This window comes from Triturus cristatus, chromosome 3_1 (genome assembly GCF_964204655.1).
Source record: "Triturus cristatus chromosome 3_1, aTriCri1.1, whole genome shotgun sequence".
In the NCBI taxonomy this organism is placed as follows: Eukaryota; Metazoa; Chordata; class Amphibia; order Caudata; family Salamandridae; genus Triturus; species Triturus cristatus.
Genome location: NC_140583.1, coordinates 604,778,307 through 604,922,485, shown reverse-complemented (window position 1 = coordinate 604,922,485; position 144,179 = coordinate 604,778,307).

Genomic DNA, 144,179 nt, shown 5'->3' with positions numbered 1-144,179 from the left:
GATGATACAGTAGCACACACATTTTTGAATCTCACCCCAGATGAACAGCGTTTAGCTGAGATTTATATGATTCAACAACTTCTTATACTATATCAGAGTCAGCATTCGGATCCTGGTCCCTTACCTGATATATTGACTGAATTACTCATGAATAGATGGAGAGGTTCAGGTACTAAATTAATTAAAGAAATACTAGAATCAAGAAAACAGTACATTCTTTTTGTATGCCCAGAACATGTCTCATTGCCCATCAAGGAAAGAACTACGTATTACATGGACAGACAGAATCCCTTACGAGAAGTGCACCCAATAAAAGGCGAGGACAATGAGTTTAAACGCGTATTTGTATATACGCCCATATCGAAAATAGAATTGTTAGAAATGAAGAAAGTGGTACCCAGTCATGACAAAGACCCAGCAGGTTTTCACCGAGAAATTAAAGACATGTTACTCATGGGAGAGTATACCTATCCCGACATTATGACAATATTAAAGGTATTGATGCCTGCTGGCATTTACGAAAAACTCAGGGAAAAAGAGTGGGAGGTAGGAGACCAAAAGATAGAATGGTCAGCATTAGAAGCAGAAGAAAAGGCCCGAACTGCAGGAGCAGGGCTTGGGGATAAAACTAAAGCACTACCAGGTTTACTAGTACAGGTACTGCCACGTTTATTAACTACGAAAAAGGAAGATTGGGGTACAATTTCAGCCTGTAAACAGAAGCAAGATGAAGACACTAGTGATTTCTATGCCAGATTTGAAAAATGTTTTGGTATAAATAGTGGCATAAAAGCAAGTAGCGAATCATACCCACATCTGTTCGTGACAAAATTAGTTGAAAATTCCTTGCCTCAAGTGAAGAATAGAGTATTAAAATTCGAGAGTACCTGGCAAGGTAACACTCCATCACAAATGTTACAAATGTTACAGTACCATCACAATAGAATTAGAGAGGAACAAGAACATGAACAAAGACGCATGAAAGACACGAAAATGAAAATGCTAGTCTCCCAGACAGTTCCAGCCGAAGGACATAAAAAGGGTACGACACATTCCAGTGATTCAACAGGACCTGTAAAAGGGACATGCAACTATTGTAAAAAGCCAGGTCATTACGTACACGATTGTCCAGTTTTGAAACATAATATCGCCATAGGTAATACAAAAGAAAGACCACGGCCACCTAGACAGGATCAGAATGAACAAGGAGCCTCGCAGCATGCACAGTCCATGCCAGCTCCACCACAGTCTATACAGTTTGTGCCAGCTGCACCAGCGCTGCCTGTTGCTGCCACACAAACCACGACACGACAATTGTACCAGACCGCACAGTATGACTATCCTGATTATCAACGATACGCATGAACCAGCCTAGAGAGGGAAGTTGACTTACCCCTTATCGAGATCCCTGTAGATCAGGAAGGACCTTATGTACATAGTGAATTATTAGGCCAAGACAGAACATTTTTACTCGATACAGGGGCAAGTCGAACAACTATAAAACGTAGTGAAGTTCCAGGGGCACCCCTCTCAGGCTCACAGAATATTTCCCTTGGTTTTTCAGGAAAACCTATTGTTAATGAAGTGTCACAACCTCTTCCACTTACGATAGGACCTTTGACCCGAACTACAGATTTATTGCTTACTAAGTCATGTCCAGAAAACTTGTTAGGAATAAAAACACTGAAAGCTCTAGGAGCTATAATATGTTGTTCTCCGGAAGGAGTAAGATTGTTTTTACGTGATTTTAAAGGTCACTATGTGTCTAGAGACATGGATCCCCGACTGCAGACTTTACCTACACATCTATGGGCACAAGGCCCTACTGACGTTGGTTGCATGAATATTACACCATATCGAGTCACACTAAAGGCAGGAGTGGTACTACCACGAATGAGACAATACAAGTTACCACCAGATGCTGTAGTGGCATTACTGCAAATCATTGACGAGCTCATTGCCCAAGGAGTGGTTGTGGAAACAGACTCCAATGTATGTAATTCACCGATAATTCCGATTCTTAAACGAACAGATCCGAAGGCCCCGCCAGTATATCGATTGGTTATTGATCTGCGCGAATTAAACAAATGCATAGTGCCACAATTCCCTGTGGTCCCAGATATCTCATCATTACTGACAGCTATTGATTCCGAAGCAACATTCTTTACTGTAATTGATCTCAAGAATGCCTTTTTCAGCGTCCCAATAGATCCGGAAAGCCAATATTTGTTCGGATTTAGTTTAAATGGACGTAGCTTTAAATTCTCACGCGCACCTCAAGGATTTACAGAAAGCCCCAGCATCTATAGCCAAGCACTGAAACGAGAACTCGACAGTATCCACATGCCAGTTAACACTGCCTTGCTTCAATATGTCGATGATCTGCTGATCACCGCTAGAAGCGAGCCCGAATGTGAGAAAGCATCACTGACAGTTTTACAATTTCTAGCCGAAAAGGGGCACAAGGTGTCCCCTTCTAAGCTGCAATTCTGTGTCCAGCGAGTTGTTTATCTTGGACACTCGCTGTCCAAGGAGGGAAGGCAGCTTACACCCGACCGCATTCAGTTAATAGCTAACATGCCAATACCCAAGACACAAAAGGAGGTGCGGGCTTTCATAGGCCTCACTTCATATTGTAGGCAGTGGATCCCTCAGTATGCATTTCTAGCAAAACCACTCATTCAGTTGACAACACAGGAGGCAGCCACATCGACTGTTCTCCCTTGGACTCAGGAACATACACAAGCTTTTGAAAGCTTAAAGAAAGCTTTATGTCAAGCACCTGTTTTAGCAACACCATGTTACAGTAAACAGTTTACACTTTTTGTTACAGAACGCGAAGGTACTGCCTTGTCAGTACTCACACAGGAACAAGCGGGAGCACACAAACCATGTGCTTATTTTTCTAGTACATTAGATCCCGTAGCTCAGGCTTTGCCTGCGTGTCTGAAATCAGTGGCAGCGACAGCTTTGGCAATCAGACAAAGCGATGCCATAGTGTTAGGACATCCAATGACAGTTCGAGTACCACATGCAGTAGAGGTCCTTGTGAATAGAACGCAAACACAACACTTGACTATAGCGCGACTTACAGGGTACGAGTTAACATTGTTTCAGCCACATATAGAAATCAGACGTTGTAACACATTGAATCCTGCCACACTTTTACCTGTAATCGGAACAGACCCACTAGCCCATGACTGTATTGAAGTTATTACAATCACGACGAAACCCAGACAAGACTTAACCGATGTCCCATTGCCAGACTCAGACCTGACGTTGTATGTAGATGGTTCATGTATGAGAACAAGTACAGGAGAGCTAGTGGCTGCTTACGCAGTCACAACAGATACTGAAATCATTGAAACAAATTGCATAAATACCTTGTCAGCTCAAGCCGCAGAGCTCATCGCTCTGACACAAGCCTGTATTCAAGCCACAAATAAAAAAGTCAACATATACACTGATTCACGTTATGCATTCGGAGTTGTACATGACTTCGGCGTGCTGTGGCGAGAGAGAGGTTATTTAACTTCTCACGGCACCCACATTCAGCACGGACCCCCCATCCATGCCTTATTAGATGCGATACATCTACCCACTGCAATATCAATTATGAAATGTAAAGCTCATACGAAAGTTACTGATATCATTTCTCAAGGCAATGATCTAGCTGACAGAACAGCTAAACAGACTGCTCAAACTCAAACATCCGACATGACAAAGACAATAGTCCCGACGCCAACACATTGTATGACGGTTAAAGATCCTACTCTTGACGTAATTGACATACAGACCCATGCTACACCAGACGAAATAAAGAAATGGACTGAATTAGGAGGGATCAAAACGGATCAAGGATGGATGATGAAGGAAAGGTCTGTGTGGTTCCTTCCTGATTCAATGGTCCAGGTTATAATTAACACTGTACATAGTCCCGCACATCTAGGAGAAAAAGCTATGCTAGATAGCATTCAACACATTTGGTTCAATAAACATTTACGAGCAGCAGCTAAACAAAAAGTTCGTACCTGTATGATCTGTTGCCAGTTCAACCCAGGAAAAAGCGTTCCCGTAGAACAGGGTGGATTTCAGCCTCCTGATCACCCTTTTGAAGTCCTCCAGATGGATTATATCCAGATGGAACGATGTCGAGGATTCAAATATGTTCTCGTAGTTGTTTGTGCTCTTTCCCGTTGGACGGAGGCATACCCGGTTTCAGATTACACTGCCCCGACTACTGCCAAACAGTTGGTTCGAGAATTCTTCCCACGATACGGTTTACCACGTGTTGTTCACTCAGATAACGGCCAGCCGTTCTCATCCGAATTAATGAAACACGTTTCACTTTTGTTAGGCTATCAGTGGAAATTCCACTGTGTCCGACACCCCGAGGCAGCAGGTCTCGTAGAAAGACATAATCAGACCCTGAAAATTAGACTGTCCAAAATATGCAGAGAGAAAGGTGTCGACTGGGTAGTAGCATTACCAGTTGCACTCTTTTACACAAGAATGGTAGCACACTCTCGAACAGGGCTATCCCCGTATGAAGTGATCTTCGGCAGACCACCAAATATGTGGGGGACGCCCATACCACGCAAAATAACTGATATTGACTGCAATATGCTGACAGATTACTTGGCTTCCTTGATGTCTGCACTACAATCTTGTCGTTCACAGGTAGCTGCAGCTTTTCCTGACTACACTGAGGTGAAGCCCCATGACGTAGTCCCGGGGGACCTGGTCTTAGTGAGGAACTTTGATCGAAAGACTCAGCTGGAACCCAGGTGGAAGTCACCGCAGCTGGTATTGCTCACCACGAGGACAGCCGTGAAGATCGAGGGCAGAAAAGGCTGGATTCATTCAAGTCATATCAAGAAATTTCATGGACTACCAGCAGATGTGAATACCACACCTCGTGTGTCTTCACCCATTGACTCAAAACTTCCTTTTGTTGAAAAGAGTAATTCCGAACATTATAAACTAAAGCTCAGGTCCAATCAGTCAAGCAATTTGATTGTTTAAGTCCTCTCCAAGGTGAAGCGGTTGAATTGTCTCTGACATGTATCCCTTGGACCTGAATAGAAATGACACCCGAAAAATGTTGAAACGACAGGCGTACTGTAAATCACTGCGTAGTCATTGCATAGTGACGTTATTAATTTTGTTTTTCTTAAGTCTTTTAATAATTACTGCAAGTATATTGTTGCACATATATTATCCTATTTCTAGACATGTTTACAATATTACAGCTGAACATTCTTTTAGTGAATTACCTCCGCTTGAGTTGTCTTATAGATTTGCGCTGCGCAATAACACGTTTATCAGTATGTTACATCATTCCCATCAGGTTAGCAATGCTACAAATTGTTGGATATGTGGCCGACTCCCTCCCTATCAGAATTATAAAGGAATTCTACCTCTCTTTCCATACCCGTTCACACACAATGGCTCCTGTGGAGCATGGTTTAGTTTAATTAATTCTCTAGATTCGAATTCTGCAGTTTATCAAGATAACTGGGTATGGGGAAATTTGAACTTAGTTTTACTTAAAGTCTGCTATCCTAACAAGGAGGGACTACCCCAGAGAACAGGAACTGATCTAGAAAATGAAGTGTATGGATTAGGTAATTTTACGCTTAATCTTATGATCCTAAATGTCGAATCCGAAGCTACTCCAATTTTGCCCGCTATGTCAATATTTCCAGTAAAGGGTGAACTATGTGTAAGAAAAAATGGTTCCATACATATGGGCCATAGTAGATGCACCACTGTAGTAGAATTTAGTGATCAAGGCAAGTCTACATTTAGAGCTTCCTGCCATTCCTATTTCATATGTGGTCAGACGGCATATGTACGTTTGCCTCTAGATTGGGATGGTACTTGCTATATTGGATTTCTTTTGCCACCTGTTTTCCTAGCTCCTCCTGATTATCACAGAAATACTCATTTAGTATATAATAGAGTAAGGAGAGATCTCCCAATAGTCGATTACACTGAAACAGCATGGGAAAAATACACAGATTTCAATAAAGGTCTCTTTCCCTATATAGGTACCGTTACTAATAGTAAGCTGATACGTAGATTAACTAGAACCCTTGAAGCAGTAGTGAACGAAACTATTTCCGCCTTAGGCAATTTAACAGAAGAGCAGTCTGCTATGCGGATTGTTGTGCTTCAAAATCGTCTTGTCCTTGACGTCATCCTGGCCGATAGGGGCGGAGCTTGTAGGGTCATCGGATCAAGCTGTTGCATTTTCATACCAGAAAATTCGCCATCTGTATATAAAGCCATAACTCGCCTTCATAAGATTGTAAGCCAGATACATCAGAACCCAGGCACCTGGACTTGGTCCGGTTGGCTTTGGAGTGTATTATCTACCTTTGGATGGAAGGTCCTATCTTTCCTAGGTATTGGCCTTCTCATACTATTCAGTTGCTGTCTATGTCTACAATGTGGACCAGCGATCTGTGGTCTGTGTGCCACATCGTGTATTCCACCACCAGGATTTCATTCATCACGGAAGAAGAAAGAAGAACAAATGATGCTATATGAACAGATCAATGGATTGATGAAGATTGATATCTCCTAACGGGCAAGTAGGGGACAAGGAGGGAATGTGGAAATATGGATTTTTCTGATCAGTTATGTCCCCTATCTTGGACCCCAACGGTTCCATGTATGAATCACAAGTACATGTATGTTCCCTCCAGCTCCAGTTATGAAGACGCAAACACATGTGCGTCCACCGTCAACATGTCCTCTGTCAGATCCGCCATGAATAGGCCGGATATTCCATTCCTAAGTATGAAAGGCCACCGGTTTTATATGGTTCACTTATGCCATTTTACAGTCCAGGCAAGTAGGCCCTGATTCTGTCATCAAACTCTTCTTGCCTTCTGCCTCTGAAAGCTCCAGTCTGAGCCTGCATCTGTGACCATGAACTTTGTCTCATTCCCTGCGCGGCTCACGAAGCCTGACATCAGCCTATTCTCTGCCAAAAACTGTATTTCACCTTCGAAATTATCTGCTCCGTTCCCTGCCCGATGCATTCCTGTCTAGTAGTTTAAGTAAACATTCTTCCAACTACCGAGCAAAGGCCCGGCCTCTCTGTCTTTATGCAAGTAATTCATAGCCCTATTACTATGGAAGATTTCCGCCCTCGCATCTAGTGTAGACACTTAGACGCTTGTACACGCACTAGCAGTCAGTATAGTCAGTATAGTCAGTATAGAATAAGATTCTACTCTAAGAAGACCTCTCTTTTGGATAACTTAGTTCTTTAAACATGGGATGTTAGATATGATTTGGGATTAGGTTGACTTGACCCTCCAGACTTCTGTCGCCACATGTAGAGCTGAATGTCAAGTCCCCTTCACCCCCTAGTTGCACGTCAATCACACGTCATGCTGCTGCGCGCGCATTTCTGCCAAGTATTTCTGCTGACATTGCGAAATTCTTTCATAGAACCACCCTCTTATGACATCACATCTGATGACGTTCTTTAAATCACTCCCAGTTACGCCTATTTTTGCTACGCACGAATATATTATCCATACTATCAATTGTTACGCCTCTTGTATTTGCTTCACTGTAATGCCTATTGTATAAAAGTAATTGATTGTCAATAACGTATGTACTTCACTTCCTGAACCTTCGTGGTGATGGAACTTGGAGCAACCGATTATAATCGACCATTGGAATAAAGCCCATTCCGAACCTCTAATACCACGGATTCTGCCTCTTATTTACTGAGCTATTTTATTATGTTTCTGTATCAAATTAAGTCCCGGTAATTAAATTATTTACCACAGTGTAAGCCACTTTCCCGCCGGTGCCGTCACTCTACCCACACGAGTTTGCTGGCTGGAGGGTCCTAGGCCCCTCCTCAGGCTGCTTTGCCACTTGGGTGCTATGACTCAGGATTTGGAGTGTCACCCTAGGAGTTCGAGGCCTGACTGAGGATGACTGGTGAGCTCAGGACCATTCCCTTCGCCGGCCCAGATCTACAGCGACGGATTGCCGGCCTGGTGGTCCCTTGGTGCGGACTCAGGCTTGTGACACGGGTTTGCCGAAAACCTGGGCCTAGCAAATTGCTGGACACCATCCTAGCGGTCTATCTGTACTCGCTCCCGCGATTCTAGCGCTGCACCATGGCATCGGCCCGCGTGAGGAGGGAGAAGACCCTCAAGGACTTGCTCCTAAAGCAGACAGCGGGCCCTGACACAGGGAGAGTGCCGCCCCGGGATCTGGGGCAGCGGGGCACTTGGATGGAGCAGATGGTTTGGCCACGAAAGCCTTCATGATGGAGCTATTCTCCGCCATCAAAGAGGACATACTGGATCTAAAGGGACAACTCTTGGCTGATCTTAAGGAAGTCCGGCGAGATGTAGATGAAGTAGGAGAGAGAGTGGCCGTTCTTGAAGACCATGAGCTTCGCTGAGAAGAAGACCTGCACCAGCTACAACAAGAAGTACTCCGGTTGCGGGATCAAAACTTGGACCTCCAGGCCCACGCTGAGGACCTGGAGAACCTCTCACTAAGAAACAATATCCGCATTCGAGCGATCCCATGGCGAGCGGAGGGTGATAACCTGCGCACCTATGTCCTGGTTCTCTTCCGGTAGATCCTAGGTGATGACAGCCCGCAAGACATTCAGATGTACAGGCCGAATCGCGTCGGCCATGCCCAGAGTAGGGAAGGCCCCCCCACCAGATGTGCTCATCTGCGTTCATGACTTCCAGCTCAAGGAGCAGATCCTACGCAAGGCTCGAGCGGCCCAGCCGATCAAGTTCCAGGGCCACTCCCCGGCCCTCTTTCAAGATCTCGCAGCGTCCACGCTCACCAAACAGAGGGAATTCCGAGTGGTTACCTCCCACCTTCGCGATAATGGAATTCCCTATTCGTGGGGCCATCCCTTTCGCATCATATTCAAGCATAAAGGGAAATTACACCAGATCCGCTCTCTTGATGTGGCTCTTGATTTGCTGCGACTGGACAGCGCAGCGGACGCTGGGCAGAGGGAGAGTCCCATTAGCCGTGCAGCACGACGACCTTCACCATGGCACACAGTTGGGAAACCAAAGGTCTCTGCGAAACCGGATCCGGAGGAGATGGCGAAGGAGCGCAAGGCGGTGATCTCCTCTCTTTCGCAACCACATGACCGCCCGTGTTCCCCTTGAGCACTCCAGTTACGCATCTGGGGATTGACATCAGGGAGCGAGGCTGGAGGGGCTTCTTTGTCGATTATCTTTCTTCACCCTGTGTGATGCCCTTCTGCAGTCCTTGGGGATCTAGGTACTCTGCTCGAGGGTCTGCCGCCAGAGGCACGGTCCCCTTTGGTTTTTCCCTGCAGACGAACTTATGTCTGATGTCCCTTTTTGGGGTTGAATTCCTCAGGGTTGTTTTTGTATGCCTAGTTGTTGGGGTTATTCATGTTCTCTCTTCCCGCGCTGGCCACTTCGGGGCTGGTTTTCCTGTGTTTGGGATGAATATCACTTGGTTGTTTATGGGGTTGGTTTTTCCTTTTGGGTTGGGGAGGGTCCTCTCTCCGGTGAGCCTTTTTTTCCTCTGCACTTCAGTTTTTCCGGCGAGCACTGTCCCTCTCCATCCTGGGTCCTCCTTTCATGCTTTCCCCTCCAGTATGTTACCCGGGGCCTACACGGTTGCACTAGTTGGTCCGTCACCCCAGATGGAACTCAAGGCTGTTAGTTTTAATGTCTGGGGTCTTAATAACTCCACCAAGCGGAAAGCGGTCCTTCCCCTGCTTGAGCACTTGGGGGGTGATGTATGCCTTCTTCAAGAAACCCACTTACTTCATAATGACACACATCGCATGCGCCATAGCCACTTTCCCCTGCAATTTTGGTCCTCTAGGAATAGTAAGCGGGGGGGTGTAGCTATCCTACTTTCCAAACGCTTCAGGGGCTCGGTGGTGGGTACTATCGCCGAAATCAAGGGGCGCTTACTAGCGCTGCGTTTTCATATGGGTCACTCTCACTTCACTGTCGCATCTATTTACTCCCCAAATGAACGACCGGAGAACATTCTACTGGGGGCCTATGCTGACGTTCTCCACACTCCTGATTCTGCGGTGGTGGTGGGGGGTGACCTCAACCTGGTGATGGACGCTGGGCTGGACCATTCGCCCAATCTCCCTACTGAATCTTGACTCAAAGCTGTTCTCCAGCAGCCTGGCCCACAGGTTGAACCCTCAAATGCCGGGCTTGGTAGACCCGGACCAATCCTGCTACATCCCGGGTCGACAAAGCGGGGTTAACACCAAGCACATCTACCACTTAATCAACAAGGTGCAACGGTCCAAAGAAGAAGCCTTGCTGCTCGCGGTCGACGTGGATAAGGCCTTCGACCGTGTGCACTAGCCTTATTTATTTGCTACACTTGAGCGTTTTGGGCTGGGGCCCAGGCTCCGGCAGTGGATTGCGAGCATTTACAGTGTTCCCACAGCAGCTGTTCGGATCAACAGCTTGCTCTCAGGCAGCTTTGCGGTGAAGAGGGGGATCAGGCAGGGGTGCCCCCTCTCACCTTTGCTTTTCGCCCTTTATATGGAGCCCTTTGCTCAACGGCTTCGGGATAACCCCCTGGCGCAAGGTATTCCGTTCGAGTTGGACCGCCATCTCATTAGTCTCTACGCTGATGAAGTCATCTTTTTGGTGGCCCATCCATTTACATCTCTGCCGGCTATTGTGGAGGAACTATGGACCTTCAGCCAGGTGTCGGGATTTAAAATTAACATGCAGAAATCTCAAGTTCTCAACCTCACCGTGGCCCAGCCAATGGTCGACGCCTTACGGGCCAGCTTCTCCTTTGATTGGGTGTTGGACGGGATTACATATCTTGGTTTGGTCCTCCACAAGAGTCTCGCAAAAACGGCAGACGTGAATTATGCATTCCTTCTATCTCGCATCCATGCAGACTTGGCTCGCTGGCGGCACCTACCTTTGACGTGGTTTGGTCGGTTGTCACCTGTAAAAATGAACATATTGCCGCGGGCCCTGTGTCTGTTCCAAACGCTGCCTTTGAAGCCTCCTCCACAGTCGGTTCATAATATTCAGACCGCGATTGAGCGTTTCGTGTGGGGCCCGATTTCTCCTCATCCGCACAAGTCTTTGCTACAACGCCCTAAGAAAGAGGGTGGTCTCATCTTCCCTAGCATTCCCCAATACTTCCAAGCTTCACTCCTACGGTTCCTGGTGGAGTGGAATCTTCCTATGACAGAGAAATACTGGGTCTTCATGGACAAGACGGTGGCAGGCCATCACATCTGGCGAGACGCCTGGCTTCCGAGATCAGCTCGCACCTGGCCAGTTACCCACCCCACAATGCTTGTCTGGGACAAGGTCTCTCTACGAGCTAACTTGACTACGTTTCCCTTGCCAATGACTCCGATATTCGCAAACCCTGCCTTTCCACTTGGGGAGGACAAGAAGATAGCGGCTCGCTGGTTGGAGGGTGGTTGCAAGCGTCTTCGGCATTTATTCGACATCCGGGGTCTTATACACTTTAAGGACCTGCAGGAGAACTATGGCCTCCTCTGCTCTGATCTCTTCTTACATTCTCAAATGATGCACTGGATCTCGGGTGCCGCCACGTGCCCCTTGGCTCATCGACCAATGAAACCATTTGAGAAAGGGCTCATTAGTAAAAAGGACGATCATGGGCTTATTTCTGAGATATACTCCTTCCTCACACAAGGCACCCGGAAAGTCCGCTCAGTCGGACAGAAACGGTGGGAGGCGGAACTGGGGCGCACCTTATCTGACAAAGAATGGGAGGATATCTTCTATAGGTCTCACCACATAACACACTCCATGGGTCACGCTGAAGCCGCTTATAAGATTGCATCCTACTGGAACTATACCCCAGCTCACCTGGCTAAGTGGCATTCTTGCTGTGACGTCCTTTGCTGGCGAGGCTGCGGTAGCCCCGGTACCCTCATCCACCTGTTATGGCACTGCCCAAAGCTCACGCGATACTGGGAAAGAATATTGGACCACGTAGATAAGGCCTTCTACACCACCATCCCCAGGCTTCCGGCTTACACCCTCCTGGGGCTAACTAACGCGCTGACCTTTCCCCTGCGCTCTATCAGAGGGAGACAGATAGCACTTGCATTGAACGCCGCCCACCGGGTGATTCTGGCTGGGTGGAAATCTGATAGGACCCCGGACCACACACAATGGTTGCACCAACTCTGGTATCTTTTAGGGATGGAGCGGCTCTCGTTGGCTGCTTCGGGGAACTACACAGAATACGCCAAGATTTGGGCCCCCTTCATTGCCATCCTCTCCGCTGAATTCCGGGAACTGACTTGTCCCAGTTATCTCCGGATCTTGAAACTGATCCCTGAAGACAATGCGGTAGCCTAATAGGGTAACCCCCGCTCGGCTTCCAAACCCGTTGGACCAGTAGAGTCTCGTACTCAACAACGCCCATAGGCCGGACGCTTCCCTTTTTGTTTGGTTTTGGCTCACTGGGGAGGGTGGGAAGCGGGTTGCTTTCTTTCTTCAGTTGCTCATTGTCCTTTGCTAAAAGAAGAACCACTATTTAGCAGCACCCTGCTACAGACCGTTGGACACCGCTGCGCCCAAGCCTAGCTGCTCACTGGCCCTGTAGCTATCCATTCATAGCAAAGTGAGGTGCCGACTTTTCTCTTCCTTTCTTTCCATAGGTACGCGGCAGGCCCTTTCTGGATTGTAGGCGACATGTTGTGTTATCTCTCAGTCTGAATGCTTCCATTTATTGTCTGGTTGCCATGCTTTGCTCAGACGCTAGCCGGCCCACTGGGTTGTAGGCGCTATTGTCCTGTTTTGCTTTGCCTTGTGGTCTGCCAATAAAAATTGATTTAATACTAATTTACCAGCCCTGGGTATATGAGATACCACTTTACAAGGGACTGACAGGTAAATTAAATAGGCCAAACAGATGTAGACCAATCTTACCATGTTTAACACAGAGAGCACACACACTTTACGCTGGATAGCAGTGCGAAAGTGCCCAGAGTCCTAAAACCACCAACACCATGTCAGAAAAAAGGCTAGGAGTAAGGCAAAAAGTTTAGGGATGACCCTGCAAAAAGGGCCAAGTTCAAACTTTTTTTCCTGGAAAAAAAAAATTCTGTGGAATTTCTTTCAAAAATGTTTTAAGAATCCTCTTTTTTCCATGTTGGGTTCCATTTTAGTGTCTCCAATAGAGATAAATCAATAAGTGCGCCCTAAGTCTTTTTTAAAAAATGACTAGTTTTCTATTAAATAGGGTGGATCCCCTTATGTAGTAAGCAACTCCACACCATTGCAAAATGGCCACCGTGTTAGTGGGGATTGACAGTTGATTATAGTGGGACACCGGGAATTGTCTTCCGGGTCATGTGTTTCCTCTGCCGATCCTTCTACGGATATCACCCCGGTCAGAGCACCAAGCTGTGGAAATCCGCGTACTCAGTAAGAGGGACCCAATGGGTGGGGGCGTGCTTGCTGTTAGAGAGCGAGTACGGAAGCGCCATCTCTCCTGCCTCCCGCTGTTAAAGAGCGAGTACGGAAGTGCCATTTCCCCTGCACTGATTAAATGTTCAGTAGCACCGGTAACATAACATAACATAACGTGTAATTGTAAAGCGCACGTTCACCCCAGCAACGGGACATCTTGTTGCTGAATAACAGATGTATATTGTTACCCAACTCAATGGTACTCATTTTATCGACCTCAAATGGATGAAAGGCTGAGTGGACCCGCCTGGATTTGAACCTGTGACCATGAGGTCGAACACAGGCCCCTGCAGTGGATGCATTAGTCCACTGAGCCACCAGTCTCGGTGATATACGGGTGATGGTGGAACAGTCCACCGTGACGCGGACACAGGCAGCGCAATGGGCACAGGATTACATGGAGGGCAGTGTTCGTGACATGGCACGTACAGAATGTGCCTGGCATAATTATTTAAACAAAAGGGCACAAGGTTATTGATTGTGAACTATGGGATTGAATACGAGCTAGTTTGTGAAATGTGCACGTGCGATATGAATAGTGTGATGTCTGGATTTATTACTTGGTACACCTAACACGCATGTGTTTTCAGGCTGAAACTGACGACTGCAGTTATCATTGGGACACGCGACCATTTGGGGTGGGACCCCCATAGAAGTGTTTCGCAGGTACGAAGGATGACAGCAACCACTTGACAATTATGCAAGTATAAGGAGTGGGCTTAAATGAAGGTTTGAGTGCATTTTGAAGTTTGGTTTATTTATGGTCAGCACGTTCTTCTTTTTAATCTCGTCATAACCACAGTTTGGTGTGATTTACAAGTGTTGTGAAGCTGGTTTCCCCATCAGCCCTGATGAAGTTGCCATAAATAGGTTGGCAACGAAACATGTTGGCCTTACGTTTTTGAAAATGGACAAACATACGCCATTCTTTTAGCTTGAGGACACTCACGGCACCCAATGAAATTATGTCTTGCAAGTGAGTTGTACCCCATTTTAATCCTGAGAATTGAATTTCTTGTTTCACATTGGGGATTAGGGGGCACTAAGTGACACAAGCACTTACAGTGCACCTCCACACGTTCTTCACTGATTTACTTTCTTTGGATTTCTCACCTCTGAGAAATCTGAATACACACCTTTCCTTTTTCTTTATGGTCACAAAAGTCACCGATGATGATAACGTGGGCAAACTGGTGAGTACCAACCAGCAGCTCCCTGGGTGATGCTTACCTGAGGTACTTTCTGACCTTTCTCACATTTTTTTATTTTTTCACTAATTTATTGTGGTTTTCAAATTTTCTTTTGACACTTGTATGGGATGTGGTATATTGACGTTTCTTTAAAAAATTGAACAGTTGGACTAACAGGTTATTGGTGGTAGGCCTGTCCTGTAAGGGAAGTTTAATGTCTTTAAAAACTACCCCTATGTCCTAAAAAGAAGATAAAAGAGCTATCTGTTCAGAACTGGTCAGGTCCTTTTGTGTTTATAAATTACTGAGTGGGGGGCGACCTGGCTGTTTACCCCCTTGTGCTCCTTTTGTGCAGTTGATCCGCTTTGGAGGGAACAGGCTCACCATTAGCCTATATGCGGATGATGTACTGTTAACATTAGAGAATCCTCAGGAGTCAGTCCCAGCTGTTTTGTTGGAACTTGGCGCTTCTCTTAAGCTGCTGGGTTCAAAATAATACATTATTCGCAGGCCCTTAACCTCACCTTACAACCCTCTGCATTGGGCTCCTTACAGTGTGATCTCCCCATCCAATGGGCCACGGTGGCCATTCCATACCTGGGTATACAACTTTCAGCGTCAATCAAAGACACTATATCACTAAATTACACTGCTTTGCTTCGGCAGGTTAGGGAAGATTTACAACACTGGAAGCACTACGCTTTATCCTTGCTCGGTAGAATATCCTCCATTAAAATGTCCATACTGCCAAAGGTCTCATTCCTATTCCAGACCCTTCCACTGGAACCACCTCAAGGCATGCTGCGCATGCTCCAGCAGGAACTAGATTCCTTTATCTGGGCAGGCAAGCGACCTAGAATGCGTAGAGAATTGAGTTACAGAACCGCAAGGGGGGAGGCGTAGGGATCCCAAATTTACAAGATTACTTCTGGGTGACCCAGATTAAGACGTTTGTTGAGTGGTCGCGCCCGGAATCTGAAAAGCATTGGCTTTTCATTGACAGAGCGCAAATGGAAAAGGAAAGTAGACAGACCCAGAAATCTCTACCTCACGTGTGTCACAAGAGTCCCCCTTAATGTGTGGGACAAGATAGAGGCCAAAAGGAACCTTACTACCTTCCCGTCCCCTCTGACACCCATTGTCAGAAATTCCTCCTCACCGGGAATGGATTCTAAGGATTTTACACGATGGACAAGGGAGGGAAGTAGGTAAATCGAGCACCTATTCGATGAAAGGGGCCCACTTTCTTTTGAAGACCTCCATAGTCAGCAGAGTCTCCCTGACTCAGAACGTTTTCATTATCAACAGATAAGACACAGGGTCATGCACCCAGACATTCACCTCCTTGCCCAACGCTGCTTCACTTTGTTTGAAAAATGGTTGCTTTCCAAGTCAGATGACGCCCACCTCATATCACAGCTATATTGTCTAATCAGACAAATCCCTTCCCCCCATAAGTCACCGAGTCAAAAAAGATAGGAACTGAAATTAGAACGCACCCTCTCTCAGCGTGAATGGGAGGATATCTACTATAGATCTAGGCATACGGCAAGCAATGTGGCCAGCGTAAAAACAGCTATCAAGGTAGCAACATATTGGTACTACACTCCTGCCCGTCTCCACAAATGCAACCCGGCAAAAGACCCTTTATGCTGGCGTGGATGCGGTTTGCCGGGCACCCTGACTCACGTTCTGTGGGATTGCCCTTATCTGCGGTCCTACTGGGCGCAGGTGCTACAGGACATTGAAACTCATTTCGATACGGAACTGCCCCTTTCCCAACGTACATTCTCCTGGGGTTACCAAACGCCCTCATGTTTCCTCTCAAACCACTTAAAGGCCACCAAATCGCATTAGCTCTAGGGGCGTCCCTTCAAAACATTCTCAGACACTGGGGTTCCACCCGCCAACGTACATACACGGAATGGCTATATCGTATTTGGCACATTCTTGGCATGGAAAGGATCTCACTCTCGCTCATCAATAAAGGCACCTCTTTCCCTAAACTGTGGAAACCCTTTTTATCGCTGTCATCTTCTGAGTTCAACGAAATTACCTGCCCTAAATATTTGAGGTTGCTCCGCCTTACCGACCAGAAGCAGGGGAATTCCCAAAACGAAGCATAATCAACTTGGACATATGCAAAGCTGAGGGAGAGGGAGGAGGGGTGGAACCCGGGGGGGGGGGGGGAGTTCTTTGGGGTCGGGAGTAGGCGTTGGGGTTGTTAACTAAGCAATTTACAGCTTCCCCCACTCTGTGGGCGGTCCGCTCGCATACTTTGTTTATTGCTGTTTATCTGTGGTCTGTACAAAACTCAGTAAAGAAATTCTAAACTTAAAGAGCACATCCTCTTTTTAGGGGGTCCACAAATGACTTTTTTGCCCCTAATGCCCTGTCTGAGTGAATAGCGGATTTTCTAGAACTTCACCAGAGGTTTTGGTGCCCAAAACACCTCTTGACTTGCAGTGTGTTTCTTAATGATTTGGAATGTAAGTACACATAGGGTGAATTGATATGGAGATGTTGTATGTATTTTTGGGGTGTGTTGAAGTATGAATTTGAGGTATGGATTGTTATGCTCTATATGAGATGTGTGATATGCTGATTGTGGGTTCAATTGGTGGATTGATTACTGTATTGTTGATGTATTATTCATATTTGTAATCAAAATTTGTTATTGTTCTATTTATTGGTTTGGTTATCAGATTAGTCGAAATTGAAAATCTCAAGATAGTATGGTTTTACATATCTGCATAAGGTAGTGTGTAGTGCAGGGTGCAGCATACATAGAGAGGTTTTTTTTTCTGAACTAACAAGTTTCCTTTCCAGGATCGTATGTCTAATTTGGGTTGGTGTACCATGCTCCTAAGTGTACAGGCGTATCTATATCAGCCAGGGTGGATTATTGCTGGTGGAGGGTCTATACTCAGTTTGAATTGAGATTTTAAACTGTACCCTAAAATGTGCTGTTTTGATATTCTGGTTTCCTATCAATTGAGAGTTTTACCTTGTTTTGACTTACTAAATTCTTTATTGAGATTCAGCAGACAAGTGCTTATTTATTTCAAAACGGAGTTAGAAAGGTTTTGTAATTGGTCTGCCTGTTCACGGAGAAGTGCTTAGATTGGTTAGTCTGCCAGGGTGCCATCATGGGATTGGCGAGACATCACTACAAAGCTGAATTGTCATTGATTACTTGCTGACGGAGTAGAGTTGTGATAGGTTGCCCTTCAACAGTGCTGGGCTGAGATTGGTTGCTGTTCGCTTGTTCCTTTGTTGCGAAAATATTGGTGAATGTATTATAAGCGCCTAAAGTTTCTGTTGTAACTGGGGTAGCAGGTCAGAAAATACCGGCTGAGGGAACGCCTGCATCTGAAATGATAATGACCCTTGGGTTCTATACTTGCACATGTATTTATGAATGGCAGGAACATACTGCACCTGACAAAAATATACAATTTCTTTTCGAGGGTTTTTTAATATTAGAAAACTAAATTTCTTGCTATACACCATATGATATGAAGTCAAAGCCTAGACCTACATAGTTTGAGGAACTAAATAAATGGGACTGAATGGCAACAGACAAGGACAGCATGTGTAAGCAAGTGGAGGGTTCATTTAGACAGTGGCTAGAGAGCAAGTAGGATCAACAAGAGAAATGTTGGAGGGGGGTTGCAGTGGAGGATGTAAAAACCTATCCTGCAATAGTTAACGAAACAAAAGATCAGAACAAGAGAAACGAGGGGAAGAAGCAGACTAGTGATTCTGAAGAGGAAGATAATGTTCTGAATAATCTTTTGAATTCCAGACCTCCGCCATACACAGCTAGGGCTGGAGGATTGAGTGGTTCTGGACCTGAAATGGGAACAAAAGGAGATGGTGCTGCAGTACTACTGAGTGCACTAACAGAGTCAGCAATAAAAGCATTGCCTAGTACCAGTAGAGATACACATGTTACTCAGGGTCAAATTGATTCACCTGTAAGGACAGTGGTGGTTGAGGAGTCTCCTAAAGCAATCAACACTGGTATTAGAAAAATCGAATTTGGTGCAATGTTGCAGGAAACAAGTTATTTAAACAGACTGTTGACATAAAATGATGATAAAATGAGATATCTGATCAAAGAAGCAGCCAGTTGTGCAAAAGCACACAATAAATTAGATGAGTTTTCAGATGAATGCGAGATGGACATCAGTAGAATGAAAAATGTGAAAGAAAACTATAAAATGGATTTGACACATGGTGAAACTAAATAAATTAGCTTAATCACTTTGAGGGCTTATTTTAAAGATTTAATTGAAAAGGCCAGAGAATGGGGTGATTGAAAGAAGTATAGAGAAAGGTGGAAGAAAGGGACAGCTAGGAAAAAGAAAGCAAAGGAAATTGAAGTCTGGGCAAGGGGTACAGGAAGTGATTCGGAAGCTGGGACAGGAACAGTAATGGAATTTAATTTGAGGGAAGTGCATGGAGGAAATCTGGTGCACATATCATGGACAAGGACTGATCTGATTTGTGGGTAGAGTGTGAAGCAGTAGTTGCATGGTCGAATGAGGAAGCAGTTAGGCTGTGCCTAATAGTGCTCCTTCTGAGGGAGTAGAAAATAAGAACATACTGCTAATTAAGCATTTGAGGAAAAGTGTGTCTGAAAAAGATATATATTGGGTGAAAATGTTGAGAACTTCCTGGGAACAAAAGGAGTCAAGGCATGCTTTTTAAGAGAAGCTTATGCAGATTTTCAAGAATCAAAGCAGAGTAGATGATACAGAGAAAGATGGAGTCAGTGGTTTTGTCTTTGTCATGGGATTAAGGCCAGAGCTTAGCAACCATATATAGCAGAGTGAACTGTGCTGGCAAACAAAAAGCATTGATGACATTTTGAAGTTCGTGAAATAGAGTAGTGATTATTTTGAAGCATAGCAGAAAAACATTGAAAAGAGAAGCTGATGATTGCTCAGGCAAAGCAGTTTGATAGAGGATCCCGGAACTCATTTTGTTCAAATATGAAATATGATCAGTCTGGAATGACTGGGATGAATCAAATGCAAGGTGTGCAAGTAATGCAGCTGTGCGAATTCAAGGTGGTGGAACAGGGATGATGGAATGAGTGTGAATGTTAAAATTATGAAAAGAAACACTGTCACTTCTGTGGGAGTATTAAGCACTGGAAACGCGAGTGTTGCCTGAATCTAAATAGAATTCAGAGTGAAGTTTCTACTTTGATGCAGAGAAATATGATGGTCCCAACCGTCTTGAGCAAGGACAGTGGGAAAAATCTGAAATAATTTCAATGTCAATGCCATCAGCTCCAGTGATGCAGCAACACACAAGAAATAAAATGCCATATAGTGCAGGAGACCAACACAATCCATTGATTTGGAATGATGACTCAGCATGCACTAATTCACCATGATGTTGCCTGACGGGGAGGAGGATTACTTACTTGAAGCAGTACTAGAGACAGACCAGAGAGGTCAAGTCAATGGCCATCCCATTTCATTTTTGCATTTCTTTTTTACATATCTATACTGGATTTTGAAATACCAAACTTTATGTGTCTGACCAATCTTACATTTTCATTGTTATTCAACAACTTGTCAGAAAGTACAGTTACGTGCTTAATTCGCTGACAAGTACAATTTTATACATGAAGATATCACTTGAAAGTTTCGTTCCACATCAGCAAATGTACTACATATTGTTTGTGCACTGTCTGCTGCCTCTGTTTACTATGGCCACAATTACGCTGCATATTCGCATTAGACAATAAATACATTTGCTAGCCACCAGGTGTCTCTTTTGTATGTAAGATTCAGGAGCGTTCTATTCGTAAATATTGCTGTGGTGCGTGTTTGCTGTATGACCTGTGGCAATGTTCTAGTAGAAAGATATTGCATTTTTATTAAAGATTTAACAACCAATAAAAAGGAAATAAATATATACAGAGTTTATAAACGAATAAAAGATATGTGAAAGAAAAACAAAAGAAGACGCCATCTGGAACTGGGTATGACTGGGCTGAGGTCTGTGTGTGCTGGTATGGGGAAGCCTGTGCTCGACTAGTATGGGGTTTGGAATTGAAGGGAGCCAAGACATAGCGACCTTTCTTGAGGTGTCGCATATCCCACCGACCGCATATAGTATACTAAAAGAAGAGGGTGGCCTACAATTACTTCATTTTTGCAGAATACTGTGGTTATCTGTTCTACAGTTTGTTCTGTTGAAGTCGCAAACCTACCCCTCTCGGGAAGAGAAGTCCAAGTTGTAGGGATAAGTAATAAACAAATTGTTAATCAGGTTACAACAGATGTCCAAGTTAAAATACATTGGTTAGATGGAAAATAAACTACAGTTAATTTTATGTGATTTAAGTCCTGTGAATCTGTTGGGTAGAGATTTGCTGTACAAGTTATGTTATAGCCATTTGTATTGCGCACAGCTACTCAAGAGAGTGTCCCGGCGCGTGCCCAGTGAGATGAGAAACAGGAATAAAGAGACAGGTTAATTAAAAAGGAAGGTCTTCAGTCTCTTCCTAAAGATCTTTGGATCCTGAAGGCGGCGTAAGTCAAGTGGAAGTTGGTTCCAGGCTACCACCGCACAAAAGGGAGCTTCCACCTACCCTTTTTAGGCAGAACCTAGGGGTACAGGCCATCAGCAATGTAGAAGAGCAAAGCTGCCTGGAAGGGGCATAGAACCTAAATCGCTTTCTAAAATACACCGGGCTGAGCCCATGGAGGGCTGCATGTGCCATTACCAGGGACTTAAATTTCACCCTCTCTTTCACCGGCAACCAGTGCAAATTATGAAGGTGTTGCCTGAAGCTGACCCTCTTAGGGAGGTTGAGAAGAGTTCTGGCAGCGGCATTTTGAACTACCTGAAGCTTGTTCAGTAAATAGATGGGCAGACCAACGTACAGTGCATTGGCGTAATCAATGTGTGAGGTAATGAGCGCTCGGGTAACAGTTTCCCTTGTGGAGAGCAGGGGTAGTGGAAGGAATTTTTTTAGTGCTTTCAAAATGCAAAAGCACATTCCACTCAGTTTGTTAATCTGAGGGCAAAAGCTCATCTTTTAGTCAAACCAAATCCCTCAATTCTTCGTCGGTTGATCCTGTGGTGTAGGCCGAGGTGACTCATCTGGCCAGAAAGAATGCCAGAACTGAGAGGGATGAAGTTACCAAAGAAAAGAATCTCGAATTTATCCTCACTGCATATCAGCTGAGCCAACGTAAGCCAGTAGAAAACTGTTGTCAAGCATGTTTTGACACGGGAGGTGGACGGCTCATTTTTATTCCATGTAAAAAGGAGCTGTGTGTCATCAGTATACGCAATGACTTTAGCACCCAAATCCTCTGCCATCCGAATGAGTGGAGATACATCGATGTTGAACAACAGAGGGCTCAAGACAGAACCTTGCGGAACCCCGGTCCTCAGATTCTGGCGTTGGATGTAAAAGGAGGGATCCAGACTTGCTGAGTTCTTCCCTCAAGGAAGTGAATTGCATGATTCATTGCACAACGGGTGTTTTTGCTATTGAAACCAGAGATGAGAATCATCAAAATAAAATCATAATATTCAAAATAAAATCATGAGAGTTGAGTTGTTCTCGGCTTTATCAAAAGGAGACCTGCCTTTGGATTTAAGACATACTGTCAAAGACGACATGTGGGATTTTTATGGAAAAGGGACTGGATTGATTAAAAGAGCAAAGCCAGTTAAAATAAAAGTGAGGCCAGATACAATATTTCTTAGAACTAAACAGTACAGACTTACAAAAGAAGCAGAAGAGGGAATGAAGGCAGTTATTGAAAAAATAAATGAACAGGGAATTACCCGGGAATTACGTGGTAATTCTTGAAACTCTCCTGTGACGGGAATAAAGAAACAGCGTTAAAGTGGCACATAGTTCAGGATTTATGAAAGATTATTCATTTCATTTCATTTGATAACTTTATTTCGGTCAGAAGACCATAAAAGCGTACAAACATACATCCTCAAATACATATACACAATAAAACAATAAATAACATTTCAAAGTTAAAAATCCTAATTTTTCCTTTTTTTAAAAAGAGATTAAACTTGAAGTCATCAATATGAAAGAAGTTAAGTTAAGAACGTTAGTCTCCTTCGCCACATGCTGTAGAGATAGCGGGATACAGCGAAAACAATTTTTGGGTCGGTGTCATAGACTAGAATCCTGTAGGCCTGCTTAAAATGGCGAAAACCCAGGTTCCTACAAATAGGGATCAGCCAACTTTTCCTGATTAAGTGATACGCGGGGCAAAATAACAGAACGTGTAAAACAGACTCAGATTTATGGTTACAAGCAGGACAGCTTTCCAAGTTTTGTGCCTGCCACATAGAGGTAAAAGACCTAACCGGTAAGGTACCATACCTTAGCTGGATGTACAATTTGCGTGCAAGTGGGGGTTCTATTTGGTCCATGAATTCCTCGAGTTTAGAGTCTTGTTTAACCAAGATGAATTCCAACGTCAGCCTACCCGTAGTTGAAGAGCTCTGGTGTGAAGAAGAGTTTTCCATGGACACCAAAGAAAGAATTTCTTTCTTTGAAATCACAGGGCAACTTTCCTCCGGATTCTCCCACATTTCCAGAAGTCCTAATGAAGTACAAACTTTATTAATATACAAAAGCCAAGGGATCTTTTTTGATTTAAGTGCAGGCCAGATCTCAACAAACTCTAATTTAAATGAGGTCAATTCAGGCACAGACCAAAGCCTTTTCCAATAAAGGATAGGTTTTGCACTGATGATCTCCTCTATGGGGACCAACCCAAGATCAAGCCTAAGAGGGATCAACGGTGTACTGGAAGGAAGCCCCAAGAGAGATCTTAAAAAGGATTGCTCAGCCCTTGAGAGAGACACTGACTGCTTGTGTCCCCAAAGTTCGGCCCCGTATATTGCGGCCACTCTAGCCTGTCTACAGTAAATTTCAAGGGCGGGAGAGACTGGCTTAAAACTCGATCTTTTAAAAACTTTATTCAAGCCCCCTGTCAGTTGAGCGAGCTTGAGTGTTGACTTAACAATCTGTGAATTCCAAGAAAATTTCTCAGTTAAAGTCACACCCAAATATACAAAGGTTTTAACTCTCTCAAGGGGAATACCAAATAAGACTGGGTTGGGGCGCACCCGCACAGGGGGGTTAAAGATCATATATTTGGTTTTTTCCAAATTTATTTCGAGTCCTCTTATTTCACAGAATTTGGCGAAACCATTCAGCGTGTTTTGTATGCCCGTTGACGTTCTAGATAATAACAAAGTATCGTCCGCGAACATCAATGCGGGCACACGTCCTGAAGCTAGTCTGGGAGTGTCAGTATTTTTTATAGAATTTAAATGATCAATGAGGCCATTGATATAGAGGCTGAACAGTGTAGGGGCCAAGACACACCCTTGGCGAACTCCTTTTGAAACAGAAAAGCGATCAGTGAGTTCACCATATTTACCACATCTTACTTGGGCATAGTTATTGGCGTGAAGCCTAACTAAGACAGCCAATAGGTAAGATGGAAGGCCCAGATCTGCCAGAACTTGCCATAGTTTAACACGAGGGACCAGATCAAAAGCAGCACGCAGGTCCACAAACACCAGGTAGAGGCTGCCACCCTCAACCAAGGCAGTTTTCCAATACAGGACCTGCAGGCGAAAGATCTGGTCTAAGGTGGAAGTACCAGCCCTGAAGCCTCCCTGAAAAGTGGTCAGGATTTCATTCTCCTCAATCCAGCCAAGGACCCTGTCCAAAAGGACTCTCCCCATTAGTTTTTGCGAGGTGTCTATTAAACTAATAGGCCTATAGTTGGAGGGAGTCAATGGGCAACCCTTTTTAAAAACAGGTACAATTTCTGCCCCAAGCCAAGTAAAGGGCACTTCACCCCCCTGTAGAATGCTATCAAATAAGACAACCAGGTAGGGTGCCCAGATCTTTGGTTGGAACTTAAATAGATCTCCGGGCAATTTGTCAAGACCTGGTGCTTTATTTGAGAGCATTTTCCCAATTGCAGATTCCACCTCGGCCAAAGTAAAAAATTCAATAGAGGCTAGATCCATTTGGACGAGAGAGAAATCAAAGGTATCTGCAGAGGTTCTATCAAGGTCATGTGTTCCATACAAGTCACTAAAGTGTTTTTCCCAAATAGAGGCAGCTATATTTGGGGCAGGTGCAGAAGAATGCCCATTTACTCCAGTTGCAACAATGGACCAAAATGTTTTAGTGTCCTTACAACAGAGCGCATGGCCCAACTGTTCCCACAGTCCAACTTCCCCTGCTTTCTTTGCTTCAACAATAGCCTTTTTATATAGAGAACGATTAATTTTGATTGCATCTCTATCTTTTGTTTTTATTGCAAACAGCAGGTCCTTTTTAGCTAGGCGGCACATTTTATTAAACCATCTAGCCGTTTCAGTCCTAGGATATATAGCCCTTTTTACTGGGTACAGAATATCCCGTAATGCAATGACCAATTTCCCATGGATGTCGGTAGGGCTGACCAAGGGTCCGGCGGCCCCCATCTTTTCAATAAATGGAATTATTATACCATACAGTTCCGCCAACTTACTGCTAGAGATTTGGAATACTGGCCACTTTACTCTTCTTCTACAATTACTAATTATTAATGGTTCAGGTACAGGATTTTCAACCAGGGTTGAATTTTTAAGCCCGAAGCTTCCTGGTTTAAGTGTCAGGACTAGAACGTTGTGATCACTGTCCAACCTCTCCATGACCATAAAGTCATAGAGTCTATCCCAATACTTAGCTTCAATAAAGATATAATCAATTATTGAGGTGTAGCTAGCTTTGTTAAAGGTCTTTTTCCCAGGTCTATCTGGCATTACCCTACCATTACACGCTCGCAATGATGCATTTAGAGAGAGAGACTGCATTTGCAAGACAAGGGGAGTCCATGCTTTTACCGGTGGAGTAAGTGGATCGGGAATATTCCATAATGTATCCACTTCATCACGGTCTCCCATACTTGAGTCCAATAAAGGCTCAAAATGGCAGTTGAAATCCCCGCCCAGAATTATCACAGTAGAGGAGTCAAGCGACTGCAGTAGGTTGGACAATACAGTAATGGCCTCTGATTCCAGGCCCCTCTTAGTCGGTCTTGAATATACATTTATCAGGGCAATATCCACGCCTTTTTCCACTTCCAGGAGAACAAATTGTACATCCCGTGAGTGGATTGGAATAGCCTTTGCTTTTGCACCCAGGTGGGAGCCAACCCATATGGACAACCCTCCCGAGGGCCTTCCCCTGCTACTCTTGCATGCCAAAATATCAAATATTGCAAAGCCCGGAGCCACAATCTTTTTAAGCAACCAGGTCTCCTGGAGCATGCAGATATCAAATGAGGAAATGAATGAGCTCCACTCCGGGTTAGAGGATTTATTTTTAAGGCCGGCCACATTCCATGAGATAATTTTAATACCACTAACATTAGATAATTGGTTAGGGATTCGGTAGTCTGGTAAGCCAGCACAGCTACTCAGTTCGGGAGGACCAGCTACCACCTCTAGGTTGGGTACACAGTTAAAGAGAGTGCATAAAGTAGAGGCGGGGGTAATTAAATCTGGGCTCAAAGTCCCCTTCGTTGGACTTGGTCCTTTCCTTAAGTAGGATGTATCATTATAAGGTAGCTCAAGAATCGCCGATGGGCCAGGCTGTAATTTGTCGGGGGGCAATAAGGGCTTTTGCCTCATCTGTCAGTCACAGCCATCAAGGTTAGAGAGGGCCTGGTATCTATTTGAGACATCCAATGGTGTAAAAGGGACACAATCTTCCAGCCTCCTACTACAGTTTCCATATTTCTGTGGGAGTACTGTATCCTGCCTATGGAATTTATCAACATTCATTTGTTGAAAGTTAGTTTTGGGCATATCCTGCTCATACGTACGGGATACACGGAAGTTAGTCAAGGACAGGGGAAAAAGGGAAGCCCCGAAATGCCGGTCTCTACTCATGTGGGTTCTTGGGTAGAAAAAAGTTAATTCCAGGGGAGCAATAGCAGTACCTGGGATCTCCACAGGATAGTTAAGGATGTACCTTACTGCCATTGGATCCCTGAAGTTAACAACAACCAAGTCCCCATTGATATCCTTCTCTCTGCTACCCAGCCAATCAAGTCGGCGAACATGAAGTATTTCGCCGTTGATATAATGGGGAAGTGGGCGGTTTTGACTCAGCCAATGAATGATCTTATTTTTAAGCTGAAAAAAACCCTCTTTCTTTCCGTCTGGCAATCTAGGTACTCTTGCCAGTACTACCACGTAGGGAACTGCTTCCGGAGGTAATTCAACCCGTGGTTCCCTACCACTAAAACCCCTAGTAAAATTAGGGCTCTTACACTCATTGTTGTCTATGTTTTTTCCATCTTGTTTGTCCCCACTCCTCCGGGTTCCATTTGGAGCCAATCTTACAGGTCTTACAGGTCTAGGGGTTGATATATCCAGATTTTTAGGGCCAGTGGTCATCTCTGTAATGGCAACAGTCCTCCTGCTCATTAAGGCTGGGCCATCCTTGTCAACACAACAAATAGGTTGTTGTGCTTTAGCAGGAGGACCGTCCATCAACACTTTATCTCTAATTTGGCCAAGTTTATTATTAATATTTAGCTCCATATTCTCCAACCTTTCTTCAACCCTTTTTAGCCTCTCAATTATTGGTAGTATGAAAGACCTTATAAGATGTTCAATACTTTCCAGGGGATCAGTTAAAAGAACTTTCTTAGGTGGGCTAGGATGGGGAATGTCAACTTCCGGTGGATTTAATACAATATTAGCAACAGCCTTAGAAATTACCACTGGTGAATTATGTATAGGAGCATTTTGGTTAGTGGTCTTATTACTTTTCCCCGAAGCAGTGTGATTTATCCTAGGTCTGCGTGCCTCTCCCCCCTTCTTTCTCCTTTTTTTAGGTGGTGGACCAGGAATCTTATGCAACGGTAGGTTTCTAGCCCTTCTTTTGGAGATCTCTTTGTTTATCAATGGAGGAATTGGTATCACTTTTGGGTCAGGCAAGGAATCAAGTGAACTAGAGATTGTGATTGAGTGTATAGAGTCCAATGAATTGGGTACAAAAGGTTCAGGGGATAGCTCGCGAAGAAGTGCAGGGACACCATCTAGGGAGATCAGTTCGTCACCAGAAGGATTTCCGGCTGGCAGGGTAGCTTGTTGCGACAAATCAATTGGTCGTCTATTTTTTAGGTACTCAATCGACTTGCGGCGCTCAACCCTGCGCTCCGCTAGTAAGTCCTCCCTTTCTCGATCCGTACTAGGCTTACTAAAATAATGGTCCAAAGTGCCCTTAGCCAAACCCCCAATTTTTCCGGGAAATGAATGTTCTTGACTCCCAGCCATAGTTTTAGTAGTTCAGTCACCAGTGTCCGCTACAAACCCAGCTTCCAAAGGGGTCAGACGGCAAGGGATCAGGAAATATGTCCTATGCCAAACACACAATCAGTCCAGATACGTTATGGAACATAGACAGGCGCTGGGACACTTACAGTTCTGTAGCAGATGTCAGAGGGATTGCCCTGCCCGGCCTTGATCGGTCCTTGACGGGCAAGGACGGGCCCGCCCTTGGCCCGGGCTTCGCCCGGGCGCCGCCCGCGCGCGTCCCGCGCTGCGCGAAGCCTGAGGGTCTTTTGAATGTGCTGGGCGCGGGCTGATGTCGTCACAGCCGGGCGCCCAGCGACAAGGCTTCTGGGTATTGTAGTTCGTAGCCGTTTCCCTCACGGCGTTATCTGGGCTGTGACAGAGCTCGGTTCTCCCCCACAGTAGCCGTTCCCCTCACGGCGGTGACAAGAGCAGCGTGGCAGAATGGCAAAGTATCCGGTAAGGACCTTTTGAATGCGCGATTATTAAAACTGTCATCCCGTGTTGTCTTGTGGTACAGAATACAACAGTAATTTTGTTCTAAATCCTTTCAGATGCGGAATAGTATACAGTCATCGATGTATTGCAAGGGTCCTTTTCTCTTCCCCTTCACAAAGGAGCCAGAACCTCTTTGCGTTCCAATTTCTAAATACAGTTCTCAGGTGGTATAGAATTCTACAAGGGTATACACAACGTTCTTCAATATTTAGTTAAATTCTGAAGAAAGATCTAGAAAGTTTGAGGTTGCCATGTAACCAGTAAATTGACAATCTGTTAATCACATCTAAAACAAAAGAAGACTGTACGTTTTTAAACACTTGCCCTATTAAATCATCTAGCTGACAGAGGACATATGGTCTCTCCAAGTTAAATCTAGTACTGTAAAAAGGAAGTGATTTATCTTGGACACCACATTGAAAAAGGTGTGAGGAAAGTAAACAAACATTTGCAATGCAATAGGTCTCGCATTTATTGGAGTTGGAGCTATTGGTATTGTAAATAACAAATCCTTTCTATTTAAGTATTCAAAAAGTAATCCCCAAAAAATACATTGTTATGTGCAATGCCAATATCTCAAACTCGTGTCAATGCGAGATCTAGTGCATTGCAAATGCCTGTTTTTAAATGCGAGACCTATTGCAGTGTAAATGCTTGTTTCAGTACTGCGTGCTTTTTAAAAGTTGTAGTCAATACTCAAAATGGAATCCATGTTATCAGCGTTCCCAGTGCTCCTTTATGTTTAATGGCCTAAATGAATCACAATGTTTAAAGCAGATTGCTAAATAGGATCTCCAGCCCCAAGGACAATGTCTCACTTCATGGTGGACAGTGTGTACCCTGTTTTCATGCAGTGCCAAGACGGGGTTAACTAATGCAGAGAGTGAGGTCTGTTAGCCTCCGAGATCAAAGCATTCCTTGCAACAGTGCGCTGTGGCACGGTGTTGCCATGTGTACAGCACACACTTTGCAACAGCAAGATGGTTTGAAAGTTGGGGGTGACTTTCTAAATTTTCCCGAGTGTTCATCGGGTTTGTTGACAGCGTATTTATGCTGTCAGCCCAAAAATTGTTTGTGGTTGTGTGTGTGTGTGTAGTTGTGTGTGTGTGTGTGTTGTTGTGTGTGTGTGTGTGGTTGAGTGTGTGTGTGTGTGGTTGAGTGTGTGTGCGTGTGGTTGAGTGTGTGTGTGGTTGAGTGTGTGTGTGTGTTTGTGTGTGTGTGGTTGTATGTGTGTGGTTGTATGTGTGGTTGTATGTGTGGTTGTGTGTGTGGTTTTGTGTTCGGTTGTGTGTGTGTGTTTGTGTGTGTGTGTTTGAGTGTGTGTGTGGTTGAGTGTGTGTGGTTGAGTGTGTGTGTGTGTGGTTGTGTGTGTGTTTGGTTATGTGTGTGTGGTTGTGTGTGTCTGTTTGTGTGTGGTTTTTTGTTCTGTTAGTGTGTGTGGTTGAGTGTGTGTGTGGGTTTGTGTGTGGTTGTCGTTGTACTAAAACACTCACATGAATGGATCGGTTTGGCAGCGTGAAACCTATACAGCGTTTGTCAATAGCCACCTTGGGCAGTGCCTGTGTATACCCATGGCGCGCTGTAATGAGCACCGGCACAGAACTGAAAGTGCGCTGTGTGCGCGTTGTACTGAAACACTCAAATGAATGGATCGGTTTTGCAGCGTGAAACTTATACAGCGTTTGTCAATAGCCACCTTGGGCAGTGCTTGTGTATACCCATGGCGCGCTGTAATGAGCACCGGCACAGATTTGAAAGCGCGCTGTGTGCGCGTTGTACTAAAACACTCCCATGAATGGATGTGTTTGGCAGCGTGAAACCTATACAGCGTTTGTTAATAGCCACCTTGGGCAGTGCCTGTGTATACCCATGGCGCGCAGTAATGAGCACCGGCACAGAACTGAAAGTGCGCTGTGTGCGCGTTGTACTAAAACACTCCCATGAATGGATGTGTTTGGCAGCGTGAAACCTATACAGCGTTTGTTAATAGCCACCTTGGGCAGTGCCTGTGTATACCCATGGCGCGCTGTAATGAGCACCGGCACAGATCTGAAAGCGCGCTGTGTGCGCGTTGTACTAAAACACTCACATGAATGGATGTGTTTGGCAGCGTCAAACCTATACAGCGTTTGTTAATAGCCATGTTGGGCAGCGTCTCTGTATACCTATGGCGCGCTGTAATCAGCACCGCACAGAACTGAAAGCGTGCTGTGTGCGCGTTGTACAAAAACACTCACATGAATGAATCGGTTTTGCTGCGTGAAGCCTATACAGCGTTTGTCAATAGCCACCTTGGGCAGTGGCTGTGTATACCTATGGCGCGCTGTAATGAGCACCGGCACAGAACTGAAAGTGCGCTGTGTGCGCGTTGTACTGAAACACTCACATGAATGGATCGGTTTTGCAGCGTGAAACCTATACAGCGTTTGTCAATAGCCACCTTCGGCAGTGCTTGTGTATACCAATGGCGCGCTGTAATGAGCACCGGCACAGATCTGAAAACGCGCTGTGTGCGCGTTGTACTAAAACACTCCCATGAATGGATGTGTTTGGCAGCGTGAAACCTAGACAGCGTTTGTTAATAGCCACCTTGGGCAGTGCCTGTGTATACCCATGGCGTGCTGTAATGAGCACCGGCACAGAACTGAAAGTGCGCTGTGTGCGCGTTGTACTAAAACACTCACATGAATGGATCGGTTTGGCAGCGTGAAACCTATACAGCGTTTGTCAATAGCCACCTTGGGCAGTGCTTGTGTATACCCATGGCGCGCTGTAATGAGCACCGGCACAGATCTGAAAGCGCGCTGTGTGCGCGTTGTACTAAAACACTCACATGAATGGATGTGTTTGGCAGCGTGAAACCTATACAGCGTTTGTTAATAGCCACCTTGGGCAGTGCCTGTGTATACCCATGGCGCGCTGTAATGAGCACCGGCACAGAACTGAAAGTGCGCTGTGTGCGCGTTGTACTAAAACACTCACATGAATGGATCGGTTTGGCAGCGTGAAACCTATACAGCGTTTGTCAATAGCCACCTTGGGCAGTGCCTGTGTATACCCATGGCACGCTGTAATGAGCACCGGCACAGAACTGAAAGTGCGCTGTGTGCGCGTAGTACTGGAACACTCACATGAATGGATCGGTTTTGCAGCGTGAAACCTATACAGCGTTTGTCAATAGCCACCTTGGGCAGTGCTTGTGTATACCCATGGCGCGCTGTAATGAGCACCGGCACAGAACTGAAAGTGCGCTGTGTGCGCGTTGTACTAAAACACTCCCATGAATGGATGTGTTTGGCAGCGTGAAACCTATACAGCGTTTGTTAATAGCCACCTTGGGCAGTGCCTGTGAATACCCATGGCGCGCTGTAATGAGCACCGGCACAGAACTGAAAGTGCGCTGTGTGCGCGTTGTACTAAAACACTCACATGAATGGATCGGTTTGGCAGCGTGAAACCTATACAGCGTTTGTCAATAGCCACCTTGGGCAGTGCTTGTGTATACCCATGGTGCGCTGTAATGAGCACCGGCACAGATCTGAAAGCGCGCTGTGTGCGCGTTGTACTAAAACATTCCCATGAATGGATGTGTTTGGCAGCGTGAAACCTATACAGCGTTTGTTAATAGCCACCTTGGGCAGTGCCTGTGTATACCCATGGCGCGCTGTAATGAGCACCGGCACAGAACTGAAAGTGCGCTGTGTGCGCGTTGTACTAAAACACTCACATGAATGGATCGGTTTGGCAGCGTGAAACCTATACAGCGTTTGTCAATAGCCACCTTGGGCAGTGCTTGTGTATACCCATGGCGCGCTGTAATGAGCACCGGCACAGATCTGAAAGCTCGCTGTGTGCACGTTGTACTAAAACACTCACATGAATGGATGTGTTTGGCAGCGTGAAACCTATACAGCGTTTGTTAATAGCCACCTTGGGCAGTGCCTGTGTATACCCATGGCGCGCTGTAATGAGCACCGGCACAGAACTGAAAGTGCGCTGTGTGCGCGTTGTACTAAAACACTCACATGAATGGATCGGTTTGGCAGCGTGAAACCTATACAGCGTTTGTCAATAGCCACCTTGGGCAGTGCCTGTGTATACCCATGGCGCGCTGTAATGAGCACCGGCACAGAACTGAAAGTGCGCTGTGTGCGCGTTGTACTGAAACACTCACATGAATGGATCGGTTTTGCAGCGTGAAACCTATACAGCGTTTGTTAATAGCCACCTTGGGCAGTGCCTGTGTATACCCATGGCGCGCTGTAATGAGCACCGGCACAGAACTGAAAGTGCGCTGTGTGCGCGTTGTACTAAAACACTCACATGAATGGATCGGTTTGGCAGCGTGAAACCTATACAGCGTTTGTCAATAGCCACCTTGGGCAGTGCTTGTGTATACCCATGGCGCGCTGTAATGACCACCGGCACAGATCTGAAAGCGCGCTGTGTGCGCGTAGTACTGGAACACTCACATGAATGGATCGGTTTTGCAGCGTGAAACCTATACAGCGTTTGTCAATAGCCACCTTGGGCAGTGCTTGTGTATACCCATGGCGCGCTGTAATGAGCACCGGCACAGAACTGAAAGTGCGCTGTGTGCGCGTTGTACTAAAACACTCCCATGAATGGATGTGTTTGGCAGCGTGAAACCTATACAGCGTTTGTTAATAGCCACCTTGGGCAGTGCCTGTGTATACCCATGGCGCGCTGTAATGAGCACCGGCACAGAACAGAAAGTGCGCTGTGTGCGCGTTGTACTAAAACACTCACATGAATGGATCGGTTTGGCAGCGTGAAATCTATACAGCGTTTGTCAATAGCCACCTTGGGCAGTGCTTGTGTATACCCATGGTGCGCTGTAATGAGCACCGGCACAGATCTGAAAGCGCGCTGTGTGCGCGTTGTACTAAAACATTCCCATGAATGGATGTGTTTGGCAGCGTGAAACCTATACAGCGTTTGTTAATAGCCACCTTGGGCAGTGCCTGTGTATACCCATGGCGCGCTGTAATGAGCACCGGCACAGAACTGAAAGTGCGCTGTGTGCGCGTTGTACTAAAACACTCACATGAATGGATCGGTTTGGCAGCGTGAAACCTATACAGCGTTTGTCAATAGCCACCTTGGGCAGTGCTTGTGTATACCCATGGCGCGCTGTAATGAGCACCGGCACAGATCTGAAAGCTCGCTGTGTGCACGTTGTACTAAAACACTCACATGAATGGATGTGTTTGGCAGCGTGAAACCTATACAGCGTTTGTTAATAGCCACCTTGGGCAGTGCCTGTGTATACCCATGGCGAGCTGTAATGAGCACCGGCACAGAACTGAAAGTGCGCTGTGTGCGCGTTGTACTAAAACACTCACATGAATGGATCAGTTTGGCAGCGTGAAACCTATACAGCGTTTGTCAATAGCCACCTTGGGCAGTGCCTGTGTATACCCATGGCGCGCTGTAATGAGCACCGGCACAGAACTGAAAGTGCGCTGTGTGCGCGTTGTACTGAAACACTCACATGAATGGATCGGTTTTGCAGCGTGAAACCTATACAGCGTTTGTTAATAGCCACCTTGGGCAGTGCCTGTGTATACCCATGGCGCGCTGTAATGAGCACCGGCACAGAACTGAAAGTGCGCTGTGTGCACGTTGTACTAAAACACTCACATGAATGGATCGGTTTGGCAGCGTGAAACCTATACAGCGTTTGTCAATAGCCACCTTGGGCAGTGCTTGTGTATACCCATGGCGCGCTGTAATGACCACCGGCACAGATCTGAAAGCGCGCTGTGTGCGCGTTGTACTAAAACACTCCCATGAATGGATGTGTTTGGCAGCGTGAAACCTATACAGCGTTTGTTAATAGCCACCTTGGGCAGTGCCTGTGTATACCCATGGCGCGCTGTAATGAGCACCGGCACAGAACTGAAAGTGCGCTGTGTGCGCGTTGTACTAAAACACTCACATGAATGGATCGGTTTCACAGCGTGAAACCTATACAGCGTTTGTCAATAGCCACCTTGGGCAGTGCCTGTGTATACCCATGGCGCGCTGTAATGAGCACCGGCACAGAACTGAAAGTGCGCTTTGTGCGCGTTGTACTGAAACACTCACATGAATGGATCGCTTTTGCAGCGTGAAACCTATACAGCGTTTGTCAATAGCCACCTTGGGCAGTGTTTGTGTATACCCATGGCGCGCTGTAATGAGCACCGGCACAGATCTGAAAGCGCGCTGTGTGCGCGTTGTACTAAAACACTCCCATGAATGGATGTGTTTGGCAGCGCGAAACCTATACAGCATTTGTTAATAGCCACCTTGGGCAGTGCCTGTGTATACCCATGGCGCGCTGTAATGAGCACCGGCACAGAACTGAAAGTGCGCTGTGTGCGCGTTGTACTAAAACACTCACATGAATGGATCGGTTTGGCAGCGTGAAACCTATACAGCGTTTGTCAATAGCCACCTTGGGCAGTGCTTGTGTATACCCATGGCGCGCTGTAATGAGCACCGGCACATATCTGAAAGCGCGCTGTGTGCGCGTTGTACTGAAACACTCACATGAATGGATGTGTTTGGCAGCGTGAAACCTATACAGCGTTTGTTAATAGCCACCTTGGGCAGTGCCTGTGTATACCCATGGCGCGCTGTAATGAGCACCGGCACAGAACTGAAAGTGCGCTGTGTGCGCGTTGTACTAAAACACTCACATGAATGGATCGATTTGGCAGCGTGAAACCTATACAGCGTTTGTCAATAGCCACCTTGGGCAGTGCCTGTGTATACCCATGGCGCGCTGTAATCAGCACCGGCACAGAACTGAAAGTGCGCTGTGTACGCGTTGTACTCAAACACTCACATGAATGTATCGGTTTGGCAGCGGCTGAGGGGGGGGCTTGCTTAATGAGACAGTGTGAGGAGCCATAGCCAGAAATACGATGTTGGTGCCATTCCGATAATAAACGGAGCCCTTTAAAGTTTTAAACTTGTGCCTTTCCATTTTTTGGGAGGGTGGGGGAGGATGGGGGAGTTTGTGCTGAACATGCGAGTCCGACTTTGTATTCTCCACAGGTCACGGGGCCCACAGGCTAGAGTGCAATGGGCTGTAAGTCTGTAAGCAATAGAATGTGTACATTTCTGTGTTAGAACTGTGGCTACACGCAAAACTGTGCACGTGCTCTGTATATCAATGTATTGTTTTTTGGGTAGCGGCTTGAAACCCATTCAGTGTTTGTCAATAGCCACCTTGGGCAACGTCTGTGTATACCCATGGCGCGCTGTAATTCGCACCGGCACAGAACTGAAAGTGCGCTGTGTGCGCGTTGTACTAAAACACTCCCATGAATGGATGTGTTTGGCAGCGTGAAACCTATACAGCGTTTGTTAATAGCCACCTTGGGCAGTGCCTGTGAATACCCATGGCGCGCTGTAATGAGCACCGGCACAGAACTGAAAGTGCGCTGTGTGCGCGTTGTACTAAAACACTCACATGAATGGATCGGTTTGGCAGCGTGAAACCTATACAGCGTTTGTCAATAGCCACCTTGGGCAGTGCTTGTGTATACCCATGGTGCGCTGTAATGAGCACCGGCACAGATCTGAAAGCGCGCTGTGTGCGCGTTGTACTAAAACACTCACATGAATGGATGTGTTTGGCAGCGTGAAACCTATACAGCATTTGTCAATAGCCACCTTGGGCAGTCCCTGTGTATACCCATGGCGCGCTGTAATGAGCACCGGCACAGAACTGAAAGTGCGCTGTGTGCGCGTTGTACTGAAACACTCACATGAATGGATCGGTTTTGCAGCGTGAAACCTATACAGCGTTTGTCAATAGCCACCTTGGGCAGTGCTTGTGTATACCCATGGCGCGCTGTAATGAGCACCGGCACAGAACTGAAAGTGCGCTGTGTGCGCGTTGTACTAAAACACTCCCATGAATGGATGTGTTTGGCAGCGTGAAACCTATACAGCGTTTGTTAATAGCCACCTTGGGCAGTGCCTGTGTATACCCATGGCGCGCTGTAATGAGCACCGGCACAGAACTGAAAGTGCGCTGTGTGCGCGTTGTACTAAAACACTCACATGAATGGATCGGTTTGGCAGCGTGAAACCTATACAGCGTTTGTCAATAGCCACCTTGGGCAGTGCTTGTGTATACCCATGGCGCTGTAATGAGCACCGGCACAGATCTGAAAGCGCGCTGTGTGCGCGTTGTACTAAAACACTCACATGAATGGATGTGTTTGGCAGCGTGAAACCTATACAGCGTTTGTTAATAGCCACCTTGGGCAGTGCCTGTGTATACCCATGGCGCGCTGTAATGAGCACCGGCACAGAACTGAAAGTGCGCTGTGTGCGCGTTGTGCTAAAACACTCACATGAATGGATCGGTTTTGCAGCTAGAGTGCAATGGGCTTGAAGTCTGTAAGCAATAGAATGTATACATTTCTGTGGTAGAACTGTGACTACACGCAAAACTGAACAGTGTTTGTAGTGCGCCTCGAGGGTGGGAGTTCTGCTCGGATTGAAAGTGCCACGCATGGCCCGGGGCCACCTGGCAGCCGTGACTCACTCCTTTGGGAAGCTTCTGGCACTGATGGAGCAGTACGTGCGAGTGAGAGCGGGAGGAGCTTGTGAAGTGGGAGAACGGAGAAAAAGTACGGAAGGTGAAAAGGAAGCAAGGAGAGGGAGAAAGGGGCAAAGAGGGGGCAAAAGGAGGGTGCAAGGGAGGTACATGGGGAGCAAAGAGCGCGACCCCATGAGGAGAACAGGACACATGGAGAGGGCGAAAAGAGTGGGTGGGGTTACAGGTTATAGAGAAAGACCTAAAGCGAGGGCTTACGGGAACACATAAGAATGCCATTAATCAAGCAGGATGGCTCTGTCTCCCTTCACACCCAGGGAGGAGGGAGATGCGAGCAGAGCTTTAAAGGGCTGGGTGAGAAGGGAGGGGGGAATGCAAGGGTCAAAGCGGCGAAAGTGAAAGTACTCCAGCAGAGCATCAAAGGGCTGGGTGAGAAGGGAGGGGGGAAATGCAATGAGCAGAGGAGCAGCTGTGCACGTGCATGTGATCTCGTGCACTCAAGGTTTAGGCCAGCCAAAAGTGTGGGTAGCACTTTGAAATTCTCACATATAAAATGTCTCTTTCGAGCCTTTGGCTCGCGAGACCGAAAAAGGAACGCATTTCTGCAGTTCTGAAAATGAGCCCACCAACCACCCAGATGGGGATTCGGATGTTTCTTGGAATTGCTGGTTACTGTCGTCAGAAAATTCTAAACTTGTCTATGATTGCAAAGCTTTTGGTAAGGCTGACATACAGTGCCATACTAGATCTGGTACCATTTGACAAACAATATTCAGAAGCATTTAAATAATTGAGAGAGAATCATACACCATCAAGTGGAATGCCAGACTATAATTTAACCTTTTGCCTGTTTTGTCATGAAATAGCTGGATGAGCGTTATTGATCCTTAGCCTGAAACTTACGTATTGGATCCAGTAGCTGTAAGTCTTCCAGGTTGTTTGGAATTGGTTGCAGCTATTTGTGTTACCTTTGAACAGAGTGAAGGAAGAGCAATGGGTCATATTTTAATTGTACACTTTACTCACTCAGTTGAAATGTTAATGACATGAATGAGAACTTACACTTGGCAAACTGTAGGCTGACTCGCTATGAGCAAGTCATTCTTGTAGCTGAGAACATCTTTTTTAAGAGGTGTAATTCTTTGAATCCAGCAACACTGCTTCCTATTTCAAACAAGAATTGTGAAGACGGAAATTGTTAAAAATTATGAAACAGATGATGAACCAGAAAATGATTACATTGAATTTGCTGAGTTATGTACTAAACCAAGACCAGACATTGTAGAAACTCCTTTGGAAATAGCTGATCTGACACTATTTGTTGATGGGTCTTGTTTAAGAGAAAAGTATGGGGCATTTAGAGCTGCCCATGCAGTATGTTCCATTTCTGAGAATTTGGAACCATCTTTTCTGCCAAATGTAACTTCAGCAGAAGTGGCAGAATTAGTTGCAATGGCAAGAGCTTGCTGTTCGTAAGAGATTTTGAATGGGACAATTTACAAACAGTGCATACATTATGGTTTTGGAGTGGTACATGATTTTGGTCGACTGTGGTCACAGAGGTGCTTTATGACTTCTTTTAGAGAGCCAATAAAGTATAGTGCTTACATATTGGATTTATTAAAAGCAATACAACAGCCGAAATAACTTGAAGTGGTCAAGTGTGTTGCCCATATGACTGGAAAAGATTAAGGGCCTGATTACGGACTTGGTGGATGGGATACTCCGTCACAAACATGGCGAATATACAGGGAAGAAACCTCAGATGATGAAAAAAGAAAATGGGAGAAACTGGGTTACAAGAAAAATTACCACTATTTGTATGTCAATGCTAAAAATAAATATGTCCTTCCTGATGGCATGTTGTATCCAATGGGAAAAAACATTCATAATAAATACCTTCATAATAAATCTCATGCTCGATAGTCTCATATGAATATTTAGAAAACAAAAGGGAAAAAAACAAATTTAGAATAGTTGCTAAGGACATATGTGTCAGGTGCCTGATGTGTCAGAGCAATAATCAAGTAAGAAGGACGTTAACTGTGATGACTCATGTTGGCAAATCAGAAGGCCTATTTACAAGACTCCAAGCAGACTTTTAGACATGCCAATTTATAATGGTTTGGAATACATCTTGGTCATTGTCTGCTTATGTTTTTTAATGGGTCTAAGCATTTCCCATCGCCGGGGATGGTCCCTTCGCCCGATGCCTCTGCCCGCTGCATCATAATGTGGCGGGCAGAACGCATTGTCAGATGGCGGGTGGACCGCAACCGACGGTCGGTCAGTTGCGGTCTGCCCGACATTGTAACCGGGCCCATAGTTGTCAATCTTCTAGAAACTCTTAGAAATCAATAAAAGGCAAATGTAAAAGGAAGCAACACAATAGTTTAAATAAAATGTCTTTTATATTAATCACACACAGGCGATTATACTAATCCTATGTATTAACTTTTTGATTGACTGGCACATGTAACTCAAACAGTGGAATACCTAGAATACAAACGACATAACATTCATAATAGAGAGTAAAGAAAGGGTGTTGAAGTAAAAGACCTTAACCAGAACATCTGGGTTAATTGCCACCTGTTGCCCAATAACCTAAATGTTGTGTACCTTTAGGGTGGGCAATGGATTTCTCAACCCTGGATCTCTCTTCCGCATATTACCAAATGACATTGCAGGAGAGTTCCAATCCATTGATGTCATTCATCACTCCACAAGGAGCATAGGGTTGGTCACATCACTTTTGGGCTTGCATTGTTATCTGCCCTCTTTCAAAGAACACTGTAAAAGCTACTTGGAAGAATAGCGAACTTTACCTATTTACAGGATGGCATACTGGGAGCATACTAGTGCATGGGAAAGATTGAGAGGAACATGATTACAAGTTGGATAGTGCATTGAGTGTATTAAAAGAGATTGAAAATAATAAACTTGGCACTGAGTGGGTAGATTATTTAGGAAATCACAAGAGCAAGGAAAGCATCAGACCAAAGATCAGCTTAATGAATGCGATTAGGGATGCCACTGATAGTAAGCAACATCTCCGCTCAATTTAGGCTTTACTGAATTCCACACTAGGTTAATTGCGAAATATGCAGTTAAAGAGCAGGATGCAGAAGCTGCTCAAGAAAGATGCCAGGTGTTTGTGGTGTCAGGATCATAAAAATAAATTCTAACAGTTGAAAAATGAAACATGTGATGCACTTTGCTTAGACCATTTTATAGTAAACTCCCAACAGTTGTAATTACTAATGCAAGCAACTATGGGCTTGCTGCCATCCTTATATGAGAGAGGGATGGGAGAGAAGCCGTGGTGGTGCACGCATTGAGTGCATTGAAACAAGCTGAAAGCCATTATTCAGTAGTGGAGAAAGAGATTCTTGACCTGCTATTGAGGTACAACTCATTTCAGGTAGTATGTGTGGGGAATTGAGCTCAAGATCCCCACAGACCATAAGCTGTTGGTGGAAATGATGACCACAAAAGGTACTAGCAAAGCAATGCCACGCATAGCCAAGTGGCTCTTCACGTCACAGGTTTTTGCCTTTCAGCTTGACTTTGGTCCAGAGGTACGGAATGTCGCAGAAGATTGTTTATCGCAACAACTTCTTGACCAGGGTGAGATGAAGAAGAGTATCTGATAGGGATCAATGACCTAATATAATTGAAAACAATATTGATTCAGAAAATTATCTGGAGTTTATTTTGGCATGCTATACTTAAATAACAACAACAAAAATGTTGATGACCAAAATTTCCCTGTTAAAAATATCTAGTTCTACTAATATCGAAACAACAGATATCGTAAAGAAAAATATTGTTACTTATAAATAAATGTATTAAAAGTTTAATATCAAAATACACAATATTGAACACACTAATATTGCAAAAAACAAAGCCAAATAGTATAAAAAAAACCTCAGTTTATTAAAACAGAAAATAAAATTAAACTCTATTTAAATCAATGGATCATCTAACTACATTATTTAAACTTTATAACAATAAAATAAAGGTTAAACACATGAAAAAAAAATGAAACTAAATTTCAAAAAATTATTAAACAAACAAAAAATACTTTCAACAATTCATGCAATATAAAAATAAACCATAAAAAATAAAATTAAACATTAATAATTAGGTTTCCCAGTTTTATGGTATTAATTTTTTTAGCATTTCTGTCTGTATTTATCCATATTTATTTTTTGGCAATCTTATTAGTATTTATCCATATTTATTTACTGGTTTGAGAATAAGCAAAGTCAAAAACAGTACATTTCCACATTTATTTAACTCATAAACATTCACTCATACTTTGATGATTGTCAAGTTTTAGCAAATTCAGCAACCAAATATAGCAAAACGCTACACCCGCAGGTAAATATGAGCAATCTACTGCAAATATATTTTAACATATGCCTGTATTTAAAGATATGTTAACCTGTTTTTTTAACTCCCCGTGATGTCTATTTGCTCATTTGTTGTCTTGGAATTCACAACAGACAGTATAGAAAGTCAATCTTTAGAAGCACAATTTTCAGTATTTTTCTGTTTTTACATATAAATAAAGACAGAAAACACATTGTTTTCTGTCTGTATTTATCTGTAACAATCCATAAAAATGGAAAACTGGAAGCCTTATAAATAATACATCAAAAATAACATAAGCAACAGAAATATATATTTCACATTAAAACAAAAACACTAATTAGCATCCACCATTGAAAGGTAATACTGAGAGAAAAAATTCAAACTAAGCAAACATTAACCAGTTAAAACAACTGTAACCAATAAAAAAAGGACTGCCAACAAAAAAAAACAAAGAAAAAACTACCTTTACAAGTATAGCATTTGTTGTAATATGCTTAAAAATAATTTATTTAAAAAACTGGTAAAATAAAAATAACTAATCAAACTCTCTATTTTTATTAATCTACCAAACTTTCAAAACTATGAAGAAGTACAAAACCATATAAACACACAATAAGAGAGGTACATAAATAGAGACGTCTGAACGCAATCCTTGGGTTAGTCCACAGGCCAGCAAAAATCACGATGTCAGAGGCAAATAATTCTTAGTGTTGTCGTAGTTCCTTTTTATTCATCGTTTGATAATATACAAGCGAATTGTACAAAACAGCCAATGGGCTTCTTCAGGGCAAATTTAGATCCAGTGACTTCCCATAGGTTATTAGCCCGGAGATAAAGCGAAGCTTAATTTCAGAATATAGTCCAAATCTCAGAGTGTCGATATTACAAGCTCAATCGTAAAGTTCAGAATCCATAAAACCATGAACTAGAGGGCATAAGTGTCGTGCTGTAAAGACACAGGCCCTGTGCGGCCGGCAAAACTTCACTATCACATCCCTGTCGAGTCAAACGTTTGACGCTTAAGCTTGTAATATCGACACTCCGAGATTTGGACTCTATTCTGAAATTAAGATTCACTTTATCTCTGGGCTAATAACCTGGGGGAGGTGCATAGGCTGTTTTGTATAATTCGCTTGTATATTATCAAACGATGAATAATAAGGAACTACGACAACACTAAGAATTATTTGCCTCTGACATCGTGATTTTTGCTGGCCTGTGGACTAACCCAAGGATTGTCTTCAGACGTCTCTATTTATGTGCCTCTCTTATTGTGTGTTTATATGTTGTATTAAGGACCACCAACGGTGGTTGGTTCTTAGAGGTGGGCACGTTTATGAGACCATTTATGAAACATTAATGGAGTCTGCAATACATTGTATTTAACACAGGTAGTGGTGCAGCAGTTTAGATAAACTGCCACCATGAATCAGTGTGTTTGAAGTACAAAACCATCTACAACCTGCAGACCCACCAATAAAATCCAACAATTGAACACCTGAAAAAAGACACATAAAAAGTGAGTAAAACAAATACTTCTAAATATAAACTAAGGGGCTGATTACGATGTCGGGCGAAGACATCGTCTCGTCATGGGAACGATCGACACCTGTTCAGTGGTCCCAACCAACTAATTAGGATGCGACCGAACACTGTTCAGTTGCATGCCTATTCTTTACAATGGGAGCATGTGTTCCGTCCGTAAACCGGCCGAAATGCATGCTCCCTTTGTAAAATAGGATGTGCAGTTGATTCCTGCACCCCGTGGCAGGCACCTCAAGTGCCTGGCTCGGGTGCAGGGATCCAGTGTGCCCCCTCGGCCTCTAAACGGAGGCCGTGCACCCAATGGGGTCCTGCTGGGGCCCCCAAAGTCGAGTTCTGACAGCCTTTCTGTGTCGGAAAGGCTGGCACGGAAAGACTGTCGAAACTCGACATCAAAATCCCAAGGACGGAAAGAGGCGCCCTTGGGTTTACTGGCCACATTCAGACTTGCGGACAGGTTCTCCGAGCCTGTCGGAAGCCAGTCGGAATGACAGTTCAGATTCCTTTCCGACTGACTCCATCGTAATGAGGCGGTCGGAAAGGAATCCGACCGGCATATTACGATGCAGTCGGAAAGGCTCCAACCAACCATTGTAATCAGCCCCTAAACCTTAAGAGTAAAAAATAGAAACTAAACGCCATAAACCCCTACAAGCTACTCACAAATAAACATTTAAAATGTAACTAATACAACTTTTTTTTACCACGATAGAAAATAAAGCACATGATCCACATTAGAACACCTTCAAAGGAAAACTGAAAAAAGAACTACAATTTTAATCAACAACACATTTGGGAGTATACAAAGCAAAACAATTGTCGTACTATTTATGTACATTAACAAAGCAAAAGTAAAATCATTAAAAATTTTCAAACTGTATTAGTAACTAACCCTGGGCGTGTGGAAATATGGATTTTTCTGATCAGTTATGTCCCCTATCTTGGACCCCAACGGTTTCATGTATGAATCACAAGTACATGTATGTTCCCTCCAGTTCCAGTTATGAAGACGCAAACACATGTGCGTCCACCGTCAACATGTCCTCTGTCAGATCCGCCATGAATATGCCGGATATTCCATTCCTAAGTATGAAAGGCTACCGGCTTTATATGGTTCACTTATGCCATTTTACAGTCCAGGCAAGTAGGCCCTGATTCTGTCATCAAACTCTTCTTGCCTTCTGCCTCTGAAAGCTCCAGTCTGAGCCTGCATCCGTGACCATGAACTTTGTCTCATTCTCTGCGCGGCTCACGAAACCTGACATCAGCCTATTCTCTGCCAAGAACTGTATTTCACCTTCGAGTTATCTGCTTCGCCCCTCAGCCGATGCATTCCTGTCTAGTAGTTTAAGTAAACATTCCTCCAGCTACCGAGCAAAGGCTCGGCTTCTCTGTCTTTATGCAAGTAATTCATAGCCCTGTTACCATGGAATATTCCTACCCCCTCGCATTTAGTGTAGACACTTAGACGCTTGTACACGCACGCACAGTCAGTATAGAATAGATTCTGTCCGAGAGTCCTTCTTTTGTGGATAACATAGTTCTTTAAACATAGGATGTTAGATATGATTTGGGATTAGGTTGACTTGACCCCCCAGACTTTTCGTCTCCACATGTAGAGCTAAATGTCAAGTCCCCTTCACCCCCTAGTTGCACGTCAATCACACGTCATGCTGCTGCGCGCGCATCTATGCCAAGTATTATCTTATAGATCCACCTATATATGACATCGTAACCAATTATGTTCCTTTTTACTCCTTATTACACCCATTTTCGGTTACGCATATGAATCGTCATTTTCCTTATCAATTGTTACGCCTACCGCATTCGCTTCATTGTAATGTATGTTCTATAAAAATCATTTCTTGTCAATAAAGTATGTACTTCACTTCCTGAACCTCCGTGGTGATGGAACTTGGAGCAACCGATTATAATCGATCATTGGAATAAAGCCCATTCCGAACCTCTAATACCACGGATTCTGCCTCTTATTTTACTGAGCTATTTTATTATGTTTCTGTATCAAATTAAGTCCCGGTAATGAATTTTATTTACCACATGAATGGCGCCCGAATAGGGACACTTTCTCATCTCACGCGCCGGCGGTGAGTTGCAGGCCCGGTCTCCTGCCACAGCTGGACGGACAATAACGCGTACCAGCAGGATTTCCTGTATCTCCCTCCGGTCAAGCGGGGGCGACTGAGGCTGCGATCAACACCCAGACGAGGCGGTGAGAAGTGCGAAGTATCCCGACCAGAGCCTAGCTGAGAGAGCAAGATCCGAGGTATACAGAGGCCCACCAGTTTCCGAAATTCGAAGTCGAGTCCAGTTTCCGACGAGTCGAGTCGAGTCCAGTCCGGTTCAAGTTCAGTTGCCGAGGCCTTCCGTTTCCGAAGCTACCCGGTGAGTACCATTACTGGGGAGGCATTTCTGACGTGCACATAGGTTGTGCCGGTCAAGACGGGTTTGGGTACACAAATCCGGTCTGCACTGTTCCAGCAGTGTATCTGTACTGTTTAGCAGTATATCTAGTATATCAAGTATATAAATTCAGAATAAATCAGTTAAATTCGAGTATTATGTTTTGGTGTTTAAGTTATCCTTAGACCGTCATCATTATTGATTGCTCAGGTAAATGTTAAATGTTAAATGTTTTAAGTACGTACTGCATATCGTGGTGTGAATGACTGTTCATTATCGTGTTTACTGTATTAAGTTTGTTCAAAAATCAAGTATTAGATCAGTTCTCAATATGCCGCTCTTTTCGAAACTAAGACAGATCACTACAAGAAAAGGGGTACTCGAAGAAGCCGTTCCTATTCCTCCTAGGGACACTCCAGGGTACTTCATGTATCATAAACATGGCTTAGACGCTATATTATTTCTTGATTTATGGGTAGACTACACCAAGGAATTACCAGAAAGTCAGAGGTGGCCCACAGCGGGAACCTGGGATGCAGAGTGCATCATGAAAGTAGAAGAAGAGTTATGGAAAAGGAAAGTCAGACAGTCACAGAAAGACGCCGTTGAGTTATGGCGTAAAGAATCTCATAGACGTACAGAAAAAGCACTCCGACAGGAAGAAAAGAATAAAGAGAGTTCAAATAAAGTTCGAGAAAATTTATTAATTGAAGAAGGTATCCGAGTGAAATCAGAACAAGTAGACAGACAAAGAAATGCCCTTATGAATGGTATGTATCCCCTTCTGGCCGAAGGATTACCTAAAGCTACTCCAGAAATACCGAAAGACTTGCCACCCCCATTATTCCCAATAAAGGTACATCCTAAGGGGCATCCTAGAACCGCAGAAGATGTCTTTCTTTCCTCATATTTAGACGACGCAGCTCCCGAATATGCTAATTCCGCCCCACATAGACCGCATACCAGGGAGGTTCAACGCCAAGATCCAGTACCCGTATCCCTACAGCAACAGATCGTGTCACAAGTTCCGGCAAGCGCATCTGTTTCTACATCCGTTCCTACAGCTACTTCTATAGCTGTGTCCACACCTATAGTTGCTGTGTCACGTTCAACGAATCCTTTCACACCCGACACCCCAGATGGGGCTACGGGAGGTGCTACCAATATTTTTTCTACGCCACCCAGAATAAATAAACTTACTTTTCAAGAGTCAGCACATTCACGTACCCCCAAACTCATAAATGCCCGTACGCTTAAGGAACTTCTTATAGATTGTAGATATGACCCTGTGCCCGGCAAAGAGGACGAAATGATCATGGCATCATTGCGTATCAGGCGAGCCGCAGTGTATTTAGGGAAGTTACCAGGAATGACTGCGCATCTAGATAAAATATATCATTTTGTCCAAACAGGGCGAGATCCAGAATGTATTAACAAAGCTATGGAATACCAGAAAGTGGAGATACAGGGGGAACTGTTACGTTTCCTCATAAATTGTGTGATCAGAAATGAAGACCGACCGGGGGTAGACCCGGAAGCAATGCAAATTCTTACCAGATGGAGCCAGAATATATCAGAAGGTAGACATGATAAACAAAATTGTATAATAGCCATGTGCCGAAAGATCCGTAAAGAAATAGAACGCCTACACGAAGAAAGATTAGCGGTAGACGAGTTCGAACAAAACGAGGAGGAAGGGTCTGGACTGCCCGCAGGACAGTCAGACACCATAGCCTATGTAGGTAGAGGAAGATCTTGTAATAGTAATAGATGTCCTATTGACCCGATACGTCCGATATGTCCAGATAATAACAGGAATTTCCAAATACCTATAATTAACATCAGGTCTAACGAGCATTCGTTCCAAGCCGCCGACAAACTACTCCGAGAACGAAGGGGTTATCATTTCCTCGATTCTATGGATGAACAAGATTTAGCTAGGGCAGCTGTCCATTGGGTGGACAGTCCCGGAAAATATAGTGATGATACAGTAGCACGTACATTTTTGAATCTCACCCCAGATGAACAGCGGTTAGCTGGGATTTATATGATTCAACAACTCATTATACTATATCAGAGTCAGCATTCGGACCCTGGTCCCTTACCTGACATATTGACTGAATTGCTTATGAATAGATGGAGAGGTTCAGGTACTAAATTAATTAAAGAAATTCTAGAATCAAGAAAGCAGTATATTCTTTTTGTATGTTCAGACCGTGTCTCATTGCCCATCAAGGAAAGAACCACGTATTACATGGATAGACAGAATCCCTTACGAGAAGTGCACCCAATAAAGGGCGAGGACAACGAGTTTAAGCGCTTATTTGTATATACGCCCATATCGAAAATAGAATTGTTAGAAATGAAGAAAGTGGTACCCAGTCATGACAAAGACCCAGCGGGTTTTCACCGAGAAATTAAGGACATGTTACTCATGGGAGAGTATACCTATCCCGACATTATGACAATATTAAAGGTATTGATGCCTGCTGGCATTTATGAGAAACTCAGGGAAAAAGAGTGGGAGGTAGGAGACCAAAAGATAGAATGGTCAGTATTAGAAGCGGAAGAAAAGGCCCGAACTGCAGGAGCAGGACTCGGGGATAAAACTAAAGCACTACCAGGTTTATTAGTACAGGTACTGCCACGTTTATTAACTACGAAAAAGGAAGATTGGGGTACAATTTCAGCCTGTAAGCAGAAGCAAGATGAAGACACTAGTGATTACTATGCCCGATTTGAAAAATGTTTTGGTATAAATAGTGGCCTAAAAGCAAGTAGCGAATCATACCCACATCTGTTTGTAACAAAATTAGTAGAAAATGCCCTGCCCCAAGTAAAGAATAGAGTATTAAAATTCGAGAGTACCTGGCAAGGTAACACTCCATCACAAATGTTACAAATGTTACAGTACCATCACAATAGAATTAGAGAGGAACAAGAACATGAACACAGACGCATGAAAGACACGAAAATGAAAATGCTAGTTTCTCAGACAGTTCCAGCTGAAGGACATAAAAAGGGTATGACACATTCCGGTGATTCAGCAGGACCTGTAAAAGGGACATGCAATTATTGTAAGAAACCAGGTCATTACGTACACGATTGTCCAGTTTTGAAACATAATATCACCATAGGTAAAACACAAGAAAGACCACGGCCACCTAGACAGGACCAGAATGAACAAGGAGCTCCGCAGCATGCACAGTCCATGCCAGCTTCACAACAGTCCATACAGTTTGTGCCAGCTGCACCAGCGCTGCCTGTTGCTGCCACACAAACCACGACACGACAACTGTACCAGACCGCACAGTACGACTATCCTGATTATCAACGATACGCATGAACAAGCCTAGAGAGGGAAGTTGACTTACCCCTTATCGAGATCCCTGTAGATCAAGAAGGACCTTATGTACATAGTGAATTATTAGGCCAAGATAGAAAATGTTTACTCGATACAGGGGCAAGTCGAACAACAATAAAACGTAGTGAAGTTCCAGGGGCACCCCTCTCAGGCTCACAGAATATTTCCCTTGGTTTTTCAGGAAAACCTATTGTTAATGAAGTGTCACAACCTCTTCCACTTACGATAGGACCTTTGACCCGAACTACAGATTTATTGCTTACTAAATCATGTCCAGAAAATCTGTTAGGAATAAAAACACTGAAAGCTCTAGGAGCTATAATATGTTGTTCTCCGGAAGGAGTAAGGTTGTTTTTACGTGATTTTAAAGGTCACTATGTGTCTAGAGACATGGATCCCCGACTGCAGACTTTACCTACACATCTATGGGCACAAGGCCCTACTGATGTTGGATGCATGAATATTACACCATATCGAGTCACATTAAAGGCAGGAGTGGTGCTACCACGAATGCGACAATACAAGTTACCACCAGATGCTGTAGTGGCTTTACTACAAATCATTGACGAGCTCATTACCCAAGGAGTAGTTGTGGAAACAGACTCCAATGTATGTAATTCACCGATAATTCCGATTCTTAAACGAACAGATCCAAAGGCCCCGCCAGTATATCGATTGGTTATTGATCTGCGCGAATTAAACAAATGCATTGTGCCACAATTTCCTGTGGTCCCAGATATCTCGTCATTACTGACAGCTATTGATTCCGAAGCGACCTTCTTTACTGTAATCGATCTCAAGAATGCCTTTTTCAGCGTCCCAATAGATCCGGAAAGCCAATATTTGTTCGGATTTAGTTTAAATGGGCGTAGCTTTAAATTCTCACGCGCACCTCAAGGATTTACAGAAAGCCCCAGCATCTATAGCCAAGCACTGAAACGAGAACTCGACAGTATCCACATGCCAGTTAACACTGCTCTGCTTCAATACGTCGATGATCTGCTGATCACCGCGAGAAGCGAACCGGAATGTGAAAAAGCATCACTGACAGTTTTACAATTTCTGGCCAAAAAGGGGCACAAGGTGTCCCCTTCTAAGCTGCAATTCTGTGTCCAGCGAGTTATTTATCTTGGACACTCGCTGTCCAAGGAGGGAAGGCAGCTTACACCCGACCGCATTCAGTTAATAGCTAACGTGCCAATACCCAAGACACAAAAGGAGGTGCGGGCTTTCATAGGCCTCACGTCATATTGCAGGCAGTGGATCCCTCAGTACGCATTTCTAGCAAAACCACTCATTCAGTTGACAACACAGGAGGCAGCCACATCGATTGTTCTCCCTTGGACTCAGGAACATACACAAGCTTTTGAAAGCCTAAAGAAAGCTTTATGTCAAGCACCTGTTTTAGCAACGCCATGTTACAGAAAACAGTTTACACTCTTTGTTACAGAACGCGAAGGTACTGCCTTGTCAGTACTCACACAGGAACAAGCAGGATCACACAAACCATGTGCTTATTTTTCTAGTACATTAGATCCCGTAGCTCAGGCTTTGCCTGCGTGCCTGAAATCAGTGGCAGCAACAGCTTTAGCAATAAGACAGAGCGACGCCATAGTGTTAGGACATCCATTGACAGTTCAAGTACCACATGCAGTAGAGGTTCTTGTAAATAGAACGCAAACACAACACTTGACTATAGCGCGACTTACAGGGTACGAACTTACATTGTTTCAGCCACATATAGAAATCAGACGCTGTAACACATTGAATCCTGCCACACTTTTGCCAGTAACCGGAACAGACCCACTAGCCCATGACTGTATTGAAGTTATTACAATAACGACGAAACCTAGACAAGACTTAACCGATGTCCCATTGTCAGACCCAGACCTGACATTGTATGTAGATGGTTCATGTATGAGAACAAATACAGGAGAGTTGGTGGCTGCTTACGCAGTCACAACAGACACTGAAATAATTGAAACTGATCGCATAAATATCTTGTCAGCTCAAGCCGCAGAGCTTATCGCTCTGACACAAGCCTGTATTCAAGCCACAAATAAAAAAGTCAACATATACACTGATTCACGTTATGCATTCGGAGTTGTACATGACTTCGGCGTGCTATGGCGAGAGAGAGGTTATTTAACTTCCCACGGTGCCCACATTCAGCACGGACCCCTCATTCATGCCTTATTAGATGCAATACATCTACCCACTGCAATATCAATTATGAAATGTAAAGCTCATACGAAAGTCACTGATATTATTTCTCAAGGCAATGATCTAGCCGACAGAACAGCTAAACAGACTGCTCAAACTCAAACCTCCGACATGACAAAGACAATAGTCCAGATGCCGACACATTGTATGACAGTTAAAGATCCTACTCTTGACGTAATTGACATCCAGACACATGCCACACCAGATGAAATAAAGAAATGGACCGAATTAGGAGGGATCCAAACGGACCAAGGATGGATGATGAAGGAAAAGTCTGTGTGGTTCCTTCCTGATTCAATGGTCCAAGTTATAATTAACACTATACATAGTCCAGCACATCTAGGAGAAAAAGCTATGCTAGACAGCATTCAACGCATTTGGTTCAATAAACATTTGCGAGCAGCAGCCAAACAAAAGGTCCGTACCTGTATGATCTGTTGCCAGTTCAACCCAGGAAAAAGCGTTCCCGTAGAACAGGGTGGATTTCATCCTCCTAATCACCCTGTTGAAGTACTCCAGATGGATTATATCCAGATGGAACGATGTCGAGGATTCAAATATGTTCTCGTAGTTGTCTGCGCTCTGTCCCGTTGGACGGAGGCATACCCGGTTTCAGATTACACTGCCCCGACTACTGCCAAACAGTTAGTTCGAGAATTCTTCCCACGATACGGTTTACCACGTGTTGTTCACTCAGATAACGGCCAGCCGTTCTCATCCGAATTAATGAAACATGTTTCACTTCTGTTAGGTTATCAGTGGAAATTCCACTGTGTCCGACACCCCGAAGCAGCAGGTCTCGTAGAAAGACATAATCAGATACTGAAAATCAGATTGTCCAAAATATGCAGAGAGAAAGGTGTCGACTGGGTAGTAGCGTTACCAGTTGCACTCTTTTACATGAGAATGGTAGCACACTCTCGAACAGGGCTATCCCCGTATGAGGTGATCTTCGGCAGACCACCAAATATGTGGGGGACGCCTATACCACGCAAAATAACTGATATTGACTGTAATATGCTGACAGATTACTTGGCTTCCTTGATGTCTGCACTACAATCTTGTCGTTCACAGGTAGCTGCAGCCTTTCCCGACAACACTGAGGTGAAACCCCATGACGTAGTTCCGGGGGACCTTGTGCTTGTGAGAAATTTCGACCGAAAGACTCAGCTGGAGCCCAGGTGGAAGACACCCCAGTTGGTCCTGCTAACCACAAGGACAGCCGTGAAGATTGAAGGCAGAAAAGGATGGATTCATTCAAGTCATATCAAGAAATTTCATGGACTTCCTGCAGATGTAAATAGCCCACCTCGTGTGTCTTCACCAATTGACTCAAAATTACCTCTGGCTGAGGCCGACAGTAAGGAACTCTATAAACTAAAATTAAGGCCTAGACCGTCGGACGATTTGATTGTTTAAGTCCTCTCCTAGGTGAAGCGGTTGAATCTGTCTCCGACATGTATCCCCTAGACCTGAATCATGGACAGTCGCGAAAAATGATGAAACGACAGGCGTATTGTAAATCACTGCGTAGCCATTGCATAGTGACATTATTAATCTTGTTTTTCTTAAGTCTTTTAATAATTACTGCAAGTATATTGTTGCACATATATTACCCTATTGCCAGAAACGTTTACAATGTTACTGCTGAACATTCTTTTAGTGACTTACCCCCGCATGAATTGTCTTATAGACTTGCGCTGCGCAATAACACTTTCATTAGTATGTTACATCATTCCCACCAGACTAGTAATGCTACTAATTGTTGGGTGTGTGGCCGGCTCCCTCCCTATCAGAATTATGAAGGAGTCCTGCCTTTCTTTCCACATCCGTTTACACATAATGGCTCCTGTGGAGCGTGGTTTAGTTTAATCAATTCCATAGACTCAGATACAGCCGTTTACCAAGACCATTAGGTATGGGGAAATCTGAACCTAGTTTTATTCAAAGTCTGTTACCCTGACAAGGAGGGTCGCCCCAAAGGAACAGGAACTGATCTAGAAAATGAAGTATATGGATTAGGTAACTTTACACCTAATCTCATGATTCTAAATGTCGAATCCGAAGTTGAACTAGTTTTACCAACCATGTCAGTATTCCCAGCGAAGGGTGAATTGTGTGTAAGAAAGGTTGGTTCCATACATATGGGCCATAGTAAATGCACTACTACAGTAGAATTCAGTGATCAAGGCAAATCTTCATTTAGAGCTTATCGCCACTCCTACTTTATATGTGGTCAGACCGCATATATGCGTCTACCTCTAGACTGGGATGGTACCTGCTACATTGCATTTCTTTTGCCACCTGTTTTCCTAGCTCCTCCTGATTATTATAGAAATATTCATTTAGTACACAACAGAGAGCGGAGAGATCTCCCAATTGTCGATTATACTGAGACGGCATGGGACAAGTATGTAGATTTTAATAAAGGCATCTTTCCCTATATAGGTACTGTTACTAATAGTAAGCTGATACGTAGATTAACTAGAACCCTTGAAGCAGTAGTGAATGAAACTATTTCCGCCTTAGGCAATTTAACAGAAGAGCAGTCTGCTATGCGGATTGTTGTGCTTCAAAATCGTCTTGTCCTTGACGTCATCCTGGCTGATAGGGGCGGAGCTTGTAGGGTCATCGGATCCAGCTGCTGCGTATTCATACCAGAAAATTCGCCATCTGTATATAAAGCTATAACTCGCCTTCATAAGATTATAAGCCAGATACACCAGAACCCAGGCACTTGGACTTGGTCCAGTTGGTTTTGGAGTGTGATATCAGCCTGGGGATGGAGAGTTCTATCCTTCCTAGGTATTGGCCTTCTCATACTATTCAGTTGCTGTCTATGTCTACAATGTGGACCAGCGATCTGTGGCCTGTGTGCCACATCGTGTATTCCACCACCAAGATTTCATTCGTCACGGAAGAAGAAAGAAGAACAAATGATGTTATATGAACAGATCAATGGATTGATGAAGATTGATATCTCTTAACGGGCAAGTAGGGGACAAGGAGGGAATGTGGAAATATGGATTTTTCTGATCAGTTATGTCCCCTATCTTGGACCCCAACGGTTTCATGTATGAATCACAAGTACATGTATGTTCCCTCCAGTTCCAGTTATGAAGACGCAAACACATGTGCGTCCACCGTCAACATGTCCTCTGTCAGATCCGCCATGAATAGGCCGGATATTCCATTCCTAAGTATGAAAGGCTACCGGCTTTATATGGTTCACTTATGCCATTTTACAGTCCAGGCAAGTAGGCCCTGATTCTGTCATCAAACTCTTCTTGCCTTCTGCCTCTGAAAGCTCCAGTCTGAGCCTGCATCCGTGACCATGAACTTTGTCTCATTCTCTGCGCGGCTCACGAAACCTGACATCAGCCTATTCTCTGCCAAGAACTGTATTTCACCTTCGAGTTATCTGCTTCGCCCCTCAGCCGATGCATTCCTGTCTAGTAGTTTAAGTAAACATTCCTCCAGCTACCGAGCAAAGGCTCGGCTTCTCTGTCTTTATGCAAGTAATTCATAGCCCTGTTACCATGGAATATTCCTACCCCCTCGCATTTAGTGTAGACACTTAGACGCTTGTACACGCACGCACAGTCAGTATAGAATAGATTCTGTCCGAGAGTCCTTCTTTTGTGGATAACATAGTTCTTTAAACATAGGATGTTAGATATGATTTGGGATTAGGATGACTTGACCCCCCAGACTTTTCGTCTCCACATGTAGAGCTAAATGTCAAGTCCCCTTCACCCCCTAGTTGCACGTCAATCACACGTCATGCTGCTGCGCGCGCATCTATGCCAAGTATTATCTTATAGATCCACCTATATATGACATCGTAACCAATTATGTTCCTTTTTACTCCTTATTACACCCATTTTCGGTTACGCATATGAATCGTCATTTTCCTTATCAATTGTTACGCCTACCGCATTCGCTTCATTGTAATGTATGTTCTATAAAAATCATTTCTTGTCAATAAAGTATGTACTTCACTTCCTGAACCTCCGTGGTGATGGAACTTGGAGCAACCGATTTTAATCGATCATTGGAATAAAGCCCATTCCGAACCTCTAATACCACGGATTCTGCCTCTTATTTTACTGAGCTATTTTATTATGTTTCTGTATCAAATTAAGTCCCGGTAATGAATTTTATTTACCACAGGCGTAGTGGGTGTAGTGGGGCTACCTGGAGCATCCCGTAGTGTGGCCAAATCTACGCACACTCGCACACTCCGCATAGCCCCACTACGCGCCGCCCGCCTCCAACCCGCCCTCATTTTAAAATAACTTAAAGTATTTAAAAGTAAGAAAATATCTTACCTGAGGTGCGGTGTCCCGAGGCTCCCTCTTCCTCCTTCTGCTGGTGCCCGCGCATGCGCATTTGTGAGGAAGAAGTTGCCACTGAAGGAGGAAGAGGGAGCACCAGGACGCCGCACCTCAGGTAAGATATTTTCTTACTTTTAAATACTTTAAGTTATTTTAAAATGAGGGCTGGCGGGAGGCGGGTGGCGGGCAACTCTGCTCCGCCGTGTAGTGTGCGTAGCGCTGCCTTCTACGCCTACTTCATGGCCCACGAAGCAGGCAGCACTACGCACACTCCGTGGGCGGAGCGGAGCACTACGCCCACCCTTATTAGTAACATATTTCCAGACAGAATGACAGAAAGAGCAAGATATATTACCTCACAGAAAGGCAAATAGTTATTCTCGCACATAGGCTACACTTATGTCCAAGAAAGCACATGCACCAAGAATAATTGGAATTGTACTAAATACTACTCTAACGGCATGTTATAGGATGTCTACAATGAAAGATTATGTTGTTATTAACATGAGAGAACACACCAACCCCCAATTGTCACCAACATCAAAGTGGGGCATGTACGTCAAAATGTAAAGAGGCAAGCAGTAGTTCCCAAGAACCCACCACTAAAACTCTACAAAATATACTCCCTGAAGTAACAGAACACATCACAGGACAGCTACCAGCAATATCAACTTTAAAACACTTATTAGCACAAACTAAGAAAGCCACCAGTGAGACTCCTGCTGCTGTTAGAAGATATGAAGATCTCCAAATACCTAAACACTTAATCACCCCACATAATAATGGAACCTTCCACCTACATGACAACCTAAACAATGAGAAACATATTACTATATTTACTACATCAGATAATTTATTAAGATTGATCTAATGTTAAACATGGATGGTGGACAGAACATTGGAAATGTGTCCTATGTCATTCACTCTGATATACACCATACAAGGTGAATATCAAAACCTCAATACCCCTCATACATGCCTACCTAATAAACAAAGTAGCACTTACTACAAACTACTAAGCCTCAATAAAACTAAAATAAACAACTACTCCCTACATAAAATAATAATTGACTTTGAACAAGCCATGATACATTCAGCACTTAAACTATACCACTGCATCTTCCAACCATAGACCAACCAAAACAACACAGCAGGACTCATCCTAGATCTCCCACATCGCACCCACATCACTCCACACCCCAGAGAGCTCCACTGGCTGCCTAAACACAAACACTGCCAATTCAAACACACACATACAGGGCACTGCACAACATAGGACCAGCATACCTTAACAGTCGCCTTCACTTCCACCAACACACCAGACACCTGCACTCATCCTCACTCGCAGATATCCCTAACATCAGCAAAAGCAGAGCGGGAGGTCTGGCTTTCTCACACATTGCACCCAAAAACTGGAATGACCTCACTTGACATTAGAACCTCCTCCTCGCTTCTTGAATTCCACTCTTCAACTCACTACCCGTGGCCGACTCACTCACCACTCCCACAGACCCACATCTATTCACCTGCTCTGAATACCCTACAGGGTGATAAGCCGTGCTTTACAAATCCAGCTAACATAACACACTTAACTTATACCCCCACAGAGCCATTCAAGGCTGTTACTGCCACTTTAATCAAAGCATTTGGAGACATCTAAAACAATCTGTACTAAGTGCTGAATATGCAACAAACAGCCAGTTTGCCTTTGAAATAAAAAAAATTCAAACCTTATTGCACTAGCCTATGGTCCAGCAACAGAGGTAGCTAACCACTACGACGTGCTAATAGAAAGCCCATTTAACAATAAAAAGAACACAAACTAAGGGCCTGATTATGAGTACTGTGGTCCGAAGACCGCCGTACTGGCACTGGTGGTCCGACCATGCCTCCTCGGTAGTCCGACCGCCCGGGTATGATCCTGGATCCCATGGCACTGGGGAAAGCGGCGTTGATGGGAGGGGGGCGATGCGGGCACTACTGTCCCAATCACAAGCTGCATTTCCTCTGACCTTTTCATGGTGGAGACCTCACCATGAAAAGTTTGGCAGAAAGACAGGGAAGGGGCCTCAAACAGTGCCCAAAGGCAATTTTGCCCATAAGGAAAAATAAATGGGGACACATATCGTGCCCCACTCTTATTGCACTGTTGTGCGTGCACTGTGTGCCATGCACAACATGGTGCATGGTATACAGTGAATCCGACGTGCAAGTGCAGCTGCCACAGCTCTGGGACAGCGGTCGGGAGGCCACCAGCTTGGCAGAGTTCTCCCGACCATCGCAACGGTGGTCCGGCAGTCGGACCATCAAACTCATAATCGGGCCCTGAGTCCCCTAATGAACTACTTTGAAGACACTTGGATTGGCAGACAGCACCGGTCTGGACAAAGATGCCAACCTAAAATCCAAATAATATGGTGGAATGTTTATGACAGCACCATAGCTCAAAAAGGCCAAAAACAAGTAGCAGCTTTGCACAGTGCCTTTTAAGCTAAACTAGGGAAAACCCAGCCTTACAAAAAGAACAAAGCTACAAAACAACTAAAAATAGAGCAATAAGTAACCCAAATTAAACCTAAAGTAAGTAAGCAAACCAGTAGAATGCATGACATGCTACAATGTAAAGTTAGAATGTTTCTAAATGATAAAGGAATATATTTTTTAGAAACATTAGCAAAACCCCTATTATAAAACACTTAGCTGCCTACACACTAACCAATAAACTTTAACAAAGGTACATACCACCACAACTTTACACATTTTAAGCTAATATTAATCAACATATTTTTATACATCAATCAAAAAAATACAAATAAAATAGAACATGAGACTGAAAGAATAATAAGTTTAATAATTAATTGAAAATCAACAAATCAACAATCACAACGCACAACATTAGAAATAAACACATAATAAAAGCAAGTAAATCAAACTCATAGAAATGTAAAAAAAGACATGACAATTACAGCAAATACACAGGTCACCAAAAGGAAAAAGCAAAGTCCAAAGAAAGTACAAAACAAATGCAAAAATGTAAAAGTCCAAGGTATATCTATTTAAGTATTCCATAGTCATATGGAACCACTAAAAATCTGAAAAATGCAGAAAAAGAAACACTCCAGGAAGCCTAAAAAAATCTAAGGAAATGAAACATAAAAATATTAGTTTACTAGAAACCAAATATATTTCCTTTAAAATAAAGGCCAAAAACCACAGGCCCACTGGATGCCTTCCCATCCGTAAACCTGTAAATAAACATTGAATACCCACCTACAACAACCGTAATGTTCAAATACAACATAAACATTATGTTACAAATGTAATAAACACAAATTATAACATTACAGTATCTAAACTAACACTAGACTACTACCAGATTCTAATGCCTTGATTACAAGTCATCCAGACTAACCGGGGCGTGGCAATGGCCGTCTCCCAACCGCCCTACTACAACAAGGGCGGTTGGACGGCCATTGCCCTTCCGCAGCAGCCAGGGAACCTCTGTTCCCTGGCGGTGTTGCAGAAGTCAGGAGGCAGTAATATGCTTGGCAGGACTGCCGCCGTCCTGCCAAGCATATCACAAGTTTACTCTCTGCCACGGTTTTCAGGGCGGTTCCCACCACCATGAAAACCGTGGCGGAGAGGAAACACAGGGGGGACTACAGGGCCCCCTGGTGCCTCACAACAACTAATGGATGTACACGGGAGGCACAACATGTACCCCCCCTTTGTGCATGCACCCCCTGTACCTGCACAGCATGGACTTTTCAGTCCATGCCGTGCAGGAACTGTTTTTGGCGTTCACATTGCGGTGTCTTATTTCAGGGCACCTCCATGGGAACGTCAAAAACAAAGTCCACCAGTTAGGAAGGAACTCCTAATCTGGTGGGCAGTCTGACCACAACTTTGTAATCAGGCCCTAAGTAGACCTAACTCATAACACCACAACTACATAACAGAATGCAAATTATGACTAACTAACCCTTAAAATCAAAAGTGACACAATAACTCACTTTAATTAATTTTACCTACATCCTCCAAAACCCTTAAAACAAGGTCTGACCTTATCCAGCGATCAGCAGCAGGTAACCGTGACTGACCCCCACCAAACCGGCCAAAAGAATCATATAAATTGACTACACAAATAGAATTTGCATTAAAAAATAGTCCACTAAATAAAAACAAAAAAAGACTACCTTCCCTTTAGACAAAAATGGGACTTTGAGTAGAAGTTGTTAAAAAAAGTAAACAAATATTTAGTAAAAATATAAATAATTATGTAAAGTATAAAAAATAACAAATAATATAATATAGTACTATTTATAATACACTTTAAAAATTATATTACCAAATGTATATGTTTAAAAAAAGTACCATATTTGAAAAATGTTGCAAAATATATGAATACATGAAACAGTGTTTAAAAAATGCATAATATTTTATGTGTTTCAAAAAATAAAAGAAATAGCAATATTTGAAACAATGTTAAAAAAATATAGCATGTTCTGTGTTTTAATAAAATATGGGAAATGCCAATATATAAAGCAACGTTACAAAAAATATGTAAAATGTTTTGTCTTTTCAAAATGATGAGAAATATTTTTATAAATGTAACAATTAAAACTTTTTATTTTATGTTTAAAAAATGTGTGTTTAAAAAATGTAAACATACGTTAAATACGATATAAATATCTAAATAAAGACAACTAAAAAACTCAAAAACGGTGTTATGTACTGGGCTATGAAAAAAGTTAATAGTAATGATGTATGTAAAAATACAATAATTATAGTTGTACATCTATTAATAACACTATTATATCCAACATGTTATAAACCTAAATAGTTACATGTAGTACTCTCCATACTATTGAAATAATTTTAGAAGTAATGTTGTACACTAGAGAGGTGACATTTAATATTCCCGCTCCAATCTAAGCCATTTAGGAGTAGGTGTTGGACACAGACATTGTCACATTAACTATTCCCACTCCATTCTAAGTCATATAGGTGAAGGGCTTGGACACTAAAAGGGTGACATTGACTTTTCCCACTCTAATCTAAGCCATTTAGGGGAAGGTTTCGGACACTAAAGGGGTGGCACGATTCCCACTCCAATATAAACCATTTAGTGGAATGTATTTGACACTAAAGTTGTACATTTACTATTACCACTCCAATCTTTTTTTTTTTTTTTTTTTTTTTTTTTAAACCGTTTATTGCAGTTTGCAAAAGTTACAGGTATGGGCCTACAACCACCCGGCCGGCCGCTAGAATGACAAAAGCATATTGCATAGATACAGTAAAAGTCTCTCGGCAGTGCAGAGCAGTGAAACAGGAGTAGTCAATGGTGCAGGCCACACAGCTCCAAGCCCACAGTACGGTTCCCTTTTCTTAAAACAAAACAACACCAAAAAACCACACCCGCAAGGCAACCCGCGATCCAAAGTGACAGCACGTGCTCCATAAGTGGGGGATCCAAACCAGCAGCAGAACTCTGAGGAGGGGAATGGGAGTAGATCAGGGACTGGGGGACCGCGCGCCCGCGGCCGAGGGAGGGGGGCAGTCTAGGGAGACGGAGCAGGCGAGGCAGCCGGTAGCAGTGGTGGCTCACAAATACCCCCGCGGTAGGCGTTCCAGGGGCCCCAGAGTTTCACCCACGCCCCAGGCTTACCCCTCGCCACATACACCACCTTTTCACGAAACATACACCAATCCATATGCTCTTTCCAGGCCGACACCGCAGGGGGCCTCTGGGATCCCCACAATTGAGCAATGTCACGCTTAGCTATCATGTATCCCAGAGTCACCCACCGCGTCTGCGGGACCGAATAGTCATTCGGTTCCCATACATTCAGCAAGCATCTCCTCGCTTCAGGCAGCAGCGTGACACGCGTCACCACACGCAGGACCTCATGCACACCACGCCAGAATCGCTCCACCTTCGGGCACTCCCACAGTATATGCATGAAAGTCGCCAACGCACCACAGCCACGCTTACACATTCCGTCACCAGCAAAACCCATACGCAGAAGCCTTGGCCCCGTCACGTACACCCGGTGAAGGATCTTGAGCTGGACGAAACGAAGGCGAGCCGGGATGGCCACCTCTTTCGGAGAGGCCACCGCGGAAATCCAATCCTCGTCGTCCAGCTCCAGCCCGTCGGCAACCCAGGCCTCGCGGAGACTAGTCAGCAGGCACGATCTATCGTTGATCAGTTTTTTGTATATGAGGGTGATCGTGCTGTCCGGTACATGGCCATCCAGCACTCTGTCCTCCAGGGGGGAAGACTCCGGAATGGATGCAACATCCGGGAAGACGGAGCCCAGCGCGTGGCGGACTTGTAGGTACCGAAAGTACTCACTGCCTTGCAGCTGAAACTCCGCCTGCAGCGTCTCAAAAGTTTTGAATCCCCCCCTCGTCCAGAGATCTCCCACCGTGCTGATTCCGAGCCCTTCGACGTCCACAGGGAGCCCAACCTCTCAGACGCATACAGCGGTGACGCCCGGGTCAAACGGTCCTTCCACCCCATAGCTGCATTAGCCGCGTGCCAGACACGCACCATGACACGCGTCGGTCCCGTCAAACGGGAGTCGGGCGCGCCAGAGTAGAGCGCGCGATTGTAATCGCCACCGGGTAGGAGCATCTTATCCATCTCAAATGCCGGGTTCAAGGCGGGCCCGTAAAGGCCATGATTAATTGCAGCTAGTTGGGAGGCCCAGTAATACCGTTTAATGTCCGGGAGGGCGACCCCCCCATCGTACCACGGGAGCGTCAATTTAGCCAGAGCAATGCGCGGCCTCCCGTCCCAGAACAGGCGCCGCTGGAGGCCCTCCACCTCACGGAAATAGCGTGCCGGGACCAAGTCCATAGTATTCTGGAGGTCGTAGAGTAAGCGCGGCAGGGACATCATTTTAAACAAGGCCGCTCGGCCGAGCGGCGAGAGCGGCAGACGCCGCCAGCGCACCACGTCCTCCCTCAAGCGCTGGAGGGGGGGTAGCAAATTCCGTTCATAGCGGGCCTCCGGGTCAAGAGTGATATAGATACCCAGGTACCGAAAACCTTGAGAGGCAATCTGGATCGGACAGTCCCGTGGTAGGACCGGAGCCTCCCCGGAAAGCACGTAGACACAGGATTTCGCCCAGTTGATGACCAGGCCTGAGTTGCGACCGAATGAGCGCAAAACATCAACCAGGACGATCAGTGATTTACGCGGGGAGGCGAGATACAGAAGGATATCGTCAGCGTAGAGGGACACACGGTCCTCATGCTCGGGGGTCCAGCGGAGACCACGGATAGAAGGGTGCCACCGCAGCCACTCCGCCAGGGGCTCCAGGGCCAGGGCAAACAGGAGAGGCGACAGGGGGCAACCCTGTCGCGTACCCCGCCCCAGCGCGAATGGGGCCGAGACTCGCCCATTCACTACCACCTGCGCCAATGGGCCCGAGTATAGCAATTTGACCCAGCTAATGAAACCCGGGCCAAACCCGAATTTCGCCAGCATCGCCCAGATGTATGGCCATTCAAGCGTATCAAACGCCATGGTGGCGTCCAAGGACGCCAAGATGGCCGGCTCCCGCACAAATGGGACACGCGCGAGCACCCCGTGTAAGCGCCGCAGATTGAGCGCCGTGTTGCGGTGCGGTATAAAGCCAGATTGGTCTTGGTGGACCAAATCGCCCACCACGCCAACCAACCGGTTGGCCAACACCTTGGCGAGGATTTTGGGCTCCGCGTTCAAGAGCGAAATCGGCCTATAGGATGTGACCCGTTCACGGGGCTTCCCCTCCTTGTGGATCACCACAATTGTGGCCAGACGCTGGTCCGGCGGGAGGGAACCCTGCGAGTGGGCCGCCAGGAACATCGCGCGCAGGTGGGGCGCCAACACATCCGGGCGTAGCTTGTATAGCTCGATGGGAATACCATTGGGGCCCATGGCCTTGCCGGATGCAACCGAGCAAATAGCCAAGGCAATTTCGTCCGAGGTGGGAGGGGCGTCCAGCGAATCCCTGTCCTCCACCGTAAGGGAGGGCAGTGCGATGTCCCGAAGCAGGGCATGGGAATCTTCCTCCGAGCAGGGGGAAACCGGGGAGTAGACTTCGCGGAAATAATCCGCGAAGCAGGAGACAATGGCTTCCGGCTCAGTGACACGCGCACCATCAGCACTCTCAATCAAAGGCACCACGCGGCTCGCTCTCTCCCTCTTATCCAACCACGCAATCAATTTGCCAGCCTTATCACCCACATCATACAATCGCCCCTGCTGCTCTCTACTGAGGCCCCTGGCCGCCTCCGTAACGAGGGCCCGATAGGCCGCCTGCTTTAGGTGTAGAACATGCAACTTGGCGTCTGTTACCCCGCTCCCCAGGTCACCCTCCAGTTCTGCAATCTCGGCCTCTACCCGGGTCACCTCCTCCCGCTCGCGCCGCCGGGCATGGGAGATAAAGGAGAGGGCCTCCCCTCTAAGGACTACCTTGAAAGCCTCCCACAGGGAGATGGCCGAAGAGACCGACCTCACATTCTCGTCGAAATATCGCTGTAAGGATTTGATCAAATCGGCACGAATGGTGGGGTCGCGCAAATACTATGCATTGATTGGGGCCACCCTGCCATCCCCCCTCGGGAAGACATCGAAATGCAACAACAATGGGGAGTGGTCTGAGATACCCCGCGCCAGATGGCGCACCTCCCCCACCCTCCCCGCATGGGCCGCCGGGACAAGGATGTAATCAAGCCGCGAGAGGCTACCATGGGCACCCGAGTGGAAAGTGTACTGTCGCAATGCGGGATGCTTTAATCGCCAGCAATCCACCAGGCCCAGCGTGTCCAGAAGGCCGGGCAGCCACGCCTGTGCCCGGGGGAGGTCCCTAGGGGGATGGCGATCCATAGACCCAGAGGCTACCGCATTAAAGTCCCCTCCAACCACCAGCAGGCCACTCGGAAGGTCCAGAAGGAGGCGCCCCAGGTCCGCGAATGTGGTGGCTTGTAACCCAGGCGGGACGTACACTGATACAAAGATAAACACTCTGTCCTCCATTCTTCCCACTAGAACCGTGTAGCGTCCCCTCTCATCATGGCGCACCTCATCAATCTCCAACGGGAGCGAGTTCTTGATCATAATACCCACCCCCCGCGAGCCCGAAGTGAAGCCGGAATGGGCCGCCAAACGATATCCCCGCCGATTCATTGCATGAAAGGAGTTACCTATAAGGTGCGTCTCCTGCAGGAAGACATCATCTGGTGAAATACGTTTTAAGTACTGCAGGACCACACCACGCTTAATCCTATCCCCCAGGCCGTTAACATTCCATGACAACACAGTCAAATCCCTACCCCCCATCATACGTCGAAACAATCGGTCGTCCCCCATCGAGCATCCTAAAAACAACAACATAGTAGCGGGTTTGCCCTGCGGTGCTAACAAACAACACACCCCCCCCACCCCCCGGTCCCAACAGAACTCCCCCCTCCCTGCACCCCTGCATGAGCCCAGACAGCCCCCCCAAAGTGCAGTGTGCCTGTCGCCCCATAGCTAAATACTAACTAGTCCCCCAGAGGAGGAGGGAAGCCCCCAACAGACCCCACACGACCTCCATAGGAGGGGAACATACGCAATCAATAAATGGTGAAGGAACAACGTCCAGAGCAAGGCCTATTCAGTCACCCCTCAATTCTGATCCGGCGGGCCCTCCTCGCCAGCCGCGGCCCCCCCCGCCCCCCCGGCCCCGATCTCCAGGCAGAGTGTCCAGCCAGTCCCCAGCCGCCTCGGGCCGGTCGAAGAAGTGCGTGCGACCATCCACCTCTACCCTCAGCTTAGCTGGAAAGAGCATTGAGTACTTGAGGTTAAGGTCCCTTAGGCGACGTTTAACACCAAGAAAGCTCTGTCGCTGCTTCTGGACCGCCGGAGTAAAGTCTGGGTAGAAATGTATCTCCATGTTGTCAAGCTTGACCGGTCCCTGTTGTCTGGAGGTCTGGAGAATAGCATCCCTGTCCCGAAAATTTAAAATCCGGGCAATGAGAGGCCGCGGCGGGGCACCAGTCTTAGGTCTGCCCCCGGGGACCCGGTGAGCACGCTCCACCGCAAAAAACTTACTCAGCCCCCGGGGCTGGAGATGGGTCTGGATCAACTCTTCCACGAAAAGATCCGCCGCCTCCGCCTCTTGTCCCTCCGGCACCCCCACAATACGGACATTATTCCTCCGGGCCCGACCCTCGGAGTCCTCCAGTCGCCGGTCCATCAGGGCGCTCGCCTGGCCAAGCCGGCGCACCTCCTTCTGGAGGGCCACCACGTCTGTCGTGAGGCTCGTTGTGGTGTGGGCCAGGGAGTCGACTCGGTCGTTTGTTTTGGACAAGTCTGCCCTCACAAGGCTCACATCCACCAGGACCGAGTCTATTTTTTGCGCTAAGGTGTCGAAACGCTGGTCCACCGAGGCCTTCATCTCTGCGATGGCGCCCATGACGTCCCGGAGGGTCAGATCCACCGGATGAGCAGATGCCTCCGTCGGGCCCACCGGGGATGCACGCGATGTCTCCGGAGAACCCTTCTGGAGCGTGTAGCGGTCCATACTGTTAGCCTGGTGCGCCGTGCCACGGCGGGTCGTCTTCACCTTCGCCCGGTCGCCATCTTGTTTGGTGGACATGCTGGCTTCTCCACCGTCGTGCCAAGCTCCCCAAACGGGCCGCTATACCAAATCACGGGTGCCAGGGGGGGGGCGGGGGCGACCACCGAACCGCGGGTCAACCCACCGCCGGCGGGTCAACCGGGCTCCTGGACAAGGCCACACCACCGCACCCCGCTCCGCAGCCCGACCCCGCTTGAGAGCTAGGAGGGCGCAAAAGCGAAAGTGAAAGTGCGGGGTACGCGAGTCGCCCAGCCCCGCTCGCCGCTGTTATTCACTTTGTCCCCGGATCGCCCCACTACTCCAATCCGGGGGGCCGGCGAGGAGAAGGCCGCAACCTTCAATCGATGCTCCCACCGGCGTTCGGGGTCCGATTCGAGCCCAAAAAGCAGGTGGCGCCTCAGCTCCGGTTCCCCAACACAGTCCCCTCAACAAGGACAGGATATCGCCAGGATTAATTCAGGAGGTCGCGGAGGTCCTCGGGAGCCTCGCACCTACGCGGCCATCTTGGTTGCGCGCTAGGCTCCTCCATTTACCACTCCAATCTTAATCATTTAGGAGAAGGTTTTGAACACTAAAGTGGTCATATTTACTATTACCACTCCAATCTAAACCATTTAGAGGAAGGTTTTTGTATTCCTACTCCTGTCTAAGCCATTTGGGTGTTAAACCAAAACAAACATAAAATCTATAATTAATTTACTTCTGCTACAACACACTTAGCAACAATATTACGGAAATAAACATATAATTTTTCTTTTTTTAGTCCTATATAAAAAATTACATTTAAAAATGAATAAATATTTTAAAAAGCTATAAATTATTTAATATAATGTAAAAATTTATAAATAATCTATAACAAATATATATATAATTATAAATAAATAATTTGTTTATTTTTAAACATTTTAAAAAGTCAAATAAAAATACGAACTGTAAACATTTTAAATAACACAAATTACTACATAATAAAGTAAATAACTGAAAATATGAAAATTCTACCAAAATACAATAAACATTTAGGGGTCTATTACTATGTCGGGTGGATCGCCACCGCCCGCATGGTGGTGGCGATCCGCCCGACAGAATCTCCCACCCGCCTCCCATTTACCCCACGCCATATCATGATGGCGGGGGGTACCGCGGCGGACAGGAAGACCGTCCGCCGCTTTTCCGCCCAGTCGACCGAGCAGAAAAGGGTTGAATATGGTGGCGGTGTCTGCTAGGCATGCGGTCTTGCAGTTGGGGGCCCGTCACGGGCCCCCAGGATGTTGGGAGAATAAGGGGGCACAAGGCATTTGCATGCACGACATGGCAGGCACCACGCGGTGCCTGCCACGTTGTGCATGCAAATGCACAGATGCCTTATTTGCATTGCGGCGGGTGCTGTTGACAGCACCGCCGGCCGCAATGCAAAAAATGCGGGATTGGCGGGCGCATCCTTATTGTACATGCGGGACTGCCGCACACATAGCGGGCGATCCCATCACCCGGTGCGATAAGTCTGCCCGCCATCGTAATAGACCCCTTGGTAGGTAAAAAAAAAAATTAAAACCATAAAATGAAAATTTTTCATTTTGCAAAAATACATTATCAAAATAATTATTTGTTATATTTCCTACTAAATTGTATATAAAATTCATAAAAACAATATAACAAATGTAAATTAAAAATATTCAAATAACACTTGCAAATTTAGAAAAATAATATATCACAGCCTGTTAAAAAACGTTTCTCATAAAATAAATAAAAATTAAAATTTTAAATTATATATTTAATTTCTAAATTATAATGGATCCATAGTTTACATACAAATCATTACAAACATATTTTTAAAAAATCTCCCAACCCTTCTTCCCATAAGGCTATATCCCCGCTCCTATAACATCATAAAACATATAAAAATACAAAACTCCTCTAATTAGTACTTAAAAAATAATTACAATATTTAGATAACATTAAATAAATTAGAAATGAAAAACTAAATACTACAAAAAATAATAAAATAAATATAAAAAACAATAATACATACAACAATAATTTAAAACCGATTTTTTCATGATATTAAAAACAAAATTTATAACAATTTTTTCACCTACGATATTACTAACACAATATTTTTGTTTCACGATATTTTTTATTCAGAATTATGTTCAAACACCTCTGGTAGCCAATATCCTGGAAGTAACAGAAAGTTGTGTATCGCATGAAGAGTGGTTAAGGAAGGTCCAATTCAATGAAACATTGAGACAGTTATGTGCAAGCAGTGTGGCCAACAAAGAAAAATCTTGTTAAGGAGGGAAACATCTATGAGTGTATCAAGTTGGAATTATTCTGGCAGAATGGTATATTAAGGAGAAATTGTATGTTGGTTGTACCTATTGGCCTGAGGAAAAGTGTCATTGATATAGCCCATGAAGGTCATGTGGGAATGAGTGCTATGAAAAGGAAATTGAGTTCAGGGTTTTTGTGGCCTAGATTGGACAGAGATGTTGAATGTTGAATGGAGGGTCAGAAACTGTGTTAGTTTTCTGGGGAGACAAATCCCAAAAACAATGACTCATCCTTCTCAAAAGCTGGACCCCGCTTGTGACCTTTAGAGTAGTGCTGGATATTATGGGTCCTTTTCACATGCTGGGTCTGGTTCAATGTTTACGCTAGCAGCATAGGACAATTATTCACACTGACCTGAAGTGATATTTGTCAAGCTGGTTGAAACGTGTTGAGTTGTTTGTCTTTTACACTCCTCAGGCCACAAAATTTAGCTTTAGAAGCAACCATAACAGATTCCTGCACTCCAGCTGAAAAACAGACATTACTATATCAGAGTACTAAAAGAAATATTGTACGTTCTCTTGGGGTGATGTATTCAATGACCCAGGAGACTACTACATCTTATTAACAAGATTTGTCATAGCCAATAGGTCTCGCTTTAGGGACCTTATAAGTGCTTAGCCATGCAACAGTTGATGTTGTGGAACCAAGGATATTGTGCTACATAACAAAATACTTATAAGGCCTCAAAAGCGACTATTGGCTATGCTAATACTAATGCAAGTGTTTCATATGAGGTGCTATCAGCTCCATACTCAGATGTCTGCTCAAAATGTGCACTTTGCCTTCAGAGAGCCTTTCAGAAACCAAAGTCACTGTGATTCCAGGCTTATCAGCAAAGTCCGGCTAAGTCAAGTCAGTAGTAGGTCGAACTTCTGGCCAGGGCTAGCTTTAACGCCTGTGGTGCCCAGTGAGACAATGTTTGTTGGCGATCCTCCAATGACCACCGTCATCATGGATTCCCTCACTACCACCCTTTAACCACGCCCCTCAAGTCTCCATAACCGCTCTCTCTCAGGTGCATTAAATTAGTTTTTTAGCGCCACTCATACCAGTGTAGTGTGGATGAGACGAGCAATTACACATTGCAGGCACGTTGCTGCATTATTTACTTAGGGACGAGGATGGGGGGTGGTGCAAGAGCTTTACAATGGGGCGGCCGCAATGGTTTTGCTGACAAAGACCCCATTCACCGAACACAAGCGGTATCTGCTGTGACATCCTGCATGCAGTGACATGCATGGCTGCACATATGACCGCTGTCAGTGTTGTCACTGATGCAACCAATGAAAACGTCTGAAGCAAGGCCGCACCGTAAGTTGCTGGCACCAGGCGGGAGCATGTTAATGGTGTCTAGGCACTATACCTTACGCTATGTGCAGCCTCCGACCCTTTCTGTTCGTGTGGCACTCCTGGCACAGCCATTATTTTGAGCATGAAACCTGTTGCCTTCATGTCTTCTCCTGTGAAAGCCTCTAGTCCCGAGGAGGCGGGCAAGTGAATCTACCACCTAACTGTAGTGGCACAAGCCTTCACTGGTAGTTTAAGGTTTCCAGGTGGCTCCTTGTTATCAGGGCAACCCCTTTCAGCCTTCATTTCGACTAAAGCGGCTGAAAAAGCTTTGTAAAAGCAAAGCTGGGGAAGGACCACCGTGTCCACGATGGCATGACCTCATCTTGGTTACCCTAATGCAATAAGACCAGGCGCACAGATTTCTAATGAGTGAGCTGTGCTGGAGAGTGCTACCGCGAACGTGATCGCCTCTAGGAGCCCCTCAGAGTACCTGATGTAGAGGGACATAACCACTGTGCCCAGGATCACACAATGCGACTAAGTAAACTGAGATTAGACCTCGGACCTTCTAGTTCGACTAGTGTTTAACCCCTTTTCATGCTTCCTGAGAATTAGCAGGAGCCAAATAAACGGGAAACGTTTAGAGAATTCTCAGAGAGCGCGGGAAAAATGTTAGTGTAAAAAGCGATTGAGCAGCGTTGTTAGGGATTTTCATATTACATATTACAAAACAATTAGACACCACCTTGTTTGTTTTACATGTCCTGGTCTTTACCATTTCAACAATACTATAAATACTCGCGTTGGACAAAAAAAGTAAAATAAAATATCTAGGTAAATATCTCTAAATATCAGGGTTTGTTTTTATCCTGACACATGGAGAGCGTTAGATTTCTGGACACAGGTAACCTGTTTAAAGTATGCAACGAGTAAAAATATGTAAACAAGCAACGAACGGGAGGGTGGGTGAAAGCAGTCACGTCGTGATCAGAGACAAACGGAGCCATAAATAACAGTGCCCCGCGAGTGTTGTGCGCGCTGTAAGGAACAACAAGCGCGGCCGCCTGCTCACTCCCGAGACTGAGGTGCGGTTACTTATATGAACTAGGCTACATAGAGAGAACCTGAAGCCCTCATACAATGCTACCCTCTCACATCAGTAAGCAGTCCTACGGTCACACCACATGCATTGCCCTGGACCTCCACAAAATCCTTTCCTTCTGACATCATCATAGCTCATTCACCCTGAAGGTGAAACAACAGTATGGTTACCAGGTCACCCAGTGTCACTGAAAGCGCAATGCGCTAGATCCTGGAATTTCTTGCAGATCTTATTCTTTTCTGCTGTGCTAATTGAACTGGATCAACTGAAGGACTACAACTCCCAGTATGCACTAGACTGACCCAGGACAAGACCAAAGACGTCAGACAATGTTGTACAACATTGACGAATCCTATACTTCTCCTGTCGAAATAAAGAGCGGACTGCAGTTGCAACCGGCATGATATAATAATACGTCGTACACGAGAACGAGGCTAGTGCAGGCTGAATAAAAGTATGGTGGGGGAGGGGCGTTGGAAATATCAATGGAAGTAAAGACACACCGACGTGTCACAGTTAAACGAGTGTTAACAATGGGAGTGTGAGTCACAGGGACCAAATCTGATGACCTCCTACTTGGCAGGTAAGTAAACGTCGCCATCACCCGACACCCCCTGTGAAGACGACGCCCCCGCCAGGGCCTCCCGCCTCATTGCAGCTTATCAGTGAACATACCTGTTGCAGCAATGGCAGGAATGCAGCACCTGGCTCAAGGCTCAGGCCGCGCCCTGTTAGTACAAAAGAAAGGGAAAAATAAAAGAAATGTGTCAGGAAGGAAAAAATGTAGCCTGAGGGCATGGAGTTAGGAAACAACCGTGGAGGGTCTGACCGCAGGATCTGAACGAGAGAGGGGACCAGAGGCTACAGTGTAACACCCAGTAGCTCTCTCCAGAGAGACTGTGGTTTAGGAATCATCGCCCGGGAGCGTCAGTGCGCTGTTGGGGGATTTACGCGAACTTTGACCCCTAATGAATGACAAAGCGCGCGCTACGCCTGACTGGCCCAGGCCTCTGCATGTTTAAAACATCCTGTGAATGGCGGCATGAGTGAGTCAGCACATGTATCAACAAACCCGCAGCCTCAAGGGCCCAGATAAACAAGCCCACAAGTGGTGCGTGTGCGCGCGCCACAGCGAGACATCCGTTTTGAATTATCGCGCACACGTCTGGGCATGATAATTCAAAACAGATGGTGCCTGTGCGGGTAACCGCAAGCAATAGGCCACACGCACGAGCGTGTGGTGAGCTTTTTGAAGCCCCCTTACTATAAGTCTCACCAGAGCAGCGCATGCATGCTCCGCTAGGCTTGACCTAAAAATGTTCTTAGGGGTTGCTGTGTTCGCTGTAGCCCCTCACATTTAAAACAAATGCTTTGTGATGCCCCTGCCTCTTCTAGGTGAACCATGAGGATGTCTTAACATATGTAAATGTCCCTTGCAGGGTAGTATGGGATACTCCCTGCCAGTAGCAGTGAATATGTATTGAGTGGCTATGACCATTTCAAATTCATGCCCGCGGTTCTTATTTTATTTACATTTTTTGGGGTGTCCCGATCCTATCCGGCAAAAAAGCAAAAACAAATGATGGACGGAGTGTTGAAACTTTTCAAACACTCACCCAGTCACAGATCTGGGTTTAATTCATTGTTATTTTGCTCGCAACGTCACCCCAGTTTGGACCCAACCATATGCAAATCAGTCTTGACCCTGCTTTCCATGGGAACAGTCCAGCCCGAACAGCCAAGCCAGATCCTCCCTGAACCGGAAAAAAGCATTCTGGGACCAGGGTACCCAAGAAATTTTGCAATTCTTTCAAGCAAACGGCAGCAGGGGTAGCCCAACCTGCACTGCTCGTGCTTTAAAAAAAGGTTTTTTAATAGTGTTGGTGGATGCCCAGGTCCCTCGGGTCTTCAATGGCTCAGGGAGTTGGGTCACCTCCCCAAGAACAATAATGCCCTGACCTCTTGGGTCCTGGCCCACCTGGCGGGGGGCTCTTATCTAAAAAGAGCAGGATCCTGTCCTTTTAAAAAACAAATTGCAGCGGATCTGCAATGAACTGAAATGTAAACAAACATTCAGTTTTAGTCCTAGAGGGACCCCAGCACCAGACCAAGGGAGTTAGGTGATCCCTACCCAGCCCCTACATGTTTTTTTAAATCTTTTTTTCAGGACAGGGAACGGAGTCCTTGAGTCCTAAATTAGCTGCTGCAACATATTTGTCGATATTCAGGCAACCACTTAGATCTGCTGAATCTGTGGATGCTCTGTATTTATAGACCTTAAATCAGGTTTAATTTAATTTTGCGTCTCTATGTAAACCTTAATTTCTCTTAAACTATTGAACAGATTTACACCAAATCACAAAAAGATGCTTTCTTGGTTAAGATCTATCCTTTTTCTATGAAAAATTGTGTTTGGTACCCGCCCCCCCCCCCCCCCCCCTCCCCCAGGAAGGAGCTGAGGAGGATGAGACTTTTTGGGGGATGTTTTTGTGAAGAATCATCAAAGAGCGGCAAAATTGTAAGGAACCCCAAAAAAACATTTCCTATGGAAATGTGGTCCTCACCAGGGCCGAACAGGCAATAGCGGGCACCGGGCGTTTCCCCGGTGGGCTGCCAGGATGGGGGCCAGTTTTGGGCCTCTGGGGGGACGGTTTTGTTACCGGGGGACAGCAATATCGGCCCCTTGTAACAAATCGTCCTAAACCGGCCCTAGCTAACAGCTCGGCTCCAGGGTGCCCAGTCCGGCCATGGTCCTCACACATAAAGTAAGTATTTCTTCAGAAAGTCTTTTCTTCATTTCAAACTTATCTTTAAAGGTCAACTTGCAGAGGTCAAATCCTCAAATGTCTTTTTTACTGCAACCTTTTTACGAGGTTCATCTAGAGCTATGCCTTGTTCTTCCTTTTGTGGCCAGCCAAGGAAACATCCTTCTCGGTTGGTCTTGTATACTCCGGATCAGATACTGCGACCCTTGAACTCAAAGGATGCATTGTAAATACCCAAAACCTCAATTTTTCCTTCTGATGGTGTTAACTCTTCTTCTCCATGTACTTGTGTGATTTTCTCCCTGATTAAGGAGTTTCTTGCCCCTGAATTCGCTATGACATTTACAACTTTTCCATTGATCATTGAATTGCAGTAACAGGCATCATAGTCCTCCCGCACACCACAAATCTGTAAACTGAACTCTTCGCCCACATCCCTTTTCGGGTCGACCTCAGTACCACCTGCTTCCAAAGAGTTAACATACCTTGATGCAATGTAATCTCTTGGCCCCCAACTTTACTCATGCAAGTATAGTGTCCACCTTGCTTGCACCTTATAAGTATCTGATCAGCAGCAGGGCCTTTAAAAGTGAAGGGTAACAGGCTTACATTCACACAAGTGACAGACAAAGTGGTTGCTCAGGCCTTGCAGCCGACTCTGTTCAGCTGCAATTTCCATGAGATAGAAGTTTAACAATGCTGCATGCCTCACAAACGTATCTGATGCTAAGGACAGTAATATGGCTACACGCTGAAGGTAGTTTCTCGGGACCAAGGACCTTATTTACAGTTTATTTATTTATGCAAACTGTAAATTTATGGGAGTATCCCATCTGTCATATTCTAAATAAGCCCTAAGTAACTACATATTCAAAGAGGGTTTCTTTTTAAACATTATTGTTTTTGGAATAAGACAGAAGTACATCACTGTGCATAATAACAAGCACGTTGTTTGAAGTGATAGTTATGTATATGCCGACAGCTAGGGGTTCACATCTTTTGTACTATCATATCCTTCCTCGCAATATATGTTCTCTCACTCCATCCTTTGATGCCTTATAATGAAGTGTTCCTATAGGCTTTTGGGTTTTCGCAAATTTCGTTGGACTCCTTCTTTCCTACACATATTTTTAAGCAAATATACACCTGTCCACCAGTCCATATTTGATCACCAGCTCTCCAAGGATGGGACCTCCCGGATGCCCCACATTCTCGTGATGTCTCTACAAGCAGTTATTAGCCGCAGCTTGACATCTTCCTGTTTCGTACCCAGAGATAACAGCAATAAGTATCATGGTCCCTTTGTTATGCCCCTGACAGCTATGTATGGACAGGATGCCACAATTGGTGCTATGCACACTATGTCATTTATTCAGTATAGCTCTTCATGTTTCGTGCTTGTGGGAAGCAACAATGCTGTCTAGTGACTAGCTGCCAAGATATTTGACTTGCTGGCCTGGGTTTTACTCCTATTTACTCTCAGGCATGATCCTGCAACAGCAGAGTAAATTTTTCTAAGAAAGTAGGATCTGCTTTCATGGTTACCCCACATTTTGCTTGATGTGATGCTGTTTCTCGCTGCCTAGTCTGACTGTGATCCTGCTAATCAGGACCCCAGTCTCTGTACTTAGGTACATCAAAGATTAGACAGTGGCTAACCTTGTCAGTCCCTAGAATATGGTACTAAGGTACCCAGGGCATAGGTACACCAGGGGTCCCCCATTGGCTGAAGCATGTATATTTGACCACCCATAGGAGACCGCTCAATCTGTAACTACAGGCCTGCCATGGCAGCCTGCGTAAGCTGGTGCCAGCACCACTTGCGAAATATATATTTCCCTATATCTAAGGTCACCGCACTTAAAACATATAAGTCACCCCTTGAACAGGACTTTCAATCCTGAAGACAAGGTGCTTGGTTCTAAGTGTGAGGGTGCCCCTGCATGAGCAGGACACCCCTACGACCTACGGCGTCGATTCTCCCGGGTTGTAAGTGAGGCAGCCATATGACATATAGAGGGGCACCTCGTCATTACGCAGTGACCATCTCGAAACTGGCTGCAACAAATACTATCATGTTTGGTTTCAAACATGCTGGAATCATACCCCAGAGGTATGATTCCATGCACCGCAAGGCTCCTTTTGGAAGCCCTCGGTGCGCCCTGTAACAGCCTTCCAGACCCGGACACCCAGCCAGGCCTGCTGCCGGTCAGAGACACGTTTCTGCCCTCCTGCTGATGAGCCAAGCTCGGGCAGAGTAAGGCAGAACAATAGGTATTATGTCACAGGGAAATGTGTCAACCTCCCAGACAGGATTTAGTGTATTGGGGCAGGGTGGGAGCGCTTGCCAGCGCCACATAGTCTGCGTGCAGGGCACACTTGGCGCCCTCCATGCAAAGTACAGTTCAAACCAGTTCAGGGAGCCGTTGGCTCCCGCTCTGGCTCGAACCTGGACAAAGGTCAGGGGAGTATCCTCCACCTTGTCCAGCCCCTCCTTAGGGAGGGATCCCTGCATCGTCCCAACCCTTTCCTTAGGATATTTAAGGGACTTCCTGAGGGTGGGTCCTTAGATTCGTCGTGGGACAAGATACATTCTGACACCACTTCTTCAACCATCTGGGCACTCTGGACTTCGCTGGACTTCGCTCTGGGTATCAAGGCTGCAACCGGGAAGACTCCTGCTGCTTCTGAATTCATCGCCCTGCTCGTGCTGCAATGTCCGTGCCTGTGCACCATACTGGAACCTTCCAAGGCCTGTGGGCACCCAAGACACCTGAAGGAATCTTCCTTGAAGTGAAGGAGTCACTTCCCTGCATCTGCAGGCACCGCAACTAAGCAGACTGGTCTGCTGTTCCTAGCCTCCCACGGACTCCGAAAGGCTCAGCAACACAGGTGTGATTCTTCACGTCCCCCAAAGCCTGCCCTGTCCTATCACCAAGTTTGAGGCCAGTATCTCTTGTCGGAGCCGCAGGAACTGAACTCCTGTGCACCGCATCGACTTGCAGTTGCAAAGGCTTGTTGACTTTCTTCCAACAAGATCTTCGGACTCCAAGTAGCCCCAACCTCAAGCATCTCCAGTGACCAAGATCTTCATCCTCACCACAGCTTCTTGCATCGTGGGCTTGCATTTTTGGTGAACTGCTCGAGGTCCTCTTGCGACTCCAGTGCCTCAGGCCTGTGGGTCCTCTTGAGGGTCATCTTCGTATTCTTTGGGCTCCCCTAATTGCTCTGGCCTGCCCTGACTCCCCTGCTTGTGGTGACTCTCCCGGACCTTGCTGGTCCCGACATTGTACCTTTCTCCACATTGGTTGCAGTTGCCTAGGCTTGTTGCTGACACCAACCCCTCAACTCCTGACATCCGACGTTGGACAGCTCGTGTACGGCTTCTGGACTTCCACAGTGTCACCTGGTCCACACAGCTGCAGATCTAAGGTCACCGTCAGCTCCCTTGCAACACCCGACTTTGGTAGGCATTCGTCTTCCGTGCCTCCTGGTCACTCCTGAGCGGCATAGACTCTGTCCTCTCTGATAGCAGGTTCTTCACATTTTGAATCCACCTTTAGGTTACACCGGACACTTTCACCTTCTCCAGCAGCACCATCTTTCTGAAGTCCTCCATTGGGTTCGACGACGGTTTATGACGCCACTTCACACCTGTGCACCTGGCTTCCCTGGGGAAGGTATCGTGGTTCCTAAGGTATCCACGGGTGGGGTGGCTCTCCAACCTTTTGTCTTCCAAGGTGTTTCTTCAGGGTCCACTGGGAAGGGTCCTTCTTATTTAAAATTACAACGCGACTTACCATTTGACTTACATTGAGCCCGCATTCGTTTTCCCTCTCTGCACACTGCGTCCGTGGGGTTCCTGGTTACTTACCTTGGGTGGTTCCCCGGCACTTCTACGTCTTCTGGGTATAGTCTGGACTCGAGTCGTGGTTCGCATACTACTATTTTGGTATATGGCTTAGTCTCCCTCTGGGGACCAGTGTGTATTTCGTGCTACTTACCGGGTTCTATTGAAAAGTATTGTGTGTGTTGTGTATATCTCCGCCTAGGAGATATTTGTATATGTTAGTGAGTGTCTTATAGTAAATACATATTTTTATAAATACACTGAATGGTTCTTTTTCACTTAATCTATACCTATGAGATTATGCCTAGTAAAACAAGCTGCTTTACACTACTTCTGGACTAAGCCTGAAGGCTGCTCTCCACGGCTACCACTAAGAGAGCTTTCTAAGGTTGTCTAAGACCAGTAAAATCACCATGAGTGTTGTCTGAATTAGTGCAAGGTGCCCACTTACATAAGTGTACACCATATACCAAGCCAGCTTCTCACACTGGTGTGCAGCGGTTGGGATTCAAACCTGTATTGTTTAACCAGATAGTCTTGGTGTGAAGTAATTGAAAAACCATCACTAATATTAGGCACATATGATACAGCTTAGAATAAGTACGTTCGACTAAACGTAGGGTTGGGTAGTTAAGGGTCCATCACAACCCTTTCTCCAACGTCAAAGAGTTTAGTTTCCAATAGGTTAAGTAGGTGCAACACTTCACTACACCTAGAACCATGTCTTTAGTTTGGGATACTTGTGTACCCCAGTCTGCTAGGTACAGTGGTCTAAAGTTCCAGCAACTAAGGACCCTGTGTAGTCCTAGAAAGATAAATACAGGTGGCAACCCAGTATTAAGCTGCTCTTAGAGCTGCTACATAAGGATTATGGTCATCCTATGAGGACAGAAGAACTGGAAACTATGGTTGGGGATACTCCTGAAGAGGGGGCATTAGGAGCTCTTCCTGATGATCCCAAAATGAGTATGGGCAGGAGGAGTCAACTGATTCCAACCTGCCAAACTCTGATCCCTCAGGGCACAGTGCAGATGGAAAAGGAAAAATCCCCTTTGTTCCTCCTGGGATGATCCAGAGAAGACTGGGGAGGTCTAGATCTTCCTCTAGGGAATCCAATGCTTCAGGACATTCAATAGGGACCTCCATATCTAAGAAGGACAGCTCTTTCACAGGGCGTACCAACTACTTGAACCTGAGAAAGCTAGGCTTAGGCTCAGGAGAGATCCGTTGGCCCTTGACAAAGAGTCCCTAAAACGCCAGAAAGCTAGGAAGAAATTGGGACTAGAGTCCCATGGTGGCAGCAACAGTGTCCCTAGAATCAGGGAAACTTCTTTTGATAATAGGAACCTGAGCAGGATAGTTCCTCCTTGGCAAGAGGGGGATGATACCCATAAATGGATCACTGCTTTGGAGATGGTCTGTAAAGGTCAGAGGGTCCCTAAAGAGCAGTGGCCAGCTATCCTGTGGCTCTCCTTTGCTAACAAAGGTAGAGATAAGCTCATCGCTGTTAGAGAAGACGATGCTGACAATTACTTGAGAATCATGTCATGGAATATAGCGGGCATAAGGGGGAAGCTTGATCACCCGCATTGGCTGGAGCACATCGCACTGACTGAGATTTGCTTACTCCAAGAATTCTGGAGGGTACCCCCGCTGGACCTCACCCTGATCAAAAAATGGTCGCAAGCTGCACTCCAGTTAAACGCGATATCCCTAGAATATAGGTTAAGAGCCACTAACGGTAGAACTATTTCAGACAGAGGAGGAGGAATGACTTTCACTGGACCAAATGGGTCAAGTAAGATTGACTACTTATTAGTGGACCTGACACTCTGGCCCTTGGTACAGGACATGGCCATAGTCCCATTCTTTGACAGTGATCATAACCCCCTTATTCTGTCTATTGACAATCCCTGGGGTGGTATTGGGAGAGAGCCCCCGACACCATTAAGTACAAAGCTTTTAATCCCCACAAACGACAAGCGCCGACTTAAATGGCCTATGGTACTGGCGGATGAAACAAAGTTGGAATGGATTAAGGACGCCATAACAAAGCATTTAGTGACCCTAACATCAGCGACCGTGGACTCACCTAAATTGAGCAGTTGCAGTACCCTCTATAGGGAATTCTTTGATCGCCTGGCTCGTTTTTTTCATGCCCCGATTAATAAGACACGGTTACCTCAGGGAAGACCTCTGGGAAGACATTCTTGGTACAATAAACAGTGTAGGACCCTGAGAGGGAGACTGACTGTTGCTATTAAGAACAGAGAGCCAGCCAGTACAGGGTAAAGCCAAAAAAGAATGGGATGAGAAGAGATGGTAAGAGCTAGGAGAGGCCATTGGGCACCCTGATAGTCGGACGTTTTGGTCCCTGGTGTCTAAAAGTAATTTCGAATGCACACCTCCCTTGGAAAATAATATAACGGCCGTAGTATGGCATAAACATTTTAGTGAGTTATATTCGAGCGGTTTTACCATTGACAGTTCCCAGATGCTCCACGACATAGGTCTTCCTGCATGTACCCTTACCTTCACTAGGGAGGAGATATTGTGCTCTCTAGATGCCATTATCCCTGCAAAAGCCCCCGGTCTCGATGGCATCCCTGGAGACCTCTTTCATGCTGATAGGGAACACTGGGCAACTTACTTCATGAGACTGGCTAATGATATTACTGGCGCGGGGAGCATCCCGGATACCTGGAAGGGAGCAGAAGTAATACCCATTTTCAAGAAAGGGGACAGGTCGAAGCCCGCCAACTACCGTCCAATTAGCTTGATAGATTGTGCCCAGAAGGTCTTCTGCCATTCGCTCCTTGTTAAAATCCAGACCTGGATGGAGGAGAATGACATCCTCTCTCCTCTCCAGGCAGGCTTTCGGAGGAAGACCGGCACTATCGACCAGGCGTTTCGCCTGGTTCTGCTGTATTGGAAGGTAGTTGTGCTGGGCAAAGGCAGTTTATACCTTGCCTTTATTGATCTCAAAACAGCCTTCGACCTAGTCCCCAGGGATTTACTTTGGCATTCCTTCGGGACATGGGAATGCCTTTGGAACTCCTAGCACCACTTATCAGGCTACATGAGGATAATTTTGCCTGTGTAAGGTGGGGAAACCAGGGCCAAACCACCGAGCCATTCAAGATTCGGCAGGGGGTACGCCAAGAGTGTGTCTTAGCCCCCACCCTCTTCTCCCTATATGTAAACCAGGTGGCCGATCTTTTGTGTTCCATTCCGGCCGACGCTCCCTCATTTGCAAACAACAAAATAGCTACATTATTGTTTGCAGACGACACCCTTTTGGTGTCCAAATCTCCCATGGGCCTACGAAAATTTTAAAATAGTTTTAAGACCTTTTGCGATGAGAGGTGTATGGTCATCAACACTACAAAAACCAAGTTGATGATGCTAAATACCCACATATCCTTTAAAGGTAACCTGGTCCTTGATAATGTTCCGCTCGAACGAGTGAGTTCCTTTGACTACCTGGGAATCAAGTTGTCCGAGGGAATGGCTTAGAAGAAACACCTAGAGAGGGCGTCCCTGAAATTTTCTCAGTTAACTGCGGCCTTGCGGCGGGAGCATTGCCTCTCTTATACCAAGCCTGTAGCCCCCGTACTCAAGCTGTATAATTGCAAGGTAGTGTGCTCTATGGGGTAGAATTGTGGGGTACCATAAATGTTAACATCCTTTCAACAGTGGAAAACAAGTTTCTTAGGAGCTTGGTATCATTCCCACATAGCACTCACCTCCTCCCCTTGAAACTTGACTTGGGTGTCAAGTCTATCAATGATCAGGTGTGCTTACGCCCACTGCTCTTTTGGCAAAGATTGGTCACAACCCCCGACCTGGCCCCCTATGCCGCTGCTCTCACTGAAGTTTTGCCCTGGACACAAACCATAAAATTGGGTGGATTAAACACATAAATACTATCTGGGCAGGCATAGGTGTGCCTGGGGAGCTAGAAGGTCTTCCGCCCACATACTCCAGGGATCAATTAAAATTACAGTATTGGGCATGGGTAGAACAGAAGAATTTCCTGAAAATACGCGATGGCTGTTTAATTGATGTGTTCACTGATATAAAATCCATCAGCCGGCTAGAAAGCTACTTTGATTTTATAAAAGTTCCAGCCGACAGGAAACTGTATACTCAGTTCAGAAACGGCTGTCTACCCATCAATGCTTTTACTAACACTTGGTTGACAAATACACTACTGCCCAAGGGCTGTCCCTCTTGTCCATGCCCTTACAAAACAATAGGCCATGCATTCTTTGATTGTGCTGCCTATGCCAGACCAAGAAGGAATTGGCTAACTCCGGTATGTAGACAACTTGGGACACACAGCCATAAAGACGCCCTACGTATTTTAAAGTCAGATGCGAGACCACTCTATGCTTGTGCAACTGCAACATTTCTGGGCCAGTTTTGGGCCATTAGAAGGAGGGTTTTATCTACTTCCCCGACTGGCATGAACAAAATAAACTGTAATCAAAACGATCAGACCAGCCGGGCTAGTACTCTGCACTAGTATTTTGGCTTGTAAATAATTGGTTTTTATGCTACTATTTTAAACCTTTATCCTTTTATTGGTTACTTGGGGCACAGGTTTTAAAATGGATGTTGTTGCGTAATCGGGCCACCCCTTTGCAAATTTGAGATATAAACAATATCCATATAGGCACTATCACATTAGCTCTGTTCTGATAGGCAAACTTATTTAAATATTAAAATTTGTTATCTTTGTACCCCTTATGCACTTGTATATTTGTGTCAAGAACTTGCTAATATTTACTCTTCTGTTTATTTCCAAGAGTCTGTATAGGGAGCATTTCATAGTACATTTTACTCTGTTCATTGTCAATCAAGATTTATGTGTTTATCTCTTTTATGGTACTGTAAAACCAAAATAAAGACTTTTGATGATGATTACTCAGTACTGAAGAGTGCTCTCATAGATGGGTTTGGCTTAACCACTGAAAAGTATAGGATTAAGTTCAGAGACACCCAGAAAGCACAGGCCCAGGACTGGATGGATGTTGTAGACAATGCTATTAAGGCTCTGGAAGTCTGGCTTCATGGAAGCAAGGTACAGTACTATTAGGGGTTGTACAATCTGATTATGAGGGGGGACATCCTTAATAACTGTCAGAATCAGCTTTTGCATCAGTACCTGGTGGACTCAGATCTGACTTCTCCCCAAGAATCTGGAAAGAAGGCAGATAAGTGGGTCAGAACCAGGGTTAAGCAGAAGAACCATGCTAATGTAGGTGACCAGAAGAATCAGGATTCTTCTAAATCCCAGGATAAGGGTGGGGTTAGGCGCAAAGATAAGAAAGAGTCTTCTCAAGGCCCCCAAAACCTGCATCTGGTGACGAGTCCCAAAATTCCAAGAAAGGCAAGAAAAAACCTTGGTGCTATGTCTGTAAGGTAAAGACCCATTGGTGATGCTGATTGTCAAAAGGCCAAGGAAATTCCTGCTAGCACTGCCCCTAAGGCAACTGCACCCACTAGCACTAGTACAAGTGGTAGCACAACAACCAAGAGATTAGTAGGGTTAAGCTTAAGCTCTGAGGTGGGTTCTGACTTAGTCAGGACTCCAGCTCATGCTGTTTTAGTCTGTGATGGTGGCATAGATCTTGCTGCCGTACTGGTAAGTCCCAATAACCTGGGCAAGTACAGACAACAGCCTTTAATCAATGGGAAAAAGGCAATGGCCTACAGGGACACAGGGGCCAGTATCACTATGGTGACAGAGAAACTTGTATCTTCTGATCAAATCATACTTGGACAAATGTACCATGTGACCAACACTAACAATGCCAGGACTGATTATTCCTTGGCAGTTGGGTTGTGGTATCTCCAGACCTACCTGTAGACTGTGTTCTGGGAAATGATATCGAAACTTCAGCCTGGGCTGAAGTAGAGTTCAGGACTCATGCAGAAATGTTGGGCATCTCTGCTAGTGTGTTTGCTGTCACCAGGGCTCAGGCCAAACAGCTTACCACTGAACAGGCCCTGGATCTTTGACAAAATGTACCAGGTGCCTTCCAAGAGAACAAGCAGGAAGGGTAAGGCTTTATCCTCCTCACAGACTCAGAGTGAAGATCAGTCTCCTCAGGGAGATGATCTTAGCTCAGTCTCCTGAGGAAGATGATCTTAGCTCAGTCTCCTGAGGGAGATGATCTTAGCCCCTGTAAAAGTACTGCCCCAGAGGAACTTGGGCCTGATCAGGCTGAGTTCTTGGGGGCCGGGGTCCTTCAAGGGCAGATTTGAGTTTGGAGCAGTAGGCCTGCCCCTCTCTTGAAACCCTCAGACAGAAAGCTGCTGCTGAGACAACAGGGAGTATCAGTGGGTCCCAAAGGATCTACTGGAAAGATGGACTTCTATGCTAAGAGGGTAGAGACCCCAACCCTGGTGCCACCAGGAGGTTGGTAATACCCCAGAGGTTTAAAGGATTCCTGTTCACCTTATCACATGATATTTCTCTGGCAGGACACTTAGGGCAAAGTTAGACTTGGGACAGGCTTGTCCCTCACTCTCACTGGCCCCATATGTCTGAAGACACCAAGGAGTTTAGTCGCTCCTGTGCCACTTGCCAAGCCAGTGGTAAGTCAGATGGTACCACAAAGCCCCCCTTAATTCCACTTCCAGTGGTTGTGGTTCCCTTTGAAAGGTAGAGATTGACATTGTTGGTACCTTGAACCCTTCAATTGCATCTGGGCACAATTATATCCCAGTGGTGGTGGACCATTCCACTAGATAACCAGAGGCCTTTCCCCTTAGAACCACTACAGCTCCTGTAGTGGCCAGGGCCCTCCTGGGAATCTTTTCCAGAGTGGGCTTTCCTAAGGAGGTCTTAACAGACAGAGGTACCAACTTCATGTCTAGTTACATTACTGCCATGTGGAAAGAGTGTGGAGTGAACTACAAGTTCACCACACCCTACCATCCACAGTGCATTGGGCTTGCTGAAAGATTCAACAAGATCCTGAAGGGTGTGATCAGGGGTCTCCCAGGAAAAGCTTAGGCGAAAATGGTATATCCTACTACCCTGCCTTCTCTTTGCCTACAGAGAGGTTCATCAGAAGGGGTTTGGCTACAGCCCATTTGAACTTCTATTTGGACATCCAGTTATGGGTCTATTGTGTCTAGTGAAGGAAGGTTGGGAGTAACCTCTCAAACCTCCTAAACAGGACATAGTGGACTATGTTCATGGCCTGTGTTCACACATGGCTGAGTATATGAAGAAGGCCAGCAAAAACCTGCAGGCCAGCCAAGAACTCCAAAAATCTTGACATGACCAAAAGGCTGTCTTGACTGTTTACCAGCCAGGCCAGAAAGTGTGGGTGTTGGAGCCTGTGGCCCCAGCAGCTTTCCAAGACAAATGGAGTTGACCCCACACTATACTTGAGCAAAAGGGTGAGGTCACCTACTTGGTGGACCTAGGTACTCCAAGAAGTCCCCATAGGGTACCGCACGTGAACCGCCTGAAACCTTTTGTTGACAGGGCTGACATGGGCTTGCTCATGGCAACTGATGAGGGACAGGAAGAAGAGAGAGACCCTCTCCCGTATCTACTCTCTCAGAACGCTGATGATAGATCAGTAGATGGAGTAGCCTTGGCAGGAAGCCTCACTGATCAACAGCAGACTGATAGCAGAAAAGTCCTCAACGGTATAGGCATATGTTCTCCCTGACCCCCAGTCAGACCACCTGGTGTACCCATGAAGTAGGTACAGGTGATCGTCTGACTGTTGAGAATAAGATCTACAGGCAGCCTGACCATGTCAGAGATTGCATCAGGACAGAAGTCCAAAAGATGCTGGAGTTGGGAGTCATTAAACCCTCAGATAGCCCTTGGGCGAGCCCAGTAGTCCTAATACTCAAACCTCACACCAAGGGTGGAAAACAAGAAATGAGGTTTTGTGTAAACTACTGAGGTCTTAATGCAGTCACTAAGACTGATGCCCAGCCAATTCCCAAAGCAGATGAACTTATACTTTGGCCTCAGCCACGTTTCTGAGTACATTTGACCTGACTGCTGGCTACTGGCAGATCAGACTAACCAATAAGAGCATTCTCAACTCCCCAGTGGGTATTATCAATTTATTGTTATGCTCTTTGGTTTGAAGAAAGCACCTGCCACATTGCAGAGGTTGGTGAATAAAGTCCTAACAGGTCTGGAAGCCTATAGTGCACCATAGCTAGATGATATCGCTGTCTTTAGGTCCACCTGGGAGGATAACCTGGTCCACCTCAAAAATGTTCTGGAGGCTCTGCAGAAAGTAGGCCTCACTATCAAGGCCACTAAGTGCCAGATAGGACAGTGCAAGGTTGTGTACTTGGGTCACCTGGTAGGTGGAGGCCAGGTTCAACCACTACTGAACAAAACCCACACCACAATGGAATGGATTGCTCTCCCTACCCAGACTCAGGTCAGAGCTTTCTTGGGCCTGACTGGGTATTCCAGAAGATTTGTGAGGGGGGATATGAATGATCTGACATCTAAGAAAATGCCCAATAAAGTTCAGTGGACAGTAAGCTGTCAAAAGGCATTTGATGACCTCAAGCAGGCCCTGTGCACTTCTCCCACTCTGCAAAGTCCTCACTACTCTATAACTTTCATTGTCTAGACAGATGCATCTGAGTTAGGGGTTGGGGCTGTGTTATCACAACTTAATGCAGAAGACCAGGATCAACCAGTAGCTTTTATCAGCAGACGGTTTACCCCCAGGGAGAAACGTTGGTCAGCCATTGAGAGGGAGGCCTTTGCTGTGGTCTGGGCCCTGAAGAAATTGAGGCAATACTTGTTTGGCACTTCATTTTCAGACAGACCATAAGCCCCTCTTATGGCTTAAACAGATGAAGGGTGAAAACCCCAAACTTTTCAGGTTGTCCATTTCCCTACAGGGGATGGACTATTAAGTGGAACATAGACCATGCCAATGAAGATGGACTCTCCAGGTATTTCCAGTTAGAAAATGAAGACTCAACTGGGCAAGGTTAGTCTCATCTCCTTACGTTGGGGCGAGGGGGTGGTTGTGTAGGAAAGTAGGATCTGCTTTCATGTTACCCCCACTTTTTGCTTGATGTAATGCTGTTTCTGACTAGTCTGACTGGGATCCTGCTAATCAGGACCTCAGTCTCTGCCTTTCTCCCTTAAATTGGTTTAGTAAGTACTTAGGTACATCACAGATTGGACACTGGCGTAACCTTATCAGTCCCTGGTATATGGTACTAAGGTGCCCAGGGCATAGGTATACCAGGGGTCCCCCATAGGCTGAAGCATGTATTATGCCACCAATGGGAGACCACTCAATTTGCAACTACAGGCCTGCCATTGCAGCCTGTGTACGCTGGTGCCAGAACCACTTACAAAATATATAGGTTTCCCTCTATCTAAGGTCATTGCACTTAAAAGCTATAAGTCAAGGAAGAAAAGGGGGCGTGGCTTCAGAACCGACAGCAATGGCATCGTCTTAGAGGGACTCCGACTCTCGGGTCCTTGAAACCCGTAATATCCGCACATCCAGCCGGCAAGTAGGAACAAAAATGTCTGCAATCTAAACCGGAGTGCAGGGGTTGTGAGTTAGCAGCCGACAGCTGACCGGTAACGATACTGGTGAGACCACGGCCCGCCCGTCTGAAGGAAAGCCGATCAGCGGTGAGGAGAGGACTAGGCACGGCTGGAGGTGTGGAGCTAGGAGGGAAAGAGCCGGTGAGGCGACGATGTGTTGCGGGGCATCGATGGCTACCACTACGAGAAAGGCAGGGGACGACCCTTAGCGGGGAAGCGTTACTACATAGTGGGATTCCGACGGATGGAGCGGGGGATAATTGGGCCGAGTAACTGCAGACAGGGTCTGGCTCCTCCCCCCACTCTTCGCCCAGTGGTCCTAAGCGACAAGAGCCGGCGGTGCCGGACGGTGTCGGCTATGAATAACTGAGGCCAGAGAGTGGCGACGTGAGCACCGGGACCATCCGGAAACAGGATGTGCGATCAGGCACACCGGAGTGGTGCAGTTAAATCTCCGGGGGCCGCAGGCAAAAAGGGGGTGGTCACGTAGGCTGTAAGAGGAGCATAAGCAGCGCATGACTGCCCTGAACAAAATACATAGCACTAGAACCTACCATAATCCTTCATCTGACCCTGCGCTGTCACCACAATGGGAACAGTAGCAGTTGGGCCAACTACAGGGGATGTGGGGTCGCATAGAGCCACACAGTGACCAGGTGGCCCCAGATACGAGTGAGGGCCTGCATGGCAATCTGAGAGCAGATAATGTGAGCAGGAAGGCCGGACAAGATCTTGGAAGCGAAGACGCGCTGAACCGAAGGCACATAACAGAGGCCACCCAGGTGAGTCTAAGGGTCTGGGAGATCAGGAGGAAACGGGCACGCAGGCGTTACCGGCTGAAGAGTGGAGTGTGAAGAGGGGCAGAAACTACGAAGACCCTGACGGTGTGGGATAGCAGTGGACAGCCCGCATAGATCGCAGGGGACACGGCCTGAAATAACAGAATAGATCCACATACAAAAGGTAGTAGGGCATCATAAGACGAAGTCATACTCAAAGTGAGAAACAACGTCCCTACAGTGAGTGGGGGAATGAAGTACGGCACACGACGAACACTAAGGAGACCGCGAGTGCTGAACACAAATGCAGGCTCCCCAGAGAAAGAGGAGGCAGGGTCACAGATCCTGCGACAGAAGACGAACCAGTGGACTGGAGCTCTCAGGCCCCTCACATTAGTACCAAATCACCACAGAGAACTCCAGAATGAAGCCAAAAAAAGAAGCAGGGGCACAGACAAACAAAATGGACAAATATGCGGTACCGATCCAGGCTGCGCCACCTCAAGGTAACCACAGGGAAGAACAGGCAGACCCCTCGCTGAGAGCGATCATGGCAGCCATAGCAGACCTTAAGGGCACAATTGATCCTAAAATAGACGCAGTGACGTGGATGTTAATCTCCTGAGAGCAGACATACAGTAAATGTCAGATGAAGTATCTGCCACCGAAAAAAAGTTGACCCAGTTGCAGACCAATACAAAGAGCTTAGAGTAACGGGTTCAGGCCCTCACAAAGCAGCAGGAGGTCATGGCAGCAAAGCTGGAAGACCAAGAAGGGCGGGCATGTAGAAACAATATAAGGGTGGTGGGAGTGCCGGAAGGCATGGAGGGACGCAGTGTTGACCTCTTCCTAGAGGACTTGACCTTAAATCATCTAAAACCAAAGCATATCTCCAACTATTTCAAAATTGAACGCGCACATAGTGCGCCCATCCCTAGGCCCAAACCAGGCGCCCCGCCAAGGACAATCATCACTAGGATTCTCAACTTTCGAGATAGGGACACCATCCTACAGACAGCACATCAGCATGGGGACTTGCGACATGAAAATGCTGGATCCGATTTTTTCCCGATTTCACACTAAATGTCCAACGACAACGGTGTGCGTTCGAAGCAGTAAAAAGGGAACTATGGGCTAAAGACCTCAGGTACTCTATGATGTTTCCGGCAAAATTGAGAGTCGAGGCCGAAGGGAAAACATGGTACTTCAGCTCCCCAGAGGAAACATGGGATTGGCTGGAGGGATGGCGCAATGTGGGTTCGAACTCTCAACGAGGGAGACGGCGAGAACAACCAACGATGATGACGGAGAACACTGATTAAGAGAGAACAGAACGCGGCTATGATCAAGGTGGAAGGAGGGTCTGGAAAATGAAACCCCAGTGAGAGGCTATGTCGAGGACAATGAAAAACTGGTCATATGGCATGGATGGGAGGTGAGGAGGGGGCAGGAGGTAAAAATACGGACTCTCTAGCATAGAGACTTTTGGCACAGTCCTAGAAACAATTGTGTTGCTACAGGATCACAACAAACATTCTTATAGTGGGGGAGTAGAGAGGGTGCTGGGGGGCTGCTATAGTTTGGCACTGACCAACCCCATTTTAGTTACTTGATTTGGGGCGACAGGCACTCTGCGAGTTGGGGAGGTGGGATTTGTTATATCCACCAGCAGGGCAGCAGGGAGGGGGCAAGTTACATTTGGGGAATGTTCAGTTTAGTATGTTCTTATTGTAATATGGTTTGCTTTTCAAAATTGCAGAGTCAGAGTATCAGGTTACTACAGCAGGATGACAATGGGGTGGGGACCTTCATACGAATATGGCGTTGGCTGGGGCAGTGACACTACAGGGCAAGGGACGGGACACGACAGGGAGACACAGGGAGGAGCAACAAGGGCCTATCAGCCTTAAAATCATGTCATGGAATGTGAATGGTTTAAGGTGTCGTATTAAACGCAGGATAGTGTTACAATACTTACACTGACATTCCCCGGGAATAGTGCTACTTCAGGAAACCCATCTGAAAGGCCATAGATACCGAGCACTAGACAAATATGGATACAAGCTAGTCGCTCACGCCGGTTACGCAGCCGGATCAAGAGGAGTGGGAATACTGGTAAATACGGGTCTTCCGTTAGTAGTAGACAAGATTTGGCACCACCCCCTGGGAAGGACGGTGGCCCTCACGGGGAATTGGGAGGGGCAGTCTATTAATATTGTCTCAAATTATGTTCCACCGGCTTTGTGGCCTGAGGCGCTCACAGCGATGGGGACATTGCTGGTTGAACTCCCAACTGGGCTACTGGTTTTTGGCGGTGACATGAACTCTACCATGGACCCGGGGCTAGATAGAGAAACCACATCCACTAGAGAGAGATGTGGGAGCCGCTTCGAGCGTTTGTTGAAGCTATGGGACTGATAGATCTTTGGCGGACACGCAATCCAGGCACTCGCCAATGCACCTTTTACTCAGCAGCACACCGTAGTTACTCCTGCCTATACCACATACTCCGCACATATAGAGGGGGTGAAGCGTGGTTTACTAATGCCCGAATTGGGCCGCCAGGTATCTCGGACCATTCTCCGGTAGAGGTGAAGGTAAGGGGACCGACGCAGACACACTCTATCACAGGAAAATACCCCAAAAGTCAGGGAACAGGCACAACATTACTTCCAGGAAAATGAAGGGACGGTTGAGGAGGCCTGCACTTTGTGGGAAGCATTCAAACCAGTTATGAGGGGGCATGTCCAGGCCTGTATAAGTGGTAGTAATAAAGAAAAGAAACTACAGTGGGACAGACTGGAGGCGGAGAACAGACCAGGGGTTAGCGCACCGATTACAACTCAAGAGGCAGGACCTGCAAGATCTGGCGAATAATGCTGTGAGATCGGCAGCATTGACCACGTAGAGATGAGTGTACGACCTGGGAGATAAGGCCAATAAAATGATTGCCTGGTTAGAAAAGAGAGACAGAGACAGGAATTGGGTCGCAGAAATACGTGATGAACGCAGAAACACGTACATTACAGGGGAGGACATGGCGCGAGTCTTAGCAGACTATTACGAAGAGATATATACGTCCACCCCTGCCAGGACAGAGACAGATTGCAGCGAACTGTTAGCTGAAATGAGATATCTGTTGTTGTCCGATGATGATAGGGAAAATATCGAGGAAGACATCACAACAGACTAAATAATAGGCGCTATTCAGGATCTGCAGGCAGGGAAGGCACCGGGTCCAAATGGGCTGCCCGTGGAGCTCTTCAAATGCACGGCGTGTATAGTGGCCCGTACCTATTGGCTATGTTTAATGAAGTGAGGGAAAAGGAGTGTCTGCCAACAGATCAGAGAACGGCAACCATCGCTGTAATCCCCAAAGCGGGCAAACCAGCTCGTATGGGCCAATATCCTTGTTGAATATGGAGGTTAAAATACTGGCTAAGGTATTGGTAAATCGACTCCTAGAACCAATCACGACCTTGATACACCCAGATCAGTCCGGTTTCATGCCTCGTTGGAGCACCTGGCTCAATCTTAGATGCCTATATGGGGTGATGCATCTAGTAAGAACTAACTCAGGGGTGGAAGCGGCACTATTATCCCTTGACTCACACATGGCGTTCAACAGCATAGAATGGCACTACCTGTTAGAGGTCCAGAAACGGTTCGGGTTCTGTCACCAATTTCAATCTTGGATTAAATCGTTATATAAAGCCCCCTTGGCCAGGGTTCGAGTGAACGGTTCAGTTCACTCTTTTGCCCTTTATAAGGGGTCGAGACAGGGGTGCCCTCTTTCCCAGATATTATTCACACTGGTGCTAGAACCGCTGGGTGAGTGTGGGTGAGAGGGGACCCAGTGATGTCCGGTATTTACGGGGGTACCAATGGGAAGAGAGAATCTCGTTATACACTGGCAATGTCATCCTGTACGCGACGAGACCACGATTCACAATAAACCGGCTACTACAGTTTTTAAACTATTTGGTGGGTATTCAGGATACCAGATTAACTGGGATAAATCTCTCTTGTGCATGCTATAAAATGGACCACCTCCGATACTTGGAGCTGAAACCAAACTACAGGTTAGAGATCGCTTTAAATATTTGGGCATACAGATAGCTAAAACAGACGCGGAATTTCTAGCGGGGAATTTACAGCCACAGCTAGAACGACTAAAGAGAGATGTAACCCACTGGAGGACCCTGACGATATCCCTTATGGGGAGAGCAGTTCTCTTCAAAATGATGTCACTACCAAGAATGTTGTACATTCTGCAGAACACCCCATGTCCAGTACCTGACAAAGTCTTTAGAGACGTGGACAGTGAGTTGAGGACACTATTGTGGGACGGAGGGGGTGCAAGAATCTCATTGACCAAGTTACAGAGAGAGGTGTATGAGGGTGGTTTGGCCATTCCGGACCTCCAGAAATACTACTGGGCATCACAACTAATGGTAATCAATGATTAGGTATTCACGGACAGGAGTGACTCGGCATACCGTGTGGATCATTGGGTGATTGGGGCACAGGATACTTCGGTGCATTATATGTACGAGAAGTGAACAAAAATATGCCACCACATGCTAAGACCGTGATAAATGTGTGGATGAGGACCAACAGATTCCTAGGATGGGCTAACAGACTGACAAAACAGACTCCTTTGTGGGATAGTGATGTGCTACGGGATATAGGCAAACTACAGGGTTTCTGTAAATGGAAACTGATAGCTATAGCGCGTCTGGGAGATGTATGGCGGAGACAGGCCCTAATCTCGTTCTCTGAACTACAAAAAGAGTACAAACTAGCAGATACAGAACAATCTAGATATCTACAATTGGGACATGCACTACTGCGCAGGCATATCAAAGAGGGGGAGCACCTCCCCGAATATAGCCCTTTGTTTGACAGACTAGTACTAGACCCAATCCCAGAAAAGGCATTGTCCTGCACATATAGGAAGATTATTAGCAATTCCACGGATCTCCTCACAAAACTAAGGGAGGCATGGGAGTCTGACATAGGCTTGCTAGAAGACGATGACTGGCGGAAGCTGTGCAAAGCCCGAGAGAAGTAGCGATTAGGGCAAGATTCCGGCTACTTCAGTTGAGAATACTTCATAGGTCTTACTCCACTAGCACACTCAAGTTTAAGCTGGGTCGCACCCTTACAGAGGACTGTCTAATGGGCTATAAACAGAGAGGAACCTTCTTTCATATAATTTGGGACTGCCAGATTATACAGCGGTTTTGGGGGAAGGTGACGCAGGTAATGTTGGAGTGTTATTGGAGAAACAGTGCCCAGGGAGGCCAGGTGGCATCTAATATGTGTATCTGGGGAGCAGACATGGCCTAAGTATCAAAATATATGGCTACTAGTGGCAGCGATGGTGGCCAGGAGGAATATTGCAGGGGCCTGGGGAGCCACTCAGCCACCGACGGTGGCACGCTGGAAAATGGACATGGACTGGTGTTGCGCAGCTGAGAAAACAATCTAAGAGAGTAGAGGCTGCCCCAAGAAATGGGAAATATATGGAACCAGTGGGATGTATTTAGGAACGCATGAGGGAAGTTAAACTACTTAGACGGGAGGAGGTGGGAGACTAGGGATATATCGGGTGGGGGTCTTCTTAGAATTGTTTGTTAAAGCGTACATGGCAATATACCAAAGATGTGTAAAGTATTATGACATATGTACTACAAGTCAGAGAATGAAGTATGCTGTGTACTAATGCTGACGATTGTTTAATTAAAAAAAGGTTTTTTTTAAAAAAGCTATGTCACCCCCAGAGCAAGTCTTTCAATCCTAAAGCAGGGTGCCTGGTTCCAAGTGTGAGGGAGCCCCTGCATGAGCAGGACACCCCTACGACCTACGGAGTCCATTCTCCAGGGTTGTAAGTAAGATAACCATATGACATATAGAGGGGCACCGCATCATTACGCGGTGACCATCTCGAAACTGGTTGCAACGAATCCTATCATGTTTGGTATCAAACATGTTGGAATCAAACCCTCACACCATAAACGGTATGGGAGGTATGATTCTATGCACCGTAAAGCTCCTCTGGGAGGCCCTCGGTGCTCCCGGTACCAGTCTTCCAGACCCGGACAGCCAACCAGGGCTGCTGCCAGCCAGAGACACGTTTCTGCCCTCCTGCTGCTGAGCCAAGTTCGGGTAGGGGAAGGCAGAACAATAGGTATCCTGTCACAGGGAGGTGTGACCACCTTCCAGACAGGATTTAGTGTATTGGGGGCAAGGTGGGAGCGCTTGCCAGTGCCACATAGTCTAATTGCAGGGCACATTCGGTGCCCTCCATGCATAGTCCAGTTCAAACCAGTTCAGGGAGCTGTTGGCTCCCGCTCAGGCGCAAACCTGGACAAATGACAGGGGTGTATTCTCCCCCTTGTCCAGATCCTCCTTAGGGAGGGACCCCTGTATCGTCCCAACCCCTTCCTTAGGGTATTTAAGTGCTTACCTGAGGGTGGATTCCTAGATTCATTGTGGGACAAGATACATTTTTGACACCACTTCTTCAACCGTCTGGACACTCTGGACTTCGCTCTGGGTATCAAGGCTGCAACCGGGAAGACTCTTGCTGCTCCTGATTTCGTCGCCCTGCTCGTCTGCTGCAACGTCTGTGCCTGTGCACCATACAGGAACCTTGCAAGACCTGTGGGCATCCAAGACACCTGAAGGAATCTCCCTTGAAGTGAAGGAGCCACTTCCCTGCATCTGCAGGCACTGCAACTAAGCTGACCGGTCTGCTGATCCTGGGCTCCCACGGACTCCAAAAGGCTCAGCAACACAGGTGGTGGTTCTTCTCATCCCTCAAGGCCTGCCCTGTCCTATCGCCAAGTTGAAGGCCAGTATCCCTCGTCGGAGCCGCAGGAACCAAACCCCTTTGCACTGCGTCAACTTGCAGTTGTAAAGGCTTGCTGGCTTCCTTCCACCAAGATCTTCGGGCTCCAAGTAGCCCAAACGTCAAGCATCTACAGTGACCAAGATCTTCATCCTCACCACATCTTTAATTTGGTGGGTTTGCATGTTTGGTGAGCTGCTCGAGGTCCTCTTGTGACTCCAGTGCCTCTGGCCTGTGGGTCCTCTTGAGGATCATCTTCATATTCTTTGGGATCCCCTGGTTGCTTGGGGACTACCCTGACTTCCCTGCTTGTGGTGAGTCTCCCGGACCTTACCTGTCCTGACATTGCACCTTTCTCCACTTCCACGTTGGTTGCAGTTGCCAAGGTATGTTGGTGCTCCCGCCGGACACCTACCCCTCAACTCTCGACATCCGACGTGGGGCAGCTCGTGTGCAGCTCATGGTCTTCCACAATGTTGCCTGGTGCACCCAGCTGCAGTTCTGTCACCGTCAGCTCCCATGCAACACCTGACATCGGTGCCTCCTGATCACTCCTGAGTGGCATAGACTCTGTCCCCTCTGCTTGCAGATTCTTCACATCTTGAGTCTACCTTTGGGTTCCACCAGATACTTTCACCTTCTCCAGCAGCGGAATCTTTCTGAAGTTCTCCATTGGGTTCAACGATGGTTGACAACGCCGCTTCACATCTATGCACCTGGCTTCCCTGGGGCAGGTATCCTGGTTCCTAAGGTATCCAAGGGTGGGGTTGTTCTCCAACCTTCTGTTTTCTACGGGGTTCCTCCAGGGTCTGCTGGGAAGGGTCCTTCTTCTTTAAAATTGCAACCATGACTTATCAATTGTCTTGCATTCAGCCTGCAGTAGTGTTCCCACTCTGCACACTGCCTCCGTGGGGTTCCTGGTTACTTACCTTGGGTGGTTAATTGGGTCCCCGGCACTTCTATGTCTTATGGGTATAGTCTTGACTTGAGTCGTGGTTCGCATACCACTATTATAGTATATGGTTTGGTCTTCCCCTGGGGACCACTGTGTATTTAGTGCTACTTACCTAGTTCTATTGAAAAGTATTGGGTGCATTGTGTATATCTCCAGCTAGGATATGTTTGTATATGTTAGTGAGTGTCTTATAATAAATACATATTTTTATAAATACACTGAGTGGTTCTTTTTCACTTAATCTATACCTATGAGATTATGTTCTGGTAAAACTAGCTGCTGTACACTCCTTCTGGACTAAGCCTGAAGGCTGCTCCTCACAGCTGCCACTCAGAGAGCTTTCTAAGGTTGTCTAAGACCACTAAAATTACCATAAGGGTTGTTTGAATTGGTGCAAGGTGCCCACTTACATAAGTGTACACCATATACCAAGCAAGCTTCTCACAATTTTCCTCACAGGGGTATTAACTATTATTTTACACCAAGGACCTAATTACGAGTACAGTGGTCCATGAGGCTGCTGTACCTGTGGTGGCGGTCCGATGACTGCCACACTGTGGGACCGCCTGCAGTATTAAGACTGCGGCGGTCGGACTACCACGAAATGGTTGGCACTGCCGGGATCAAGTATCCCTCTGGGCCAGCAATCTTTAACCATCAGGAATATGCTGTTGGTGCCACAGCCGACACAACTGAACATATTCTGAGTTGCCATTTCACTGCTCTTTTCATGACGGTGAACCCACCATGAAAAGAGTGGTGAATGGTTACAAAGGGGGCTCTAAAAGGGCCCCCTGCCAGATTTGGGCCTGGGTTGCATGTGGGGGGCACATTTAGTGCCCCCCTGGAATTGCACCCCTACTTCCTGAACGGTGTGGCATGTATGCCACACTGTGCAGGAAGGTGCAGTCTACACTCTGACTGCGGTGGTCTACATGATAGGTTCTTCTATGAGCCTAGTAGACCACCACCGTCAGACCACCCGCTGGACCAGGATTTGACTCCTAATCTGGCGGGCGGTCACAGCACAGCTTTGGCAGTCCTACAGCAGACGGCACGTTAAACCATCCGCTGCAGGACCACCAAAGTTTTAATCAGGCCCCAAGTCTTACTTTGGCTTTGTATTAATAAGACATTAAATAACAAGTATTGAACATTCCAGTCCCACAAACTTTGCCCCCGCCCTTTCTGATATTTTTGGAACATAGTGATCCAGTACTATGTTCCTATGTGCTGCATTATTAGCTTTAGGACATATATAAATGTAGAGGCCTTCTGATGCCAAGGAAAACTGTTTCGATGTGCACAATGAATATAAATTCACTCTCTGTCCTACTGACTTTGTTAGCATACGGGTACTCTATATGGCCCAGCGTGTAAATATGTCTGTTGATGCTGCAGTCCAAAAGATTTAATTGTGGGTTAATCTATGTTATATTTTACTGTTTAGCTTGGGATCACCACATAGGTATAACTGTGCAAGGAATTGCTAGTGAGTGCTTCAATGGTGCATTTGACAGACAGGAACTGAGCGCAGTAAGCGAGTTTTGCAGGAATAGGAATTTACCACCTTCTAACTGGTTAACAGGACCTTGGTTAAGCCTGTGCATATTCAGCAGGAGTATTGGGACCAGAAAGTCCCCCATCGTGGTAAATGAGATAACAGAATGTGCTCTGGGTGGTTGACTTTATGTTAAACTGGTATCCTGACTTTTTGAGCCTATCATCACGATAATCATGCACGCAGAGGCCCAAACCTGTTGGTAATGTGAGGTCCAGAACCTGTTCTGCAGCCTGGAGGGGCAACCAAAAGTGCACTCATAATAGGCATTTGAATACTGTCCATGCTCAGGATAGAACATATAAAGAAGTGGTGGTAGTGTACCATGTTTTATGACTCTTTAGTGTGATCAAATTTTTTTCTGTGAGTCAGAGAGAGTACAGTCTACTGACCTCTTTCATATAAAGTATGTGGTCAAGAACCTTGCGCTGACATCCCGTGTGCACGTCGAGTTCATGTGTGCACAGTGAGTGTATAGCACATGTAGGATATAGCACTCTGTGTGTGGTATGGATGTGAGTACTGCAACCAGTGGGATCCAGTTTGGATGCTCCTGATTTATCATGGCACAGGAGGCAGGGTGAAGAGCATTCATTCCCAAACAGTGGCGATACATTGCTTGCATTCCTGTGACTGCCGGCTGGAACCCCAGACCCTGACTTGATCAAGATGGAGACTACACTTAGTTTAGACATTCAATACGGGTCTTGTAGCAAAAGGCTGCATTTGGTAGATGGTATGGGTGAGGGGTGGAACTGCAGTTTCTGTTCTTCTAGATGAGAAATTTTCTAGGCAGGGCCTTCCCTTTTTCCTGTCTCTGATTGCTATTTTATGTAGACTAATACAAGCCAGGTGTGTAAATCTCAAACTTCATTGTGCCCATTTGTTGGATTTTCCTGCCTGGAACCAACCCATTGGTATCTGCTATGTGATCCCTCAGACTGCACAAAGACTGTGCCCGATAAACAGCCAGAAAGGGACATTTGAAAGAGAACCAATCAAATCCAGTTCTGAAGCCATAGAGAGTAGGCCCCCTGTCTGGGAAATGTGTATAAAAGTGAAATGCAAACCTTCCATCTTATTAACAGTCCAAAATTCTCTTGACAAAGGAAGCGAGTGCTCCACAAAGGGCATGAAGAGTTGAATGGTAGTGAGGGCTGCTGTCTGCCTAGCAGCCAGTCTGCCAGTGTTTAGGGGACCTCACCTGAAGTCTGTGCTGTCTGCTTTAGGAGCTGAGGGTCTGCCTAAAGTGCCTGGAAGCCTGTCTGCCTTCTGAAAGAGAGAGTTCCTGGCCTTGCAGGAGAACAGATGGTCCATAAGGAGAAGCACAGCATGTTCCCGGCATGAAGACTACCTAGAGAATACTTACTACAACAGACAGCGAAGACAGGAGCCACCCATGCTATGAAGGGGTTCTCCAGTCCCTCAGAGTGGTTCACATGTGAATTGCACCAATACCTTTGCAAGACCAAGTACCATCATGAGTCCAAAAGACTGGTCCTGCCACTGGTGGCACAGGGAAAAGGAGCCACGCAGCTGCCAAAGCAGAGAGCCCCGAACGCTCTTCAACTGCTGAAGACACAACAGCCAGGATGGGTGAGCACAGAGGCCAAATATTGCCTAACCTGATCTGCTGGCCGGGGAGACTGCCACTGCCAAAAATAAGTGTCACTGCACAGGGAGACCACGCCAACTTCATTCAGTGGGCCCTGTTCCAACACAAGGCCATTACCATGACCCCGTGAGAAGTTAATCTGCAGCTGTGAGGTCAGTCACATGAATTACATCCACAACACCACTAGAATATCAATGCCAACCAAAAGGTAAAATCAGGGCCCAACTTGAAAGCGGATCTAGTGTCTAGAGAGCATGCAGAACAGTCTGCAGCATGGACCTCACCTGAAGTCTGAGCTGTCTGCTTTAGGAGCTGAGGGTCTGCCTAAAGTGCCTGGAGGCCTGTCTGCCTTCTAAGAGAGAGAGTTCCTGGCCTTGCAGGAGAACAGATGGTCCATAAGGAGAAGCACAGCATGTTCCCGGCATGAAGACTACCTAGAGAATACTTACTACAACAGACAGCGAAGACAGGAGCCACCCATGCTGTGAAGGGGTTCTCCAGTCCCTCAGAGTGGTTCACATGTGAATTGCACCAATACCTTTGCAAGACCAAGTACCATCATGAGTCCAAAAGACTGGTCCTGCCACTGGTGGCACAGGGAAAAGGAGCCACGCAGCTGCCAAAGCAGAGAGCCCCGAACGTTCTTCAACTGCTGAAGACACAACCACAACAGCCAGGATGGGTGAGCACAGAGGCCAAATATTGCCTAACCTGATCTGCTGGCCGGGGAGACTGCCACTGCCAAAAATAAGTGTCACTGCACAGGGAGACCACGCCAACTTCATTCAGTGGGCCCTGTTCCAACACAAGGCCATTACCATGACCCCGTGAGAAGTTAATCTGCAGCTGTGAGGTCAGTCACATGAATTACATCCACAACACCACTAGAATATCAATGCCAACCAAAAGGTAAAATCAGGGCCCAACTTGAAAGCGGATCTAGTGTCTAGAGAGCATGCAGAACAGTCTGCAGCATGGACCTCACCTGAAGTCTGAGCTGTCTGCTTTAGGAGCTGAGGGTCTGCCTAAAGTGCCTGGAGGCCTGTCTGCCTTCTAAGAGAGTGAGTTCCTGGCCTTGCAGGAGAACAGATGGTCCATAAGGAGAAGCACAGCATGTTCCCGGCATGAAGACTACCTAGAGAATACTTACTACAACAGACAGCGAAGACAGGAGCCACCCATGCTGTGAAGGGGTTCTCCAGTCCCTCAGAGTGGTTCACATGTGAATTGCACCAATACCTTTGCAAGACCAAGTACCATCATGAGTCCAAAAGACTGGTCCTGCCACTGGTGGAAAAGGGAAAAGGAGCCACGCAGCTGCCAAAGCAGAGAGCCCCGAACGTTCTTCAACTGCTGAAGACACAACAGCCAGGATGGGTGAGCACAGAGGCCAAATATTGCCTAACCTGATCTTCTGGCCAGGGAGACTGCCACTGCCAAAAATAAGTGTCACTGCACAGGGAGACCACGCCAACTTCATTCAGTGGGCCCTGTTCCAACACAAGGCCATTACCATGACCCCGTGAGAAGTTAATCTGCAGTTGTGAGGTCAGTCACATGAATTACATCCACAACACCACTAGAATATCAATGCCAACCAAAAGGTAAAATCAGGGCTAAACTTGAAAGCGGATCTAGTGTCTAGAGAGCATGCAGAACAGTCTGCAGCATGGATTTGAGACTTAGTTCCCTAAGTGTACACAAAGGATAAAAGACTCGGAATAGAGTTGAGTAGGTGAAATAGTCATCACCCGTGCCTAATCGATGCATATGCTCACAATATATTGGGGAATGAAGTCGTAAGAGAGAGAATACCAGCAGGGGAATGGAGTGCTTACTGAGAATCAGAACTTAGGCTGCAGCCGTGTAATTGCATTTCAACTGCATTATGTAGATTTAGTTTTACTGGGAGATTAAAGTAATTTCATTTATCTAAAAGATAAGCACCGGGCTGGATCATATATTGTTTTGTCTGTTGGTTGACCATTGAGTTTTAAGCTCTTATCCCCCACACTACCTCCCTGAGAATCCTTTGCCTGCTCGTTCTTGCCCCTAAGAGTGAAGTGCGCAAAGGGATGACCTTGGTCCAGTTTGCAGAGCCATACTAGGATGGACTCCAGGACATCAGTGGCAAATGACCTCAGACACCACAGTTGGGGCTCAGTAACCGCTGACTGCCCAGTGTCCCTCCCCCCTCCATTAACAGGGTCTGACAAAAAGGTATTAATCTTGCTTCAGACAGATGCATTGTGCAGGCAAATGCTGGACCCCACAGGCAAATTAAGCAAATCTGTAAGAACATTCCAATGAAAAGACAGTTATGTACAAGCCCCAATGGTAACTGTGTCATGTTTGAGGAAATGATAGAACATGCAGAGTGACAACTACATATCTTGCCATTCCTGCCTTACTACAGTGTCCTCTATAATTAACAATTATGAATGCAGCAATGCCTACCATTACAGTTGATCTGAGGTTTAATTTATCACTAGACATTAGTTCCGATTGCATCTGTAACAATGTATTTCATACATATGCCTGCTGGGTTGCTATGACTACTTTGGAAATTAGGCTCTGATTTTGTGATCGGTAGGCAAAGGTAGGGGAAGAAGATTTTCTAATATGAAAACTAGAACGTATCCTCTGCAGGCCTTGAAAAATTATAAAATGTTACTAGACCTGCAGGTCTAGTGACTTATATAATCTACTTGCCCTAATGGTAAGGCTCTTGACCCATAAACTGGTTTCCCAATTATGTGATTGTGGGCAAATATTTTTATTCACTGAGCCGCCATTTTCTTAATTATTGCATATGAGAGCACCTCAAAATATGCGATTTCAGCATGTCTGCTGTACAAAAAACCTTTTTATTTGATTTAATAGACTTTTGTTTCATATATAATACAAATCTAGCCACATATAGGATACACATGACCCCTGACTTGCCTCATAGTGCATTAACAACATTGTCATCAGGGACAGAGGCAGGAATGATTCTCAAATCATGTTTAAAAACTATCACTTTTAATAAATACATAACTGAAAACATGAAGTGGTAGCACACTGTCATTTCCAATCAGCAGATTTAACATTGAAATGGTCACAAAATGACCCACTGACGTGGTTTTACTGATACAACTATATACTGTACAAACAATAATGTTTGGAAATCAACTTTCTGCAAATATGTGTCATTTGCACATCACCAAGTAAAGTGTTTTGATTTGTTTTGCACCTAGTTAAATCTGTGTTTGCATCACACTTCTGAATTACAAAAAAAATGTGCTTTCGTAATTCCTGACATATTTTGAAATATTTCCCCTGTTCTTTTACAGGCTATTTAAATGTTATGTGTTAGAAAAAAAATGACATCTTCAGACAGCTCACTTGACTAAAACGCACATGCATCAATGTAAAAACCGGTCGCAAACGGGCAGATTCTCAGAATCTGTCCCTTTGCGACCGGTATTTTTGCATTTGGGATGCATCATCCCAAAAGCAAAAATCGCAATTTAAGGAATCTCTAAATTGCGATTCCTTAAATTGCGATTGCATTTAAGGAATCCCAAATTGAGATTCCTTAAATGCAATGCATGAAAGTGAAAAAATTCGCGATTTCGCTAATAGGGGGAGCAAATTACCATGAAGCTGAACTTCATGGTAATTTGCAAAAACTTTGAAAAATGCACTTTTGTGCATTTTTCAAAGTTTCATGTTGCGCACACACATGCCCTTAGAGCATGTGTGTGTGGAACATATGTGCACTGATCAATTTCAGGGGTGCAATAGGGTGTCATTTTGACACCCTTGCACCCTTGAAATTGCATGAGCAATTTGCGAGTACCTACTGGTACTCGCAAATTACTCATGCAATCTCCTATTCATTCCTATGGGCCTGGAGGCCCATAGGAATGAATGGGACAGCATTCCTTAATTGCGACTCGCAATTTGCGAGTCACAATTAAGGAATTTGTAGGAATCGCTATTTTGATAGCGATTCCTACATGCATAGGCTTTTGCAATTCCTTAATTGCGATTCCTTAAAAATAGCTATTAAGGAATCGCAAAAGTCTTTGTTGATGCATGTGCCAGTAAAACCTCTAACTGTAGTAAGAGAAAGAAATATAAACTCCTTTTTCCAAGCAACAATTAGTAAAAAGACAAACTGATATTTGGGAGGCGTGGCTAGCTGCCGTACATGGCGGACGTGAATTGAATGAGCTCCAGAGCCCGAGCTCAATTATCCTGAACAACTACATGCTCTGACTCGCCACCACTATAACAAGCGGGCCAAAAGCAGAGAATAATGAGCAGACAACACAGCTGTGCACCAAAGCCGTGATGACCCCGCTATTTTGAGGCTGCGAGACTGTAACCAGTGCGATGGCTGCCGCATGAGGAGGGGCTGAGCAAAGACGCACTTAAGCAACAGAGCGAGAAAGGTGCCTTATACTGCCACACAGTAACTGGAGGCTGCATGCGGAGACCCGCACTGCTGTGAGGAGGAGACGGGAGGCTGAAACCGGAGCTCTCGTGGATAGAACCTGAGCGTGGGGGCTCTTGGCGAGCAAGTAGCTACCGCTGGGAGTATGGCGGGACAGGGGTTATGGATGGAGGTAATTGCAACTCCCTTCCTCCCCCGCCCCCCCACCATTGAGACTGGCATAACTACATATCGGCGACCCCAGGGCCACTGACGGTGGCTCTTGTAATCACGTTGGACATTGTAAACTGCTGGGCATGCTGCACCAATAGCAGAAAGCTTGGAAGAACCCTGCTGTGCATGCTGTGTCCCTCACACATACAGCAGAGTGCCCTAGGCCTCAGGGGCCTCCTTTTCTGCACTCTCTGCCCTGCCCTGCAACTGTACCCTGGTGCTGAGAGACTGTCCGGCTGACAATACTGTTGCTCTGCACCTGTGGATCACCGGCTAGCCTGGATCTTTATACATTCTGTGGGCGGATCTCCTCCATAACGCAGGGGGGGGGGGGTGTACGCAGTGCACTGGGACCTGGACACCATCCATTTCGCAGTAGGATCACCAGACCATTGGACGCCCACATTCACTAATAATGCGGTGCGTGGTACGATAAAATTACGAAGGGGGATGGGCCGCCCAAGGGGCAAAACTCAGAAGGCAGCTGCCACCAACTCCCAAGACGTGGATGATAGAGATCCAACCATGAGCATGAAATCACTCAATTCGATCCCACCTATAGACGATGCGGGAGCCCAGGACAAATTGGACTTAATAATTAATGAAGTCAGGGAATCCAAGAGAGCCACTGAGCAGCAGATAGGTGCCCTCACCACCGGTTTTACCCTACTTAAGGCAGATCATACTAAGCTAGCTGACACAGTGAATGATCATAGCTCTACCCTAAAGGATTTGGTGCCACAACATAAAGATCATGTGAACCAACTCCAGACCCTTCGGAAACAGGTCACGGGACTGATGGACAGGGTTGAGGACGCAGAGGGCAGGGCACAACGTAATAACATTTGCATTATTGGATTGCCGGAACAGAGCGAGGGGACTGCAGCGACGACCTACATGGAACAATGGTTCCTCACACATGTGGCTACTGAGGGCCTCTCAGAATTCTTTTGCGTCGAGAGGGCACATCGGATCCCCACAAGACAACCGAGAGTGGGGGCCCCGCCGAGACCCCTGATAGTGAAAATCCTCCACTACAGGGACCGCGATGTGCTACTTCAAAAAGCACGTGAAAAGCCACAGATCCAATTTGAGAACTGCCAAATCTCATTGTATCCTGATTACACGCTGCTGGTGCAGTGGAGGCGATCTTCATATCAGGAGGTGAAGAGAAAGCTACGCACCATGAATCTCAAGTATGCGCTACTCTTCCCCGCACGTTTGAAGATATTCTATGACCAGAAGAGATATTTCTTCAAAAGTCCGGAGGATGTAGAAGAATGGCTGGGAGTCATGGAACCCACACAACTCTCGGGTCGGTCCCCTCCTGGGCCGCGTGGTCCTGGAAATATGAGACATCGACGATCGCAACGAGTGGCTAAGTCCATAAGCATGGCATCATTTCCTGGTCCCACACTGACGCAGGCCCAGACAAGCAAGGAGACGGCCCTGGCGGCTGCAAACACCTTCAGAGGCAGCTCCTCCTGCAGTTCGTCGGAATCATTGGCACACAGCACGGTTCACTCAGACTCTGAAAATAGCTTAACACTCTTTCCTAACGTGACACCACAAACGGCAGATGGCATACTGGGACAGTAGACTGAGCGTGATGTTCGCATCACTAGGAACTGTCATAAACGAAAGCGCTGCAATGCACTAACCTGTGTGCAGGCCTCCCATGCAGGGAAGTTATAATGTTGTATAACATATGTAAACTATGGGGTCGATTCCGATCCTGGATAAACCGGGTATGAACCGTCGGACGGAGCGTTTTCTCCGTCCGACCCGTACCCGGTAGAAATACCTTACAAACATGCAAGTACGATTCGTACGCAAACACCATTTGCGTACGAATCGTAAGAAACACCGACCCAACAAAAAATACCCATAATTCTGATCCGTGACACCGCGGACGTGACGTCCGGACGGAGTCAGTCAGCGTTTCACGAACCAGCAAGTACGATTCGTACCGACGTCACTCCGCACGGACAATATTTTACGGGAGCCAAAAACTGGCGGGAAATCAGGACGACGCGCACAAGGAGCACCTGTACGCGACGGACAGCCATGGACCCCAACCTAAGTGTCATCCCGGCCCTCATTGCAGTCCACCTGGTGTACAGGAACCGACGCAGACGCCGCAGAAGGTCAGAACAACACCCAGGGTCAAAGGGAGGGGGGCAGGGGCAGGAAACATAACCCCCACCCAAGTCCAAAATCAAACATGCCCTGTACATACCTAACCCCCAGGGCCTGGTCACTTCGGGGGTGGGGGCGTCTCCACCAAGGCCTGTGTCCGCCACAACGGAAGTCAACATGGACGCGAACCGGCAACACAACAATTGTGGGACGCACTGGACCCACGCCTTAAGAGCGTGGGTAAGGGTCATACCACGCCCACCCCTACGTCACCCCAACAATGGCGGTACGGCCCGTACCCACGTCCCAAAGGCATGGGTACGGGCCGTACTGCCATTCTTGGGGTGACATAGGGGTGGGCGTGGTACGACCCCTAACCAACGTCCTAAAGGCATGGGTACGGGCCGTACCCCTACGGCACCCCAACAATGGTGGTACGGCCCGTACCCACGCCCCCAGAGCGTGGGTACGGCCCGTACCACGCGTATCACTACGTCACCGCCACTATGGTGGTACGGCCCGTACCCACGCGTACCCCTACGTCACCGCCACAATGGTGGTACGGCTCGTACCCACGTCCCACAGGCATGGGTACGGCCCGTACCACCATTTCAGTGGTGACGTAGGGGTGGGCGTGGTACGACCCGTACCCACGTCCTAAAGGCATGGGTACTGTGCGTACCCCTATGGCACCCCAACAATGGTGGTACGGCCCCGTACCCACGCCCCCAGAGCATGGGTACGGGCCGTACCACCATTGCAGTGGTGACGTAGGGGTACGCGTGTACCGACCGTACCCACGCACCCAGAGCATGGGTATGGGCCGTACACACGTACTCCTATGTCACTGCCACAATGGTGGTAAGGCCCGTACCCACGCCCCCAGAGCGTGGGTACGGGCCGTACCACGCGTACCGCTACGTCACCACCACAATGGTGGTACGGCCCGTACCCACGTCCCACAGGCATGGGTACGGGCCGTACCACCATTGCAGTGGTGACGTAGGGGTGGGCGTGGTAATGCAGGGGTGGGCGTGGTACGACCCGTACCCACGTCCTAAAGGCATGGGTACGGTGCGTACCCCTACGGCACCCCAACAATGGTGTTACGGCCCGTACCCACGCCCCCAGAGCGTGGGTACGGCCCGTACCACGCGTAACCCTACGTCACCCCAACAATGGGGGTACGACCCGTACCCATGCCTCAAGGACGTGGGTACGGCTCGTACCAGGCATACCCCTACATAACCACTGCAATGGTGGTATGGGCCGTACCCAGGCCGTAGGACGTGGGTACGGGTCGTACCACGCCAGTGCCCAGACACATGAGGGGTGGGTGCAGAGTCCCCCCAGCAGTGCCCAGACACATGAGGGGTGGGTGCAGAGTCCCCCCAGCAGTGCCCAGACATAGGACGGGTGGGTGCCTATCACTCCCAGCATTGCCCAGACATTGGAGGGGTGGGTGCAGAGTCCCCCCAGCAGTGCCCAGACATAGGAGGGGTGGGTGCCTATCACTCCCAGCAGTGCCCAGACATAGGAGGGGTGGGTGCCTATCACTCCCAGCAGTGCCCAGACATAGGAGGGGTGGGTGCCTATTACTCCCAGCAGTGCCCAGACATAGGAGGGGTGGGTGCCTATCACTCCCATCAGTGCCCAGACACATGAGGGGTGGGTGCCTATCACTCCCAGCAGTGCCCAGACATAGGAGGTTGGGTGCAGAGTCCCCCCAGCAGTGCCCAGACATAGGAGGGGTGGGTGCCTATCACTCCCAGCAGTGCCCAGACACATGAGGGGTGGGTGCCTATCACTCCCAGCAGTGCCCAGACATAGGAGGGGTGGGGGCAGAGTCCTCCCAGCAGTGCGCAGACACATGAGGGGTGGGTGCAGAGTCCTCCCAGCAGTGCCCAGACATAGGAGGGGTGGGTGCAGAGTCCTCCCAGCAGTGCCCAGACATGGAGGGGTGGGGGCAGAGTCCTCCCAGCAGTGCCCAGACATAGGAGGGGTGGGTGCAGAGTCCTCCCAGCAGTGCCCAGACATAGGAGGGGTGGGTGCACAGTCATCCCAGCAGTGACCAGACACATGAGGGGTGGGTGCAGAGTCCCCCCAGCAGTGCCCAGACACATGAGGGGTGGGTGCCTATCCCTCCCAGCAGTGCCCAGACACATGAGGGGTGGGTGCAGAGTCCCTTCAGCAGTGCCCAGACACATGAGGGGTGGGTGCCTATCACTCCCAGCAGTGCCCAGACATAGGAGGGTGGGTGCAGAGTCCTCCCAGCAGTGCCCAGACACATGAGGGGTGGGTGCAGAGTCCCCCCAGCAGTGGCCAGACACATGAGGGGTGGGTGCCTATCACTCCCAGCAGTGCCCAGACATAGGAGGGGAGGGTGCAGAGTCCCCCCAGCAGTGCCCAGACATAGGAGGGGTGGGTGCAGAGTCCCCCCAGCAGTGCCCAGACATATGACACATGCATACCCACCCCTGGTGCTGGCAGCACAATACACACAATGAGAGCATGCAACAAGACTGTATACTCATGTGCCACCCTACTAAACTAAGAGACCCAAAGGGAACACACACTGTCACACACATTCCAGGACTGATAGGAATGTACAGGTGCTGGGGCAGCCAACAAGTTGGTGCCTCCCATGGAAGGAAAAGGGTGGAGTTCCCACAGAGACAATGCCCACAATTGTCAGTCAGGTGACCAAAGACCCTGCAGAACACGTAACACATGTGTGCAAGGCTGGGAGTACACACATGCATAGGGCGTAAAAGGGAACTGGTCCACATGAAGTCATGTCAATATACTCCATACACTAGTACAGTGACCACCAAGGATGCCACAAATGATGCAGGTGGAGACATTGCTGAGTATGCATGGCCACAGTTAAAGGGATCCGTCACACACCCAGGATATGTAGACACAGCTCAGCACAACTATTGGGAAACAGCCTGCAGGGAAGATGGCAGGGTCCACAGAGGAAGGAACACACCTGGGGACAATATCACCATACAGTAAGAGCACACATGACCAAAGATTATTTGCAGAGCCCTTTGTGATGGCACACAGATACCAGGGTCCACCCCATGAGCAGTACACTACAACATTTCCCAGACACCTAACACATTATCACCACCCCAAATCATGGAGCAGCACCCCCAACAAGCAAGTCCAGGAAAGCATTAGTGTGCAAAAGAAAATCAAAATGCTTTATTCAGCGGAAATCAAAAATGTCAAAATGATTGTCCACAAACTAAGGGGCCCATAGGCCAGGCCATATGCAAAGTCCTGGTGGGGGAAACTTAGGGGCGTGTCTCCCCTAGCTTGCCTGCACAGTTCACTGTACCACATCATCCACAGAAGGGGGGGCATCATGTGGGGGGGAAGGCCCAGGCACCGCAGGGACAGGAGGGGCAAGGGTAGGTGTTGTGGGTGCAGGGACGGACGACTCCACCACAGGGGGTGGGGCAGCGCCAAAGGTGGTGGTGAGGATGGCGCTGCTTACGGTGGCAAGGTCGCCCAGCGTCTCCCCTGCACCCGAATCAACCACAGGCCCCAAGGAGGTGGGGGGGCCGGAGGGTTGGGTTGCAGCGCTCCCGGGGGAGGGTGTTGACAGGGGGGGGCTCTACTCCCGTGGCCGAGCCCTGCCTCCACCGCTTGCGGGGTGGTGCCACACTGGGGCTGAGGGACACACTGGGCACCAAGGACTCATTTGGTGACAGTTGGCCAGGAGAGGTAAGGGGAGTGGTTTTGGAGGAAGTGGGTCTTGAGGAATGTGGACGCCCACTCTGGCTGCGTGGCTGCCGTTTGCCCCCAGACCCAGTGGGTGTGCCTACTTCCCCCTGTGTGTGCATGACTGGAGGAGTGCGCTTAGCCTTCCCTGGTGGTGTGCTGCCTGTGTCTGGTGGGGTGCGTGCATGGTGACGTCTGGGTGTGCGTGGGACAGTCATGGGAGTAGGAAGTGTGGATGGTGCAGGGGTAGGGGGGGCGGAGCGCTGCTGGAAATCCACTGCTGCAGTCAGTGTGGAGTCTATGGACTTCAGCGACATCCGTTGATCAGACATCGCTGCTGACATAGCCTCCATGTATGACTGCATCTGTGTTAGCAGTGTGGTGTGGCCATGGAGGACAGTAAGCATCGATGCCTGACCAACCTGCAACTGCCGCTGAATGTCCACAGACTCGGCATTGACGGCAGCAGGGTAGACAGGGGCAGGGGGTGCAGTGCCTGGCACTAAGGAGACCTGTTGGCGCCTAGCACGGTGGGAAGGGACCCGAGCAGGTGGGAGGCGGGTGATGGGAATTGAGGGGGCGGCGACAGATGGAGTGCTGCTCTCAGCTCTGGTAGCAGCGTCCGCCCTCTCAGGGAGCTCAGCCTCGGACCCGTCAGCGTCACAGTCGGTGGTGGGACTGGACAGGTCCTCCGCCGTACTCCCCTCCGCCTCCGTGCCACTCGCTGAGCCAGACACGCCAGCACTGGTGGCACTGCTGCTGGATCCCTCCTCAATTTCTGTGCCAGTGTCTCCCTCGGTTTCCCCCGACGATGCGGTGGGCAAGGTGAAGAGACAGGAAATAATCAGACACCTGTATACATATGACACATGATTCAAAACTACATAGGTCACAGTGCATAGCATGAAAGGCAACATGAGTAACATCTACAATACTACGCACATATGTAGGCCCTGCACCACACAGTTGGTTGACCCACCATGCCACTGAGAACCAATGGAGAGCATGACACAACAGCAAAGAACTTGAAATCTAATTAGACTGAGGAGCTAGACTCTGGGGACAGTCGAGTACAGCATCTGGACCACACACCGTAGCCAAAAAAGGGATGAGCAGGAACCATGTCTTGTAACTTTTGGCACATGCTGCTTAGAAAATACATTTAACCCTGCCCAACATGGCTGGGTCACTGCATGTTTAGTGTATGGTCAGACAATCATCACACACAGGCCAGACCTGGCAAGGACACATACGGTTTGGACATGTAGGCCTTTCCCACACATACCCCCCCCTACCTGAGACAATGTGAGTGACACAGAGGAAGTAGTTACACCTCTTACTCAGGGATTACTAAAATGCCCTTCAATAAATCCTGAATGTACACGAACTGACCCTCGTGCGCACGTCTACACATAAAATTGACAAACAACCATCATCAGATAGTTGTCCCAAAACACACTGGCACGGCCACTGTGAGTATGCACAAGCCAAATTGGGTCACCCTGTACAGTGGACACATGTAGCACACTTTACGTATATACACATTAGGCCAGGGTACAATGCCACAGAGCCCAACCTATGCTGAAGACACAGTGAATATCCACATTGTTGGATGACACACATGATACCTAGGAAAAGGTGCCCCAGGGGACTGTAGTGGCCACACCCCTCCATGGTCCGGGATGGATATGACTGCAACAGAAGCAAACGTCCCTGCACTATGCATATCTCCCACTCATGCACCTCATGTCGGAGGCAACAACATTGGTCATGCATGCTGTAAGGCAGTACACTTTTCAGACACACTCCTATGTCGGGACTCAGCATCAGTGCCAACTAACATGGACCCCACATTGACTGTACTGGCCAGGGCACAGGCAAGGTCCCAACACATGTTACACACCACCCCCACACATGATGCTGCAAGCATTGGGCACTTGGATTAACTGGCAGCCCAAATGACCTTGTGCAAGAGTGACTACACACAGACCAGGGAACACGTGTCAAGGAGGGGAAGGGAGGAAGAACAGCACCGGTCTACTATGGGGAACAGGATATGTACTGCACATATGGACCCTGGCAGTGTATCCATGCAACTGCGCACTTCCAAAAGCTGGTGACACACAACAAACACACATGTACCTACCTCTTTCCTGCTGCTGCTTCTCCGCTAGGCGCCTATCCAAATCAGGGAAGACCACCGCCAGCACACGCTTCATCTGGTGGGTCAGGCGCTGGCGCCCACGGTTCTTGTGGCTCTCAGGTGAGTCCCCCAGCAGGACCCGAGCGATCCTCCTGGTCCAGCACCGGATATCCTGCCAGCATTTCCTCACCTGGGGCAGGCGCCGCCTCCGACCCTCCACCGACCTCACGGCACTGACGGCTTCCCTCCAGATCTCCCCCTTGGCATGGATGCCTACCTGTGAGGATGACAAAGTGAGACAACATCAATACACCTGCTACATGTCACAGAGACACACATTTGAACAATTTGGCTTGTTTGAACCGGGCATAGTATTCAGCAAAATCATTGCATCTTCATCATAGGGACATTATCCCCTGGGGAAGGCCAAAGTCACGACGTGGCATTGAAAGTACACAGGTGGAATGAGGGGTGCAACACAATCACTGATCCCGGCACACACTGTGCATCACAAGCTACACCACGATTATGTACAGCACCTCAAAGCAGTCACATGCCCCTGGCCACTGGCGCAACCGCAGCAGGGTACACAGACACACACAGACACAGGACAATCACCTGCCATTGGCAACTGCGGGTACAAACATCACTCTGCACATGTGGCACTAGACCGAGGGGTGTCACAGGTGTGGGGCAGGCTCAGCACGTCAGACACACAGCACTGCTCCCTGCTCACATCAGATGGGTAGGGTATATGCATCCCTCATGCATCTGGGGTGCAACACTCCACATAGACACTCACCCACATGACAGGGGACGTACACACACACCAATGTCCAGGGGACGAACACATCAGTTGGACACTCTCACCACAGGTACACTCAACTCACACACATCTGTGGGTACAGTCACCTGTCACACTGGGGGGACCACAGGATCACATCCGGACTGTAGAAACCACATTCCCAAGAGGATTAGCCAGGCTGAGTGTGGCATGCACCATGCAGTGAGTGTCACAGTAAGCACCATGCAAGTGAGGAGTGCAGACATGCACTACAGCATGCTCTGCATGGGAGACATGAGTCATTCCCCCCCCTGGGACCCACTCTGAAGAAAATTGCATGTTTGTCACACCTGGACACAATGCCAGAAGTGACAGTCACGAATAAGGGGCACAGTCTAAGCTAATGGAGTCTGCACTCACCTGCTCCCCTGGTCTCCCATACAGGCAAGGGTACTGTGGGAGGATCACGTCCAGCAGGGCCTGGTTCTCCTCCTGGGTGAATGGCTGGGCCCTCTCCACAGACCTGGACATGGTGCCAGAGGAATCACGAGCAGCAGCAGTGGTGTGGAATAAAAGGTTGTGCAGGCAAGTGCTCTCTAATGGGGCCTGGCTGCCTTATATTTGCCTTGCTGGCCTGTTTCATTTACAGGAGCACAGAGTGATTGGTCAATCTCATTTGCATCCTACGTTTCTTCCAATCCCTTTAAACCTACCCCAGTGGGTGCCTCTGCATGTTATAAAAAATGAGCATGATGTCAAGTCAACAACCACTTTGCAACTTTGTATATTGTCTCCAACCGACTTCTGCTGGCCACCTGGTGGAAAAATTTTAACTTGAAACTGGGTCTGCATGACAACCAGCCTGCATTTAGGCCCTTATAATTGTCCCTCATGTGTCCCCTATGTAATTTCATTATACACACACCGGTATGGGGCGTTCCACGCCCCTAGGGCACCACTACTCCAGTAATACGGTCCGTACACGTGTGTTTAGGGTCCGTACCACTATGGTTGTGCAGCCCTAGGCGTACGCCATGGTGATACGGTCCGTACACGCGTGTGTAGGGTCCGTACCACTATGGTTGTGCAGCCCTAGGCGTACGCCATGGTGATACGGTCCGTACATGCGTGTGTAGGGTCCGTACCACTATGGTTGTGCAGCCCTAGGCGTACGCCATGGTGATACGGGCCGTACATGCGTGTGTAGGGTCCGTACCACTAAGGTTGTGCAGCCCTAGGCGTACGCCATGGTGGTACGGACCCTACACACGTACGCCTAGGGCTGCACAACCATGGTGGTACAGACCCTACACACGCGTGTACGGACTGTACCACCATGGCGTACGCCTAGGGCTGCACAACCATGGTGGTACGGACCCTACACACGCGTGTACGGACCGTACCACCATGGCGTATGCCTAGGGCTGCACAACCATGGTGGTACGGACCCTACACACGCGTGTACGGACCGTATCACCATGGCGTACGCCTAGGGCTGCACAACCATGGTGGTACGGACCCTACACACGCTCTCAGAGCGTGTGTATGGTGCGTTTCACACCTTACTCTGGTGACAGGCGGCACACAGAAAAGGAATTGAGCTGTCATACTTGGCCGAGGCTGGACATCAAGTCATTGTCAGTGCAGTCCTACATGTCTCGGGCCTAGGTGTGTCAGGCTGTGATGTGGCACAAATCTCCTCATGTTTGAACCCAGTAGATGTGTGATGAGCTGTGTACACATGTCATGTGTCAAGTTGCACCATGTGCCACACATCCCCTTCACACCTTTGACATATGTGCATGTAGTACAGACTTGTTGAGCACTGCGTCACTGGCATGGCACAGTCGCCAACACCCGCAACTGTCCCCTGATGCCAGGTACACGGATAATGACACCTGACATGTGACTACCGGCTTTGCACGATGTGAGTATGTCATGTGTGTGTCATGTGTTCCCATAAGCTTGCTGTTGGTGTTCCGTCAAATGCATCTGCAGTTGCTGCATCCAACATGTGCATGTGTGTGGATGGGCATGGCACACTATTATGCACACCAGGACACATGTGGAATCAGACGTAACGTGTGTATGTATGCATCGAACATGTACTTGCGAGACAAGGACATATCTGCGTAGTATCAATGTATGTGTGATCAGTTGTGACATGTACCCCTTCATGGCAAGGTGTGTGGTCTGTCCTTATTCCAGGGAAATGTGACCTGTGCCTCTAGTGTTCCGCAACCTGTCTGTATGATAAACATCCTTCTTCTGCACACATGTGGATGTCTGTCACTCCTGTAATGCGTCTGCCTGTTCACTTACACTGGCCCACAGCTAGTCTCATGCCATGTCATGTTGAGCTTGTGAATCCACGTTTGTAGATGGCTCTTGGTAGGAGTGTCACCTGCCTGGCATACGTGTCCAGGATATATTGCACAGACCTGACTCTGCATGTAGCATATGTGTATTGGCTGTTCAACATGTGCTCAGTACATTGACAGTGTTGTTGTACTGTACTCACTCTTCGTTGTCCCTTCCTAATTACTGCAGGGCTCCGCCTCTCCCCGACCAATCCCAGACTTGGCTGCCCTGAGGGAACGTGACTGTATACGCCGCTACCGCTTCACCCAACGGTTGATTCTGAACTTGACAGCAAGGCTGGCCCCACACCTCCAACCGCTACACAGGTATCCTACTGCACTGACACCCAAGATGAAGGTGATGGCAGCCCTACATTTCTTTGCCACGGGTACGTTCCAACATACCATTGCTCATGTTGGTGGCATGTCCCAAACCATGTTCAGCCGTGTCCTGCATGATTTTCTAGAGGCCATGTTGTTTCACCTGGATGACTTCATACGTTTCCCAACTCCTGAGCAGCTGACAGGTGTCAAGGGTGACTTCTATGCCCTGGGAGGGATGCCCCATGTCATTGGGTCTATTGATGGGACACATGTGGCTTTGGTACCACCACAGGCACATGAGGTAGCCTATAGGAACAGGAAACATTACCACTCCATTAAGGCCCTTGTGGTGTGTCTTGCTAACATGGTGATTTCCCATGTCTGTGCTCGTTTTCCAGGATCATCACACGATGCCTACATCATGAGGCGTAGCAGGGTGCCTGAAATGATGCTGCAGCTGCGCAACGAACGAGCATGTCTTGTTGGTGGGTATACTCTGTTACTCTTGTATTTAGCGTCATCTTTCGGTCTTACTGCTTCTCCTGACCCACTTCTGTCCATGATGTTTCCATGTAGGGGACTCTGGCTATCCCAACATGCCATGGCTGATCACACCTCTCCGCAACCCCAGTACGGCTGCCGATCACCGGTACAACAACGCCCATGGGCAGACCAGGCGAGTGATTGAGAGGACCTTTGGCCTCCTGAAGAGCCGATTCCGGTGCCTCGACAAGACCGGCGGGGCACTCCCATATGCACCGGTGAAGGTCTGCAAAATCTTCCTCGTGTGCTGCATGCTGCACAACATGGCAGTGAAGAAAGCTGTGCCACTCATCCTGGATCCGGATGATCAGGAACATCCACCCGTGGAGGACGAGGGGCTTGGTGACGAGGCAAGTGATGTTGAGGAGGAGGAGGAAGAGGACATCCGGAATCAGCTCATACGCAACTTCTTTGCTTAGTGGTGAGTTGCAGTGTCTGAGTGTACACGCATTGAGCCTTGTGTGGCATGTGTTGCAATGTGTGGGTCCATCTGCATGTATGGCAAGTGAGTCAGAGGTGTGTTTGGATGTGTCACTCGAGTGATGGTGTAATGACTGTATGTCTTACCTGAGACACTATTTTCACCTAGCATGCTGACAACCTTATACGTGTCGAGTACATGCCCATGCATGCGGATGTGCTTCTTTTGGCTCACTTCTTGTGTGTCTCTCATCCCCAGGTATTTGCGCATGCTGTCTGCTGGTGGCATTGTTGTGCTCCTGCTATTCCTCATGAATACAGCAACGTGTGCTGAATCAGCATAACATGCACGGACATGTCGAATAATCACCATAGGGTAAGGGATGCACCACGGCTTTTTGGGTGTGCTATGTGTTTGGAATGTGTGTGCACTGCTCCTGTTCATGTTTGGTTACTTAGCATATATGTAGAATCACCATGGGTCACATGACATGGAGCTGGATTCACCTGAATTGATAGTCACACTTGGTGACAGTCATCTGTAATGTGATTGTGGATTGTGATGAAGGCATCAATGTGTGTGACACTGCCCTCGGACACATACGGGATGCACCGGCTTGACATAGTGTGGGACATCCCCATTAGTGGTTCAATGGTGAATTGCAGCCTCTCCGTGAGCAGCACGGGGTGTTTGCCTCACAACTGTCACTTGTGTGCCAGTTCTATGGGTTTCCTGCATCTGTGGTGCAAAGGGGTGTGCCAGTGTAGGTTCCACAGGTTCATCCACATGACCTGTGCATCTGTTAATATAGATGCATTTGCCTTCCGGCAAACATCACTAATAAAGGTGTCCCTCAGCCTCCAAGGTGCCTCATCTCTGTCAATGCAGGTCTCTTGCCACTGTGCATGCGGCATGTCTGGCATAGTTGTCACAGATTGTGCATATGAGTCTATGTGTAGAGTAGCAAGATGCAAGCTGTTTGTCAGGGATTATGATATGTATTGTGCATGATGTACATGGCTGTGTAGGTATTTTGCCATCTCAGTCCCCACAACGGCCACTTAGCTGCATGTGCATCCATTGTCTGTGTGTGTGCCATGTTGGACCAGACACTCCTCCCTTCTCATACTCCTTTTGCAGTGGTCCATTCTGACATGCTTGCGTTAGTGTGCAACTTGTGGCATGGTTTCCAGGACATGGCACCTGATGCTGCAGACCCTGCAGCAAGGGCACACAGAGTTTATAGATTAGCCCTCCCACACACGCCTCTAAGACGCAACCCCCTCCCTCCACCCATTCATTTTGGTGTAATCTGCTTGTGTGTGACACAGTTGCGGTGGCAAAGGCTGGACCGTCTGCACATGCCACGTGCACATTGCACGTGCCTCATGTCCTTGCATGTGCCACATCACGCTACACCATGATGTTGAGGCCACCCACCAAGCAATGTCCATCCAATACATCTGTTGCATGCACTCAGGCATGCACTCATCGCCCACACAACACCTTTGCATAATGAGTGTGCAACTCCAACTGCCTACACAGCGCTGGCACGCCTTCCAGGCCCTGTCACACCAACCAGGGCATGTCCCTGCTACTCCCCACAGGCTCTGTACCCCAACAAGGCCATGGGAGTGGTACTCCAGGCCTCTGCATGTAGTATGGTGTTGTTGTGGGACACATGGCACAGGTATCATGTCTCAGCGTGTCAGTCTACAATGTGTCCAGGATACCCCTCTACACCATGACATGCACACTGCATCTCATCATCATCTGGTGTCCCATTGCCAGCCAGGTGCTCCTCACCCTCCCCAAAGACGCAGTCCTTGCCAGTTCCCATATTGAATAATGCATGGTATCCATTTTGGCCACCTGATGCTGGACTTGTACACGACTGAGGTGTTCATCTGCGGATTGTCCCCTTACAGCTGGGTCAACTGCTTGTGTCCCACCCGCAAGGGCCCTGCACAGGCACACAGTGTCCACGCACACGAGCTGGTGTGCATCATGGAAAGCTTGCCCACATGTGCTATGCTGATCACCAGCATCTGTTCCTCAGGCCTCAGCACACTCTGCATTATGCACAAGGTCCACTGTTCAACCCACCTCAAGGCAAGACAGACCATCCCCCAGGTCAACTTCGACATCCATGTCCAATCCTACCCTGCAATCTAGGGAGAAGTACCTTACAACTCCCATGACACTTGTCCACATCCAGGGTGCATCTGCACAGCTCTGCTTCAACATCCAGCAACCCAGCCACATCACCATCCAACAGGGATGGCGCCAATGGAGCACGGTCATCTGCAGGATGACCTTCACAATCCACGTCCACACTCAGGATGCAGCCCACGAGCACGCCCCCAACACAACCATGTGGCACTGTCATCCAAGACCCCATTGTGCCATCTCCATGCATCCAACCTTGGCCTGGCCACCATTCTCCACATCCACCTGACTCCTGCTTGCAGGACATAGTTCTCCCACCTGGCTACACATACCTGGGACTCCCACACCAGGACACTCCACATGATCCCTGACCTCTGCGCATGACTGTTGCTCTTCGAAATAGGTCTGTCCGCACAGTTGTGCAGGCACCCCCTCAGCTGGTTGGGGCCATCACGGGTGAGTATGGTGCTCCATGTCTGTCTTGGATGATACATTGTGACCCATGTGTGTCCTGTGCCTGACTCAGACCCCAGGGTATGCATGGTTGGAGTTACTTCAAAACTCAGGCATGGTTTGACTTGCCAACACACGCATGTAGTGGAATAATGCTAAATGACGACATCATCTTGTGATTTGTAATGTTTTTATTGGTGGTGGGGTACGTGTTGGGGGGGATGCAATTAGGTGCTGTACGGGGGTATAGAATCCAAAGTTCACAGGGGGAGATGGTATCCTTGCCATTGGAAGTCATCAGAGTCCATGCCACAGTCTTTTTCAACATTGGTCAGACAGTGACCAGCAAGTCCATGTGGCAGAGAATGTCATAGGATGAGGTGCTGCTGTTGCGCCAGGGGGCCAGGTGCCAGGCCAGGTGACCTGGGAGATGGTGATGGTCCGCTGACTCTCACGGTCTTTTGCGTGGATGACCCACCTTCCTCCGGGGACCCTTAGATGCAGGCCTTGACAATGCTGGGGACGCTCCGTCAGATGAATCCTCCTCCTCCTCCCTCCCTGTGTCTGGTGGTGGTCTACGCCTGGTGGCACAGGGAGGGTTTGCCAGGCTTTGGGCGATCTGACGGAGTGATTGTCCCACGTCCCTGTGCACCGCCAGGAGCTCAGCCAGTCTTGCCTCCATCCGTCCTTGGTGTTGTAGATGACTGGTATGATGCTCGGCCTGCATGTTCTTGATCTCATTGAGTGTCTCCACTACCTGGTCGATGCCTCTGGAGTCACGCCGGAATGTGTCCAGGATGTTGCGGACGTGTGACATAACCAGGTCCTCAGCTGCCTTGTCAGGCTCGCGCCTCCGCCGTCCTCCACTCCCACCACCCCTGCCCACTTGAGCCTGGCCTGCCCTTGTGGGCACGTCGGGTCTCCGGGACCCCTGAGGGATGGCATTTGCGGGGTCGCCTGCCTCCTCCTGGGTGCCCGGGAGCCCTCGTCCCTCCTGGTCAGACTGACTGTGTGCGAGCAGGGCTCCTGTGTGTATCCTGGGATGTGGCAGGAATGGGGGTGGTGGTTGGCACAGTTGTACCTGACGCAGGTGCTGCAGGTGCTTGGACACCAGAGGGGCCAGGTTGGTCAGGGTCATCCACGGTGTGGTGAGAGTCGTCGCTGCCGGTGGGATCTTCGTCACGCCGAGCCGGGTCCTGTGTGTCTTCCCCCCCAGTGTTGGGGGGAGATCGACAACGTTGCCCTGTATGTGAGAGAGTGGCAATGTTAATGGTGTTACATGCGTCATCCATGTTTCATACATATTCAAGTTGGCTCAGTTGCTCTTGGTAGTTGGATATGTCTAGCCTTCCTCTCACAGTGCACTTGTGGATGGGTATGTTGCGGGGGTCAGATTGATATGTACTCCTGGTCATTTGGCCTGTCTGATGAGTGTTGGGATGCTTAGTTGGCTATGGCTTGGTCTTGTTGTGTCACATATCCATTGTGGGAGTGCAAATTTGCGTTGTGTGGGACCGGCCTCGTGGCGTGGGCCCGCCTGACCATTAGTCCCTCCAACCCGACTCATGCCACCCCCTCTGATCCCTGGTTATAGACCCCCGGCCACCATGTCCCGATGTTCCGATGGCCGACCCAGGGCCCCAGCAAAACCTAGAACTTAGATGCGCCATGCCCGGCCAAGGGAGAGGGAACCCCCCCAAGCAGGACAGGGAGGAGTAGTCTCTGTCGCACCTCTGACCTCCTCTCAATGGAGGGTTTCGATCGCCCTCCGGGCCCCCAGGGAGCTGGCTCCCCGCATGCTGGGTGTCTGGAGTCCCTCCCGGCCCTACTTCAAAGGATCAAAGAGCCGAGCGACAGAAAATCCCAACACACCACCCCCGACACCAAGACCCCTCTCTGTGAGGACGCTGGACTTCAAAGGGAAGAAGGCGTATAACAGAGGGTGCTGAGGGGACTGGGGGAGAGAAGACCTGGAACTACGAGAGCCCTGAGGACCTGGTCGCGGCTCAAGAGCACAGTGGTCCGGCTGGACCCGAGACTGCACCGTGTCCCCCGGCTCGAGGATTGAGAGCTGTGCGAAGGATACTCGGCAGTGACTCTGAACCAAGGACTGTCCCGCTACCCCAACCACCCTGTGCAAGAATTACCAAGCTTATTGTACCGACCAAAGACTACCTTGCGGATCATAAAGGTCCAACGAATCTTAGATGAAGATCTCCGTCTACTGAAACCTACTGTGTGGTGTCTCTTTGTCACGTAGTGCAAGCTCAGCACGTGCGAGGCCAAGTACGAGACCTCCCTTCCTGAAGGGGCCTCACCGCCGGTGCTCGGCCTGGTTCTGGGAGAGGCGGGTCACAGGGTGGTCAGGAACGTGTTCTGTAACCCCCCTGGGATTGCCCTTCCAACACGTTGGCTGCCCCGGGGATGTGTGCTTGTGTAAGGGGGGGTCCGGGCATGCTGTTGGGTGTGGTGTGATTTGTCATTGGGTCTACCAGGTGATGTGTCTATCCCCTCATGGTGCCTGCTGGCATGACAGTGACCCTCCTCCCTCCCTCTGTCTGTCACCCTCTGTCGCCCTCTGTCTCCCTCCCTCTCCCACTCCCTCCGTCTGTCTGTCACCCTCTGTCTCCCTCCCTCACCCTCCGTCTGTCTGTCACCCTCTGTCGCCCTCTGTCTCCCTCTGTCTCCCTCCCTCTCCCTCTCCCTCCGTCTGTCTGTCACCCTCTGTCGCCCTATGTCTCCCTCCCTCTCCCTCTCCCTCTGTCTGTCTGTCACCCTCAGTCGCCCTCTGTCTCCCTCCCTCTCCCTCCGTCTGTCTGTCACCCTCTGTCGCCCTCTGTCTCCCTCTGTCTCCCTCCCTCTCCCTCCGTCTGTCTGTCACCCTCTGTCACACTCTGTCTCCCTGTCTCCCTCCCTCTCCCTCTCCCTCCATCTGTCTGTCACCCTCTGTCGCCCTCTGTCTCCCTCCCTCTCCCTCCCTCTGTCTGTCTGTCACCCTCTGTCACCTTCTGTCTCCCTCTGTCGCCCTCCCTCTCCCTCCGTCTGTCTGTCACCCTCTGTCGCCCTCTCTCTCCCTCTCCCTCCGTCTGTCTGTCACCCTCTGTCGCCCTCTCTCTCCTTCTGTCTGTCACCCTCTGTCGCCCTCTGTCTCCCTCCCTCTCCCTCCGTCTGTCACCCTCTGTCTCCCTCCCTCTCCCTCCATTTGTCTGTCACCCTCTGTCGCCCTCTGTCTCCCTCTGTCTCCCTCCCTCTCCCTCTCCCTCCGTCTGTCTGTTGCCCTTTGTCTGGGGAACAACCTTTACAACGCAACTTTTACAACGCACTACCTTTACAACGCATTTTTTACAACGCACAATCCATTACAACGCATGACATTACAACGCAGGACACTACAACGCATTTCTAAATACTACCTTTACAACGCATTCCATTACAACGCATACTACCATTACAACGCATACCATTACAACGCATAATATAGTAATATACTATCCAACACTTACCCTACTGTTGCACCCCCTGGAGTTAGAATAGTAATTTTTACCCCTATACTATCCAACACTTACCCTACTGATGCACCCCCTGGAGTTAGAATAGTAATTTTTACCCCTATACTATCCAACACTTACCCTACTGTTGCACCCCCTGGAGTTAGAATAGTAATTTTTACCCCTATACTATCCAACACTTACTCTACTGTTGCACCCCCTGGAGTTAGAATAGTAATTTTTACCCCTATACTATCCAACACTTACCCTACTGTTGCACCCCCTGGAGTTAGAATAGTAATTTTTACCCCTATACTATCCAACACTTTCCCTACTGTTGCACCCCCTGGAGTTAGAATAGTAATTTTTACCCCTATACTATCCAACACTTACCCTACTGTTGCACCCCCTGGAGTTAGAATAGTAATTTTTACCCCTATACTATCCAACACTTACCCTACTGTTGCACCCCCTGGAGTTAGAATAGTAATTTTTACCCCTATACTATCCAACACTTACCCTACTGTTGCACCCCCTGGAGTTAGAATAGTAATTTTTACCCCTATACTATCCAACACTTACCCTACTGTTGCACCCCCTGGAGTTAGAATAGTAATTTTTACCCCTAAACTATCCAACACTTTCCCTACTGTTGCACCCCCTGGAGTTAGAATAGTAATTTTTACCCCTATACTATCCAACACTTACCCTACTGTTGCACCCCCTGGAGTTAGAATAGTAAGTTTTTAACCCTATACTATCTAATACTTACCTTAAATGCAATTTAATATTATGCGTTGTAATGGTATGCGTTGTAAAGGTAGTATGCGTTGTAATGGATATGCGTTGTAAAGGTAGTTTTTAAAAATGCGTTGTAGTGTACTGCGTTGTAATGTCATGCGTTGTAATGGATTGTGCGTTGTAAAAAATGCGTTGTAAAGGTATGCGTTGTAATAGTATGCGTTGTAACGTCATACATCCCCTTTGTCTCCCTCTGTCTCCCTCCCTCTCCCTCCATCTGTCTGTCACCCTCTGTCGCCCTCTGTCTCCCTCCCTCTCCCTCCGTCTGTCTGTCACCCTCTGTCACCCTCTGTCTCCCTCCCTCTCCCTCCGTCTGTCTGTCACCCTCTGCGCTCTCTGTCTCCCTCCCTCTCCCTCCCTCTCCCTCCATCTGTCTGTCACCCTCTGTCACCCTCTCTCTCCCTCTGTCTCCCTCCCTCTCTCTCCCTCTCCCTCCGTCTGTCTGTCACCCTCTGTCGCCCTCCCTCTCCCTCCGTCTGTCTGTCACCCTCTGTTGCCCTCTGTCGCCCTCTCTCTCCCTCTCCCTCCGTCTGTCTGTCACCCTCTGTCGCCCTCTCTCTCCCTCTCCCTCCGTCTGTCTGTCACCCTCTGTCGCCCTCTCCCTCCGTCTGTCTGTCACCCTCTGTCTCCCTCCCTCTCCCTATGTCTGTATCTCACCCTCTGTCATCCTCTGTCTCCCTCTGTCTCCCTCCCTCTCCCTCTCCCTCCGTCTGTCTGTCGCCCTCTGTCTCCCTCTGTCTCCCTCCCTCTCCCTCCGTCTGTCTGTCACCCTCTGTCGCCCTCTGTCTCCCTCTGTCTCCCTCCCTCTCCCTCCGTCTGTCTGTCACCCTCTGTCACCCTGTCTCCCACCCTCTCCCTCCGTCTGTCTGTCACCCTCTGCGCTCTCTGTCTCCCTCCCTCTCCCTCCCTCTCCCTCCATCTGTCTGTCACCCTCTGTCACCCTCTGTCTCCCTCTGTCTCCCTCCCTCTCTCTTCCTCTCCCTCCGTCTGTCTGTCACCCTCTGTCGCCCTCCCTCTCCCTCCGTCTGTCTGTCACCCTCTGTTGCCCTCTGTCGCCCTCTCTCTCCCTCTCCCTCCGTCTGTCTGTCACCCTCTGTCGCACTCTCTCTCCCTCTCCCTCCGTCTGTCTGTCACCCTCTGTCGCCCTCTCCCTCCGTCTGTCTGTCACCCTCTGTCTCCCTCCCTCTCCCTATGTCTGTATCTCACCCTCTGTCATCCTCTGTCTCCCTCTGTCTCCCTCCCTCTCCCTATCCCTCCATCTGTCACCCTCTGTCGCCCTCTGTCTCCCTCCCTCTCCCTCCGTCTGTCTGTCACCCTCTCTCTCCGTCTGTCTGTCACCCTCTGTCACCTCCGCCCAGCTTCCTGGGCACACACACTTTGCAGGTATTTCAAAGGCCATTGGCTTGTTCATGTGGCTTTGGATGGAATCTCCCGCACCCCATTGGGCAGAGTGTCTCTGAGTCTGCGCTGCAGCGGCGGTGTGTGCTGACACTCTTTCACAGTGTTGCCTCTTCATTGGCTGCTGTTATGTGCGAATTGGGCCTTCATACCCATGTCATCCTGCGACGAGGCCGCCATTTGCAGGTGACACAGTACAGTGTCGGGACACACTGTTTGTATAGCTCTGCCCTAGGCCATATGGGCTGAGGGCATTGGTGTCTGCTTCTGAGTTGCACAATGTGACTTTGGAGGCCCCCCCTCCCGGCATCACGGACATCCTGTCTTGTGTTGGTGTTTTGTGTGGCCTGTGACTTGGCATGGCCTTGCTTGGTGCATGGGGCATGGAGCCGATAGTGGCATGTGCGTGTTGTTGGAATGTGGTTGCGTCCGGTGATGGCTTTGGGGTAGTTGCGTGCATTATCGGGAGTTGGGTTGTGGGTGCGGTTCCCCCCATGTGGGCTGATTTGTTTGTGTACTCACCAGGCTCGGCGGGTCCTTCTAGTCCGTGTACTCCCACCGGCGGCAGCGTGCGCATCACCTTCTCCTCCCAGGGATGGTAGTGTACCGGTCTGCGGGACGGCCCACCTCCAGTGATGTTGGCCTGGTTGTGTTCGTCGGTCATTTTGCGGCGGACCGTCCTCCGCAGATCGTACCACCTGGCTTGGCATTCATGCCTGGTCCTTCAGATGGGCGCAACAGCATTCACCCTCTCGATGATCCTCTGCCACATGGCTGATTTTTCGGATATGCTGGTCTGTCTGACCAATGTTCCAAAGAGCTGTGGCTCGACTCTGATGATTTCATTGACAAGGATCTCCAGCTCCGCTGTTGTGAACTTTGGATTCCTGTCTGTGGGCATGGTGTGGGGTGTGGGTGTGGATGGTTGTGGGTGTGTGTGTGTGGTTGTGAAGGTGTGGGTGTGAATGTGATGAGGGGGTGTTTGTGAAGGTGGTTGTGTGAAGGTGTGCAAGTGTAAGGTGTAGTAAAGGTTGAGGTCTGGTGCTGTGGGTTGTCTGTGGGGTCTGGCAGCAGTGGGTCTGTTGCAAAGGCTCATGGTTTGTGTGTGTGGGCCCTTTTTATTGGTCCATTTGAAGGTGTGGCTGTGTTTGAACTTTGGGTGGGTGTGTTATAAGGGGTGGTTGTGTTTTGGGCCTCTGTTTACCTGTTTGGCAGTTGCAGGTCAGTGTATTGGGTGTCTTTGGGCTTGTTGGATGTGTTTTGTGGTGTTGTGCGATTCGAATTGACTCTCCTTGTGGTGTTTTGCAGTGTCCTGGTTCAGTACGTGTGTTTTTCACGTCTGTGCGGTGCGTACATCGGCTATGTTGTTGTACAGTGCTCAGATTTGCTATGGCTTGGTACGACTCATACATGCGCAGGGCTGGGTGAGGGTGCTGGTGTCGGGGCCTCGGGTAGGGTGCGTACAGGCACGGGCAGGGTGTGGGGGCCTGGGGGTACATGCCATACATACGTGAACCCAGGGTACGACGCGTACATGGGGGGGCTGGGGGTACGGTGCGTACATACCGGGTGCTGGGGGTACGGTGTGTGCCCCCACCCCCGTATGGACGGTGCGTACCGCCACCTCCGTATGTACGGTGCGTACCCCCAGCCCACGTATGTAAGCACCGTCCCCCAGCACATACCCCCAGCCCCGTATGTAAGCACCGTCCCCCAGCACATACACCCAGCCCCCCGTATGTACGCGCAGTACCCCCAGCACCCGTATGTACGCGCCGTACACCCTGCCCCCCCATGTATGCGCAGTACCCCCAGCCCCCCCATGGACGGTGCGTACCCCCACCCTCCCCCGTAGGTACGGAGCGTACCACCAACCCCGTCGGTACGCTGTGGACCACCAGCGCTACGCGCTGGGGGTCCGCACCGTACATAGGGGGGGGTACGCTCCGTACCTACGGGGGGGTGGGGGTACGCACCGTCCATAGGGGGGGCTGGGGGTACGGCGCGTACATAGGGGGTGGGGTGGGGGTACGGCGCGGACATGGGGGTGCTGGGGGGGTGTTCGGCGCGTATGCGGGCACATATTTGGGCGTCTCCATAGTTGCTATGGGAGTTCGCACCGTACGGTGTTTTTTCCATACGGTTGTGCATTCGGACGAACGGGACGGATCGTACTTGCGCGCTCGGACTTCAGTTTCCCGATTCGTAGGTAAAACTATCCGGGGACGTGTCGGACACTATTTCCGACCCGAGGACGTGTGGGGGAATTTTCCCAATGCGATTCGTATGGATTTTTTCACATACGAATCGTACTTGCCAGTTTGTACGGGACTTGTACGATTCGTACGGTAAAAAAACCGGATACGATTCGTACGGGGGAAATTTTTGACGGATCGGAATCGGCCCCAATATGTCTAATATGTGTTAACAGAAAAACCCAATAAAGTTTGTAAAAAGAAAAAAGACAAACTGCCATATGACCTCTTTCCTTGAACAGTGAGCAAATGTGTCAAGATAAAACAAGATTTAATGGCATCTTTACTGCTCATTTGCTTTTTGAATGAACAGAACACCTGTTTCTTTCCAGCTCAAGTTCGATCTCCAGAGCAGACTAGTAGGTGCTAACAATTGTTTGACCTGATAAAATCTCACTCACCATTGCGAAAAAAAACAGTAATTATCACCTTCTGAAACAACAGCAGTGGTGTATATGCACGATATGCTATCAGATATCCAATAAGCCAACACAGAAACATTTTATACTTGAGGGAAACTTTAAATGGGTGCTGCACTGGGAATGCCAAGCTAATGTATACAAACATGTATTACCAATGCTGCTAAAATGTAACTGGTCCATCAATAATAAGGCAATATTAAAATTAAGTAACCCAAAAAGTCCTACAATTCTAGAAACGTCTATGAAATTAGTTCTACTGTAAACAGTACTTTAAAGGTTTACGATTGTTACTTTTACTCTAATATAAAGTTAAAGAGGAATGGCACCCATTTGCCACCAAAACTAAAATGAGCTAGCTATTGATCCAGCGCTGGGCCAACCTCTTACCATTGATTATCCGATAGGTCTTTTCTTTGTCGACTGAGAGGTGAAGGGAGTTAGCATTAGTCAAACACATCTAATTAACAGTGTAACCCATCTGGATTCACAATGAGGACTAGGAATCAGAGAATAAAGTTAAAAGGTTTTATTACAAGTTAACAGTCAGGATAATGTATATGAATCTCAATACCATGCTGTAGAGATACAGGACAACAACAGAATAGCCAAACCTCCTAAAGAAGTTCAGGTGCATCAGCATGAGACAAACAAGAAATTCAGTTACAGCAATACAGAAAATTAGTTATAGAATTTGATGCTCAGAGAAGAGTCTCTGATTCTCTATCTTAAATATGAGCAATGTCTAAATTTGTTTAATTTAGATTCTAAACAATCAGGGGTGATTAAATCTAAAACATTCTCAAAAAGCTGGGGAAATGCAGAAAAAGAGAAATACGATGGAAGGTGTCGGCATTGCAGAAGCTCGAGGAAGAGTCTTCTAAAGATAGAAAATAAGAGTTAGACTAAGCCACACTACACAAAGAATTAAAGGGGGAAGCCAAAGTCCAAAGGAAAAGTGGCCAACATCAACCTGTGAGAACACCAGTTAATACCACACAAATCTTCTGGGTAACACACTTTGATCACACCATCAAGGGCTGAAACATAGGCGGATTCTCCGAAATCAGTCCTGTGAACGATATCAACCTTGGGTACCTGCAACTCCTAGATACATTACTCAATTAACGCTCTGGCTCTCTGTCTTCTTTATCAAGGTCTTCTTCTCAGACTCTCTATCACTAGTACAGTGTTACATCTATTCTCAACGTAGCAAACCATGTGAAAATACTTGCAGAAGACACACAAGCAGAAATTGAAATGTGGTATTTTCTGCGGTAGGAAATACAGGCCTACTCGTGTCAACCTTAAGCGTTGATCCAGCGGCTTACCAGCAGCAGGTACTCCAATACCATATACTCACCTGGGCCCATAAACACACACACACCTCATCCAGTGTAACCGCTGGTATCAAAGTTTATGATTTCCTAACATTTCAAGATTACTCACCTCTTGTCCTCAACTAATTTTCACTGATCAAAAAGTTCTTTCCTCTGGTCGATGGACCACTAGTTGATGGTGAAATGACATGAATTATTCCTCTTATTGCAATGAAATAACCACAGACTCAGGGAAATTTAAATCTTTATCTAAATTGTTTTCATGTGAACCATTTCAAAGTACAGTACAGTCTCCGTCACTCATAGGAAAGAAGATTTAATAATCAATCATCAAACATATACTTTATATCTTGCAATGACTTATGCCCAGAAAGGAGAGGACAGAGAGAAAAGAATATACATACATTCACGGAAAATGATATTACCTAGAATGGTGTGAAAACCAACCCCCTGGCCAAAGGGATGGTAAGGGTCCCCCGGGAAAGATCAGGCGACAAAGACTTCAGGACAGGATAGTTGACCTCTCTAACACCGAGGCTTGTGTAGCACCCCTCTCTGACACTCTCTTCCTCCTCGAGATTCTTCCACGATCTTCTTCTAATGAATTAATTTAGGATTGATGGTTCTGCATTCAATTCTTCATCAGCCACCCCGACAGCATCCCGAGCTCTGCAGCATTCAGCAAATCTCCGTCTGACTAACTAACTAAAACTACCTCAATTATACCCTACAATATTCATGTACCATCCATTAATGTTTCAATATTGTGAAACTACTAACTCTGATTGGACAGGTAAGGGGGATGATCATCACACCATGCTTATACCTCACCATAGTCTATCATTTCATTGTTCAAAGATCCAATCCCTTAATTTGTAATTCAAAATTGTAATTCCCACCTGTATTCAAATCTTATTAGCAACATTTGTGTATTTCTGTTATGAACATCTATTCATCCAGAGGTCTGTAATGCTGGTTCCCAGGGTATGTAACTTTTGCGTCCTTAGACTGCGTTCAAGAGTTATCGTCACTCTTCCGGCTCAATCTCACCAGGCATGCGCGGAGGATCACATGACTAACAGACTCTGGACTCATACGAGAGGCCCAAATGCGCACTAATAAAAGAGTCAGAAAGAAAAATATTAATTTCAAGAATAAATGGTTTCACTGTATACCACCTATCTCTACTCTAACCCTATTTGCTTATTAATGCTTTCCCCGTATTAGCGTTAGTAAAATAGCTCGGTTTAGTTTCGGCAAAGCAGATGCCAAGCATGTGAGCTTTCCAAGCCGCCATTTTAATAGCGTCTGCGCAAGAAATTCCCTCCAAGCGACAGCTTGTCATACTGCGTAGGCGCAGTTGATGCATGCGCAATAAAGATTTCCCGTTAGCAGTCATTTTAGGTTTTCGCTCGAGTTACTTATTAGCAAAAAAATAAGCAAGCTTCTCTGACTTTTATGTTCAATACTGTGCGCATTAATTTATACAATACGTGGTTAATACAATATTAGAAGTTAAATGAGAGGATTGCTTCCGAGCAAGTCTCTTCAATATGAGTCTTGCTCCATCAATCCCCTCTCTGATGGCATTTTCGAGCCATCACAAAATCACCCATCCCAATCAGATGCCAACTTTTAGCATATTTCAATTTCTTTCCCATTCTTTTAATCCTTATTCTCATCTTTGTTCTTCAAATCCTTCATTCTCTTATATAGTTTTCCTTTCATTTCTTCTAACTGAATTTCTTCATATTTGCTTTTCTTTCCCTTTCCATTTACTTCATATTTCCTTCCTCTTCCTGTATTTCTGCAACATTTACACCATATCATTATTGTTATGACTATTATTGCTATACCAACTAGTGGAAAGATTACTCGACCTAAAATACCTTTACCAAGATTAGTTAACCAAGTCCCTATTGAAGAAATACTCTTTGTTAGTCTTTCCCATACACTGTCAACATCCAGTAGTTTCAATTCTTCTGGAAGTTTTGTAATATTCTTAATATATCCTCTAATTTCTTTGCTTTTATCTGGTATGTAATTCAAAATTTTACAGACTCCGCCTTCCTTTGGCAATAATATATCAAGCGCAAGTCGATTTTGTAAAACCATAGTCCTAATTGCAACCATTTCTGTATTAATCATCAAGAAACCTCCAGCAGTATCAGTCGAAAGACGATCAACTACTGTTGACGATTGACAGATTCTATGCAAATTCAGAATGACCCTCACGGAAGATATCAATGCTCCAAAAATATCACCTATTATTTCTGAAAAACTAGCCCTTTTTCTTTGTGTTAATTCATTAGTGTTTTAATTGTTTCCAGTGATTCTTTTTGCATGATATATTTTAGGAAATACAGTTCCGAAGTAGCAACTACCGTACCACCGTGCAAGCAGCTTTTAGTAAGCATTATTCCCACACACGTAGTAAACCCTAGGAAATACTGGATCAGTTCCCCCTGTTAGTCCCCAACCTCCCAGGATTAGGAAGTTATGCTCACACTCACTGGAACCAATAAATACATTGTTATAGTCTGTCTTTAATTTATGGAGGCTTGTTTTCCCTATCTTCACATAGTCTAGAGACATTCCGGCATGTGCTTTGCCAGCTGTATAAATTCCCTCTTTCTCAGCCAAGGGTGGAATATGGATTTTGTGTTCAGTAGCTTTTCTTTGGAAATCCGGTCTCCTTTCTTCAACTAAATTCAAAAATATTTTTTCTTCTTCATGTAATGAACATGTTAGGTTATTCTTATGTGCCTTTACTATATCTATCGACTTCATTGTTAAGAACAATTCACCCATAAATTGTGCATCTGGACTACTAAGCACTGAATTCATATTCTTTCGAATAGGAATTTCTGAAAATACTACATCTAAGTTTGAATAATAATAATGAAATTTTGAAAGACTTTTGTCAGAAAGCCAAAAAATGTTATACAGTTTTGGCATTTTTCTGGGACGTAGCCCATTTTTGCTATTTTTTGTGCTTTCAAACTCTTTACAGTTAATGGTAGAAATTAGTATAAAAGCAATAATGGATCCTGGAAAGCTATACATTTTAGAAAAGTAGAAACAATTCTGAATTCATCCAGGGGTCATTTGTGTAGATCCTTCAAGGTTTCTTTATAGAAACTAACCATTGAATATAGGAAAAATTGAAAATTTGTTGAAAAAAACAGACATTTGTGTCAACGTTTTCACCTGTAACTGCTTCAAATTGTGACAGCTGTTTGAAAGCAATATACCGTTACATCCGCTGGCTCTTTCTGGTTGTGGGGATATATAGGACTTGTAGGTTCACCAAGAACCCGACGAACTCAGAGCCAACAACTGAGAAGCGGCTTGCAATGGTTTTTAATTATGTACCAGGTATATAGCAATTAATTTGGGTAAATATATACATCGAAAAATCTGTATGAAAAACACCTATGTATTTCTGAAATAGGAACAAAATATAGATTTTAGAAACAGTAGATATTTGCACATTTTCGAAATTGTGAGTAGCCATACTAGCATGAGAATTATAGGTCATTTTTCAAAATGACTTCTTTTTTATACATTGTCTTTAAATTTGGATGACAGAAATGCATTGAAAGTCAATAGGTAATAACAGTTGCTCTACAATTCTGTGTTAACCTAAGTCTCCCGATACAAATGGTACCTCACTTGTGTGGGTAGGCCTAGTGCCTGCGACAGGAAACGGCTCAAAACGCAACGTGGACACACTTTATTTTTACAGTGAAAACTGACCCATTTTTTGTAAAGTGCCTAGCTGTAGATTTTGAACTCTTGCTCTGCTGGCACCTAGGAAAACCTATCAAACCTATACATTTTTGAAAACTAAACACCCAGGGGACTCAAGGATGGGGTGACTTGGCTGGCTCTCACCAGGTTCTGTTACCCAGAATCCCTTGCAAACCTAAAACATTGTAAAAAAACACATTTTCCTCACATTTCTGTGGTGGAAAGTTCTGGAATCTGCGTGGATCCACAAAATTCCACCCACCCGCGTTCCCCAAAGTCTTCCAAGAGAAATGGTACCTCACTTGTGTGGGAGGCCCAAGTACCCGCGACAGGAAACGGACCAAAATGCAACATGGACACACCACATTTTCGCAGTGAAAAGTGACCCTTTTTTTGAAAAGTGCCAAGCTGTAGATTTTGAACCCTAGCTCTGCCAGCACCTAGGGAAACCTAGCAAACCTATACATTTTTGCAAACTAGACACCCAGGGGAATCCAGGATGGGGTGACTTGGCTGGCTCTCACCAGGTTCTGTTACCCAGAATCCCTTGCAAACCTAAAACATTGTAAAAGAAAACACATTTTCCTCTCACTTCTGTGGTGGAAAGTTCTGGAATCTGAGTGGATCCACAAAATTCCACCCACCCCGTGTTCCCCAAAGTCTTCCGAGAAAAATGGTACCTCACTTGTGTGGGAGGCCCAAGTACCCGCGACAGGAATCGGCCCAAAACGCAACGTGGACACACCATATTTTCGCAGTGAAAACTGACCTTTTTTTTACTAAGTGCCTAACTGTAGATTTTGAACCCTAGCTCTGCCGGCCCCTAGGGAAACCTAGCAAACCTATATATTTTTTCAAACTAGACACCCAGGGGAATCCAGGGTAGGGTGACTTGGCTGGCTCTCACCAGGTTCTGTTACCCAGAATCCATTGCAAACCTAAAGAAATGTCCAAAAATCCACATTTTCCTCACATTTCTGTGGTGGAAAGTTCTGGAATCTGCATGGATCCACAAAATTCCACCCACCCCGCGTTCCCCAAAATCTTCCAAGAAAAATGGTACCTCACTTGTGTGGGAGGCCCAAGTACCTGCAACAGGAACTGGCCCAAAACATTTTGTGATAGGCAATTTTGATGTTGCCTCAATACACTTGACTTTCAATGCATTTCTGCCATCCAAATGAAAGACAATGTATAAAAAAGAAGTCATTTTGAAAAATGACCTATACACAAAAATGTGTGGAAAAAGTAATTTTTCCAGCTAGATTTGAGGTTTTCAGGGGATTCTGGGTAAGAAAACGTTGGGGGATCCATGCAAGTCATACCTCCCTGGAACCCCCCAGGTGTCTAGTTTTCAGAAATGTGTAGGTTTGATAGGTTTCCCTAGCTGGCCGCCAAGCACGGGCCAAAAACCGAGGTGAGCCCCCTTGCAAAACCAGGTTGTTTTGTGATAGGCAATTTTGATGTCCCCTCAATACGTTTTGGGCCCTAGCCTGTCGCGGGTACTTGGGCCTCCCACACGAGTGAGGCACCATTTTTATCGGGAGACCTTGGGGAAAGCTGGGTGGTAGGAAATTCATGTCAGCCCGGTGATGCCACAACTTTCCCACACAAAAATGTGAGGCTAGCAGGGCATGCTGGGTAAAAAAAAGCAGTGAGAGCCACGCAAGTTATTAACCCTTGTCCTTCCCCCTTTGTCTACTACTCAAAAAGGGGAAGGTTTGCCTAGGTGATGACTGAGCTAGGGCAGAAAGTCCCCTGCTACCCATTTTGACAAAAAAAAATCTTACAAAAGGCCATTAAACCGCCACGAATATAAAACTAACACTAAATTGATAAAGCTAATCCACCACTTACACTGGTTGGTTTTAGCACCGCCAGAAACGCTGGCTTCTAAGCACAAATACTTATCAAAGTATAAAAATATTGAAGCCAAGCCTTCTGAAGGTGAGCAATAAAGCCACGTCACGGCACCAACCGCTTTATGGTCCATTCACACGCCATTCACACACCACACACAAGACTTCCATACCGCCAGCCACAGGCCCAAACAACCAAATCACTTCCACTCACACAAACATACCGCCGCCATGCAAGGGCCCATCACATTCATATGCCACAAGACATAATGAGTTTGACTACATTTTACTACCTGTCAAGTCTCCCCCTCCTTCTTCCTGAACGCTACCAAACGCATGCCTAATGAGCCTTTACTACTGTCTTCCAAGACAGCCACATGAGGCTTAGGAAGACATGTCTTTCATGCGCCTTTGGCGCACTTACTATGCTAAATCCAACTTCTTCCAGTTTGTGGATGCAAGTTGGGGGGTGTTCGAGTATCCTTAAAGGCCATATCTCAAACAGAGCGAGCATATCTACCTTTGAAACTAAGGCAAACATGCTGGAACTTTTCAAAAGATAACATCATAAACTATGATGAACGGATGAATGTGAAACAACGGTAGTCCATGACAACGTAGCATATGTCCAATCTACCGTTATGTGCAGTGACTGTAATGCACTTATCATACAGCAAACTGACCATCTACTAAGTTCTAACAGACATGGCAAGCAGCATTGACCCATAAGTACTACAGTAAATTCAGTGTGAGTGTGGCAGCAATAGATTTGAACCTATGGGTGAAGATGAAGTCAGGACGTGTATATATACTACCTTTACTATCTGCCTTCTACCATTGCAATATTCCACAGAAAGCGCACCTACTGTAGGCTGTTGTAACCCGTTCGTGTGTCTGTCCTCTGAGTCCTGACTAATCCTGTCCAATTGTTCAGAGACCCTATAGTAATGCCTTCCATCTCTAGCTACTTGAAGCTTGAGTGAACATTTCTGTCACGTGCTATCAATGCTCTCATAATGCCCTATCCAACTCCTTCCAGTTTGTGGATGCAAGTTGGGGGTGCCAGAGTATGCCGCAAAAACATTTCTCGAGCTGAGCAAGCATATCTACCTTTGAAACTAAGGAAAAACATGCTGGAAATTTAAAAAAGCTTCCTAAAGAGAACATCATAAACAACGAAGAACGGTTGAATGTGAAACAGGGGTACTCCATGACAACCTGGCATATGTTCTGTCCACCAGTATGTGCAGCATGGGGACTATAATGCACTTTTCAATTGGCGAACATAACAACTACCACGTTCTGAAAGCAGATAAAGGTGGTGAGAAGTCCATGATTACCTGAAGTAGAGGAAGAAATATTCTGCAGCTGCTTGCGTAGTGAAGGAGTGGCCCACAGACAGTAGGTATCCATTCACACCAATTGAAATGTTAACCTATTGGCAGCTCCACCTCAGTAAATTTCCCAGTATTTTGCTTTAGTGTGATACAACATAAAGCAAGTAGGAAAACGGAAGGCAGGCTTACTTGGGCACTGGGGACAGTAAACACGATTCTCCTGCCTCTTTCCCTGCATCAAGCACACTTTACAACGATGACATGGTTGCTTCTTTTTGGGTGTTGCTGGAATTTTATCAGCAAAGTGTCGCTCCTGCAGCCTTGCCACATCCTCCAGAACACATGAAGTGGAGGCTTCTGCTTCTGTAGCAGTGAGACTTTCAATCACAGACAACTGAAAGTCAAGGAAAGACATGAGTCTTCCTGCGGTGGTCTCACGATAAACAACATACGCATTGTATGTTGCCATCTGGATCAGGTGCCTAAACAGTTTCTTATACCAAGTGCGAGTTTTATGACTCGCATTGTATGGTTGAAGAACCTGGTCGTTCTTGTCCACTCCGCCCATGTACTTGTTGTAATCAAGTATACAGGTGGGCTTGTGGACTTCGGCCATCTGACTCCAAACTGTGACCGGGGAAGTGCTCTCAGCATGAATTGTAGTGAGCACCTACACGTCACACCTGAGAATTTGACTGCGAGCAGTTCGTTGGAACACAACGCAGTGCTCTGGGATTTCTGTAGCTTCTTGTAAACAAGCTCCTGTGGGAATCCTTTGCAGCGACCATAAATTGTACCGCAAGCCACAGTGCCAGCTTTTTAGAGCTCACTGAATAGCTCTACTCCTGTATAGAAATTGCCCACATAAAGGTTAGAACCTTTGTGAAGAAGTGGCTGGACAAGCTCCCATACGATCTTTCCTGTGACCCCTAGGGTGAAAGGGCAACCTACAGGGAGTTGTGTCCTGCCCTGTATACACTCTCAAGCTGTACACATAGCCAGTCGAGCTCTCACACAGCATGTACAGCTTGATGCCATAGCGAGCGCGTTTGCTCGGAATGTACTGCCTAAACAGCAGCCGTCCTTTATACAAGATCAAGGACTCATCAATGGCTATGTTCTTTCCAGGAGTATAAACCTGTGGAAACCTGGCAGACAAATGTTCCACGACAGGCTGAATTTTTAACAACCTGTCATGGTCTGGATGGTCCCGGGGCAATGCAGCAGAATTGTCATTGAAATGCAGCATGCCCTGCAATAGCAAAAAAGTAATTCTAAGCGTACTTACCAGTAACTTGTATTTCCTTCCATAGGAATCCATTGTGTGGTTTCACCAGAAAAGTTTCTAAGTGTCCAATTTTGAAACGTACAAATATTCCTCTAAAATCAGCCGAACTCCGAATTCCGATTTACTCACCTATTATCAGGAGAGAACCCAGTGCTGCATCTTTTAGACCAGCACTGACCCTGAAAAGTAATTCTAAGCATACTTACCAGTAACTTGTATTTCCTTCCATAGGAATCCATTGTGTGGTTTCACCAGAAAAGTTTCTAACTGGCACATGCATCAAGAAAAGCTTTTGCGAGTCCTTAATTGCGAATATTAAGGACTCGCAATTAAGGACTCGCAAAAGCCTATGCATGTAGGAATCGCTATTAAAATAGCGATTCCTTAACATTCATTAATTGCGACTCACAAATTGCGAGTCGCAATTAATGAATGGCTTCCCATTCATTCCTATGGGCCTCCAGGCCCATAGGAATGCATTGGAGATTGCGGGAGCAATTAGCGAGTACCAGTAGGTACTCGCAAATTGCTCCCGCAATTTCTAGGGTGCAAGGGTGTCAAAATGACACCCTATTGCACCCATGTATTTGTACTCTGCACACATGTTGCATACACGCATGCTCTAAGGGCATGTGTGTGCAACGTGAAACTTAGAAAAATGCAAATAAGTGCATTTTTCTAAGTTTTAGCAAATTACCACAAAGTCCAGCTTCATGGTAATTTGCTCCCGCTAGTAGCGAAATCGCTATTTTTAAAAGTTTCATGCATTGCATTTAAGGAATCTCAATTAGGGATTCCTTAAATGCAATCGCTATTTAAGGAATCGCTATTTTGAGATTCCTTCAATAGCGATTTTTGCATTTGGGATGATGCATGCCAAATGCAAAAATACCGGTCGCAAAGGGGCAGATTCTGAGAATCTGCCCGTTTGCTACCGGTTTTGTGGTTGATGCATGTGCCTGTAAGTGTCCAATTTTGAAATGTACAAATAGTCGTCTAAAATCAGCCGAACTACGAATTCCGATTTACTCACCTGTTATCAGGAGAGAACCGAGGGCTGCATCTTTTAGCCCAGCACTGACCCTGAAAAGTAATTCTAAGCGTACTTACCAGTAACTTGTATTTCCTTCCATTAGAATCCGGTGTGTGGTTTTCACCAGAAAAGTTTCTAAGTGTCCATTTTTTAAACTTACAAATATTCATCTAAAATCAGCCGAACTACGAATTCCAATTTACTCACCTGTTATCAGGAGAGAACCCACTGCTGCATCTTTTAGACCAGCACTGACCCTGAAAAGTAATTCTAAGCGTACTTACCAGTAACTTGTATTTCCTTCCATAGGAATCCATTGTGTGATTTCACCAGAAAAGTTTCCAAGTGTCCAATTTTGAAACGTACAAATATTCCTCTAAAATCAGCCGAACTACGAATTCTGATTTACTCACCTGTTATCAGGAGAGAACCCAGTGCTGCATCTTTTAGACCAACACTGACCCTGAAAAGTAATTCTAAGCGTACTTACAAGTAACTTGTATTTCCTTCCATAGGAATCCATTGTGTGGTTTTGAGCAGAAAAGTTTGTCTATTTTCACAAACTAAAAATATTCCTAAAAAATCGTCTGTATGACTAAAACACATTCTTTCAACTGTTTACAGGAGATTGGCCAGTGCTGGATCCAGGATCCACCAATGAGTAAGAAAAAGTAACGATAACACTACTTACCTGCTAAGTGAATTTTCTGCCATAGGATAACATTGGTGATTCTATGTGAAACATTTTCAAAATGTGGGGGGGCGGAGATTGGAGCCCGTGGTGAACCTAGTGTGAGAGGCGGGGACGGACGACTCCGGCGGCGCGCTGGGCCGCTGATCCCCGGCCTCGGATGCCCGCGCGGGCGGCCCTGCATCAGCGTGCGTGCGGCTAACCGCCGATATGGATCTGGTGACCGCTTGGACTCGAGGAGTAGGAGGACACCTTGAGGCGGGCCCCGACGCGCATACGCTGGTTGGTGGTGCGGTAGCGGTGGGACCCGCCGCAGCTGAAGCAGCGCCCAACCCACGAGACCGGACAATGGGTGCCCCCCTGCGAGCTCCTGTGGTCTTCGACGAGCGTGCGGCGGTGAGCGGAGCCACCGGCCCGGAGGACTTGGGCTGCGCACCGCCCCTGAGCAAGCTGGGACGGTGTGCATGAGACGAAGAGCTGTAGCTCCGAGGTAGGGGGCTCACTGTTGCTGCCTGCGAGACCCTGTAATGCGGGTGAAATAAACCCAATAATGGAACAAAATAAACAAAGACAAACAATTAAAAAAATATATATATATAAATAAATAAGCAGAGGCCTAACTGCTAATCTGCGGCGGACTCGGGCAGGCTGATTGGAGATAAATGCTGCACCCTGGAAGATGCCCATTGGCTTGTTTGGGCAGCAGGAGGTAGTGCGAAGCGCCGCGAGGGTGCTGCTGGCAGGACTGCGCTGTGGCGATTGAGGAACGCACACATGTGACGTGATCGGGCGGCTGGCACCTAGGGAGACCGGCTTGGAGCCCTCCCGGCGGCTGAGGAGTGGAGCGAGTGTGCCTTGGAGAGGCGGCCTGTACCAGTGCGGGGCCCGGGTTGCGGGCACTGTGCCGTGTCAGAGCAAGGAGATGCGCTGGAGCAGAGCGCTGAGGAGCGGGGCGGCGAGGTGAGCTGAGGTTGGAGGTCTAGGCCTACAAGGTGGCAGTGGGGACCGCAGACAGCGTGAAAGCTGCGTCGGCTGGAACCGGCCCCCGGAGAGCAACCGTGGTCGGAGGAGGAGTAGGAGGGTCCCTCTGAACGGCGCGACGCCCGGGTGGACAATTTTTGCGGACTCTGGAGTAGCGAATTGCGCTACCACGTGGCGGCGCAACCCAAGATGGGCAAGACAGATAAATCTCAGTCCAAGTTGACTTTCGAGCAGAGGCGCCCCAGAACACAGACGCCGACGGAGGGGGCGACAGGAGGCACGACCGCCCCCCCCGGCAGAAGAACAGGATATTCGGGGACTGCTGCTGTCCATGGAAAGAGGATTTCAGAGTGGCATCACATCCCTCGGTGCCAAGATAGACGGCCTCTCGTATAGGATGGAACGTATGGGAGAGCGCATAAATAAGCACGCGGAGCGACTGGACCAGTCTGACAGACGTCTCTCGGAAGTGGAAGGAGCTCAGACATCCCTGGACGCTGACCAGCGGAAAATTGAGCGCCTGGTGCAAGTACTACAAGACAAAACGGAGGACCTAGTGGCACGTACACGTCAGTGCAACTTGCACATAACAGGCCTACCGGAGACGACATCGACGGGCCGGATGGAGTGCTTTATAGAATCACTTCTGGTGGATCTGCTGGGTAAAGAGGTGTTCTCAGGGATGTTCGTAGTGGAGAGAGCACACAGGTCCCTGGGGACTAGGCCCCCGCCAGGGGCGCCGCCTCGGCCAATTATTGCAAAGCTGTTGAATTACCGGGACAGAGATGCGGCCCTACGGGTGGCCCGTGAAAAGAAGACTTTGGTATATGAGGGGTCGACTATTTCGCTGTTCCAGGACTTCACGGCCAGAGTACAGAAAGCTAGACGTCAGTTTGCCCCAACCAAAAAAACACAGAACTGATCCCGGAGGGCAGGCAAGAATGGGTCACATTTATTGATTGCTGAGAGGCAATGGGTATGAGATTTGGTGTGGGGCCTGAAGGGTTATGGAATACTGTGGGCGGGGGGAGAGAATCCCTGCATACACCTTGCCTCTGGCAGTACAGTCCCCGCAGTGTGTGTGCGGAGGGGACCCAGTGCGTTGAGCCCAAGCAAAGGGCCCATTTCCTGATAGGTAAATCATCCGGTTTTATTATAATAGGGGAGGCGCGGGTACCTGCTGGTTCTTTGGGATTCACGTAACGGTGCGGTGTCACGGCCTTACATGGCCAGGGTATAGCGTACGGGCAGATATCAGCTTGCCGGGCCGGGAGGTAGCCAATAGGTACTAGGGGCTTCCCGCTAGAGTCTAGGTACTGAGCGACCTCTTCCCCCGAGTGCATTTCACAACTTTACGGGGATCAAATTGTTGGGGGGTAGGGAGGCGGGAGGTGTAGGGTGTCCCTATATGGGAGTCTGCAAGGCCAAGTAGGGGGGGGGTCTGCTGTGGGTGGAGGGAGGGCTGGGTTTCTTTTTGAAAATTTTGAGGTTTGATTGTCGGTATGCATTGATCGGTACACGTCGAAGCGCCCACTTCTGGTGGCAAATAGTTGCAGACGATTTGCGTTTCAGAAAGAATGGTAACTACTAATGGCACAGGCAAGCCCGAACGCCCAGGCTCCCTCAGAGTTCTGACATGGAACGTCAGAGGGCTGAATAACCATCGGAAGCTGCGTAAAGTTATACACTACCTGAAAAGGCACGACATAGACATAGCCTTCCTGCAGGAAACGCATCTTCCCAACCATAGCCCGATGCTTCAGAATAGGGGGCTCAGGGGGACTGCGCAGGCGGCGGGCTTCACGACGCACTCCAGAGGGGTTTTGACCTGGGTCAATCCTGGGGCTGACTACAGAACGCAATTGCTAGCTAGGGACAGCGCAGGCAGGTTTGTGCTAACGCGTTTCCAGGGCAATGGTCTGGATTTATTGTTGGTCAACAGCTACGAGCCGAACTACGACTGCCCGGAGTTCTATACTACGCCGGCCGGCACGATCAGGGACTGCGGGTGCAGCAGGTGTTGTGGGGAGGAGACTTTAATGTGGTCCTGAACCCGGGGGTGGACAGATCTGGTGGCCCAGCGAGAGCGCAGTCGGCGGCAGCGAAAGCGATAATGTGGGAAATGCTTTGCATGGGTCTTGAGGATGTATGGAGAACTCTTAATCTGGGTGTGGGGGGCTACACGCACTATTCGGCTTACCACAGCCTGCACACAGGTATAGACTATTGGTTGGCGTCGTTGTCTCTACTGCCGTTGGTCCAAACGTGTCAGGTGTTGCCGCACACGCTCTCAGATCACTCTCCGGTATTGTTGCTATTGGCTGCGCCCAGTAAGAAGGTTCCGCCATTTCTGTGGCGCTTCCCTCCATACTCGCTGCTGGACCCCCTCTTTAAGGAAGAACTAGCGGAGGCTATTGAGCTGTTCTTTGATACCAATATGGGCTCTGCTGATAGCTTTCAGACAATCTGGGAGACATTCAAGGTCTATATCAGAGGGGTGGCGATGGCCAAGCACTCGGGAGTGTTGCGCGACATCCGGCAGAGACTGACGACATTGGAGCGTAAACTGGGTGACTTGGAGGCTAGACAGGGCGCGGTTGGGTCGGCAGATGTAACTGAGGAGATGAAGGCTCTCCTGGCGGAATTCCATGAGGCTGCGGACGCCGAGGTACTACAGTTAGGGAAGTATGCTACAGCCAGAGTATATGGGGAAGGGGATAGACCCGGATCGGTACTAGCTAATATGCTAAAAGCCCGTAGGTGTAGAACTGGTATCGCCCAGATTAGGTCAGAGGAAGGTTCGCTTTTAACGGAAGAGGCAGACATAGTGGCGCGCTTTCAGTCGTATTACACAAATTTTTATGCTTCCCAACAGACCGCTATGGAAGACAGCATAGGGGAATACCTGGATTATATTAAGCTGCCTTTTCTTACGAATGAACACAGGGAGTTTCTGGCCCTTTCCATTGAGAAGGATGAAATTCTGGAGGCACTTGCAGGCATGAAGGCGCACAGTGCCCCGGGGGCAGACGGCCTAACGGTGGCTTTCTACAGAGCCTTCATCGAACAGCTCCTCCCACACATATCGACATTGTTCGATGATATGTGCGTTAAGGGGCACATGCCGCACTCCATGCGGGAGGCTCTTTTGGTTGCGATTCCCAAACCGGGTAAGCCACAGGAGGAATGCAGTTCTTATAGGCCGTTATCGCTGTTAAACGTTGACACTAAACTATATGCGAAAGTGCTGGCCACACGCTTGGCCCTACTCACCTCGGAGCTGGTGGCCCCGGAACAGGCGGGGTTCGTGCCGGGCAGGAACCTCAAGTATAATTTGAGGACGGTGTTCGGCACCATGCAGCATGTACGCCGTGACACGCGGGCGCTGGCAGTCTTTTTGGATATGGAGAAGGCTTTTGATTCGGTAGAATGGCCGTTCATGCGTCAGGTCCTGACGCGAATGGGGCTGGGCCCTGTCTTCTTACAGCTGATCGGGGTTCTTTATTGCGGACCTACTGCGAGGATACGGCTGGGGGACCAGGTAACGGATGCGATCCCCATAACGAGAGGGACGAGACAGGGCTGCCCCCTGTCCCCTATTTTATATGCCCTGGTGGCAGAACCACTGGCGTGCGCCCTGCGAGAATACCACAGCCTCAGGGGAATTAACTTCCCTTCTTATAAGATAGTGGTCTCCACATACGCGGATGACACCCTGTTGTACGTCAGGGACCCGGAGAACAACTTGGCCGCTGTGTTGCGGGAGGGGGTTCACTTTGGTGCACTCTCAGGATTGAAGGTGAACTGGACCAAATCTATTGCTTTCCCGCTGACCCCGGTCACTACTCCTTTCGATATGGAATATCCGCTGCAGTGGTCTGACGACGCGGTCCGATACCTGGGGATCCAGCTCCACATGGATTCGGAGGTAGTGTTATCTGAGAACTATGGCAGGGCGATTAGTAAACTCGAAGATGATGTCGAGACTTGGATTAAGCTGCCCCTTTCGCTGCTGGGACGAATATTTATCATGAAGATGGTAGTACTCCCTAGGTTTCTATTCTTGTTTGTTAACATCCCCATGGTACTGTCGCGCGCATTCTTTGCTAGGCTGACGGGGTCCATGTTGCGGCTGGCGTGGGCTGGTAAGCAGGCTCGTGTCAGCTGGCGAGTCTTAACGTTGCCCTACCACCTGGGTGGCTTGGGGGCCCCGGATCTGGAACTGTATTATAGGGTCGCGTAGGGGGCCCAAGTGCACAGCTGGATACATGGGGACGGAGCTGTTCCACACCTTAAATTGGAGACCTTGTTTGCGGCCCGCTCCCGCTCCCAGCTGTTATTTTTGAGCCGCCAGACCGCCAAACAGGGTTCCTGGACTCATTGAACTCAACTCGACATGCATGGCATAATATCTTACAGCAAACGTCGGGGGCACTGTTATACTCTCCCGCGATGCCGCTTGAATGGGCGACTTGGCTGTCCCCCTGCAGGGAGGAGGGGGTGGTGCGGTCCCTTCGTAGGCTGGGTATACACAAGATGGGGGACCTGTTCGCAGACGGCGTGGCTAAAACATGGGATGAGGTGGCGGCCTCCGCAGAAAACGTCACGCAGCTGCAACGCTTTCAATTTCACAGAGTTAGACACGCATGGCGGCAGCTACTGGGAGACGACATGGCTGAGCCAATGGAGGTCCCGGAGTTGTCTTTTATCATTAAGAACAAAAGTCCCCATAGGTTAATTACCAACTTATATCATATGGCGCTGTCGCAAAGGTCGCAGGAGTACACTAAGGCCCGGTTGGCCTGGCAGAGAGACCTCGAAATTGCAATTGACGACGCCATGTGGGCATACTGCTGCTCGGGGATTCAACGCATATCTTTGCACGGTAGGCATAGGCTGGTCCATTTCAAGTTTATCAATAGGGTTTATCACACCCCGGAACGGCTGCATCGGTTTGGCTTGCGAGACGGGTCGGTATGTGAGAGATGCAACCATCCAATGGTTGATTTTATACACCTTGCGTGGCACTGCCCGGGTATACGTAGCTTTTGGGAAGCGATCTATCAGCAGATAGCTAGAGT